General features: G+C 43.1%; 6 protein-coding genes and 1 long non-coding RNA gene across 15 annotated transcripts in view; 3 read left to right on the forward strand and 4 right to left on the reverse strand.

Moving 5' to 3' along the window:
* Positions 1-1603: 1603 nt before the first annotated feature.
* On the reverse strand, positions 1604-18527 carry znfx1 (zinc finger, NFX1-type containing 1). The gene is made up of 19 exons (XM_034585785.1): positions 18150-18527; positions 16160-16250; positions 14731-15746; positions 13798-14014; positions 13312-13676; positions 13024-13203; positions 12216-12322; positions 11470-11708; positions 11196-11324; positions 10759-10907; positions 10377-10520; positions 10165-10282; positions 9399-9631; positions 8557-8696; positions 7928-8060; positions 7041-7208; positions 4848-4958; positions 4583-4678; positions 1604-4407 (listed from the first exon to the last, which is right to left on the reverse strand). The coding sequence occupies exons 2-19, from the start codon at positions 16203-16205 to the stop codon at positions 2077-2079; spliced, it is 5922 nt and encodes a 1973-aa protein (XP_034441676.1). The 5' UTR covers positions 16206-16250; positions 18150-18527; the 3' UTR covers positions 1604-2076.
* A 1593-nt stretch (positions 18528-20120) lies between these two features.
* Positions 20121-35925, reverse strand: rbck1 (RanBP-type and C3HC4-type zinc finger containing 1). Of its 3 annotated transcripts, none has more exons than XM_034585584.1 (14): positions 35796-35925; positions 35620-35667; positions 34910-35054; positions 34326-34422; positions 33786-33984; positions 33415-33557; positions 32913-33082; positions 31961-32125; positions 31648-31744; positions 31213-31392; positions 31024-31122; positions 30159-30302; positions 29937-30061; positions 20121-20152 (listed from the first exon to the last, which is right to left on the reverse strand). In XM_034585584.1, exons 2-13 carry the CDS (start codon positions 35657-35659, stop codon positions 29981-29983), a joined length of 1560 nt encoding a protein of 519 aa, XP_034441475.1. In that variant the 5' UTR covers positions 35660-35667; positions 35796-35925; the 3' UTR covers positions 20121-20152; positions 29937-29980. The 3 variants fall into 3 exon arrangements, with proteins under 3 accessions (XP_034441475.1, XP_034441474.1, XP_034441473.1); XM_034585583.1 differs by lacking the exon at positions 20121-20152 and adding an exon at positions 28097-29826 and having other exon boundaries at positions 29980-30061; XM_034585582.1 differs by lacking the exon at positions 20121-20152 and having other exon boundaries at positions 28097-30061; positions 31961-32121; positions 32909-33082.
* tbc1d20 (TBC1 domain family, member 20) lies at positions 20857-26744 on the forward strand. 2 transcript variants are annotated; one of them, XM_034585585.1, is made up of 9 exons: positions 20857-21187; positions 21226-21393; positions 21663-21848; positions 22042-22122; positions 23131-23317; positions 23435-23536; positions 24271-24412; positions 24857-25035; positions 25642-26744. In XM_034585585.1, the coding sequence occupies exons 2-9, from the start codon at positions 21258-21260 to the stop codon at positions 25895-25897; spliced, it is 1269 nt and encodes a 422-aa protein (XP_034441476.1). In that variant the 5' UTR covers positions 20857-21187; positions 21226-21257; the 3' UTR covers positions 25898-26744. The 2 variants fall into 2 exon arrangements, with proteins under 2 accessions (XP_034441476.1, XP_034441477.1); XM_034585586.1 differs by having other exon boundaries at positions 20860-21187; positions 21226-21387.
* Positions 35926-36841: 916 nt separating the features above from the next.
* necab3 (N-terminal EF-hand calcium binding protein 3) lies at positions 36842-74216 on the forward strand. The gene is made up of 13 exons (XM_034585900.1): positions 36842-37078; positions 43838-43862; positions 54989-55097; positions 56839-56864; positions 58158-58255; positions 60442-60578; positions 62668-62789; positions 64246-64325; positions 67575-67628; positions 67976-68088; positions 68619-68696; positions 69312-69403; positions 73171-74216. Exons 1-13 carry the CDS (start codon positions 36950-36952, stop codon positions 73197-73199), a joined length of 1092 nt encoding a protein of 363 aa, XP_034441791.1. The 5' UTR covers positions 36842-36949; the 3' UTR covers positions 73200-74216.
* On the reverse strand, positions 54191-65952 carry LOC117761725. Its single transcript, XR_004613873.1, has 3 exons — positions 65942-65952; positions 55778-55782; positions 54191-54335 (listed from the first exon to the last, which is right to left on the reverse strand). It is a non-coding gene; the product is annotated as an uncharacterized LOC117761725 (long non-coding RNA).
* Positions 74217-83722: 9506 nt separating the features above from the next.
* On the reverse strand, positions 83723-115980 carry cbfa2t2 (CBFA2/RUNX1 partner transcriptional co-repressor 2). 5 transcript variants are annotated; one of them, XM_034585221.1, is made up of 13 exons: positions 115525-115548; positions 108103-108109; positions 105638-105919; positions 93604-93762; positions 93214-93455; positions 92984-93073; positions 90843-91027; positions 90506-90759; positions 88329-88414; positions 87799-87991; positions 86618-86686; positions 86254-86444; positions 83755-85407 (listed from the first exon to the last, which is right to left on the reverse strand). In XM_034585221.1, exons 4-13 carry the CDS (start codon positions 93734-93736, stop codon positions 85060-85062), a joined length of 1791 nt encoding a protein of 596 aa, XP_034441112.1. In that variant the 5' UTR covers positions 93737-93762; positions 105638-105919; positions 108103-108109; positions 115525-115548; the 3' UTR covers positions 83755-85059. The 5 variants fall into 5 exon arrangements, with proteins under 5 accessions (XP_034441108.1, XP_034441112.1, XP_034441113.1 ...); XM_034585222.1 differs by lacking the exons at positions 108103-108109; positions 115525-115548 and adding an exon at positions 115951-115980 and having other exon boundaries at positions 105638-105731; XM_034585220.1 differs by lacking the exons at positions 108103-108109; positions 115525-115548 and having other exon boundaries at positions 105638-105730; positions 105771-106084.
* Positions 115981-133658: 17678 nt separating this feature from the next.
* Positions 133659-144179, forward strand: part of snta1 (syntrophin, alpha 1) — a 28162-nt gene continuing 17641 nt past the window's right edge. For both annotated transcript variants that reach the window (XR_004613822.1, XM_034585224.1), the window contains exons 1-2: positions 133659-134099; positions 140786-140971. Coding sequence is in view for 1 of the 2 variants with exons in the window: in XM_034585224.1 (XP_034441115.1) it covers positions 133817-134099; positions 140786-140971 (469 nt within the window). In the remaining variant the exon portion in view is untranslated. The remainder of the gene's footprint in view (positions 134100-140785; positions 140972-144179) is intronic.

Consider the following 144179-nt stretch of genomic DNA (forward strand, 5'->3'; position numbering starts at 1 on the left):
GATTTTTCTCTGCCGGCCTGTACCTCTCCCTCCCGATCATGGTCACGGGCCCAGTGGAGATGAAGATCACTCAAACAATTTTCATTCTCTTCATATCAAATCTGACCCATTCTACCTCCTTATCATCTGTCTCTCTGTCCTACAGAGGGTCTCTGGTGGACTGACAGCAGATCAGTCAATCACTCCAACACACCCCCTTCCCATCTAATCTGACTATTTCTCTCTTGATGTTATCTTCGTCTGCCTCTTGTGCAGCATTTGTCAACGTGTGCGCAGTTGTTTCTACGTGCCTGCCTGTCTCTTTGTGTGGCTTTCTCTGGTCCAGTAGATAGGGATCAGTCAAATCCAGTGGGGATATGAACAGCATGTTAACCAAGTCCAAAGCTTTTGTGGGAATCACGGCCAGGGACGGAAGACCAGCTAAGACTGAGTGAGCCAACCGCTGTCAACAAGAGTAAGACAAGGCCTTGTATTCCAACCAATCAGAAACTCACTCCTGAGGTTGCTTTTACAGAAACTTTAAGCCAGTGGAGACTAAATAGAGGTAAAATGACTTTTAATCAAAGTGCAATAGCTCTTTTATTTCAAAACTTGTGTTTGTTTCTATGTTTTGTGTGTCTGTATTTTGGGGTGTGTGTGTGTGTTCCTTTCAGGAGAGGATCTTTGTCGTGCCACCGACAGGTCTCCTCCTGATTGGCTGAATGGGTTGATTCGTCCTGGCAGCTGCTGATTGGCTCCTCCGCAACAGGCCACAGGTCAAAGCATCCAGGTTTCCCAGTCGTCATGAGGACGGCGACTTGACAGCAGCGGCTCGGTTCTGTCTTCGATCCCCAAACTTGTAGTTCTCGTTTTCATTTGTGTGTATTTTTTGTGTTTAACTGTGATTCGAACTAGTAAGTATTTTGTACATATTGTATTTAGTCACTCACTGTTTAAAGTGAGCACTGAGGTTTGTAGGGGGGAAGCTGCCTGTGTTCTTCTGTGATTTTTCTCCTGTTTTGTTGTATTTTAGGGAGATAGGTTTAGTTGATGTCTTTTGGTTTATTTATTTATTTCGTTGAGTTTATCCAGCAGTTTACTTTGGGGAGTTAGTTTTCTTTTGTTTGTTGTTTTGGCCTGGGCTCACCCTGAGTAAGAACTGTTTCAGTTTACTGTCACGTTTCACTTGTGTAAATAATAAATGCACACTTTATTGCATAAGTTAGTGTTTTGATTCTGGTTTCGGGGACCGGGAAGGGAACCAGTCTTTCTTACCCTAGACGGGAGCCTAACAATCATATAAAGAATTCTTAATCTTGTATACATTGACTCACTATGATTTTCTTTTTTAAATCGCAAAAACATTGTGAGAAACTTAAGAAAAGCTCCAGGAGGACTCAGACGTTTGAAGGGCGAAATAATGTGGAATGTGACTGAATAGACTTAAAACTGCATATGTTGAAAAACATTTTTACATTACGTGTGGAAGATGATTGGAAGAAAATATCTGGATAATTACTTTGCTGTATTTGTAAGATGTGTGTAATAGCTCGCATGCAGAAATATGTTGCAATGATGCTGTGCAGTAGAAATAAAGTTTAAAAGCAAGTTCTCTGGAGCACAACTGGGTAAACAACCTTTAATTTATTATTCAACTCTGAAACATAGTTCCTCTCACATGAAGAGGCTTAAAGGTAACACGATATTTAACACTAATCTTTCGGTCACTTTAAAGAGCAGGGTGGTTCTGTTATGTCTATGACATTGCATCACACAGTCTCTATCTCAAATTATGTACAAACATTGGACCAAAGCAGCGTTACTGATGAAATGCCTCTAAGAGGACAGTAATGTACAATTTTAACCAACATAACACAGCAGTTGAAAATTCTTTAAGAGCTAAATTACAGAAAACATTTAGTTTCTTCAACTTCATTTCAAATGAACGGAAACTTGGCAAGCGCTTTCCCTCCTTCTCCTTGTGCTTACAACAACTGACCCTCTGATTTCTACATGATTTCTACATGTCAACCAAGTATTGCAGACAACATTTGGGGTTGAAATCACACAGACGTTTCCAAGATGGCTCTCAGTAGTTCAGACCAGGTAAGATGCTGTGCGTCGTCTGGCACTTGGTTTGCCGTTTACCATCCCCTCACCAATAGTAGCATCACAATGAGGACACCATCGACTCTCCACAGCCCATCCACTCTCTCTTGTAAGATAGACGTGGCCTTTAGGACATTTGTACCAGTGTCCAGGAGACATTTTCATCGTAGTCTCCTCCTCACTGAGCCACAGGCCTGTGGATGGAAGCTTTCGCTTCAGCGCCATTATGGTTTCTTTCACTCTTTGTTCATCTTGCTCAGTGAACTGGCCAGACTTTTCCAAAACTTCTGTGATTTTTTGTACATTTGACTGAGTAGTATAACTTTGCCCTCTCGTGTTTGCCTCGAGATCAGTAAAGAAGGTGAGTCTCAGTAGCTGTCTCTGCAAATCAAAGACCTGCTGGTCTGTGAATTTCAGGTGGAAGTCACTCAGCCAGCTCAAAAACTCTGCAACATCCGCGTCAAACCTGGTGCTTTTCATCTGTAGCTTTGCAACTCTAGTTATGAAATCCATCTGGTTTTCCAGGACCCACAGGTCATCTGCTGTGAGAACGCCCTCTCCCAGTTTCTTGCTGATGTGCTGATTAATGTATGGTTGAAGCATTCCACAGGTGACAGGGTTTTCCTTCCACAGTTCTTTCAGAGCCTTCCTGTGCTTTTTAACATCTAGCGGATGTCCATTTACCTTCACCTTAACCATCTCTATCACAGCCAGATTGCGGATAATGTGAGATTTGTAGCGGACATTGTTGCGGATTGGAGTCTGACACCTGGGACATCTCTTCAATGTTATGGCCCCCACCTCTTTATTTGCCTGCTCTTTGTCATTCACTCCCATGTACTTGTCCATCGCTGTGTATTCAAAAATGTGTCTACAGTCTTCTAGCTGAATAAAGTGAGCCTCAGCGTCACCCTCGGTTCCAAAGAAAATCTCTTTGACCTCATCTTGATTACAGAACCGACATTTCCTTGGACATTTGTCTCCACACAGACCAATGCACTTGTGGCCACAACCCAGGGTCTTGGGACAGGGTTGGGTGCACGGTGGATGATCACATGGCTCATGGCAAAGCCTACTGCACCTTTGGTGGCGGCACTGCCGGGCGCAGGGCTCAATGCATGGAGTACAGGACTGCCCACATGGCTTCATACACTTACTGTGGACACAGCAATTGTCACATGGTCTCTGACATGGGGAGCCATCAAGAAAGCAAGGTTTCTCACACTCGTGTGAACAAACAAGGAGACGCTCGCTGCGGTGAAAACATGGGTAATGGAAGCGTCCCTGATAACACTGGGTGCAGTTACCACGACAAGGATGGCCACATTTGAGCTGCTGCTCACATGGGGTCATACAATTAGGCCCGTCTTTCTCCGTTTGGTAAAAACAGGCACCCTTCTGGCTGTGGCCACACTTTAGCTTCAAGGTGACCTGCACATTGCACCTCATGGTGCATGGTCCCCCGCAGGTTGAAACACATGGATGTCCACACTGTAGCATTTTCTGGCAAGGCTCCTTGCATTCAAATGTTTCTGGGTCTTGGTGGCAAGGAACCCTCTGTGAGTGTTGACACTGAGGTATGATCTTCTCAACCGTCACCGGACATGCCTCTGGGCATGCTCTATGACACACACGTGGACATTTGTGACCCTGATCGCATATAATCTTCTGGCAATTCTTGAGACACTTGTACTTCTTGTGCTCAGAGTCGTAGGGGTGGCAGACGCTTGCGCAAACATGGCCACAGTCCAAACGAAACAGGCAAGGCTGAGTGCAGCCACCTTCAGGGGCTTGTTCGAAGTCCTTAGCACAAGCAACTTCTACTTGTCGAGTTGGATGATTCTGACAGCAGAGGGTGAGAGACTTCCCAGTCTGGTTGTTCTCCTTCAATGTTTGTAAGATGTCTCTCCACAGTTTGACAGTTTCAAGTGTTGAACTGTTGCCAACAAAGTAAAGACCTTTCCTGGCACGAGACAAGGCTACACAGACGCGATTGGGGATGCTCAAAAAACCAACTTTGCCATGCAAGTTGCTGCGGACCAGAGACAACAAGATAATGTCATTCTCTTCTCCCTGGTACTTGTCTACTACATGCACTCTGACCCCTGCGAACTGTTTGGCAGGCATAAGTTTGCGCAGACAGTTGAGTTGGCTGGCATAGGTCGTAAGGATGGTAATTTTCTCTGGTTCGTATTCTTGAAGGAGAAGGTAGCGGCAAAGAGCGACAACAAACGTAGCTTCGTGTGGGTTCTGTTGGCTTGTCCCATCTGTTTGTTCTGGATGGTTGTGCTCCACAAAGAATATGTTAGTATTCAGGCCCTGTAACACAACATTTAATTAAAACATTTTTAGGTTATGCTTTGATATGTATCATATGCAGAATTCTTTATCTTGTATACATTGTCAAACATTTTTTCCATGCGGGCAAGTAAACAGATATCCACTATGAAAAACAAGCAGGTAGACACAACAGGAGAGCAAATGTAATGCACACCTTGATGTTGTCAAAGTGGAACACAGAGGGATGGTTTTCCAGCTCTGGGTAGATATGTGGGGTCAGAAGACGGGCAATTTCTGGCCTCATACGATGCTGAAGAAAAAAACGAATACATATAGGATTACATGTACCAACAAACATACCTATTTAAGTAATGCATTCGACTTTTCTTTAATTAAACCATCAAAAGATGTAAAGGTTTTCCTGAATTTACTGAGATCCTGCAATAAGGATTGCAACAAACTTGAAAATAAACACAAACCTGGTAGTTGAGCCTGACAAAGGGAACTCCCATCCTCACCAGTCTCTCAAACATGGAGATCTCCATGTTGAACTTCTTAGCGAGTTCATACACTGTGACACTGGGTTGCAGCTGAAGGAGAAATCACATTTTCATCAGATGCTCTTAACACTTAAATCCACATGAATCATTGTTTAGAACAATAGTGATTAAAGACCAAGTGTTTTTGTGTAAACTCAGAATCTGTGGTCCTGTTGTGGAGAACGTTTTAAAGCTATGAATATACTTTTAGGATTAATATGGCAGATTAGAGAACATGTGATGGGAATTTGAGTAACTAAAACTTTAAACATGTTTCTAGCTTTTGCCTTCTTCCATTCCTTGGTGATTCAATTGACTTGGAAGGTTTACTGTACTAGATGTATTCATATAAGTGTAAGAAATAGTCCAAGATCATAACCATGTGAGTGAAGAACAGAGTGATAACTGTCATGGTCACATGCTTAGAATAATCATACCAATTGCAGTAATGCAAATGCTGGTAAACACCTATGTGGTGGAAGCAACTATCTATACAGTAGCAAGCCTAGAAGGGACAAACAATATACCACAATGGGTTTTCTGTTTTCAGGTGACTGGGTGGGAATATAGAATGTATGCAAATGCACTCTAACTTTCTTTTGCTGTCCTGTTAAGTTTTTTGCTGTTTTGTCTGTGTGTGTGTGTGTGTGTGTGTGTGTGTGTGTGTGTGTGTGTGTGTGTGTGTGTGTGTGTGTGTGTGTGTGAACCTAATATAGCAGCAGGACAGAGTGTGATTGTGCATGTAGGTGGGAGGGGTGTGGGGGAGGCAAGACGAATTATAATATGAATGTGAGGCATTGTGTTCAGCTCAATTCAACACCAAACCTTAGATTAATGAACAACATAAAAAATGCCAAAGCTTATTTTACTCGGAAAGTGTTATCCATCCACCTCCATTACATGCACACATTCAAGTTTGGGTTCAACGAAACACAGAGCTCTCTGAACACATGTTCATCGAGTGAAAATCCAAAACTACATGGTTATAAACTCATGAAAAAACAGACCCAGATCCTGTCATTTAAATTGATAACTCAGAGATAATTCAATAGTTGATTAATTTATTTTGCACCTGTAGTTAACATGTATTTGGTACATTAAACTGGACCCACTAATAGCCTCAGGTAGAGCGGTAAATGCCTTTTATATTAATCTGAAGCAACTGTATAAAATGGCCATTAATTCCCGAACCTGACTTGCAATAAAGGAAAGGTTTAGAGTCAAACTATATTTTAAATTGCGTTCTTATGCTTGCTGAACTTTCAGTGTCACTGTAAGGAAGTCAGATTTGTTTGTATAGTCAAACGAATACATAAATCCATGCATAGAGTGCAACGAGCAAATATTAGGAGAAGAGCAGACATAAGTTACACAACAAGAAGAGAGCAGGACAGAATATTGAGATTTGTGGTAGAACTGTGTGTAGTTGTGATCGCACACTGCAGATTGCTAGACAGGCTGCCTGGCCATATGTCCTTGGCAGGCCCTGACAAGTTGCTGTAATAGTCTACTGATTTCCCGCATATCACTCCTCACTGTTCTCTTGTAATGTCTGGCATGGGATGTTTTTTTTTGTCCAGTATCCATTTCCCTCAAGGCAACACACACACAAACACACTGACAACCAGTAAAATATATACAAAATCCATCATGACAGGCCGTCAAATTTTCACCGAGACACATCCACAACAGGTGGATTCTCAGTCAAAAGGATGGTGGGCTTCTTAAATACACTGGCAGTTTAATGCTGGACTCACAAGTATGTGTTGCGTGGATGCTTGACAATGGCCGTGCCCAATGTTTGTGCTGGTGCAATCGTCTCTATCACAGTTTCATGCTTCAGGACACACAACATAGCTTGCTTTCGTCCTAGAGTACCATTGAAGCTATCGACACAATGCTAAGGAGAAGCACAGGGCAAATGAGATCCACAACCAGATGAACACACACCAGGTTTGTCAGCTGCCTTTGCCCCCTCTTTCGCATTGACGTAATTTAATTGGCTACCGCTTGCGTTTACATGACACTGCATTCAAATGTGAATGAGCAGCGTTTCAGTTGAAGCCTCCAACGCATGAGTGAGTCCAGTTTGATCACTTTTAGGGAACCGTATCTGTCTGGGTGAGCACTAACCTGCTGGTGGTCCCCGATGAGGATGAGATGTTGGCACCCTTGGCTCAGTGTGGTGATGGTGTGGGCCTCGAGAACCTGCGCGGCCTCTTCTACGATCACCAGACGTGGACTCACTTCCTGCAGAACTGAGCGGTATTTGGCTGCCCCTGTTGTTGTCATGCCAATAACCTGCCGGACGAGACACTGCATCTGTTTATTTACACACAATACGAGCTCGTCTCTTCTAATAAATGTAGGATTAATGTTATTACCACCGCCCGTCTGCAATGGGCATGAATACAACCAGTGTTCACTCCTGTCGAACATGACTCACCAGGGAAAAAACGGAGTATTCCAGCAAATTCCTCTACTGGCAATGGGAGAGGAGCTCATCACCTCTTTTAGAGGATTTACCCGCTTTTAAAAAACCCACGTTTTCCTGCTAATTTCAGTGTAAAAGAAGTATCTCTCTCTTCGTACTTTCAAATTCCTCTTGGATCAATGAAAATATAACACAACATATTATTTCACATTGAAATTCTCAACAAAAAGTTTAGTGTATTCCGCATTCAATTAGACCCATTTAGCTTTTTTGACTAACAGAGAATGTATTATGGGATCATAGAAAAAAAACAACAACAACAACAACATTCTAGTCTATGGCCCAGGAGGCAGAGCTGGTCAACTACTAATCACAAAGTTGGTAGTTAGATTCCCAGCTTCTCGAGTCCGCATGTGGAAGCGTCCTAGAGTGAGACCAGAAACCCCTGAATCGCTTCAGTGTATGAACTGGATGTGTGATAGAGAAACGCTGAATGACAGTGCGTTGTGAATGTGACTCCTAGTCGAAAACTAAATCCACTAAGTCCAGTTTACCGTTTCGATTCACTAATTCAATTATACTGTACCTTGGCGTTCCTAAGGAGACAGAGGCTCTCGTGTCGTCTTACATCAGCCAATCTTTCCGCTGTGTTCTGATAGGCGTCTTCAGCGGCTAGGAGTGCGGTGCGAATCTCTATCCTGTAGCGCTCCACCCACAACCTGCAGACACAAATCACACGATAGTAAAAAACTGTATCTCAGCAGTGTTAACTAAATTATTGGATATTATTCGATTATAATTATATGAAGTCCTGAATACTCAGAAAAAGTACAGAGACATATGATATCTGTATTGGAAGGAAATTACCCTATTTGTTAGTTTACATGATAATTACGTCTATGTAAACATGAGCCCTCACAGTCCTGTTTTGACAGTGAGAGAAGTTATGTCTTTGCTCTCTGAGGTGAAAAGATCCTCTGGGATACATTTTCCTTGTGATTAGTTGACTTAATTATACACCCTGGGAATAGACTACTTCTACCAGACGGCGGTTGCTCGGGGGATGAGGGGAGCAAAGGAAGAAAGATCAAGACCGAGGAAGGGAGGACTGAAATGTAAGAAAGGTACTAGGAGACAGGACTGAAAGGAAGAGGTTTACAAAAGAATCACATGGTGAATGAAGGGGACAAAAGTGAAACACAGACGCAAGCCTACCGATAGAGTCTCCATCTGTCTGAGAGACTAAGGGTCCAAATATCTAAGATCTTCTCCGCCTCCACCTCAGTCATAGCTGAACCACTCTGCAGCTCTTTTCTGATGTTGTTCTTCAGCTTTATACTCTGGTCCCGTTGCATCTGTATAGATCAGGACAAGTTAGTTAATTTGTACATAATATCATAGGGTTGTTTAATTTGATGAAGTATGTCATTCCAGCCCTAGTGACTAATAATTTGATGAAGCAAATTGTTTTAGAGCGGGGGGGGGGCACACAAGCAGGTGACATGAGACACAGTCCTGCCAAGGGCTCTGGGCTATTCCACTGATCAACAGTTGGTGGCAGTAATGTGTCGACAAATGAAGCTATGTACCTTCAAAAGCAGGGCAGACAGCTTTCAAGCAAACATGGATGTAAATAATGCAAAGTCAAGCGCTGTGCTGTAAAGCGCTTTGAGTGGTCATTAAGACTAGAAAGGCACTGTATGAATACAGATCATTTACCATATCACAAGCTCTTACAAAAATGAGTTTTTCAGCTGCTTTGTGTGGAAGGATGTGTGTTCAACACATTTGTTAGTCCCCACGTGACACATTTGAAATGAAAGCAAAGAATGAATGTGTGCAACGAAAACTCCACAGGTTACCTTTAAGGCCAACGCAGCACCTGAGAACATGTGGTTCTTTTGGCCAGCTCTTAACTCCACTGTTAACACATTCATGCATCTACTCCCCTCAGACTACTGTTGTTCTAAGTGTGTTCAGACAGTCGGACTGAAAACATTCTGATGAAATGATAAAACTCTTTACAATCTCCACATAAACAAATCTCTTAATGTTACCTCCCATCCTTCCTCGCTCTGCTCAGCCTGTATTTCAACTTCATCCAGGTTCATAACCAGCATCATTTCTTCCACTTCTCTGACGGCCGACTCCATGTTCGGCTCCTTTCTGCGATCTCTACCCGACCTGGGACCGCTGTCGTCTTCAATGATCCGCTCTGACTGGATCAGATCGGCCATCTCTTCGATTTCAATGAGGTCATCTTCCACCAGCTCCATCGGCTCCTCAGCTGCTACATCCAACATGTTGTGGTAGAATCAGTATCAGAATGGATTAATTCACTCAGTACAATATGTGTAGTAAATTTTAATTTATAAAGCTGCATAGATTAGAACAGCACATGAACAAAGGAAATAAATATAGAATACTTTGTATATTGTTTTGACTCTACATAACAAGATGACTGATTTCTAATTTATATCATTTTCAGTAACTTAAATAGTCTACATGCACTTATCTATGTATAAAATCTCTTCTACATCACAAAAGATGTATACACAGATCTGCATTTTCTTTTAACTGGGTTATTTCCATTAATAGATTAATTATTACAAATAATAATTCAATGTAATTGAATACATTTTTTCAGCCATTTATTTTAATATGTAACAATCGTGTGTCTCTGCTGGTTCACATTGCCTTTGACCTTATTACTTATTTGATAATGTTGTGCTTTTTTAGTGTCTGATTGAGATGCTGTTTACACATTGAAAAACAGTCAGTAATGAGATGCTCTTTCAGTGGAGCACCACTGACAATCCTTACCTCCATTTCTATTTGCAATCTCTGTCTCCCTCTGCAGGAAGACGGTGGCACCCAAACTCAACCACTCCATAATCAGACTGGACGTCACATTTCGGGGCGCAAATAAAAAATTCTGCACCTAGAATATCATGCAAAAATATCAATGCCTTCAGTCTATTTAAGGTCACATATATACATTTGTACAAATGTATTTTTAATTCAGAATAACTCACATTTGGTCGCCGCAGACCGATCCAATGTATTCTTGAAATGAACTTCTGTAAGATGTTTTGACGCAGGATGCCTTTCGTAGAACACGTCAGCTTGATGCTCTCATTCATGACATTCCTCTCATCCTCACGTAGCTTCTTCATAATCTGTTGAACACGTCATATGTACTTTGATAAGGTGTCGAAATCCCCAAAACATAACATCAGCATGAAAACAACTTATAACATATAATAACCTGAATCATTACTTATTTAAGCCTATTATATAATTTCATATATTCTTAACACCTAGCTATGAATGAGAGAGAAAAGTGTGGCACAACTTGAAACATCATGTCAGGTTGTCAGTTGTAACACTGTAGGTAACTGGGCTGCAAGAGCTCACCTCGCCATGCGCAAAACGCAGGTGAGACGGCATCAGGTTTCTGATGTTGACAGAGTGTCGGAGCTCTCTCAGATTGAAAGGCTTCAGGATCTCACTGTTGCTGCGGCCTCCCACTCTCACGATGCCCTTCTTCAGAAACTTATGAATACCTGAGACGCAGAGGCAAAAGAAATGCACATGGTATTTCTAAAAAACAGAAAGCTGATGAGATTTACATTGTCCACTACAAGGAACAGAGCTATTACTTAACAAATATTAACTAAGACTAGAAATATCAGCAGCCCAGTACAATGGGCCTGCCAAGAAGGATTTGTGTTAGCAGCAGATGCAGCACTTTTGTTGACAAAAATGCTGAAGAACTGTGTTTTTTAATAATTTGCCAAACCGCTCAAACAACGTATACAACATATCTGATGTGAGTTGACATCCCTGCTTACCCTCAAGGAACTGATCCAGGGCATGGTTAGTGAAACACACCACCAGTATTGTACCCCTGCCAGATTCACTCCAGAGATGCGGATTGGTCAACAGAGCCCGAGCGATCTTAAGGCCAACGTAGGTTTTACCTGAGAAAATGGGAGACGCAAAATAGTTTAATTTTCAATTATTAAAGAAAATAAATTAGTCATTTTTACAAATATGTAAAATACATTTTACACATTCACAAATGAATGAAGTCGTCCTTCCAACAATAGCTTGTCGATATCTTACCAGTGCCAGGAGGTCCCTGAATGATGGCCAGCTCCTTTGTGAGGGCCAGCTGGACGGCACTCAACTGGGACTCATCCAGCCCCAGCTCCTCCCTTTTCGGCCAGGCGTCTGCCTTCAGGCTGTGAAAGGGCTTCATTCTTTTCTCATATTTAAGAATGGCAACAGATGACAGGTCGTACGTATCTTGTCCTTTCAGATAAGCTGGCGGTTGCAGATCTGTTCTGCACTCCACAATGTACCTGGAAGTATTATTAATAAGATTTAAAAAACTTGCATGAATCTAATATATTGTTTGCGAATTAAAGTCTTCACTGTTCTCACTAATCCCAGTTCGATCTTAAGTTAGCTGATAATAGCTAACAATAGCCATCAAAAGCTTCAGACCATCAATCGTATTGAGGTATAAGTTTGAAATAATCGTGATATTGATTTGAAGTCATGTCGCCCAGCCCTTCTTTGTGGTATGTGTGAAGATCACAGGGAGTGCACACAATAACAGAACTTTTGAACTAATGGATGCGTGATAGCTTTCTGGGGAATACCACAGTGATGTAATTAACTTGTGCCAATTAAGAGCGTGATTGCTGAACTTCCCTTGTACAATTTCTCCCCTATACCGCCCTTTCAAAAATCCACGGGGAACTTGTTCTCAAAGTGCTGTGAGAATACATCATAACTATGACCTTGCCAGTAAAATCTGAAACTCCTCCACAGCGCACACACACAGAAACAGATCACACACATACCTCTGGAAGGGCAGATTGTCCTGCTCCTGCTCTTGTAGGCCCTGTAGAACGTAGCGATAGGCCTCAAAAAAGGCGATGCTCTCCACCATGAGGAACACTTGATCTTTCTGTGGGACAAGGTAAAAGTACGTTTAGTTTAGCTCTTCTTTTCTTGCGTTCCGTCACTATGGTCAGTCACTGTATTCACTGTGACCTGCCTACATCTATTGATAAAAATATAACTTACTGTTGCACAAGGTCCCTCAAAAGTAAATTAAATAAAATTAAATCCGTGCATGTGTTTCATATAAAATATTGTGAAACTTGTGCAGGGCTGATGACATCTACTCTCAATAAAATTTGCCAGCTCATCGTGTACAGCAACCAACAACTTATGCAGAATAACACAACAGGTCTGGAATAATTCACACCGTGATGAGGGTTATAATAATGTTCCGTTACTTTAGAGAGGTATGAACTTCATAGTCACTTTGGATCCCACAGGTGGTGATCTGGACTGGGGAGTTAAGTTATTGATATTCTCAAAAGAAACCTAAGACACATCTTTTTACCACAGCTTTCTCTCCCTGATGTGATGGACGTTTTATCGTGTCAAATATGTGTCTTAACCTGCTGTTTATTATCAATTCAATTATATTTTTCCTTTATGTACACTTTTATAATTTACGTAACTGCTTTTATGTGTATTATTATTGTTATTGTTATTGAAGTCATTTTAATGTTTCCCACCTCATTCATAACAGTGAGAGAAGACTATCTATGCATTCTGTTCTCATAAACAACAGTTGCACAGAATGCACTGCCCCACCTGAATTCCAGCCAACTTGATTCTGCTTTCTTCAGTAAAGGTAATCTGGACCTTTCCTTTAACCACGTCTGGGATGGTCCGATCTGACACTGTGGCAAACAGGAAGCTCTCCAAATTATCACAGGACAGGCAGACCAGGGAACCATAGATCAGCCTCTTGGAATTCTGCCAGCGAACAGACTACAGGATGGAGAAGAATGGAGAAAATATAATTAGAAATATGTATGGAGTCCAAAGTAATTTAAACATTACACTGTGACCAGCATCAAACTCCATCCAGGGGCTAACCTTAAGTGGCTTAATGTCAAACTGGACAACGTGGGAAATGCCATTGTGTGTGCATTTGAGCGTCACCAGTCTCGTGTCATGATATACGTAGATATTATCAAGGCGCTTGGTCTTCATTGTTTTATCGGTATGTCCATTGTCCGTTTTGTTCCAGAGCCATTGCTGGATCCCTTCACGCAGTGGCCGAACAAAGTCCTCTCTCAGCAGCCGAAATTGTGTGTCAAGGTAGAGGTGGGTGTTTGGGTAGCGCTGGGAGATGGCGTTGGGTCTAAGGAAGGGCATGTGTTTCTGCTGTAACTCCTCAGGAGTTGGACAGATCGGTGTTTGGCAGAAATCTTGCTGTTCTTCTTCACCTGTGTTCGAATAAAACAAGTTTCAGTCACTTTTATGTCGATAAAGCATCCCAAAAGATTTTCCAGGTAATTTTCCAGTGTTGACAGGAGGTCAAATCAAAATTTCTAAAAACTAATATCTCTAAGAGGACATCACCTGTGTGGGCATAAGTTTCTCTCTTTGAGCGCCGGGTTCCCTCCCTGGCAGCCTTCTCATGGTGACGGACCAGGTCCTGAAGACCCACCACTCTCTCCTTCATTTGAGGCTGAACATCCACTCCTGATGTGCTCAGGTTGTTCGTGGAGAATTGGAGCGTCGTCAGTAGCAGACTCACTGTCTGAGTGGAGGTAGTAGGGAAGGTGCTAAGCACCTAATAAACAAAACATTGAGTATAGTTATTTAAAGTATATAGAATAGAGAAAGAAGCACAATGAGGTTAAAATATCATTAACCTCCACCAAGGAAGTCATATTTTTACCTGTCTGTTCTTTTGTTGGCTTTTATGTTTGTTTGATTGCAAGATTACACAAAAACAAGTAAACAGATTTCTACAAAACTTGGAAGGTGGAAGGATGTGGTATGGATCATGAAAGAACCCATCACATTTTGGTGCGGATCCGGATCAGGGGGCAGATCTTGGAATTTTTTTATTCAACATTGTGAGCTAGAGCATTTTTCAACTTCTTCAACATTTTCCAAGAGAATATTTCATAAATCAGGCATATTTAGAGAACTGATATCTATGCGTGTGTAATATTTGGTACAGCCTGTTTGAATTTAAGAGTACTGCTGGGCCTTGGCGGAAGTATGCGCTCTACCGAGTGCCTTCTAGTTCCATTTATTTTAAGAAATGGTGAAACAAGGCTGTTTGTCAAAGGCCCTGAATAATCTCTTTTCAATTTTCTACATCATTGGTTTTCTCATGAGAGATTTGTTTTTGTCTGTATGTCTTGGTTTGAAGTGGATGGACTTAGCTGGGAAAAGGTGATATTAGTTTTTCAGCATTAAACTAAAAATTCTTTCATTATCCTTCAGCGGAATTTACTGAGTGATTGTTTTTTTCCATTCACTCCTTCCTCAACTTACCTCAGACAGAATAACCAGGATGTTTTCAATATGCTGAGGGTACTTTGCCCTGCGGACAGCGTCAAACTCTGACCCCATGCCCACCAGATAGTGGGGCAGGACGGTGCGGAAAAACCCTGAATCTTTAATGAGGTGGGCCAGCCGCTGCCGAGATCCTCTGTCTCTCTGTGATTTGAAGGCTTTGCTGAGCGCCAGGCAGAGGAGTTCGACAAGGTCCTGCCTCATAGTTGTCTCACACAGGACATCTTGTAGGGCAGGGTTAGCGGAGAGGGCGATGGCCACCACAGACGGGTCTTTTCCAGACAGTTCTTCAAGTGCTTTGTAGCCCAGGCGACGGCCCTGTTGTGCTCCAGCTCTATCTGTAGACTCTGAAATCCCTCTATTCCTCGATTGTGTCTCTCTCAAATCACCTCTTCTCTCACCCCCTCTACCTCCTCTTCCATCCACACTATGTCCCCCTCTTCCTAACCAACCTCCCTGTCTCTTTAAAACATCCCCTCTAGTTCTCCCTTCTCGGCTCTGTCTCCCACGTCCTCCTGCATCTCTTTCGTCCCATCTCTGAACAACGACTCCATTTCCCTGCACCCCTTCACCTCTTCCTCCTTGTGTCTGCCCCCTGCCTCCTCTTCCTCCTTCTGTCTGCCCCCTGCCTCCTCTTTCACTTTCGGACTGCCCCCTGCCTCCTCTTCCTCCTTCTGTCTGCCCCCTGCCTCCTCTTTCACTTTCGGACCGCCCCCTGCCTCCTATACCTCTTCCAATCTGCCCCCTGCCTCCTCTTTCACTTTCGGTTTGCCCCCTGCCTCCTATTCCTCTTCCAATCTGCCCCCTGCCTCCTCTTCCTCTTCCAATCTGCCCCCTCTCTCCTCTTCCTCCATATCTGCCTCCTTCTCTCCCAAACTCTAATGTACCTCCTTTTGCTCCACCAAACATTCCTTCTCCTTTATCTGTCTCCTCCCTTTCTTGCCCTGCTCCTCTTCTGAGTCTGTGTGTTTTCTCAGCTTGGCCATTTTCATTGCCTAGAAGGAAAAAAATTAAAAATTTGGTTGCTTGAAGTCATTTTAAGACATTGAAGTCTGAAAAATGTCTGGACAATTGATTCTGGACATTATCCGGCCTTATAACCTTTAAATATGAACAACGCAACTTTAACAACAGGAAAAATGTCCAAAGCATTCATGCTCGGGGTGGTGTCTGAGTAGAGCATGCAGGATTGCAGGACACAGCAAAAGCCTACTTGCTTGCTGTGAATTTTCATATAATTTTTCCTGCAGTATGGGCTCACTCAGACATCTTCCAAACATGTTACCAGAAAAATGTCCACAGCAACTGACTCGACCATTTGCATTCCCACATACAGGCCCTCTGGAAAATTACAGCAAAATGTCTGGAGTTCAGTGCATGTCTGAAAACAGCAATACTGTAGTATTACCATTATAAGGTCCTCTTCTCCTGTCGTTTGAAGTCGGCCTTTCCATGGTCTTGCATGAGGCAGCATGAAGTTTAGGCTGCTCCGTTGGTTTCTGGGTGAAAAGAAACTAGACAGTTTTTGATGTTCTCCATTACACGTGGCATCTATTGCACTTCTGTCCGTCCTAGGAGTAGGATCCCTTACATGTGGCTCTCTCTGAGGTTTCTACGTTCTTTTTACCCTGTTAAAAGTTTTTTTTGTTTTTTGTTTTTCCTTTCTCTTGTTGAGGGTTAAGGGCAGAGGATGTCACACGATTGTTAAAGTCCTATGAGACAAATTGTGATTTGTGAATATGGGCTATACAAATAAAATTTGATTGAGTGATTGAAAAGTGAAAAAGAAAAAGTGAAAAAGAAAACCAGCACTGATTACAGTGACATAAATATGTACATACGCCCACAAAATCAGACAGCATAAAATACCAGTGACTGAAATCTCACTCCTGATAAGTTATTGTGCACTGTGTTCTGTTATCTGTTGGATTTGCAAGGTCCCAGAAGGGTTGGAGTCAGATAATGATGTCCCTATTTATCGTTTCTGCAGAAATGAAAGCAGCCATTCTTCCCTCCTTCAGAGAGAACTGATATTTTGTGACACTCACTCTACATTTCAACTGGGATCTGATACATCTTCTGCTGGCCTTGCACTAGACCCTTTTTCACGGCAGTCATTTTGATAGTGCCTCCAATGAATGTGGTTCATAATTGTCATGTGAGTTTACAGTTGATGAGCTAATAGGCTACATTGTGATGTAGAATACAGCATAACCGAATATTCCCTGATCAGCTTTAAATATACAGTAACTGTGTGAGTTGTCTTACTCAGAAAAACTGGCCTCAAGTTCTGCAGTTTGAGTAGAAAACCGCAAGTTTCCAGTCGTTGCTAACGTGAGTCACACAAGTTTTTGGTGCAAACTTTGTTTACTGACATAGAAACAAAGCACATTAAGGGTAGTTCAAAGACACTTTTGCCAGTTCAAATGAGTAACAGCAGCAGGTGCCTGGTTCCAGAGCATTGGAATTATACTTTTCAATGAATTATGGGGGTGTTTTGGGGTTAAAATACACCAGAGAGTCCTCCATATTTCTGCAGCTTGTATTTACAACGTATAGAGTCTATTCGAGGGCTGACGAGCTATTTAGTCTATTTAGAAATCCTCTCTCCATCTTTGAAATTGCACATTCAATCGACGTGGATTGTCCGAGGTTTTCACCGGCACTTGAACGCAGCGTGTATTTGTGTGGAGACTGGAAAAAGTCCAAACGCAGGCACACACACACACACACACGCACACACGCACACACACACACACGTTAACTGATTCGTGCACGTATATTTAACAAAGTGTGAATAAATAGAAATGGATGTCATGTAAATATCTTTTTACATTTGTTTGCACAGGATGAGAAAAGTTGCCCCATCTGGTCTGTCTGTGATGTTGACACAAAAAAAGAAGATGTAGGTGAATTATTAATTTCATCAGGTTGTGGTGTTGTGATGATAAAAATATATAAATTGTTAAGTTGTTGCTTTATTATTTTCATTAGTAGATCTTGTAGGAAATTGTACAAAATGTGTTTGCATCTGGGTATAATTCATCCCCACAGTGCGACGCCCCCTGCAGGCAACACACAGGAAGTGGTCGTGTAGGTTTCCTTTCACAGGAAATCGGATGACACCACAAAAATGTCTTTTCACACGAATCGGATGAAATAACACGAGAAATAAACCCTCACCGAACGAATGCAATAAATGTGCAATTACCTTTCTTTTCCTCACACTTTATACAACACAACGATTATATAGACTACATTTATTATACCAGTCGTATTATCATCCCTCGTTTTATTTCCCAGTAATTTATAATACTGCCTCCGATTTCTTGCCAAAACAAATTAACAATGAAACAACGTAACTAACAAAACAAATGAGCAAACAAGCCGTTACTTACGAAGCTTAACGTCCACTTGCGATCGCCAGCGTTTGCCTCAGCTCTTACAGCACAGGAAGCAGAGCAGCTCTGAGATGGTCTGGCGGCTCAGTTCAGCGGTTTTATTGATGCTCGGGTGGGTTTTGTTTTCGTTTCATCAGAACCAACACACCCCACCTTAGTCATTGGGCACAGCATGAAGGTGCCCATGACTCAGATGCAGATGATTCATTCATATTTTGTTTCTATCTTTAGATAGATGTTGCTCTTTTTACACTGCCATGTGTTTTTTTTTAATGTAGGTATAGTTACTTTGTAGATTTAGGTCAACATGATAACAATATAAGATTGTATGTTTTTGGTCACTGGTTGAAAAACAGCTACATTAAACTGATGTTCATATTAATAAAACAATTATTAAAATTCAGTCATATAATGTTCATTATTGTGATTATATTACCTTTGTACCTGTCTTGACTATATTTATTCTTCAGTAATGTATTGTTACGCCCCACGATTATGTGGCCCTATGGGGCGAACACCATGTAAAATCACTGACCACCACTGACACGAATCAACATCAGGAAGCCTTTAAAACAGCCCAAACCATGAGATATATTAACCTCAAACGACACAATACACACAATGTTAAAATCCCAGGCTGAGGCCCAGCAGAACCAGCAGTCCCCACACTGGAAATCTTGCTTCTGATCCTGAATGCACTAGCCTGGTGCCCCTCATTGATGACTAATCAGGGTGGAGCTGGTTAGTCATTAATGAGGTGAAAAACAGGAACATATACAGTCGTAAGTCCCCCACCCTTAAATCTGGACAAATCACAAAACAAACGTTCCACCATCTACCTAAACACAATAATAGCCCAGTTGACCAACATAGAAGTGGAGTGCAACAGCCACAAACCGAAAAAGGGTCACAAGTAGACCACGTACAAAGTTGCTGCCCTTCACAAACAGAGCAAAAAGACCCAACAAAAGTGAGCTGCCACTACCCCAAACCCAAAATGGAGACCCAGTGGTCTTCAACCACATCGACAGTTACTGTCATATGAAGTAAACCAGCAACATACATAACTTGACAAACTAGAAAGCCACGCCCACCACACTAAGGTCCAAAGATCTGTTGAGTGAAAATATCCTCAACAGACAGGTCACAACAATTCTTATGGAGGCAATTCAACACAACAGTAACACACAAGTGACGGCACCAAAGTGGAATGCAACAACAACAACAACAACATCAAAATGATCCAGGTTGCCAACACACACCTATGAAACCAAGAAGTAATCCAACAGATGCAGAGAGCAGTAACCACAACACAAAAGGTCATACACCTTGCTCGAATCAAAACAATTAATCACAGCTACACAAGACAGTGACCAATAAAAATAAGGGGCGTCGCACAAGAGATTAGGTGCGGTGAGTCATCCCAAACCCTATCTGCCTAATGAGATGGCTAACTAGCCTAGGCAGTCTTCAGTGGCTCCCCAGAAGGATTATTTTAATGGTTAACTCAGTAAGTTGGCAGCGGACCCAAGACAAGGTCCCCTGCCACACCCTGACAACATACCCACACCCAGGTATACCCACCAAAAATAAGAAAGGCAAAATAATATAGTGGCAAGACTCAAGTCTGCCCAATGGCTAAATACTGTAATTAGGATGCTCTCAAACACCCAGCAGGGAACCCAGCACCCAGTCAAAAGCATTTGCACATAGCAAAAACTACACAATGTGTGTGTCTGTATTTATATTTATGTATACATATTATACAATTTATATTTCTACATACAATTTATATTGTGATTTATATATTTTCAACTGAAGTATATGCAATCTACTAGTGGTATTTATAAATTGTGGTATTCATTTTATTGTTTTTATTATTAGTAGTAGTAGTAGTAATATTATATACACTTGAACGCAGCGTGCATTTGTGTGGAGACTGGAAAAAGTCAACACGCACGCACACACACACACACACACACACACACACACACACACACGTTAGCTGATTCGTGCACGTGTATTTAACAAGGCATGAATAAGTAGAAATGGATGTCATGTAAATATTTTTTGACATCTGTTTGCACAGGATGAGAAAAGTGGCCCCCTCTGGTCTGTGATGTTGACACAAAAGAAAGTGGTCGTGTCGGTTTCTTTTCCCCAGAAATTGGATGACGCCACAAAAATGTCTTTTCACACGAATCGGATGAAATAACTCGAGAAATAAACCCTCACCGAACAAATGTAATAAATGTGCAATTACCTAGTATTAGTAGTTGTAGTTGTAGTTGTACAAGTAGTAGCAGTGCTACTATCACGTGCATACTTTGTACATCTTCCCCTGCACAGTCTATAACATTATTATAACAGTTTGCTTTTACTTGTATTATTCTTATATTTAATTTTACTGTATGTGTTTTTACTTAGTGCTCTTATACTTTCTACATTGTGGTATTTAGTGTTGGCTATTATTTGTATTATTAGCAGCAGTAGTTGTACTAGTAGTAGTATATGTTGTATCATTAGTAGTTGTATCAGTAGTAGTAGTGCTACTATCACTTGTATACTTTGTACATCTTCTCCTGCAAGAATATATTATAACATTACTATAACAATTAGTTTTTACTTTGATTTTGTATGTATTTAATTTAACTGTACATGTTTCTACTTTAACGCTCTTGCACTTTCTACATTGTGGTATTTAGTTTCAGTAATTATGATGATGATGATGATGATGATTGTGATTATTATAGTGTAGCGCCTCCTCCTCCTCCTCCTCGGGGTGATGAGTCTGAACCTACGGTCTGAACCTGCGGTGTGAACAGGGAGGATCACCGAGCTGCTGACGCCTCTTCTCGGTCTCAGTGTCAACATGTCGCCGCCTCTCCTCCTCTTCTCCTCTCCTCTCTGACCGGCCACAGTTTGTCACAGGTCCCGCTCGATGGCGGCTGCACTGAGGAAGATGCGGCTTTCGGAAGCGGGGCGAATTACCGTGAGCTCGGCGACCAGCTAACGCCGATTAGCTCGCTAACGCGCCGTGTTCGCATGACGCCGTCCGGCCTCGCTAATTGCACCGCTAGCTCCCAGTTGGCGGCCGCGGGGAGGATGAGTCGAGGTTCGCCCGGCAGAGGAGGTGAAGTCATGTCATCGAACGAGAACACGCCGAGAAGTGGAGGAATAAAGATGAGGACGACCCGAAGCGCTGGTCCCTCCACGCCAGTGAATGGACGACAAGGTAACGGTCAGTGTCGCGTAGCTAGCTAACCGTGATGCTATCCTGTGGGTTCACAGGGGCTAATGAAGCGGGACAGCCAGTCTCCAGGTGGACTTAAATGTAAACTCGCATCGCTGCATGGAGCTGTTGGAGCTAGCTAAGCTAACTATGTCCCCTAAAACGTCCTGACACGTCCCCCCACCTGCAACAGTTGCAAGCTAAAAGTCATGATGCTAGCTACTAGCTTGGTAAACAGTGTGTTTGTGTTTGTGTTTGTGTGTGTGTGCGTGTGTCAGGCTGGGACAGCAGGCGCAAGAGGAAGACTGCGGACATCACACAGGCCCTGAACGTGAGTCCAGTGGATGTGGCGGCTCTGAGGAGGATGGCCATCAGTGAAGGAGGACTGCTGACGGACGAGATGCGATGTCAAGTGTGGCCTCGCCTGCTCAACGTGCCCCTGCAGGTCCTGGACCAGGAGCCAGGTGTCATGTTAGCTGCACATATACACACACACACACATAGTAGTGTAGGCCACACATCTGTGTGCTCTCTATGCGATTGCACATTCATTTCCCACCATGCATCATTGTAAAACATTCAGAGCATCAGCAGGTGCAAAGCTTTCCCACACACTGGACTCATCCAGCAGTTCTAACGGTGACATGTCCTGTGCAGAGACGGTGGAGCGAGAGAACAACAAGGACTACAATCAGGTCCTGCTGGACGTCCAGCGCTCACTGCGGAGGTTCCCACCAGGTGAATACTCACAAACCACACAGTTTCTCTCATGTACATTGCTGTCAACTACAAATACAGAGTGATATGAACACACTCAATCTACTCTACATGTATATGTGGTGCAACAGTCCCGACCACTACAGCAGCTTTTGACTTTCAAATATAGTTTTGTTGAATGTGCTCCACTATCCAAGGATTTATACTGTTATGGAACCAGTGGAAACAAACTTGCTCAGGTGTGGGTTTTTCTAATTGGGAAGTGTAGTTAGTGTCATAATGCATTTTTTTACCTGTGTAAACAGTTATTCATACGGTGGAGAGAGCTCAACGCACTGCAAATTAAGAAAACACGTGCAAATAGAAAAAACACATGCAAATTCTGAAAACAACTTCATCAATTTGACTATACATGCGCTGCGAAAAGTCACAACACATGCAAATACAGAAACGCGCTGCAAATAGCTGAAAACGACAATGAACATGTTTCCAGGGGACCCAAAGAAATGATGAACCTGGCTGTAGTTCACTGCTTTGTGAAGTTCCATCACCACTGACGAGTAGCAGACTTCAATTACTTCAGTTTTTTTTGTCTTTGAAAATAAAACTGTAGAATTGATTTTATTTTTACTTTTGGAGGGAAAAACTCTGCAATACTATACAATACCATATTTCTGATTAGAGTTAACCCACAGCTCATAAGATTTTGCATCAGTTTATGTTTCATACCAGAAATAATGGAATTGCATCATATATTTATGTAATTTTCATTCATTCGTTCCAGCATGGTTGACTTAATTTCTCAGATTATCCTCTTTTTGACTGGGGGGGAAACAAAAACTACTGTTGCTAAAACACTAGCACATGATTTAACGAATCTTGTGCCAGTGTTGTGCAATGAGAACAAATTACAATGGAAGTCATTATGAAAAATTGTAAACGGGTGCATTTATATGTAAAGAGTTGTGGCATAACTAAAGCAAACTTATAAAAGTGCTTTGTTAATTTTATTTTGGATGGATATGCCAGGTATGCCAGACGAGCAGAGGGAGGGTCTCCAGGAAGAACTGACTGACATCATCCTCAGAGTCCTGAAACGTAATCCCCAGCTGCACTACTACCAAGGATACCACGACATTGTTGTCACCTTCTTATTGGTCCTGGGAGAGCGCCGCGCAACTGCTCTCGTAGAAAAGCTCTCCACTCATCACCTCAGGTGCTTTTAATGTAAATATATAATTCTGTAGCAGCTTTTATCACCTATCGTCTCCGTTTTTCTCTCTTTGCTGTGTCCACCTGTCAGGATTTGAAAATATCCTCTCCTCTTTCTCAGGGACTTCATGGATCCCACCATGGACAACACAAAACATATTCTCAACTATTTGATGCCCATCATTGAGAGAGTCAACCCAGAGGTGCATGACTTCATGCAACAGTAAGGTTTTCTGCTGTTTTAAGGCTTAACCAATTTATTTTCCGTCTTCCACGAGAGGTTACGAAAATCCACCATAGTTTTATGTATGAACAAACAGCAGTTTACCAGACAAGGTTTCAACTAAAACTCAATGTGGAGAGTATTAAAAGGCTGCACACCCGAGTGTGGTCTATGGTTTTGACACCTTGTCTGTTTTCTTGAACGTTGACATTGCATACTCATCATTTTAATATGATAAATGAAAGTAAGAACTCCAACCTACAGCTTGATCGCTTAACACGAGTCAAAGCATATACCAGTAAGAAACCATAAGAAAGACACATCAGTGTATTTTTAGCAAGGAAATCTCCAGCATTTATGACATCATATTGGGTTTTCTTCAAGGGGTTTTTAATGGATGATATATGGTTTTAATTTGGTTTACAGGCATTTGCTTTGGCTGTGTCCTCTATCTTTATGGCACACTTTAAAGCAACGTCTTCCAAGGTTTCTTGAACAACTTGGAAGAAGATATTACAAGGTTAATGTAAAACCTCAGTATGTTTATATCAGGAGATGATTCTGGTGATTTTAGTAAAGGATGACTTCTTACTGGTCACATTATGATTTCTCAAGTTACTTCTCTTAAGTCCAGATCCCATAACATGACTTTAATTCCCAAAAATATGTGCTGTTAATTGTTGTATTGTTCCTGCAACATAAGAAATCTCCACCCCTCTGCCATGTTTCCTCAGGGCTGAAGTGGGAACAGTCTTCGCTCTCAGTTGGCTGATCACCTGGTTCGGCCACGTCCTGTCAGACTTCCGCCACGTTGTCCGGTTGTACGACTTCTTCTTGGCCTGCCACCCGCTAATGCCCATCTACTTTGCTGCTGTGGTGAGTTCCCTGTTTTCAGCTCTTCATTTACAGTACATGACTAAAGTCTGCTTAATCAATAGAACACTTTAGAATTGCACGGGCAGTTATATGAGCTTCCTTTATTGATATGTGAGCCATAGGCCAACAGTTGTAATTCTAAGGCTCTGCTCGGTTTTGTCACCGTGCAGACGCCTGTGTAATGATGTACTTTATTAAATGATGACGGTTGTGTAAAGACAAGTTTGTATGAACCTCGAATATAACGATGCTGTGACCTGCACTGCCCATAGAAAGGTGATGATGGAGAGTCAATGATGCCTGATCATTTGTTGAGTGGGTTCAACAAAAACCCTAATGTCAGATAGTAAATAAAGTGGCCACTGGTTAAGACATTCAATTTGTCCATCGTGGCCCTTTTGAAAGACTGAATGTGTCTGTGTGTTATTTGCACTTGTGTTGCAGATTGTACTGTACAGAGAAGAGGAGGTGCTGGACTGTGAATGCGACATGGCCATGGTTCATCATCTGCTGTCTCAGATTCCTCAGGATCTGCCCTATGAGACCCTGATCAGCCGAGCAGGAGACCTCTTCGTCCAGTTTCCTCCCTCTGAACTGGCCAAAGAAGCTGCCTCACATGACTGGTAATTACCTTCCCTTTACAGAACACTACTTGCCTCAGTGGTGTGAATATTTTTTTTCTTTGCTTCTCGCACACAAAGGAGACATATTATGCTTTTTCATATTTTCACTTTCCTCTAGTGCGTTATAGTTTCTTGTGAATGTAAAGGGAGCTTCTCTCCACCACAGAAAACATTGAAGCTCCTGAAACAACCCGACTGAATCTTCTGGGGCATGGTGATGTTACATGACAACTCATATGATGCCATATGACCTCACACTGCCCCACATTTGCATAATGCTTGCAGTTAGTCTGGTCAGGTAAAGTGAGACTGGACATTTTATCGGGAGGGGTACCTTAAAGAGACAGGAGCTAAAACCAGGTGTTTCAGACAGAGGCTGAAAGGAGGAGCTGCAGCAATAGACAAGTGTTTCTGAACATAAGAGCATGTCAACTTTTTCAGGTTAAAAACTCAAACTATAACGAACAACCTGAATATGAGCACAATATGTCTCCTTTAATTTTCTTCTACTTCTCAACAACTTCAATTACTCACTATTCTAATATTAACCCTTTCATTTTCTCTTCGGTCTCTCCTCTGTATGAATCTTTCTGTTGACCTCCTAAGCATGGCCAGCTCTACCTTTAAGGACTTTGATCTTGCGTCCACTCAACAGCGACCGGACTCAGTTCTCCGTCGCCGACGCAGACAGAAGCAGGCTGCACTGGAGAGCGCAGCAGCCAGTTCAGTAGTAACAGTGACTCAGCCTTCAACAGCGCGGCGCTTTGTCCGACTGGCTGTCATGGGTCTGACGGTGGCTTTAGGGGCAGCAGCCCTTGCTGTGGTCAACACTGCGTTGAACAAGCTGGACCTGTTTCCTTGAAGCGCTCCTCTTCTACCGCTGCACTCCAACGCATCATCCCTCAAGTGACTCTAGTTGGTGCAGACCCTGCAGTTGATAACACTGTCTGGAGTGAACGCTCTAAACTGAACCAGTTAACGCTCCTCATTCGTCTTCTAGGATGCTACTAATCATCCCACTCCACATAGGGCTTCTCAGCCCCCTGCTGAGGGTCATATGACTCCTGAAGAACATGCAGCAGTTTGGGTGACAGCTGCTATTGTTCTGAAGTGAAGAATCCATCCTGTTATAATGAAGAGACTTTATTTCTAAGGACGTATTATTGATGGTGTCGTTATTAAAGTTTATTTATATTTGGTATTAGGATAATCTGATATTGAGTAATCCTCAGAGATTTATGTTGAAAGCTTGGTGGACTCACTACACTTGAAACTGCTGCCAAGTTTAAGTGTGTGTGTGCGTGCGTGGGTGCATGTGTGTGTGTGGTCGCAATCTGTTTGTAATCTATTTGATACTTGGACTGAGACCAAATAGAGGGTTGATAGAATCCTCTTTTTGTATAATTTAGTGTTTCTTAATTTAGAGATATGTCAGAATATAGAGGGATATGATCACGTCACACAGGCACTTTTTAAGGTTTTAATAGTTTTAGGTCACTTTGGTGAGTTCTCACCCCTGACTACACATTTCAGCTTTGAATCATCGATGGGTCAAAAATGTTTCTGGTATTATCAAAGTAAATATACTGTAGCCTGCTTGAGACTTAATTTTGTATCTCAAAACTTAAAGCAACACTATGCAACTTTTTAAATCTTAAAATAGCAGCTTCAAAATTAAAATGGTGCTGCTCTCATTTCCACTCCTCACCCCCCGAACGTCTGCTCTTGTTCTATATAACTTTGGTGAGCAGGTACGATCTCCTGTGAGAAGTGTGGAACTGACTGGTCTCAGTTTAAATCCACAGCATCAGGCCCAGCAAGGTCGAGAGTAATTCTGAACTGTTGATTAGTTAAAACCAGCGTTTATATCCCATATTCAGCGGGGAAACTTTTAAAATATGAAGAACTCTAAACAGAGTTTGGTGTATTTGTTACAACAGCAGCTCTTCTGGTTCAGGAAGCCAGGGATCATGGGTAATATCCACTGATCAGTTGTGCTTCAGTTCAGTGAGTGGGATACGCAGTCAGAGCTCTGGTCAACACATTGCCGGGCTTTGGTTTTTCTCTGCATGAAAACCCAGCAGAATGAATCACCATGTGTGGCTGCAGAGGGCGCTGTTGCTCAGTAAAAGTTACATATTGTTGCTTTAAATCCGAGGAGTAGGCTCCAGATTAGAGTTCAGCTTTCACAGTCCAAGTAAAAAAGAAAATCAACCATGAAATGGTTAAATAGAGCTTTCCAGTTTTTGTAGTTAATTGCTCAGTTGTGCAACCTTAAAGATGTGTCTGTGTTTCATGTGCCCGTATTTACAGGGATACATTTTCTGCTCTGCTTATACTAGGGTAGGTGATGGAATCTGACATCGTAGTTCAGCAGCAAACTCACTCACTCACTTAATGCCTGTAAAATTTCAGAGCTGGGTTATGTAGTATTTGGATTGACACAGTGGGCGACCCAGTTTGCACTGGTTGCGTTAGTTTTGCAATAACAATTAGTTTGTTAGGCACTTTGCTGACTCCTGCTGAAAAGGTGCTCCTGTTAGAAAAAGCATTTCAATAAATAGTGTCCAACATTTGTTTAAAACATGACTGATTTAGTAAATAGGATTGTTAAAGTCTAGAATGGGCAACATTTGATTTCAGAGACAGTCCAGCTCATTCCAGTGTTTGTCATTTTCATTTGATTAAATATTTTAAATCAGGATTGCTTATTTGTAAGTGGTGTGGTACTCAACTGAATAAGTCCTACCAGAAAATAATCTACCTAGTTTGTCAAAACACTAAGAATTGTAGTTGCCTGTGATGGGCAGCACAGAAAAACAACTACAAACATATCGTGGAATAATTGAAGTAACATGTTAGAAAACATTTTTTTTGCTTCTGTATATAAGGAAATGAATACCTGGGCTTCCCATTCCAATATTATGGTCCATTAATTTATTGCCTTTATAATACCTACTGATGAAAATGAGGGTGAGGCTCTGAGCAGCCCGAGAGTGGAGCTGTTTAGCAGTATCGTAACACAACATGTATCTGCACTCAGTGGTTTTCATGTATTTTCATTGCACTAAATGATTTATCTGCCTTTTACATTTATTTTGGGATAATTATCATACTGATGTAAAATTGTACAAGAGAATGCTAATAAACTATAGTGAAAAGTGTATTTGTTTGGGCAGTTACACATTAATGTGTTGATTTATTTTCACCAAATAAAGTTTAAGATTTTTCAGATATGTTTTAAAACAAAAATACTAATAATTTGTGCCTGATATGTTTTGTACCCTTTGCTTCCCCTTTTTGTTTCCAAAAGTTTAATAACTAAGAGATAAGTCTCTTACTTCACAAGCTGTCCTGAAGCTGCCTGTTTGTATTAATCTCTGCACATACATGATTCTGCACAGTGAGGTTTGTATTAAAAAGCAAAACACAAAACATTTGACAGGATAGAAACTTTAAGATATGTTCATACAGCCAAGACACAATATTTCTGAGATTCACTTGCACCTTCAAAGCGTCCCACATTCACCTGATTAGGTTTATACAATTAAAACCATTTCCTTAAAGTATTTTAGGACACTTACATGTATTGTTTCCTAAAGCAATGAAAGTACACTTGTATGATTATGATGTACATTAAATATTAATGCAAAATAATTATTTACAATGCTGAATGTGTAGTTCAGAGTTAATCTCTGATGAATGCTGAGCTGAGCCGTGCAAAATATCACAAAGACTGCTCGCATTTTGTAACTCATGCAGCGCGATCAATGTTCACGTTATTGATTTGACCTCATGACGGGACTGAAGACAAATGAACAAAGATTATTGTAGACACGTTTCAAGTAATGGTGAAACCTGCAAACTCTGTAGATACACCACATAAAGAAAATATACTGTATCTATTACAGTACATAATCTACGGCTCGAGGAATGAACTACAGACAAAGAACTGAATACTTGACTAAAAACGACATCATTATTCATCCACCTTTTCATCTTTTAAACACGATACTTCAAACTCCTTAATTGCACCAGAGCAGCTTGTTTTTACATAATAAACACATTCATTCAGTGTAAACAATTAAAACAACATCCTTCACCGCAGCCTGATTAGACAACTGAAAGAAAAGCCCTTGATTAAAAACTACCACTAAAAATAAAACATTTGTCACTTGTCACTGGTTTAATTGAGAAAATAACTGATCGATGTATGAACATTGTTAGATGTAGAAGTTAATTGGAGAATAAATTGGCCGTAGGTGTGAATTATGAGAGTGAGTGGTTGTTTGTCTCTGTACCTCAGCCCTGCGATGGACTGACCCATGTCAGGCGGGATTGGCTCCAGCTCCTCGCCATGACCCTCGAGAGGAGAAGCGGTATAGATAATATATGGGTAGACATGGTTAGATGTAGTTAATTAGTTGTAGCCATAAGAAAAGACTATTACACTTTATATACTGTATGTGAGGGGATATTCATATATTTCTGTGTGTGTTATTTGAGTTGAAGCCAGACTTGAGTCAACAAAACAAAATGGCTGTCGAAATGAGATAGAAATGTATATGAAGCATTGATTCCTCACAAAAAGTTAATATCAAAGCAGAGTGTCCCGGTAAAGCTTATATTCTCATGAGGTAAAGTTAATATCCTCAGCTGTAGAGATGCAGAAAATAAAGTTGGCACTTTGCATAACCTGCATATAGAACCTCTATCAGTGGCAGACGCACTGTTGAAGAAAGATGTGCCTCAGCGGCAGGAAGACGCCTGAGTAAAGTCCAGGAATCTGGGCTAAGAGTCAGTAAAACAAACCAAAAGAATATGTGAATGAATCCTGTGTTAAGCCAAAAGCATGAGCATCAGCTGAGGTCTGAGATAGTGCATGCGCTTACACACACACAACACACACACACACACACACTGTGTTTGTTCACTCGTGCTCGCCTCAGTGGCAATTCTTGCAGTTGGGATGGCACGCCTGATTATTGACCCGACATCTGCATCCACCCGATGTGTCGCCAGTGCCCTGTAAAATAGTAAGGAAGAGAGAAAGAGTCAGAGGTAGAGAACACATGATACGCCTGACGTGTGGTAACTTTCCTCAACACTGAACCGACACTCACATTTGGCCCCCAGCGAGCTTGTTTGGTGACCCAGCAGATTTCGGTCTTGCACATCAAACAGCAGATCCAATCGCAGCCGTCCTTCTTCTGGACGATGACGTCGCACGTCGGGCATTTCATGGCCTCGCCGTTCTGCAGCAGGCTCTGTGGTGAAATACAGTGAAATGGATGTAAAGCAGCCGCAGAGAAATGCATAAAAAAAAATAACTACTCGCATAAGAAACACTGAATAACACTTGTAGTACGAGAGAAAAATAAACACAAGATACCTGAAAGTTATTTTAAAGTAGAGCACAAAAAGACCAACACTAAACAGTTATGAGTTAAGAACAGGCTGAGGTGCTGCTGGTGCAACTCACATGGATATTTAAATAAAGAGTATTTGTCTGACTTATTCAAAGACATGTAAGAAACTGTCCTAAATGTGATTTGCAAGAATTTAAAACGTGTTAAAGAAAACATCGGCCTCCCAGTTTAACTGACTAATACACCAATCTGTTGTATTTAGGATCGATTGTTTTTACAGGCCATTAGACAAGATGACATAAACATCAACAACAATAATAAAGCTCTACGTGATTTTTTTTTTCAAAGTAAAATATTTATTTCAGAATTTGATAAAAACGTGCATGTTACTGTTCTGCATACGTTTCTGAATCTGTGGCCCTGTTGAGACCTGGTACCAACATCCGTCCTGATCCGATCACAAGTGGTCCGTTCTAAGTTCAGCTCTGAATTCAGTCCCCCTGTGATCGGATTCCTCAGGACGGATGTTGATCTGAACAGAGATCTGGGAGCAGCAGGGAGCACAGGCCTGTTTATGCCGACACAGTGAGTTTTACATAAAGCTTTAAGGTTGACCTACCTCCACCATCTTCTTAGTTTGCTGAGCCGCCAGGTCGTTCTCTGCTCGGATGCGCAGGTCATCCTGGTAGTCCTTGCAATTCATGCCTTCATGGATGGCCTTCAAAATAACAACAACATTTCCTTTAGTTGTGGTGGATCTACTTTACAGTGCACACCGAAGCAAACCCAACAATGAACACAAAGTTACCCTGCAGAGGATGCAGTTGGTTTCCTGGCAGAGTTCACACTGGAACTCGTTGACTTCGTCCTCGTAGACGCACCATCCCCGACAGTTGGGAGTCTGACAGTGGAAGCTGTGCTCTGCGCGGCTCTCTGCGATGCTCAGACGCAACTCCAGAAAACGCTGGTGCTCTTCATCGGAGAGCAGCTAGCAACCCGGATCACATAGTTGAATATAACCGAAAACAAGACGAGAGAAAAGTGTGTCACCCCATCGTCCGTCAAGTGTAATTTTCCACAATGTCAAATGCTAATCGCTAATTGGAATTGTAATCATTATCTACTGAAACAAGCGTAATTGAAAATCTTGAAAGTAATATGTATTAATATGTAATTGGATTATCGATAGTGTATCCTATTACTTCCCGTCAACTTTCAAAGTTTGAGAAGTTTCTTGTCTCACCGCTCGGATTTCTCGGTCCAGTATTTTACTGTCACATTCGTCAGGACACGACACCTCAGCATCTTGACTGTTCACTATTGTCCCTTGTAGGCACTCCCTGAACAAGGACACACACACACACACACACACACACACACACACACACACACACACACACACACACACACACACACACACACACACACACACACACACACACACACACACACACACACACACACACACACACGAAAAATACAAATGGGGAAGTGCATAAAACACATTTATCACATTCAGGTCGTATGAAATGCTACAAAGCCGTTTCCTGTCCGACCTGCAGAAGGTGTGCAGACACTCTCTGAGCACGATGCCGTCTCCCGGCCCCAGAGCGGACATGCAGATGGGACATTCTGTCTCTGTGGTGTTGGGGATCAGATTCTGTATTTCTGTTGCCAACAAGTGCAGGTAGTTCGTCTCTCGCTCTTCCCGCCGAGTCTTCATCACCGAGTAGGAGCGAGAGGAAAATGCAGAACACAAATTTCCATTTCAAATTCAGTCAGGACTCACTATTACTAACATTTTTCTAGAGATAAAAAGTGACACAGCTAATTACAAAACTCCAGTCTGGTGGTGTGATGAATCATTATGCATTATTCCATTTGGTCGTGCAGAGAATACCTGTCATCTATTGGTTCTGCTTGTATCATAAAAAGCTGTGGATTATCTGTTCAACATCCTTTTCTACACAAACCCTTATGATAAAGAAATGTAATTGAGGCTTGAATATTTACAGTTTAACCATAAACTTAAGATTAGCTTCTTCATAAAAAGAACACATAAATAAAATCTAATATATAGAACTTGAGAAAATAAACAAGTAAACAAACAGAAACTCACATGTTTTCTGGTTTATTCTGTAAAATAAAGGTTTTCATAAACGGTATTTTAACATGTAAGCGCTGATATCTATATGTCTGTGACAAGCCAACCAATACATTTTCAGGCTCTAATAAACATCCAGTGCATTTAGATTAGTGAAGAAACCTTTTAAACCGATGGCTTCTTGTTGCAAATCTGAAAATCTGTAAGTAGTAAAGTAAAGTAAAGTAAACAGCTCCTGACTCTCCAGCTTTAGAAATACAAACTGTACGACTCCAGCTTCACTGTGATGCAGGTCAGCTTCTAACACCACGTAAAAACAATGTGTTCTAATCAGTCTGTGACCAGGGCTGGGTCAACAGGGAAGCTGGTTGCCTGAATGTTAATGGAGTAGCACTGTTACCGTTTCATACTGCAACATGGCCAGCTCTTCCTGCTGAATCCATAGAACCTCCTGCAGGTCGGGCTTGTAGATGGCAGGCACCTTATAATCCTCTGGCTTTTCCCCTCCACACATCTCACAGCCGGGACGAGTTGGTTTGTTCACGTACGTGCACTCAGTGCAGGTCCAGCCAAACTACACACACACACACACACACACACACACACACACACACACACACACACACACACACACACACACACACACACACACACACACACACACACACACACACACACACACACACACACACACACACACACACACACACACACACACACACACAACCACAGATTATACTCGTGTTATTCTTTAGCCAGATAACAAAGTGTTTCACAAAGCGGCAAATAAATCAGTTAAATCATCAGAATTGAAAGACAAATTTACAAATGAAAAATGTGCAGCCCCTGGACACACACTATGTGGACATACAGGCAGGCGTGTAGGTGCAGAGTGTGAATTCTGACCTGAGGTTTAGGAGCCAAAGGAGGTTGAGTCCTGGTTTTAGGATGAGGAGGAGCAGTCTTCTGAGGCTGTGGAGGAGGAGCCGTCTTCTCACCATCACCTCCTCTGGGAAAAGGCTGGAACAATTCCATTGAATCCACGATGCCTACGAATAGATGAACCTCATATAAAACATCTGTTTAACTGGTCAGTTGCATGGTTTATTCCACTGGAGAAACATTTGTGTCTAATGTTGAACCCCGATATATTTTCAGTACTGAACAAAATGTGTCAAATAAGAAAAGTCTGCACGATTGATTGGACCAGTTCTTAGTTTAGTCTTAATATTTGTCTTTTATACTAAATATGTATTGTCCATGCGTGTGTTGCTGACCGTCTATGCGTTGCTGCTCCTGGTTCAGTTTGTATTGATGCCGTGTGAGGTGAGCGGCATGGGCGGAGACGATGAACAGGAAAACCTGGTATCCACTCTCACGAATGCCGTGGCTGTACAATGTCTCATTGTCCCGAGCCAGCCGCTTGCCGATCACCCAGCGCTGCAGCGTGGGCGGGAACCTGTAGTCATGGCTGATCTGCGGACATGAAATCCGGAACAGACGGATCGTTCAATGCAGCCATGATGTTTGTTTGGAGGAAAAACGGACTCTCTGATCCATACATGCATTTAAAGACAGAATTGCATGAGAAATATTGAAGCAGCAACAGTTATAAATTATTGTTCACCTGCTTTACTATGATACATGTTTCATAACAACATAGGAAACTGGTAAAATATCTGAATTAATACATCATGGCTCAGTTTAAACTTTATATCAGTGAGGAGGTACTAAAGTCTAGTTTTGCCATCAATAGTATTATATTTTAGTATTAATTTAATATCATGTTTTGGTCATTATTACTGTTACATCAGTACCTGGTCTTTGAGTTGTGCAATTGTCATATCAGCAGAAACCACAACGGTCATTGGGATGAAGGTGTCTGACTCAGCATCCTCGACTCCGACTTTCAACCTGAACAACAGAACATCGTAGTTTGTATTCTTTCATTATTGCATCATAGAATCATATTCCTAACAAGTTACTGCATGCACACACAGGTTATGTTTACACCTGTTTGTCGGTTTGTAAGCAAGATCACACAAAAACTACTGGAATCAAACTTGTTGGATGGATCTGGTTTGAAACAGGGAAGAACCAGTTGGATTTAGGTGGGGAATCATTCATTAATGTTGATTAACCACTCAGGCACATTTAAAGTAGTGGTATCTATGAGTGTGTTTAATTTGATGCAGCCTGATTGGATTTAAAGAGACTGTTGGACCTTGGTGGAGATGTTTGCTCTACTAAGAGTCACTCCAAGTTAAATCTCCTGCCATGTTTGAGCTTCATTCCTCTTATCTAATACAAAATAACACCTCTCTTCAAAAGAGGGAAACTAACCAAACAAGCAATAAGGAAACATCTGGCCAGAGTACCCTAACCCACGGTTGTGTCCCACCTTATGGAGTCCTGCGGGTAGGCCGGTTTGTTGACGCTGACGGACACGGGAACAGACAGTTGTGACAGCCTCTGGCAAAGTTCCACTGCTTCCTGGCTATTCCCACTGCTGAGGGCGTCGCTCAGAGAGAGGGCGAGTTCCTCCGCTGCAGAGGAAGCACGGAGCGACTTTATAACCTCACAGCACGTTCTGATCGGCACACTCACGGGTGCAGTGTGTAGGATTTACAGGAACCTACAATAGCCTTTGAGTAATGTATTAAAAAAAAAAGAAAGCAAAGGCCCTTTTTTGACCTTTTTGGGCTACTGTAGAAACATGCTGATGCTGGACTCTGTGGAGGAGGAGCCACCTATTTCACACACTTCTAAAGGACATAGGCTAAGATAACAAAAACACAGCTATTACTCTCAGACAATTATACACAAACGAAAACATAGCTGATTATTATTATTATTATTATTATTATTATTATATTTATTTTATGCCAACTGATTTCCTTAAATCCTTCACACGGGTCCTTTAATAGTTTAATGTCCTATGTGATACTTTGTCTATAGTTTTCTCTCCATCTTCTTCACACATTATGTTCCTGAATTTAACTTTTCTTTACTTTGGTGAAGAGATCACAGAGAACAGGTTGTTCATGACGGATCAAAACAACTTCCTCACAGACACATATGTGACAGATATGTGACAGATATGTTGCTCACCCTCTTTCAAATTGACTTCCGGTGCAACTTCACAGGCCATGATCGCACCTGAAAATACAGGTAACACGAGAAGTTATGTCACAACAACAAGAGAGTTGTTTGTTTCAAGACAAGTTTTACAAGCAAACTTTCTGAGAGCGTCCTCCGATTGCTGTTTCCACCCGACACACACTCACCTGCAGAGAGGAGACGTGTCAAAGCCCAGATTCAGGATCGGTCTCAACCCACAGACTAAACTTCGCGAGTCGTCCTTCGTTCGGTTTTCACCGCTGACAGTTTGACAGGGAGAAATGAAAGCGAAACCGACTGGTGTTCAGGAAGAGGAAATTAAAAAAGGATCGCACTGGGATCCCGAAGCTCCGCCCCCCCCCCGACGTTCTCCTGAACCCTTTCATGTTAATAAAGTTACATTTTAAAGAAGAAAACACACACACACACACAAAATAAAATAACATGTTTATTTCAACTATTTAATAGCCTGCACTGTTATTTTATTTATTTTTATTTTGAGCCAGATCACTTCAATTACTAAATAAAAGTGGTAATAATTGTAATTGATATTACTATTGTTAATAATAATAAATAACACAATGTAGAAATTACAAGAGCGATGAGAAAAATATATAATAAAGTTAAGTTTTAAAAAATAAAAGTAAAAGAATATGTGCATACACATGAAAATATATGCACTATGTCATAGATTGTGCAGAAGGATATGTACAAAGTGTAAAAGTCATAATATTAATGCTAATAGGAGATTAATATAATCTTGATGAAACATTATTTTTCAACGGCCAACATGGTGAAACAGTGACTTCCAGGATCCAGCAGGTGGCAGTGTCTGTCTAAAGTTAGTGCTGTGACGTTTAACAGCAAAGTTTGCTCTCACGTGAAGGCGTCACAGTTAATAACAATCAGGTTTAACAACATTAAACTTTAACTCTTTTAATTGTAAAGTTATTTTTGATTGAACTAAATTGACCGACTGAACATCTGACTTCGTTTCAACAGCTCACTTCAGGTTTTGGATTGCACGGTTGATTTTCTATAGGATCTCTTTGCATTAACGAAAGACGAGTCAGGTGAACATGTGTACGATGCAGATGCGCAGATAAACGAGCCAATCAGAGCGGCTCCAGCGGGAGGGGGAGGGGCTGGAGCTCTCCTCAGCACCACACAAAGTCTCTCTCTCTCTCTCCCTCCCTCCCTCCCTCCCTCTCTCTCCCTCTCTCTCTCTCTCTCCCTCTCTCAGCAGTGACTTCTCATCCCTCACACCTTCACTCCTCTCTCCTCGCTCCACGATCACCTCGATCGTCCTCCGCGGTGAAAGATGCTGTCTTGTACGGAGATGATCACCATGTGCCTGCAGTCCGCCAAACACAAGCACCTCCGGGCTCAGCAGCAGCAGCAGCAGCAGCAGCCGAGCAGCGACGGACAGGGACTGAGCATCTTTCATGATGTGAGTGGATCTCCTGCTTTACTCAGGCAGCAACATGAAAAGTGACAACTCTGCTTTTGATGTATACGTGTTACTAGTGTTAAAACCAGTATCAGATTGGTAATAGTCCAAAGAGGTTAAAGCTGCATGAAATCATAAAGTGTGTGTGTGTGTGTGTGTGTTAGTCATGCTGTGGGGACCTAAATCTGTTAACGAGTCATATTATGGGGAGTAAATGCAAGTCCCCAAAATGTAAATCATGAAATTTTAAATTGAATTTTAAGGTTAGGTTTAGGATTAGGATTAAGTTAGGGTTAGGGTTAGGGTTAGGTTCCAGTTAGGTTTAGGTTAGGTAAAAGTAAAAACGGTCTTTATTGTAAGTCAATGTAATGTCCTCTGAAGTTATGGAGACACAGCTGTGTGTGTGTGTGTGTGTGTGTGTGTGTGTGTGTGTGTGTGTGTGTGTGTGTGTGTGTGTGTGTGTGTGTGTGTTCCTTCTAGTCACCTCTGTAGGACTCTTTCTAGTAATAACACTGACCTCATTAGGATCTTTAGTCCTCATGGGGCCTGAAGTCTGCTCCTAATGAGGCAAAGGGTCAATTCTGGGGTCCTGCTTGAGTCCAGTGGTAAATTGTGGTTTTAGAGTTAGGCTGTCCACAATGAATGGAAAGTCCTAATAAGCTGTGGAAAAATGTGTGTGTTGGTGTGTGTGTGTGCAGCTGCTGCCTCTGCATGATAAATTAAGCTCTCAGTCAGACAGTTTCATAGGCTGCTGGGGGCTCTACTCTCATTGTTGCACACACACACACACACACACACACACACACACACACACACACACACACAGAGAGAGAGAGAGAGAGAGAGAGAGAGAGAGAGAGAGAGAGATCTGTCGAAAGCATGAAAATGTAAAATGAAATGTAAAACAGAAACACCCAAAAACTTTTCTTGTATCACAATTAAAACTTCATCACTGATTTTATCCGAGGACACTCATTGACGTAATGAATTCCCTAGCCCCCCACCGTAACCTTTACCATCACAATAAATGCCTAACCCTAAAACCAAGTCTTAACCCTCAACCAAGCCTTAGAAAAAGTGAGGACCAGCCAAATTGTCCTCACAATGATGGTATTGAACCAAAATTGGCCCTTATAACAATAGAAATACATTCACAGACACACACACACACACCCCATGTGGAGCTTAAACCAATAACACCCGCTGCCTGATTAACCTGCTGCAGTAGAGGCTCTCCATCGATAAAGTAATTATCCATCCATCACACACTGTCCTGGGTTAGTGGGCCAACCATGTGTCCAAATCTGAGCTCTTACTTTCCGACAGCTCGTCTAAACAAGGACTCATCATGCCCACATTTTGCAGAACAGTCATTGTGTTGGTGTGCACGTTGTCCCCGAACTGACACAGCAGCAGAAAGCCTCCCCCTATTTAATCTCGAGTTCCCGTGTCGTAGGAGCAGAAACAGAAGAACAGGCGCGCTCTGCGTGATGGTTCACATAATTATATTTGAAATGTCTAAAACAGCCTGTGTGCAAGGGAAATAATGGTGTTGGGAAATATTAAATACTGTGAAGCCAGACAAGAACATGCCGTCTTGGTTTTGATACCATACTTGTCTGCTTCTTCTCTCATTTTACTGCAATTACTGTTCTTTTGTTTGTCTTTCTGTTCTGGTTTGGTGAATGGGAGACATTGTGCAGACAGTGAAAGTCTTATTTTCGGTGGTTTGCCCAATTATTCCACTGGAACAGCTGACAGATTTTAATTAAAAAATTCGAAGTTTGTGTTTAAAGCAGGTTTAGTCTTACACTCTGCTGGGGCGTTTGTTTCCAACACATTGGCTAAACAATGAAAAGCAGTCAGCTTAAAAGAAGCATAAATGTTTTGTCATTCATTTTCAGAGATGATGCCGGTGAATGGGCTTTATTATTGGAGAGTTACACATTTACGATCAATACTGGAGAGCCCGGGCAATTCATCAGTTGGCCAATAAAAGAAAAAGCCTTTTACAGTCCTGTTTGTACCGACGTTTAGGTTTGCAGATATGAAATTTTTATTTTATGGAACAATATATACATACACTTCCTGATAAGATAAGATGTATCCTTGATCCTCCATAGAGGAAATTCACAATTGAATTTGAAGTGGAAAATGTATTAAGAACAAAAATAGGAATACCATGCGTGTTCTAAACATGCAACATAAAGAAAGATAAGGATGATATTATCTGTAACATCATTCCCAAAAATCCACATTTAACGATGTCAATTAAGGTAAAATAATGTGAAATCTGCAAGAATAAGACCAATTTACTTCCAAAAAAAAAAAATCAATGGGCCAATCAATCTAGAAAAATACGTCTTTACTGGCGATGAGCCGGTGTGTGATGTTAGAGATGTAGAGGTTGTAACAGCTCAGATTCCCAGAGCAAGGGACAAAGCGGTGCCTGAATAAATGTCCTGTTGAAAGACTTCAAAGACAGTTAATGATGCTGGCGATGATCGTCTGAGGTGGGGGGGGGGTGGGGGGTTCATCCACATTGACGGCTGCTTTTTTTTAATATCGTCCTTGTTGTTGTTGTATCCAGTGGTTCTGTATTCCTCATCTCTCCCTCTCTCCCCGTCACTCCTGATCTTTATTCTTTGCTGCAGCCGGGGAAAAAAACCACCCACGGGATTTAAGGAAATAGAAATGAAATAAGAATGTAAAAAGAGAGAGAGCCCACTGTCTTAACACCTGCCACCAGCTCTGACCTTTCCTGGGCTCGCTGTAAAGGATGCATTACCGTCTCTTCACACTGCAGAGCTCAATAGAAACGGCCCAAACAGCAAACAAGTTAAACAGCACTGTGCCTGCTCCTTGTTGCATGGAGCAGGAGGGATAACCTGCTGCTCGGATGGGTTACACCGAGCCACAGGGGACAGAGAAAACACTGCTGACTGTGGAGGAAAAGGAGATTCACCGAACACTGTGTGCAAGATTAAAGTAGATAGAATATTCATTTCAGAGTCTTGTATAAAATGAGGAGAGTTCAGGAGCTCCGGCCATCGTGCAGCATTTGATCCATATAACACAGACCGTGATTTGCAGCACTAGTGTCTTGACAGGCGACTCATGAACAGGAACGATTGCTATGAGAGCCGGTTTGAAACGACCTGTTGAGGCTGCAAAGAGACGGACGTTGACAGATTTCAAGCATTTTGACCTTTGGGAAATGAAAGTGAGGGTCGTGCTCTGCTGTCATCATTAACCTGTAGGTCCGAAATGATGAGCAAGTCAAGTCTGACCTCTGCTTAACGACGAACAACAGATGGGCGGGAGGAGGATTTGAATCGATAGAATATACAGATCTTTTGTTTGTTTTGTAATTTCTTGGCTCAGTGTCTTTGTTAAATCTACGATGAAGTCAGATTTATATATGTGGAATACTGGGGGAAATAAAATATGAAAGTAGATACTTAAATTAAGATGGGGCAGTTTGGCATCAGTCTGTGAACAGAGTTCAACATGTTTTCTTCTACATCAAACTGTGGGTCATGCAAATTATTTTGATCAATTTAATTTCATCAAAATCGTACTGACACACACAGACACACAGCGACAATATTCATAGAATCACTTCCTATTTGGCAATTTGTCGTCAAATTAAAACACAACATTCTTTTTGTTGCTGCAGTGCTTTGAATCAAGCTGTATTACTTTTATTTTGAAAAGTGAAAAGATTGAAAAGTTGAAAGTGAAAAGATTGTGTCGATTGCGTGAAACAGCTGTCGTGCAATGCATCGATAAAACAACACCAGTCAAGTAAATCATTCAAACTTGTAAATAAATACAGTTTCATTTTATGAAGAATATTGACTATAGAATATCCATTGCAGATAAACCAGGTAGGATGAGAACAGGCATGTTTAGAATGGGCACAGGGACATTCGGGTTTCAGTTCTCTCCACGCTACCTGAGCTGTCTGTTGCATCACATCTCTGTGCACAGGAGACTCGAGAGAAATCGTTTCTTCTTTTCATCCTTTCATCTTGACATTGATTTATAAAGGAGCAGCTTCTCCTCGGTGTCGCCCAATTATCTCGACACTTACCGCACACGACAACAAAGATGATTGTTAAAATGGTCGCAGCTCCTGATCTCAAGGCTACCAGCAGCTGACTATCAGCTGGCCTCGCTCCTGTGAGGCAACAAACGTCTCTCCTAGTGTTTGTCACTCACTGGCACAGTCGCCATTCTGCCTCTGATTTTAGCTGATCTGTGGCGGTTGATTATCTTCTCTCTCTCTCTCTCTGAGATGCTTTGTACTTTGCCGTTGCTTCAGTTTGGGCTTTGACCTCTGCTTCTTTGTTTCTCTCTCTCTCTCTCTCTCTCTCTCTCTCCTCTCTCTCTTTCTCTCCCCCCCCCCCCCCCCCCCTCTCATCTCTCCTCATCTCTCTCTCTCTCTCCTCTCTCTCTCTCTCTCTCTCTCTGGCAGTCGCTAGCACTCGTTGGTAGTCGGGAAAATTTGAACCTCTGTTAAAAATAGGCTTTCTATTTATCCGTGATGATAACTGCGACAGTCCCTGCCAGCTCGTGACCACTCACACACTCTGCAGTCAACAACCATCACACTGTCAATTCCTCCTCGGTGCGAGAGAACAGATTGTTGGAAACATGTTTGGGCTACGTGCAAGTTTCATTCCTCCTTTCGGTCTTTTCATATTTTCCAGCCGTGCAGATTTTATCTATTTTTTTTATACTGTGCATAACTACATTTTTGCAAGTTTACCTGAAACAGTATTTGAATTGTATCATGTAAAAAGAAGGTGTTTGTTTAGTTTTTTGTGCTTTTGTTGCAACTCAGTGTTTTTATGTTATGTTTGTTTTTATCAAGCATTGATTTATCACTTATTCATTTAGAAACATCCTCATCATAGTTGCTATTATACAACTGCATCTCATACTTCACCAGGACTCCCATAAGGAAAAGAATGAAAGGAGCGACAACTGATACAATTGACCATTTTCACATGGACACCAATATTGCGATTATTGATCTTATTCTGATCAAAACATTGCGGTATGGTATTTACATTTATATGTTCAGAGCATAGTCCAATTATGAAGTTGTTACATCATTACATCCACTGTGTTATTCTGTCCGACGTTATTCCAGCAGCTTTAAAATCCCAACCTGAAATGATTCCATGCACGATGCTTCTGTATAATATTCTTGGCGTTTTCTTTTTAATCTTAATAAAGCTACAATTTTTCCATCTTGTTTACACCCAGAGCAGTTTTAATATTTACAAAAAAGTTTATGCATCTACTCAAATAGAATACCACTTGGCCATAGCTCTTTTCACCATTGTATGACAGTTCTGTGACAGAGGTTTAATTAACAACACTCATAATGTCTCAGTGTGATTTAAATGTGCCATTAAATAATCCATCATGCAGGATAGCATGGCCCTGGAAATGTGGAAATTCTGTCAGACTTTATCTTATTAATAGAAGCCGCTTGTCGAGTTTGACGATGCAATTGCAGCCACAGCTCAGAGTCAAACGTTCAGTGCATTTCATGTTCCCGTCTGACTCTCTGCACTCCACTGTTCAGCCTCAGCTTCCGGCTGTTGCTCTCTGGTTTAGCGTTTGTTTGACAGCAGGTTGACACAGAAACTACAGAGTGAGTTTTAAAGGATGGGAAATGGGCCGAGAGTTAACCCAGATCCAGGATTATTTGTATTTCTCTTAACATTGCACTATAATTATCAATGGGTGATTCACCACTTCCCAGGGAATAATTAATGGGTTTTGATGAACAACAATCAGGCATATTTAGGGGACTAAGATCTATGAGTGTGTGCAATTAGTTTGATTGAATTTAGGCTGACTGCTGGGCCTTGGCGGAGGTATGAGCTCTACTGAGTCCTATTTAGTTTAATGTTTGTTACCTGGACAACAACTACTCTTATATATTAAATTATACAGTTTAATCTACAAATGTTTAATTCATTTCTTCATCCACACAGAGCAAATTGTCTGTGCAGGGTGAATATGGTTTTGGCGACTGTTTATTCCTCTGCTCCGTCAAGGACTCTGGCAATTTGTCCGTCCATCTGCCCAGAGTTTCTTCAGATTCGTGACAAACGTTCATTGGACTCGAGGACGAGCTCATTAGAATTTGGGGATGAAAGGTCAAAAGTCAACTGTGGCAGTGACAAAAGATGTTAACTCAAAAATAAATGCACCATTTACGACTCAATATCCTTTAATAGGAGGAAATAATGAAGCAAGTGGCATTTTCATATCCAGAGAGCCAAAGGTCAGCGTCACCGTAACGGGGAGATTGTCATTTCCTGTGATTTGATTGGCTGGTGGAGGCGTACAAACCTGAGGCGGTATAGTTTTCCTTTGAGCAGTTCTCATGACTAAGGCTACCTGACTATCAATTATTACTATCAGCCTCTTTGCAACGCAGCGGCCTTACACTGCGTCTGAAATTACTGTTTTATGTTGAACCTGTTTTTAATTTGACACGTACGACAAATTGGCGTTCAGCCCGACGTGTCAGCCTCCTCGTTCAGAAGACGGCTCTGTTCTCTGCAGCAGAACCAAAGTAAAGCTTTTCACAGTCACACGTCTCATTGTGCTTTTCACAATCTGCCATGATAGGTTTTAATCTCCACCTGCTTATTGAAAGAATCCCCTCAGTGATTCCAGACTAGAACTAACAACCACGTCTCCCCTGCTCTCTTTTTTCTTTCTCTGCAGATTTTCCGCCGAGCCGACAAAAACGGTGAGTAAACAGTGCATAACACGTTCTGTGATGAATAATTTGACACGTCGCATGCTTGTTGTTTCCACCACATTCTTTCACTCGTTATTATGCCTGAGACACTGTGGGCGGAGGAATACAGGATTTTCATGAATGTCTCCTCGAGTGAAGCTCTCTCCGATTCAGTCCATGTTAAGATGCTGGATTATGGCCATGACTTGAGGATTGTGTCACACAGAATAAAGCGCCGCTCTCTCAGTGGCTGCTGTGTGGAAGTGAATGTGAGTCATGCTAACAAAGGCTGAGGAGAGTTATTTCCTCTTGCAGTGAATCACTTATATATAGTTTTTCTATATTAACATTTTTATTTTAATATATGCTGCACCCCCAAGTCTTTGTCTGAGTTCACTACCTCTAATGTCTAAGTACCCTTAAGTAGTGTGAGGAATGGCTTTAGTGGACTGTCTCAATGGAAACATTCAAAAGTGCCTCTATATATTTTTAGTTACCACTCTGGTGTGCATATACACTCTCATGGATTGTATACATCTATGGTAAGTGCTCCTTTTGTACAGTGCAGATCAAAGGGTCACGTTCAGACCTGGTGTTACTGTAACGTCCGTCCCGAGAGACCCGATCTCAAGTGGTCAGCGCTACATTTGGTGCGTTCACTCCTGGTATTAGACCGTGCCCTGAATGTCTCCCGTGACCACTTGTGATTGGATCTCACTTCCCCGCTCTGTATGTAAATAAACGTTGTTCCTGTTGTCGAAGACCCAACGTTGTTTTAGCCGGTTTACAGATGTGTCTGCTGTCAGTGTGTTTTTATGTGTCCGAGTCAGAGAGCGAGAGAGAGAAAGATACGTGAGTCAGGAGCGAATCAATGGGCTGAATGCAGCATTGAGAAAGATTTCACTCATTCGAAAAAGAAAGAAAAACAACATGTTGGGGTCCATGTTAATATTGTGGTGGTGGCCAACAATAATCTGGACACTATATGGGCACGGAGAAGCATAGATAAACTTTTATTTCATTTTTAAAACTGTCCAGTAGTTTGTGCTTATCAAGTTTGGATGTTTTGAGCTTTTATGGTTGTGGCACCAACAAATGAAATCTGAGTAATCGCATCTCAAATGCATCCAGTGTCTTGGGTTCGTTCACACCTGCAAATAAGTGACGTCCTCTTGTGGTCTAATCTCTCAAGACCAGATCTGAATGGGTCCAACATCCTTCACAACATCTGACAAAGACTTTTATCAGATTGTCTCTTGCAGCGTGATGAGCACTGAAGATGACTGTTATTGCAAAGTGTGTAAAGTCTTGTTGTGTTTACCATTTGTCTCACTAACCCCTGGATGCTTTACCACTGTTATACTTGGGTTAGATATATTCTGGAGTTGTGTTGTGAAAAACCATCACTGTATTGGTTTACTGATTAGAAAAGGGGGAAAAAGTCATCCCAGATCAAAAACTTTTTCCTTAAATAGACAATATTCCATTGGTTGTTGTTACAATGCTTTAACAATGCACCTTCAGGAAAACAAAATCCCAACAACCTTGGGTTTGTCCAAACGTGTGAAAACTGCCTGACACATCACATATTTATAAATGTCTCTTCAGCTACACATGGTAAAAATCCTTGCTGTGATAATAACCTCTTGTTTCTCCTCCCTTGCTCTGTGGCGACCGATGCCCTGCGCCCAAAGATATTTATATCCATCTAAGATTAAACAAGGTGCCAAAGCAAATCAGGGAAAGTGCACATCACCGGCACATTGTTGCATTTACAAGAGCTGCAATCAACATGCGTCAAAACAGCAATTACTTCTCAGAAGCTTTTACCGTTCACCATGACGGGGCTGGTACGTGACGAATTGTTTCTCAGCTTCAAAACGTGATCGTTATATTTTTATTATAATGAGCTGAGGTGCACCAGTTGTGGAGAATGAGGAGGACGGAGGAATGTTAGTCAAAGGAAGACACATAGAAAATATACTGTGCTACATCCACTGCTCTTATGTTTCACTAATCAGTACCACAGGGAATCAACCTGGGAATCAAAGTGAGCTCATGTTTATTCTCTCTCTCTCTCTCTTTCTCTCTCTCTCTCTCTCTGATAAGTCTGTCCTCGTCCTGTTCAGACTGACGTCCATCTGTCCCGAGACAGGACGGGCCAATCACAACCATTTGTTGTTTATGGTTTGATATAGAGACTGACAGGCGAATAATTTTTGTTAATAATCCAAATGGCTGCCGCTGTAGAGGGGTCTCTTTAATTCGCTGCAAAGACAAAGTGGAAGGTTTATTATCTCTAGAACATTTTTCTGTGAAATGGATAAAATGACCTTAGAGGCTCCGGACGATTGTGAATTGGTTCGGTGACGCAGGTAAACAAAGATTAGTCCAGATACATGTCCTGATATCGACAAAATAAAAATGAGGTCTTCAGCAGTAAAATGTGGTGAATAATAAACTAGTTTTTACATATGTCATACATTTGTTGTTACAGCTGTTAATTCATCTCCAGCCGGTATGGAACTTCTTGTGTATTATCATGAATATCGTAGCTTCACTTCATCCTTATTACCAAATTAAGAGGAGTTAAAGAACTATGACAAACCCACAGAAGCATCAACCTACTTTACTCAGTTCCCCTCTACAGATGGTTTCAGTGTCTCTCAGCTCCTTGTTTCGGTTCACCCCCCACAGCTGTTCCCAGTGGTTTCCAGCTGCAGCAGACAGCTGCTTCTGAAGAGCTTTGACGCCACCTGCTCAAAAACAAACACGAGACAGACGACTTAGCGACCAGCTGTTGAACATAGTCGAGCAGCCAAAGAAGTTTGTGGAGACCAGCGTGAACAGAAAGTGAATTTTGGACCTAGTTTCCACTTTTGTTTGATGGGATCAGACTCCAGAGAAATGCCTATGTTACTCCATGTGTGATTTTACTTATAAAGTGTAAGTGGCATGCAAACAATACAGCTGGGACGCCTGCTCGCTCAACTGGCTGCATGGGCGCTTTGCACATGCAGTGGCATAGGTTTGATTCCGATCTGCCTTTATGCCGCTTGTCTTCCCAGCTCCATTTCACGCTTAAAGTCCATCAATAAAGGGGAAATGCCCAAATATATCTCTACAGAAAAGATAGAAAATACAACTTTCAGTTTAATCAGCAATAGATTTTGACCAAAAATAAATGATCCTGAAACATTAACGTACACAGACAGAGCCCTCTCCATGAGGACTGAAAACACGTGCTGAATAATTTTGTGGAAAGCTCTGGAAAATGGTAGAAAATTGAACTTTGAGTTGAGGTGGTTGTAGAGAAAAGGTTCATATTAATGTCCCTGAAGTCGCTTGTCCTGCTTTTAATGGTTTAAGACTCACCGTCACCAGTGTTGCATAAAGGCCTGAGAATAATTAGTCGTCTTACATAACCAACTGGAACTTAATTATAAGGACGGTCACAGAACAGCGCTCTCGTCTGATTTTTTGCAGCAGCTTAAAGTTTAGTAACAAAAACATAAGAAAGGACTCAACATTTTTCTGGTCAATATTTTGTCTTCGTGGTCCAGATTCTATTCACATCATATTTTTTGATATGAAACACACTGTGAAACCTGAAGAGGTCATTTCCTCTTTGTCTCTGCACTTTTTAACGAACCTTCATCTTCTTCTTCTCCTCACCTAAACCAACTTGGAGGAAACGAGCAGTCAGCTCCAGACCATTAGTGAGTCGGAGAACAGGGAAGCAGTTGGGCGTGTGCTCTGAAGGCAGCATACAGGCATAAATTAGGATCTGGAAGCTGAAATGAAGCTTATATCACAGACGTCCTCACAGATGGTCTGGTGGAACACGTCCTATAAGAGAGCACTAATACTAAGAATAACCAGCATCGGAATACGGTTTGAGTGTATACAGTATTTCATGGGAGTTTAAAGGACCCAACTGAAGCTGCTTTCGAAGCTGTGATGCATTAGTGGAAATTTATAAACCACTTAGGAGAGGCTGCAATGGGACCAACCTTTTGAGAGATAAGAGAGCGGCCTACTTTGTGCCCCACTTGTACGGGATTCCCTCACTTGTTCGGTTGCTTCTCGTTTACTCTGGTCCTCCGAGCACTTTGTTTAGACTCTTTAAGTAGAAAAGGTCGGATACATGTGGTCTTTATCCTTGTGTGGTGTGTGTGTGTGTGTGTGTGTGGTGTGTGTGAGCGTGTGGTGTGTGTGTGTGTGCGTGTGTGTGTGTGTGTGTGTGTGGATAAATCATGCAAAACACTCATTGAAAACTGTCTTCTCAAATAAAAATTCCTAAATGATTTTTTTCTGGCTCAGTGATAAGAGCAATTTAAGCAAACTGCTTTAGAGGCAACCGACAGTGGGATTTATCTCCACTTTCTGCTGCTGCAATCAGGCAATTTTTTTGTGCAGCAATGAAGAGTTAAACTGTTTAGTTCAGTTGAAGTTGGAGGTATTACACAGTCACATTCTGCATATTCAAATAATCTGTTTATAAAGATTTGTTTTATAAAGAAACAGCTGCAGTAACAAGTGGTCCTAGTTGTGTTTCAGTCGTGTAATATTCCTATTTTTTATGACTAAATCACATGATTGAGGATAGAAACTTATTTCCACACTGCAAAAATAATTAAATTGAGAAAAGTAAAACTTGTAACGGAACTTACTGCACTTGATAGTTTTTATTTAATCTTGAGGCCAACTCAAAGTCCAAAAGTTTTGGAGAAAATCACTTTAATATCTTATCATCAATATAATATTTAGACATGAAATCTGTCTCTCAACATTAAAAATCATGTTTTTTTCTGGTTTTACTAACAACTCAAAGTTACACACACACACACAACATAGCACAGCCCTATAGGGTTTCTATTCCTCATTATTCACAAACTGTCATCAGGGGTGAGTCATGCAGACTGGAGGAGCTGGGGATCAAACCAGCAACCTTCAGGTTTGTGGACGAAACCTTCTACCTCTTGGGCCACAGCCACATATGTGCAAGCACTGAAACCAAAGCTGTTTTACTAACCCCTGCAAACCCTTTAAACTTACCTTTTGAAAATGTAAAAAAAAAGGGACTTTACAAATAAAACTCAGCTGAAACAAATACTTCAAGGTTTATAAAGCCATTAAATACAGTTCACTTTATTTACAAATCATAAAAAGCCAAGCAATTTCAAGTTCTCGTTTCAGTGCAGCCTTGGAGAGTTTCTGTCACAAGCTTTATGGAGAAATAATTGAGAAAAATCAGTGAGTTTAATTCAAAGTTAACTTGGAGAGTGTAGTTTGTTTCAAAGAGCCCCTGTTTGCTTTAAAACCAGGTCAACAACACTTTCTTATGCAGAGTGTGATTCATTTGCAGACCCTGATTAAGTTATTCACCAGGAAGCTCATTGTTCTCTTCTCTGGAAATGTTCCAGATATTGTTGCATTAAAATTCACATCATTACTTTCACAATAACTGGAGTTACCATGAGAGGAGCAATGCCTCATCCGTCATGGACATAACACAGGCCTGGATGTGGAGGTTATGGATGTTTCTGGAATGGTTGATCTACTTAGAGAATGTAATGTTCCTTATGTCATTGAGCTGTGCATGAATTATTAATTCATCTAAAAAGGCATCAGCTGTTTGTGTTGGGAAACTGCTCTGAAAGGACATTAAAATTACATTTTAATACAACAAAGTCTTGATGAAACACAAGATGGAGGGATGTGACAAGATGAGGAAATAAATGAGTTAGATGTTAGAGGCAAACATTTTAAGCACAACACATTATTTGATACAAATACAAGTTGTAAGACAGAGAGAGAGTATATGAACTGTTCAGAATATACATCGGGTTAGGAACATTGACTCTAGCCTGTATAAAAATGGATGCAGATCCCGGGTCCCAAAAGTGAAGCCAAAGTGGGAGTGTCTAAGACTTGTATTCTTTTGAACACCAGCAGGGGGCAACTTCACTGTTTGCAAAATTGAGTCTGTTTCTATTGAAGCCAATTAGAGCTGACCCACCTTCTCAATTAATTTATAACTTAAGTAAACTCTTTCTGAAAGAGTTTACTATTTCCCGATCGGCGGCGCAACTGCTGTTTTGGAGCGATGAAGAAGTGATTTCCAGGAAAAGAAAACTGCAGTTTAGGGTGAAACTAATTAATTTTAAAGATGGTATCTAATCGGTACATAGGTTTACATACTCACCAATGTCTGACCAGGCATTTCAAATTGGAAGCCTTTCTGATGCTGGCATCGTTATCAGAACATCTCAACTGTCAACGATTAGTTTTGAATCCTCTTTAATGCACCACGATGCCACAAAATGTCAAACTTGAGGCTTGAAAATGTCAATTCGCAAACGAAAAATGGGGAATGTCACTTGGTCAGGAAATGCCAAAATGTTAAGGCACTATCTCTAGGACAACTAAGACAGTGATAAACAACAGAGCTGTGTATCGCACCATCACTTCAGGACGACTCTTGACTGAACAATGAAGTCCCAAGTGTTGCATCGGTTTCTTCTCCATCCTCACATCCCTCAAGTCATCAAAAGAGATGCAGCTGATAGAAGTGAGGACGCATGAAATGGAAATGAGACCGAAAAGGCGTAAATCTTTAAGATAACAAACGGATAATCCCCAACACCACCACCAACTTACTGTGCCTCTTCATTTTCCTGATGCCATCTGTCATCGTCCTCCCTGAAGAGCATGTGCAAGATTAAAGGCACGATTGCAGTTTTGACATTTAATGTGTGCAAGACAAATATAAACACTTAACTTTTGCCAATCTTTCACTAAATATTACGCTGGTGTGCATGCATCCGATGTATTTTCCAAGAAAGATTAGTTATTTGCTTATGTGGGTTTCAGTACAAAGAGCTGCACTTTCAGGATGAGGCTTTTTCTCAAAGTAACACAGGGGCCAAAAGTGATTGTGGTGCTCGGGCTAAGAGGTGAGAGGCGTCTCTCCAACTCTAGAACCCGACTCCAGGTCCACGCCGACCTGCCAACTTGAATTACTTCCAACATGGAATTCCATTACTTCTACCCTGTCCATTTGTTTAATGGTTGCTTTGATTGCGCAAAAATTAAAGTACAGATTTCCATAAAACTTGGAAGGATGACACATGGACTAGAAATAACCTACATTTTGGACAAAGATGCCAAGATCACCGCTTGTGAACATTGCGAGGGTGAATAATTTGTGCAGCTTGATGAAAAAGATCCATCATATTTAGGGAACTGATATCTGTGAAATCTGGTGCGGCCTGATTGAATTTAAGAGTCTGTTGGGCCTTGGCGGAGGATTGCCCTCCACTGAGAGCCATTCTAGTTTTGGTCTTTATTGCGGTCACCGCAATCGTGCTGCTGTTTACATTTATTAAACAGGTTTGTTTCAGTGGCTCCTATTTGAAAGTGGAAATAAATCAGAAATTCAGGTGGGTAGAACCCTCATCCACCCAACAGTCAAAGAAAATATTTACTTTCTCTTCACCATGGATCTAATAATTAAGAGTTAAAACACGTACGCTTGAGAATTTGTCGCGGCCGTCTTTAGACATTTAACCCAGAGCTGTCGAAGTGAAGACTGTCAGCTGTCATCATCCGTCCATCACACATCGTCCCCTCAGAGAATAACTGCTGCTTCCACAAGCCAAATATAGGAAGCTTTCAAGTCACATTCATTCAACACAACACCCAAGGTCTTACATGCAAAACGAAAGAATAACTTGAATAAGCAGTTTAGATTTTATTGTTAAAAGTGTGACAATGTTGCACGACTGTAGTTTTAAATTTAAATATCTGTATTCAAAAGCAATGGACTTCTCTTAAGAGTAGAATACTGTTTCTCTCTCTTTTCCTGGAACGGCTCAGCTTCTGATCCAACAAGCACATCATCTTTATTTCTTGAAACCAGAAAGTAAAACATCACAAAGCAATGAATAGTGATGACTGTTGATCCAAAGGATTTCTTATGCTACTCTGCATACAAATGGGCAAAATGCTGATGAACTGCTTGTGAGGTGCAGAGGTGTGATAACAAGCAGATTTATTTATTCAAACTATTTCTTTTTAAAGCTTAAAAAGCGGATTTGTTTGTTTTGCTGTGGTGTTATAGTTCTTTGTAGCCCCCCCCCCCCCCCCAAACCACCAAAACAAAACAAATCACAAAAGATGTTTTAAAGCCTTTTTATCATTTTGCGTTTGCTCTTTTTGCGGAGGAGGGAAAAAAGCAGATAGAGAACCAGAGGAAGATTAAAAGACTGTTGCGCACCGGGCATTGTCTCTGAACGGCGTGCTACACATTCAGGTCGGAGGTAACGACGAGCCGTGTCAACGAGGCTCCGGCTGAACAGATGGTCGCCAAGCTCGCCCTTGAGTCTTCAGCCCGTGCCGAGTCAGCCAACTGAACTCTGTTGCATATTAAACTGCCTCCGTTTTACCTTGTCATGTCGCTGCAAGGGTCATTAATCGGGCAGATTACTCAAAGGATTTACTGAAGTTTAAAGTCATCGTGTAACTCTGCTGCTTCTATATGGCTGCAGTGATAGACCCCTGGTGGTTTCTGTTTGTTTTAACGGGAACGTCTGAGCCTCAGCCTGTTTGAACAATCAAACCAATACTTCTCATACTCATTTGTCTGTGTGCTCGTGCTGGATTATGAATTTGAGTCACATAAACTGACTGACAACCGTGGACATACCAGATACCCAGAGTCTTCCTGCTTCCAACTGGGACAGAAAGGCCCAGTGTGATTATTGTCCAGACCGAGGTGGGGCTGGCTGTTTTCATATCATTCACTATTTAACTAATAGTTACCACTCTGCCAAGGAAGTTATGATTTCACCCCATGTCTGTGTGTTTTACTCAAAACCAACTCAAGAAATCTAAACGAAACCTGGTGGGAAAAATGAGGAATGGGTCGGGGGAAGGTGCAGATCAGGAATTTTCTAGCATTTTCTTTAACATTACGAGATACGACTATTGCCCAAGGAATAATTTATTAATCTAGAATGAAAAAGAATCTGGCATATTTAAGGAACTGATCTATGGAGGTGTGAGAAAAGTGGGTGCAGCTTGATTGAATTCATGTGTGGGGATGTGCTTCTACTGAGCGCATTCTAGTTTGTACATGTCCACATGGGTTTTCCCCTCCTCTTTTCCTGTCGCTCTTGTCAATCATTCAACACCAAATCTGAACTTGAAAGCTGATAAGAGGAAAATCGTGGAAAACACGTGTGACGAAATGCAAAGGTAGTGCAGAAAAGTGAGGAAATGGAAAACGCCTGAGACAGGTGCAGAATAGTACTTAAAAAAAATTACCCTCATTTCCTTTGGGGCGGCTGCTGCCGAGAAGGCAGTGAGTCGCAAATACAGTAAACCAGTAACATTAATATGATGGCTCACTGCTGTTGTTCGATTAGATTGGAGTCAAACAACAAGTCATATCACAGATCCAGGATTTGCACACCCACAGGCTTGGGTTTTAGTTTTGAAAATTCATTTTAATGGCTCATTTTGTGATGCACTGTACTTGCATAACATTCTTAAGAATGTAGGAGACGAGGTCTCTAAAGACCCAGACTCCCTGAGAAGTGCTTTTTCAGGGCCACCTATCTGTTGGGCTGGACTTTATTATTTTTATTTTTTAAGTATTAAAACATCCCACAGTTTCTCTGAAAGTCTAACTGCTGACTGATCTGTGTGATCGGTGCCAGCAGACGGATTGATAGTTGGCCCACGCAGGAGCACTTCTTCACAGATGACAACCAGGCTGTGTTTCTTCGGCTATAGATTTTTCTGTTAATCTTCTCTCACAACAAGCTGTGCTCATCGTTAACCAGTGTGAGCAGGAGAAGAAGAAGTTGCGGTCTGCTGATGGAAGGTAGTTTCATCCATTTCACTGTTACTTGTGCAGTGCCAATTCTAAACATGTACGTGTGGTTTTACAATCCCCCGAAGAAAAACAAAACCTGGTGCTCAGGGGCCACTGTTGAGGAAACTACAAAACACTAAGCACTGCAACAAAACTAACAAAATGGGTCCTTGGGTTCTAAAAGGTAACCACTAAATCTATCAAAAGGATAGTATAACAGAAGAATTGGACCAAAACAAAAAGATAGTGTAGTGAGTCACAGAAAAAAGAGGCGGTGTAAATACAAAGAGTCACATGACAAACTCCTGATGAGCTGGGGAACCTGCGACCTGGATTCTGATCTTCATATGATCTCTATGCCATTGGAATGGGCTGTTTGTTTGGTCTGTGGTTGCACTTTCCTTTCTGAAACTGTTAAAGTGACCTGCAGCAATTGAGCAACATGATAGACAACGTCCATTACGTTGATGAGTCCCAGCTGCTGCTGCTTCAGAGCTCTGGTCGCCTGTTGATTCAAAGTTTATTGGTATTGAATGTATCTTGTGTCCAAATTACATCAAATTTGACATTGCACTTCCTTGGACCCTTAACAATACAAACTCCAAGAGAGAATTTCTCAATGCCGTGTTCCATTACACCCGAGAACCCGAATTAATAACGTTCTAGTTGCACAGGAGGAATATTTAGGTTAGCCAGTTAGCAAAAACAGCTCATACTCACGAAATACACAATATACAGTAAAAAAACAGTTCTCGAGATTTCTGGAATGTGCCGGTGTTATAAGTTAGTGTAGCCCTGTCCCTGTAGGTTATCCCATCTTTCTCTCTGCTCATCACAGGAGATGAAAACACATTTTTCTGTAGATTATCCAAGGACAGAGAAGAACACATTGAATTCGGTCCGCAGACTGCATGTTAAGGCGCTGCCCCGTCCCCCCCACTGCACAGACGATAAGACGCTGTTAGCCACTTTATTAATTTTTCATTAATTGATGTATAACGCCCCCTGTACTTCCCTGGGACCATAACAACACACATGCCAAGTGTGAAGTTGATAACTTAGAGTCACTTACAGTCAGACTGAGATTTATTAGATAGATTCACTGTGGACCAGGTTTGTTGAAGAGCCCTTTTCCACTTTTTCATTGCAACACGACTTGTGTTTAAGTGCCTGCCACCAGTGTAACATATAATATAGTTATTGTTGTTGTGGCTCTGCAGTAAAGTAGACCCGCTCTTCCTCTGTGTTTCAGATGATGGTAAACTGTCATTTGAGGAGTTCAATACTTACTTTGCGGACGGGATCCTGACCACCGAGGAGCTGCAAGAGCTTTTCTTCTCCATCGATGGCCGACAAAACAAGTGAGTTGTTTTTATATTAAATTACTTCAAACAAGTGTGCGACCTGTGCCTTTTATACTCACGGAACAAAGAGACTGAAGTGCAAGCGTTTGGAGCTAAAAGGCACAGTTGATGTGTTTCTTTCAAGTCATCGGCTACAGACTAAATGCCTCACAGTTGGAGAGAGAGCTCTTGAGCCCTGCAACCAAACTCAAGCAGGCTGGATTAATGTTTTTGGTCATAAAGCACTGTGAATGTGGAGTGAAACCCGGCCATTTCAAAACTCGCTCTCCTAAAATTGCAGTCGAAGAAATCGGCCTCGGGGTAGCTGAGGTGAAATCACTGGTCTGCAGAGGATGTTTAACTCACCGCAGCCGCACAGTAAAAAAGAAAATTTCTCCCCTGTCCTGGTTTATAAAACAGTTTTATTGTTTTTCTAAAGCCAATTGTCTTTATTGTCTTTGGCAGATATGTAGCCTTTTTTCCTCTGCACACTTCTTCACATTAAAACAACACAGGGAGGCTGAGCAAGGCTCTGTAACTTGACTGTATGTATCAGCTCAGATAGTATCATGAATTTACTGTGACTGGTGGACTATGAACCATAGACTCACAAGAGAGGACCCACACAAACACAAAGAAACACACTGTGAGATGGACTTTGTTAAATCAATTGACAGTGAGTAGACTGTGGCCTGGACTGTCACTCATGTGACAAACCAGCTCAGACCTCTCACATCTCATCTGATGTCATAAATAGTTAGGTCTGGTTACAGGCGGTAGGGGGGTGCAGTGGTTAACACTGTTGCCTGGGTTCTGGGGGTTTTCTTTGTGGAGTTTGCATGTTCTCCCCGTGTCTGCGAGGGTTTATTGGAGAATCCAAATTGCGTCCGCTCCACCTCTCGCCCAACATCAGCTATGATTGGCTCCATGAGCGCCCTGTGACCCTCAAAAGGATAAGTGGTGTGAAAAAATTGATGGATTTTCTGAATTACAGTACTGTTAATTGCACGATATCAGCCGGGAGAGAAAAGGATTTAAGACTAGAATGGTTCTCAACAGAGTGCATCCGTCTGCCACGGTGAAACTGTCCCCTTATGAAACGGCATTTAAATTGACTAGGTCCAGATTTTCATTTAGTTCTTCATCAAATTGCACAAACTCTCAAATATCTGTGCCCTAAATACGCTTGTTTTTTTCTTCAGGAGCCATGAATTATTCTTTGACAAATCTCGGGAAATGTCAAAAAACTCTCGCAATGTTTAAAAAAAGTGAAAAGAAAATCCTGGATCCTTCTCCCAAAAATGTAATGGCTTCTCCCCTCAGTGTGCTTCGTATTAAACACAAGCCATTAACCCGCTTCACTGAGGATCAGTTCCCGACAGTAAACATTACTTGTAAATGTCATTAACACAACAGGGGAAGTAAAGTTCAGTTTTTATCAAACTGTGAAAACAATTTCGCTTTCAACGTAATTATCGACTTGTAAACAACGCAGCATCAATTTAAATGTTTTTACTGCAGGAAAAGAAAAAGGCATAACTGAACTAAGTGTTTTCTTTTACCATAAATATTCTTGACAAATTAATTTTCGAAGCAGAACATTGATTTGAATGGGTTTTAACACTGGTATCCTTTTTACTTTATGATGCTTTAATACACTCGGGATGGAACAATCAGAGATTAAGAGCAGCACAAGTGAATTTCTTTAATTAACATCAATGTTTTTCTCATTTATCTTCTCTTGTTCTCTGCCCTTCAGTAATCTGGACACTGTCAAGCTATCAGGTTGGTGGGAGAGTGTTTTGTCTGATTTAATGTTTCACAGCACATTTATTTCTGTAAAAAATATTCAGTGAATGTTGACTCATCTGTGTTCATCCACATGTTCTAAGTGGATAATGTTACGGCAACAGGTCACTATTTAGGGAAATGCACTTTTACACTTACAGTGTTACAGTTACAGCCAGGAGAGGGTTCACTTAACTTAGATGGGAAACTCTTAGTCTTTGTTTTTAGTATGGATGAAACAACAGGAAAGATTTAGAGGTTCTGGTAAAGGTGTTTCCCTTTGGTTACCTTTGTTACCTTTGTCAAGCAGCCCTCATTTTGGTGCTAAGCAAAGCTGAAGAGCTACCAGTTTATAAGAAATAACTTAAATGTGTTTTGGTGGCCCCTCTGGGTAAATTGTGGCCCCTTCATGGTCTCTGATTCAGAAAAATCCTAGATCCTGGATATATAAACCTGCACCACCATCATCCACCTGCGACACTGATTTGAATCTGTAAATATGGAGAGAAAACTGTCACATGTCTAGTGACCCATATATTTTTATATCATCTTAAAAATGCGTGTGTGTGTGTGTGTGTGTGTGTGTGTGTGTGTGTGTGTGTGTGTGTGTGTGTGTGTGTGTGTGTGTGTGTGTGTGTGATGACCTGAATAAAGTGAAGAGAAATAGGGCAGGGACCTGTAAATACCAGTCGTATACCCAGAATAAAACCTCTGCATAATTCATCGATGGGAACGGCATCGTTTCCATCGGACGTCAAGACAAGTTGACTCTGCCACGACACAATGTTCCGCTTCTTTCACACGTTCTGTTCACCGAGTGTTACAGTGAAAGAAGAAAAAGTTGTCGCTTAAATCCACAAACTATAATTTGATCACGTAGTTGCCTGTAAGTCATTTCACTTCTTTAATTAAGAACTGATTAAGATTTAATTTCTCTGCGTCACGGAACTAAATTGTTTTTCCATTTTTTCGAATTTTGTGAAAGCTGCATGACTGTAAAAGTTGGTGTTTAATGAGCTACTGTTACAACACCAGGTGATTAAAACAACAGAGTTTCCTGACATGGTAAACTCAGTGTTGTTGACTCACAGGCAAGTGAAGGTCAAATCCTACCAACTCCACTTGCTTATGAAACCCATTTCTCAGACATTGCCTTTGCCATGGGCTTAATTGGAATCTGTCACGGCAACATATACAAGTGTGTCTCCCGCTTTCAGGAGTCAGAATAAACTTTTAATTGTTGTGACTTTGCTGCGACTCTGACGTCTTGTTTTCCTTATTTACTATTAGATTATTTCTCTCAGCACCTGGGGGAGTATCTGAACGTCCTCTCAGCTCTGGAGAGTCTGAATGTTGCCATTTTAAAGGCGATGGATAAAACTAAAGAGGTAAGAGAATTCATAACAGCATCTACTTTGGCCTCCGAAAAGTTTTGTCGTGAATCGCTTAGTTTTATGTAAATTAGTTGCCTCCATCCTAACTTTTATACTTCAAAAACTCTAAAAAAATGTATGAGTGAAGACAAGAAGTTCAAGTGCTCCCTGCTCGTTCACACACACACACACACACACACACACACACACACACACACACACACACACACACACACACACACACACACACACACACACACACAGAAAATATGCGAGAGGGAACATTGGGAGGCACAGATGCGGTGAGTGCTGCACCAAGTCGCTAAAACTGATGAGTAAACAGAATAATAAATAAATAAAAAAAACGCTTCAATCACAGGTGATTCCTTTACTATAGTTTAAAGGAATAATTCAAGAATGTGGGAAATTGTTCCTGTTCTGTAAATATGAAGCTTGTTTAGCACAAAGACCAGAACAGCTATAAAGCTCTTGAGCATATTTGGTTGAGGCAGGCTAGCTGTTTCTCTGTCTGCAGTGTTGATGCTAAGCTAACAAGTGGCTTTATCATACAGGTATGACATTAGGGATTGGCCCAGTGGGGAAGTTTGCATGTTTTCCCCGTGTCTGCATGGGTTCTCTTCGGATACAGTCCAAAGATCCCCATCCTTTCATCCTTCCTTACCTTCATCTATTCATTTTCTTCTGTGTTTCTGAGATTTGCTCATGGGGGCATCTGGCTCAGCAGGATGTTCCAGACATTCCTCTCCTCAGCTTTCCAGCTCCTCCTGGGAGACCCTGAGGCGTTCCAAGGCCTGATGGGATGTGAAGTCCCACCAGCGAGTTCTGAGTCTCCTCCCAGTTAACAGCCAATAATGACCGAACCACCTCGAATGGCCCCTTTCAACTTGAATAAGCAGCAGTTGCACTCCTCCTCAGGATATCTGAATTCCTCGCCCTATTTCTAAGGCTAAGCAGACACTCGATGGGGAAAACTCACTTTACCGTTTGATCTCGTTTTTTTCAGTCGTTGCCCACAGCGTGCGGCCAAAGCTGAGGGTTGGAGCATAGATCGTAAATCGAAAGCTTTGTCTTGCAGCTCAGCTCCTTCTTAAACACAATAGTCTGGTACAACAACTGCTGATACCACACCGCCCTGCCTGTCCACTACTCGCTCTGTCTTCCCCTCACTCGTGAGCATGACCCCGAGATGCTTAAACCCCCCCCCCCCAACCTGGAGAGAATAATCAACCTTTTCCCAGCAGAGAGCCTTGGCCCCATACTTGGATGTGCTGATTCTCCTCCCGACAGCTTCACACTCGGCTGCAAACCGGCCCAGCGTGCACTGGATGTCACGGTCTGACGAAGCCGACAGAGCCACATTGTCTGCGAAAAGCAGGGATGCAATTCTGAGGTTGAGTACACCTGAACATTTAAAACTTTCAATCACGTAACTTGCAGGAAACAACACGATCAGAAAAAAGGAAGCCCAACATTCTTCTCCCAAGTCGATGCCCTCTGGACTTTTTGAGATAACAAATTGTTGTTTGAATTTTAATGGAGGAGAAAGCAGCGATGCTCGTTCGCACCGAAAAGAGGAGCGATGTGTCCCGAATAATTATGCATCCTCTGCTAATTAGATCACCTTGCTCCTTGCTCTGTTCTGGCACTTGAAAGCTGTCAGAGCTGGGGAATCCACCGAGGCTTGTGCAGTTGCTAGTTAGCAGCTGTGTTCTGTCACAATGTGATCTGGACTGCTACTCCCATGATGCATTTTCAGCAGAGGCTACCCATCAGTGTGGATTTTGACAAACTGCACTGTTTCTTCCTCGGTGCATTCTGTGAATGCGACTCCTCCGAGATTGTGTCTGTGTTTGGGGACTCGAGCAGCAATTATGTCTCCTATTAAAGTTCCCTCACCTTGGAATATGGATGTGTACTAATGAATTATACATGTGTGTGTCAAGAGAATTAATTAGGTTGGTTTTATTCCGGCTGACACATCACAAGGTGCCTGGATATGTGTTTTGTTGAAAGTTATCAAGTTATCTCTCCTTCTGTTTTATCTCTGAGATGCTTTGTACTTTGCCGTTGCTTCAGTTTGGGCTTTGACCTCTGCTTCTTTGTTTCTCTCTCTCTCTCTCTCTCTCTCTCTCTCTCTCTCTCTCTCTCTCTCTCTCTCTCTCTCTCTCTCTCTCCCTCAGGAGTACCAGGGCTCCAGTGTGTTGGGTCAGTTCGTCACCAGGTTCATGCTCAGAGAGACGTCCAGTCAGCTGCTGTCTCTACAGAGGTCACTGCAGTGTGCCATGGAGGCTGTGGAGGAGCAGAGCAGCCCTGCACCGTCAGTACTGCAATATGACACCATCGCAATTGCACTTGTGCCGACTGCCAGGCACTTTCCACACAACACTATATTCTATTCTGGTTGTGGGAGCTGCTCGGTCACGGCCCTGCAGGCTGACGGCTCTCTGCTCATTTGTCAGCACATATTAGCAGCTCACACACATGTACAGGTAGAGCTGAAGCAGGAAATTCATGTGATGTTCTTGCAGTGCTGTTAAGGTGCATTCACTCTAAACATGAAGCAAAATTATCACGCGATGAGATCACATACAAAGTCAATGCAAAGACACGAAAAGACAATTTCACTTCACTCGAGCGAAATAATTGCGTCACGTTATGTCGCGAAAGCCAATCAGTGTCGAGCATGAACTGGAATAAAGGCTGCGTATATATTTCAAGTCTCCTGCCTGGGGTTTATCGAGGCTTCTTGAGTTGTATGAGCACAGTTTGCGGGTTCGAGCACGTAATCCACTCCGTGAAGCTTCCCATCGTGCTGCTCGAGGACGCGTTGCACTTCACATGTTGCACGGGCTGAAAATTGGAGTTTGGAGACCAATTAACCTCAGCGAGCGGTGTGTCGTTAAGTCAGCTTTTGGAAGGGCTCATCCTGACGTCTGCAGAGGATTGATTGAGCAAACCAATTACTTGCACATTTTAAAATGTCCCTTTTGCCCAAATTCATCCATAGCCACCATCAGTAAAGGTATTGAGTATGGTGCACTACACATAATTCCACCAATAACAACAATCAATCATGCATTTAATAAGTAAGAATCTATCTCTATCTCAACTTTCAAATAACAGGGCTACTCTCCACACTGATCGTGACTGCTGCCTGTTCCTTGCCAGTGACTTGCAGCGGGATCGTCTGTTGCGCTGCGTGTGTCTGGGCTCAGCAGCGCCTTCTCTCTCTCTCTCCTCCGGGTGCCACCCTGGCATTATTGAAAATAATGGAGCGATTATAGCCAAGGTGAATTATTAAGAGGGGACTGGCGGAGGAGGAGGAGGAGGAGGAGGAGGAGGGGCAGAAGGGGCAAGGATGATAAGAGTGTCACTGAAACAGAGAACAAGTGACTCACAGAGAAAGAAAGATGAGTCCCCAAAAAAAGTACAGGAATGACAGAATGGCACAGGAAGTCAAGAGATGCTGGATAAAGGAGGGAGTGGGTTTTCTAAGGGACTTGATGAGGAGCTTTTTGGCTTCAAACAGGTAAAGATTCTGGGAAGAGAAAGACGCAGAATGAAAGAGTTGGGATGGAAAGAATTAGATTCATATTGAGTTGGCAAGAAACGGCTATTTCTCTCTGCTGTGCTTCCCTGCAGAGGATTTATGGCTGTTGCAGTGGCCTTTGGGTTCCAGGCTGTTCTCAGCATGAGAACCTCCCAGCAATGCACTCCCCCTGCGCTGTCAGCACGATGCTGCACACACACACACACACACACACACACACACACACACACACACACACACACACACACACATATACACACGTAATGGTGTGCACACACAGAGACACAACAAAAGGAGGGAGAGAGAAGCACTCACTAACAAGAACAAAAAAATGTGCACAAGCCTTAATACACACACACACACACACACACACACACACACACACACACACACACACACACACACACACACACACTCTCAGTGAGTGTGTCTCAAGTGTCACCCTTGAACACTTTTCCATCTCTGAGTAAAAAAGTAACCTGTGTGTTGATAATCACTGTGTATCTGCCTCTTCACTAAGTGTTTTTACCTCTTTTCTAGAAACTGTCTATCTCTCTCTCTCTCTCTCTCTCTCTCTCTCTCTCTCTCTCTCTCTCTCTCTCTCCTGCATCAGATATTAATCTATCTAAGTTTCCGATATCTTGAATCAAGTATTAATGAATCTTTCCTCTCTCTCCCGTGTCCTCTCTCTTCCATCCTCGGTTTATCTCATGCCATCCTTCTTCATTCCCCTTGTGACTCCCCCCATCTGCCATATCTTCAATTTCTGTTTGATTTCCTTTCCCCTCACGTCTCTGTTTCGTTTTTTTTTCTCTCCAATGTTTGTCTCCCTGGGTCTGCACCGCTGTCACGGCAGGAGAGAGGTAAAGGCACCCGACCTGACAGCTGTACAGAAGAATGGCAGGAGATGCGGTCGGAGGGTCCATAATAATCTGTGCATGTCCCCGTCAGATCCCTGCTCTGGCATCTTGACCACAGGTAAGACAAATATCAAATTATATTCAGACCTTTTAAATGGACTGACCACCAAAACAATCCACCAGTTATTCCTCTGTGCTATAGAACTTCATTATATATAAAAAGCAAACAAAAGCCATAGGCAATATGAAGGAGAACGTCTGCTACAGATCTGCACAGTTCAAAGTTCTTGAAAGGGTTCCAAAGCAAACGTAATCATCAAGCCTGGTAAACGTAAAAACCTTTGGGCTGCTGTGGCTCATGGGGGAAAGCGGGTTGTCCACTAACCACAAGGTCAGCCATTTGATCCCTGGCTCCTCTTGTCTGCATGCCGAAGTGTCCTTGGGCAAGACATGGAACCCTAATTGTCCCTGAAGGCCGTTATGTCATTGAGAATGATAATAATAAAAATATAATAATAACTTTATTTGTATAGCACTTATTTAAACAAGGTTACAAAGTGCTTCACAAAAAAATCCATTGCAAAAAGAAGAATGAATTAAAATAAAAGCTATTTGATTCAGTTCAATTTGAAGGTCCTAATCATAACATAATAATGTCAAGACCTTTAAATGTATAGAGAATGATGTGTGATGGGAAAGTGTGGCAGCTGTAAGAGTGAATGCTGCTGCTGCTGTGTCACTTTTGTTTGATGATGATTGATGTCACACAGTGAAGTTGTAAATCAGTATTAATTTATACATGTCTGAAGTGGGTTTATGTGGCTGCATTCAGGGAGAGGGGGCTTTTAATTACATGCAGACTCGTGTCCATTAATTATTAATCAATATTGCTGACATTACGATCATTTGATTAGTGTCACATTTCCACCACAGCGATGAGATGTTCATCTTCTCATCAGACATTTGGGGAATCATGTTCAGTGATGTGCATCTTTACAGCAGACAGGAGAGTTCCCTGAGGGCTTTACTCATCCGCAAACATCTAATTGACATTTATTTTCCCTTTCACTTGTATCGATAGACTGAACATATTTATGATATTGAGCCTGCGATGAAGGAACTAGCCTTGGGTGTCCAAAGACCTTAAAAAGAAGTTGTTATTCAACAGTATCAAGGGTTTAATGTCCTTTTATAAACAAGATAAACAACCTTAACCTGGTTGTCGGTACACAGTAACTGTTATATATGTGCATAACTTTATATTTCCTTGCTTTCTTCACACAAAAGATATTTAGTTTACTATTTCCACAAGGCAGCGTTTTCACAAGGTATCAAACCTCATCTGCATCACTCTCTCTGTCCTTGTTGGCCTTGTCAGCTGATGGAATCCATCTGTTTGCACACGACTGAATGAGGTTTCCTGACATCAATCAAACTCCATGTTATATATCATTACTTTGAAATGTATGCGTCAGTATGAAATATACATTCACACCAATCCTGTTAGAATTAGTTAGTGGGTGAGACATTTGTTTTTAGTCCCCCCCCAGTGATGTGGTGTTGTGTTTTCTCAGGCGTGAACATGGAAGATGGAGAGAACTGGTGCTCTCAAGTCAACAGGCTGCAGCAGCTTCTGGATAAACTGGAGTGTCAGGTACTTTACTTTGTGTTTAACTGTGGACACAGATTTATTTCTGCAAGAGATATAAATGTATATTTCTGCTTTATGATTTCTGTCTGTGCCCTGCTACTGTTCTGGGGATATTCTGACCTCAGACTGTGTGTTGGTGCACAGATATTCAGAAAGCTAAACTCACGACTGAAGAGTGGAGATTGTCCTTGAGGTTTTCACTGGAAACTTATATTATATTATAAATTATAACCGTTACTCATATTATATATAAATGAGAGAGTGACAGTGAGTTCACATAGACAAGAGTTGAACCAAAGTTTCTGAAAAAATGTACGCATTCAGAAGTTCTATTACATTTGTGTCTAAATGATGGATGTACAATGTGAGTTAAACTCTGTAGGAGTAGGAGTCACCACCACAGCACCCAAACAGCTGCTGGCACATTACATCAATCTAAGTCATCTTTATCGAACAGGTCCGCTTTTCTTTGTATTGATCGCAATCATTTCAGTTTATTGTTCTTTGATTGAGTGCGTTTGGTCCCACGTTGGTGTCACTTTGTTTTGAAAGGTTCCACACAAACAAATGTTGTCATTTTTATTATTTATTGAAAACAAAGTGAGCAAAGCACTGGAGATCCCCCCCCCCCCCCCCCCCCCCCCCCCCCCCCCATTCACATTGAGGCTACTTTCATTCAATTGCAACATCACCTACAACATGTGGATTTCATTGGTCTGGTGTTTTCATGTTCATGTCTGGAACAGGGTGTCGCCTTAGTGCTTGACTGGTTTCTGTCATGTTGTGGAAAGTAACAGACCTATTGTGTATTTTCAGTCACAGATGCTAAATGTCAGTGTAACTGTTTCAGATTCTTACTCAGTGGAGATTTGGGTGAACAGACACACATACAAAGATTTTCTAAGAGGAACTCTGCAGGTCACGGTCACCTCTGTGCCTCTCAGTCTGTTTCCTGTGACCACTTCTCACGGCCATGATCCCCACACCTCATTCACGCTCACCTGCCACATCCTCCGTCTCATTCTCTCCATCTTCTTCTTTAATAACTCCCGTTATACCCGTCTTGTGAACTTCCTTTGTCTCTCTCGTCTCTTCTCACTCTCCCTCACAACATTTTTCTTCCTCCAGTGCTTGTTTTTTTTCAAACCGGCGGGACTCAGAGTGGAATATCAAAGCAATTCATAGCCTGCAGGATGTTTCAGAGCGCAATATCCATCCCCTCACCTCAACACACACACATGGAGATACACACACACACACACACACACACACACACACACACACACACACACACACACACACACACACACACACACCACATACCTGTCCATCTAGCTGCCTTCCCTTGCACTCTCTCGTGCAACATAATGAGTTTTCATCCACAAAGGTTATGTCCACTGTACACACACACACACACACACACACACACACACACACACACACACACACACACACACACACACACACACACACACACACATACCCTTAGCTTTGACCAAATATCCACCCTGTCTTATTAAATTTGCTGTATTTCAATTTTCACAAATTGCGTCCTCAAGATAGGGTTTCAGAAAAATAAATTGTGTGGATGTTTTCTACTTGTCCTTCTTTAAAAGCACAGTTTGAATCTCTGCTGTGCTCTGTGGCTGATTTCCTCTCGTCTGATATCACATTCTCAGCTATAAGAAACACAATAACCTTTTTGAATGAATGGATGTAACCTTTATTTCCTGGGAGGGAATTTAAATCAAGCTTATAAAAACGTCAGTTATTATATACCAACAGACCAAGAGAAAGAAATAACATTATAATCCACATTCCTAATCCAGTTTTGTTGTTTCGTTTTTTGTTTGTCTTCTGCCTGAAGCCTGAACACAGGTGCAGATAACTGAGTCTTTAGTTCATTTAGTTTCTGTGTCGATTGGCTCCTTAACACAACCTGTGAATTTTTAATCCAAATAAAATTCTTCCAAACTAATTGACTATACAGATTCACTTGTTTCAACCATAGACTGTATATAAAGATAGATGACATGTCTACACCTTAAAAGTGAAGCCAAAGCGTCTCGATCGACACCTGGTGGCTGGTTACAGTATAGGTCATAAACCCTGCCTCCTCTATGTTAGTGGACGGGACTTGGGCCAAACAAAAAAGTCGAAGCATGTCAAGTACATTTTTTCTCAAGATGGTTTCACATACAGTATGTTCAAGTGTTGAATTTACCTGGTGAGTTTGGTTTTAAAAAGTTATTTGATGCTTTTAAAACTGAGTGAAATGTCATGAATGACAGCTGAGGCTCAGAATACACAAGATGGCAGCGCCCGCATCCAAGACATTTCAGCTTCATTTCTGAATAGTGGGAAGAATTTGACACTTTCATCTTTTATTCAGTCATGGTTCCAACACATGGATACAACCCAATACTTTCCAGTGGCAGACAGCCCTTTGTTGTCATATTAACAGTTTCAAACAGACATTAAAGGTTGTAGAATGGTTTCTCATAGTAAAAGAAAAAATTGTCCTGTGTCACAGTACAGAGTTTTTTGTACCAATCCATTTTAACCTCCTTGAAACATGGACATTTTTATAATACATCACCTGACTCCCTCCTTCGCTCCGTATAATTCCTGCTGCTGCTGTAAACTGTCTGACGATGACTAACCGGGTCGTAATAAGCTGCCTGAGGACGACAGTCATGTAAAACACACTCACAACATTAAATCTGGCTGCAGGATTTTTATCGTGTTTTTCCGTGGCCTCTGTTGTAAGAGCTCATTCTGAACAATCAGTAAACTGTCCTACTTTTATACTTTGGAGATAAAAGATACACAGATCTACCACAACATTAAAACCTGTAACTGGTTTAAAGGTTCAGCGTGTTAGATAAAGGTGAAAGAGATCTATTGGCAGAAATCAGCTAAATTGTACGAATTGTTGTTTCTTTACCCTAGAATGAGCCGTTTATATTTAAATACTTTATATTTACAAGGAGCGGGTCCTCTCTACGGAGGCCGCCATGTTTATACAGTAGCCCAGACTGGACAAACTTAAAACCTTTTGAGTTTTTATGACAACTGAAGGCTGCCACAGGTTCTCTGTCATGTTTGGAAGGGGAGGGTGAGGTGAGGGGGTATTCAGCTGCAACATGCAACTTCACCACTAGATGTCACTCAATTCTACACACTGAACCTTTAAATTGCTGCATGTATCTGCAAACTTTACTTTCAATGTCTGTTAACTTTTTATTCTAGAGTCCCAAGCTGGAGCCACTGAAAGAGGACACGCTGGCCAACACATACAAGTCTGTAAGTCACCACAGAGCAGGAATCGCCCGCTGATTTAACTGATGAATGATTTATGATTTATGATTCATTAGAATTAAAAATATAAAGATTATTATAGAAATTAGAAGTCCCAGAATTTTTTTTACCACACACCTACACACACACAAATGTACCGAATAGAAACCTGTTCTTCCTCTGGACAGCCTGTCATCTCTTCTCATCCCCCTCTCCCTCCCTCTCTCTCTCTCTCTCTCTCTCTCTCTCTCTCTCTCTCTCTCTCTCTCTCTCTCTCTCTCTCTCGCTCTCTCTCTCTCTCTCTCCCTCTCTCTCTCTCTCCCTCCCTCTCTCTCTCATCTTGCTGCCGACAGAACATCCTGCTGGTTCACAGGCAGATGTCTGTGACTGACGGAGATCGGGACAACCTCCAGAAAGTTGTGAAAAGCTACATGGATGCCACCTCAGCTCACTCTGACAACCTGCAGTGAGTGTCTTGATTTGCTTTCAGGCAGAGAGGCTGTATAACTTTGGATCCGCTGCTGAGACGACTTCATCAGCACTGAAGGGTTTGAATTGTCAGAACTGAAATTACAGTTAATGAGGAAATCCCATCATCGTTTTGTCATCAGTCATCCTGTGACTGGAGGCAGACTGTCTCTTGATGAAGTTAGAACAGTGATGTCAGTTTACACCGTCTCTATAATGACTCTGCATTTTATTTCACTGCTCTGTTGATGTAACTCTTAGTTCTAAAACATATCTGTTCATCTCTTTAAAGAGTAAAAAACCTTTTTCATGTTATTTATCTTTATTGAGATCTAACTCTCTCTCTCTCTCTCTCTCTCTCTCTCTCTCTCTCTCTCTCTCTCTCTCTCTCACTCTCTCTCTCTCTCTCTCTCTCACTCTCTCTCTCTCTCTCTCTCTCTCTCTCTCTCTCGCTCTCTCTCTCTCTCTCTCTCTCTCTCTCTCGCTCTTCTTGCCCCACTCTACTCTCCTTCTCCGTCCTTCTGTCAGTGTGTCCGTTCAGAAGCTCCCGGGAAAGTCATGTTACATAATGTATGAGTTCTGGCAAGATCGCATCTCCTGGATGAGGTCAGTATGGTGCCTGTGTGTGTGTGTGTGTGTGTGTGTGTGTGTGTGTGTGTGTGTGTGTGTGTGTGTGTGTGTGTGTGTGTGTGTGTGTGTGTGTGTGTGTGTGTGTGCGTGTGTCAGATGTTGGCATTGACTGTTTGGCACTCTAAACTTCTTGATTGAAATGTTCCCCACCAGTAAAGATGAGCAGATGGCCCATCTCTCAGATCACACACACACACACACACACACACAAACACACGGGTGCGGCCTTAATTGTTTAACATTTTATCTTTTCCATTAACACACTGTATATCAATGAATAATATTCATCCACCATTTGTAATATTTTGCACAGAATGTCTAAACATTTTATGAAAACAAAAAAATCAATCAAAAGTCATGAACATATAGATTTTTGAAACGCTCTTTGCTTAGTGATGAGCTCAGTGCACAACCGTCTCTTAGACAGAATATAGATTTTACTGCCTCCAATAAAATAAACAACTTCAAACCCGATGATTCCCAAAACAAATACCATAGATATTTGACACAGTCAAAGCTCGAGTTAGTTTTCTCAAACTTTTCTTTTTCTCTTGACTCTGTTTTCCTCCCTGTTGTCGTCCGTCTCTGCAGCTACCTGCAGTCCAACAGCAGTAAGGATTTCCAGCGCTGCATCATCGACATGTTAGAGGACGCTGAAGTCGTGTCTACTATGTTGCTCCCAGGTTTGTATACGTGTGTCACTCATTGTGTGTGTCGTTCATGTGCATTAAGAAAAGACAACGGTGTTCTTAAAGGGATAGTTCACCGAAAAATTTTAAATTCCCTCATTATCTACTGACCACTATGCCGATGGAGTAGTGGGTGAAGTGTTTGAGTCCACAAAACACTTTTAGAGTTTCAGAAAAAACATCACATGCCTCCATACTGCTTGTGTGGTGTGATACAAGCGTCCGCAAGCCCCGACATTCAAATTCGACTTAAAATGGCATTGTTTACACCATGTTTTTAGCTTAAATGTCCACTGATATTCTCCCTCATGGTGAGTTCATTGACCCTCAGGCGAACCATCGTGTTGCTATGGCTGCTAGCATCGCCACTTCCGGTACCAGACTTTTAGGCTTAAAACACAGTGTAAGTCACCTTGTTTCGAGTGGAATTTGAATGTCGGGGCTTGCGGACACTTGTATGACACCAGTATGGAGGCATGTTGTGTTTTTTCTGTTGTTTTATTACGTCCGAAGAAGAGGTCGCCTGGGCTAAAACACTGTTTACCGTTCATACTCCTGAAGTGTTTTGTGGACTCCAACACTTTACCCACCCCTCCGCACCCATCAGCATAGTGGTGAGAAGATAATGACTGAATTTTAGTCTATCCCTGTGTTGGTGCGACCAAAGCTCCACAATGGTGCAAGTAATTTTTTTACAGTTTTGTGTGTTTATTTCGGACGTTGAATCTCTGTGTAGAAATGTTCTGATATTTTAATCAACGACGACATTGTGACATTTCTGATTTTGGTATCGATGTGTTCATGTGTGACTCACGAGTCCACTCTTGGCTCGCACGCTCCTGCACATTAGGCCCAAAACGTACGCGTGTTGAGTGGGTGTTGGTAATGTCTTCGCCCGCTGTCTGCTCACTTGCTCATTGCCTCTGAGATCTGACATTTTTTTCCGCCGCTGTCAGAGTCGTTTGTGATCACACGTTGCCAGGTCACACAAACAGAACCGTGCTTCTCCTCCGTGTCAACAGCAATTCCTCGTCTTTTGAAGAATATCTGTAGAAAAGCCCTTTGTAGGCAGCAGAGTCTAAAAAGATAAAGATGTAGGTGTCCATGTCAGGGATCCACAGTGTCTCTGAAACTGCCTAATGACATGTTATCCAACCTGTCAGTGCTCATATTAGTCCACGCTCTGAAAAGTGTGTGTATCAGTAATCTACCAATTATCCACAGTAGCCATGGTGACAACTGTGAATGTCCCTATGTCAGCGTTGTGATTTGATGGAAAGTCCTGGACCATGAATATCTTTGGGGTCGTTTATTCAGACTAAACGAGCCACACAACAAAATCCTCTGGTCAGTTGTGTACATGAGTGGAGCCCCTCTCTCCCATTGGGTACCACAATATAACAAAGGGGTGAAGATGAATATCCAGTATGTATGTTAAAAGAAAAAAAATCTAATTAAAATCAGTATGGACTCCTCTGTTCATTTCTGTTCCTATATAATCATCTATATATCTTTGGTGTTGTATTTGTTCATGTAAAAAAACCACAGAGTCCACACAGTCCACAGGGGGCAGCGCTGTTGTTAGAATGTCCAAACTGTCCTGAGCAAATCAAAAACTATTAGACCGCAGCTTTTAATTGGAACAGCACTGATGAAGTTTCACAAAATACAAAACCACAGACTGAGAAAGTTCTTCTGCGTCACATCAAACTGTTAACTGCCTTCATACATGATGCTCAGATGCACTAAAACCTCCCATCGGTGGAAGACTCAGAGATCCTGTAGACGTCTGGGCCCCCTGACAATAACTCACTGTAGTTTGGTTATTGAGCCTGAAGAAGTCTTTAAAACAGACATTTGCTGTGCAAGTGCAAATATGGCATGTTTCCACAGAAATGAATATCCAAGTGGGGATATTCTCTCCAAACACTGGCTGTTCAAAGTTTGCCACCTCTGGTGTTTAGTTCACGTGGCTCCGATTAGAGATGTTTGTATCTGTAGGTCCTACACACAAAAGCACAGGATATAAAATATCTTATATATCTCAATATATCCTTTTACATTTGCAAGTGGACACAGGAGCCTTATTCTTGGCAACGCGACTTAGCATCTGACGCACGTAGCTCATCTGCTCGTCATCGGGTCGTTGGCTCCTCAGCAGGGAGGGTGGCGTGAATCACTGCCACTCAACCCCGGCAACCGTCTTCACTTCACTCTCTCACTCTTGACGTTTGATTAGTTTGTCAAAAGCCTGACTCAGAATAATGTAGCGTTAATTATTATTTGTGCCTCTTTGCGTCCGCTGCAGAGACGGAGATTGTTGCCAGGTTACTGTACGTAGTTGTTTAGTTTTGCGTCTGTGACTCACATGTACAGTTCGTATGCTGATGGTTTCAATTAAACACGGGAATCAGAAATGGGTCCAGGTTTAAACGGGCAGCACGGAAACAAATGGGAAAACAGAGACTCAAAGTCGAACATCAAGTAAAAAAAAAGAACCTAAACACAACATGTGTGTGTGTGTGTGTGTGTGTGTGTGTGTGTGTGTGTGTGTGTGTGTGTGTGTGTGTGTGTGTGTGTGTGTGTGTGTGTGTGTGTGTGTGTGTGTGTGTGTGTGCGTGTGTGTGTGTGAGAGTGAGTATGTGTTTTATTTTAGAACATAACAAAATGATTAAAAGCCTGGAATAAGGAAATAACCAGAAATGGTTTTACATATTTTCCTTGGAAAAATTAGCTTTTTTAATATTTCTTCATCGCTCATCATTAGATGAACACAGGTTTGTTTGGTTTTTAAAGTCATCCGGCTGCATGCTGTGTTTTTAGGAACAGCATTTTCAGTTAAATATCTGTTCATTTGCTCCGTGTATCACAGCTCATCTGTTGGTATTGAGACGCTGCCTCGTGTTTCCTCAAAGAAAGAGGCTATTAGCAGCTTTACTTTGCCCTGACTGTCGGACGCATTCGGCTGCTGAGGATACAGGCGAGGCCACGCCGCTCTGATATAGGGAGGAAGAGGAAGGCTGGTTTATGACGTGCACGTCAGAAGCACAGGAAGGAGTCGACGCCGGAATCAATAATAGAAAAACAAATAAAACTGCATTCTGCTGCTCCCACCTGCGGCTATTTCTGTCTGTGCCACTGACTGTCACTGAATGCTGCCCTCGTATTCTGCTCTTCTTTTGCCCGGGAGGAGCTTAGCACCAACACGTGTTTTACAGACATGGTTATCCTGTCCAACTGTGTTTGATATCACTCTCTAGAAAAGATGTGGAACAATAGAACAAGTGCAAACACACACACACACACTCACACACACACACGCACCTACTCTAACCTTAACCATAGTTAATAGTTGCCTAAACCTAACACTCAGGCTGACCTTAACCTAAAACTTCACCCAAGCTTAAAACACATCTTCACCTGCCATCAGACACACACACACACACACACACACACACACACACACACACACACACACACACACACACACACACACACACACACACATACACACACACACACACAAACACACACTTATGGCCCAAATGTATGTCCTGATTTCTCTTGCAGTTATTTGAATGTTTAAATGGCATAAATCCCTGACATATTTCTAATCTGGCTGACGGATATGTGCAGCTGATAATTTGGTGCCTTATAAAATGTAAATTAATGATTTTAATTAATTAATTTTTTAAATGGATCATACATTGGTCAGATCGGCGTGAGGTGACCTAACTTTGTCTCTGTGTGTGTTTCCACAGCTTCCTGGTGGATCATGACTAACAACTGAATCCAGAACGTCACATCCACTGCCTACACTGTCACATGGACAAAGACGCACAGGCGCTGCAACCCACCCACCCGCATACACACACACACACGCACACATGCACGCACACAGTAGAACTCAAAAGACATCCGTGTGTTTGAAAGCAACAGGAGACCGAGACAATGGCGTCCCCCGGCTTCCTCCAGCAGCATCTCCTATTAGTCCTCTGTCTTCGACTGCTCATTATTGTGCCGCTTGTATCAAAAAGGGGGATCCACCCTATAGGCGATCTAAAGACTTCAAAGTGACCGATTCTCTGCAATGCAAAAGCCAGTTTATTTTCATTTATTTATATTTCTACCCATAGAAACTTTGTGCTACGTCCTCCCGTCTCTTGCGGTGTTCGCCTGATAATTCCAGCGGGAACAACCGAAACACTAGCAGAGGCCGTTAGAGCAAACATACATTGGAATGAAAATCACGAGTCGTGTTACGTTGTAAGTGTTTGGGGCTCGTGATGAGTTGTTTACAGACGAATGCTATTAACGTGGGGGGGGGGGGGGGGAGGCAGAGGTGATGAAGGGTTACTGCGGCCTAATCATGCATGCTGATAACAAGAGCTTTCAGGAATCGTTCCTTTAAAGCCTGGCTGTACATGTTGTATTATAATGTAGAACTGTTTTTTCATTTAGCTACATGACAAAAAAAAAAGCTGTTATTATAAAAGCTACACCTGCCCCATCTATATCTACAATATTACTATGTATAGTTGTTACTTATTTCTGTTAGTTTCCTCTCCTCATGCTTCAAATGTAAAAGTATCTCTAAACATGTGAGTGTAAAGGAGATTTCATTGTATCACTAAAGAGAAAATATATTTAATGTATAATGTATTTATTTGAATCCTGATAGAGCTCATTGCATCTGTACATATTGACATTTTTTCGTTGTGCTTTGGTTTGGCCTTAAACACCAGAATACTTGTAAACAGACAGAAAAAGCAACTTGAATAAATCATTAAAGCTCCTGATTGTTAGTTTTGACGAGTGAAAGAAGCCTCTGAGTCGTCTGTCTTCACAGATAACACCACATTGTCCTATTTGTTTATTCTATCAATTCTATTATTTATAGTAAAAAGAAACACAAGACGGGGAGAAGAAAGCCGTGAATACAGAGCAGCTGAGGGCTGTTGTCAAATGGGAATTTCAGCTTGGTGTTGGTTTCTGTACATACGTGTGTGTGTGTGTGTGGGGGGGGGGGGGGGGGGGGGGGGGGGGGGGGGGGGGGGGGATGAAATGGAAGTCACATATGGAGGAGGCGTGAGTGGATGGGAGGAAGGGAAATAATGGGGGAGAGAGAAACCAAGCGACCAGTGGAGCGAAATGAAGGCATCATCAGGGAGCCGATACTTTCCTCTTTGCAATTTTCATTTTCTCGTCAAATCTCAAAAATGTCCCCCATTCATCAGTTACAAGATTTCCTCTCGTAGAAAAATCTAAAGATGCTTTAATCAGTCATTTTTATCATAATAACTATTAAATGAAAATGTGACAGTGTAAAGGGAATCTACTGCTCTCCTCAGAGTTCCTGCCTGTTTTAAATTTATCCATGACTGATTAAATTTAAGAACATGTCAAATACAGCAGTATGAAGGAATATCTAGATTGACTTAAACCTCCCCACAATTGGAGACACTGTGAAGTAGCTGAGTAAAGAATAGAGTAGCCTTGAAATGCCAAGTTATATTACAAACTACAGGGTTGCGGAGACGTTTGGTATCCATGACGATACGTCCCCAACATCCGCTGGTGGACTCTAATATCTCCTGGTGGTCCCTGATAGGCTAGTTCCAGTTATCAGCTCAGTGTTGGCCATGTTTGCAGTTTTATTAAATTTTGCTAATATCTGTATTGTTAGGGAAAGAGCACATGGAGATATTACAAACTGCAAGCCGCTAAAACATTTTCTTAAAAAATCGAACTAATTTGGAAGTGCAACAAGAGTATTGTTAAATTAACATTAACCTAACCTAACCGATTAGTAGGTAATATTTTAACATATTTAAGACTAATCAAGGCCTAAATTTCAGATTATTGAAATAGTGTTTTGACTTTTTAAGACCCCATGGAAACCCTGTCAGCTGTACAGCGAGTTTTAGCTCATCACTTAGCTGTCCAGCCCGTGTGGTTCAATGGGGCTCCTCTAAAGACCCTCTGCACGTATACCTGCGGAGCACCAAACACCAGATCCCATTCACTTTAAATGGGGTTCGAACTCAGAACCTTCTTGCTGTGTGGTGACAGTGCAAATCACTGCACCACCCGAACCCAAAGATAAAATGCTCAGAAGAGTCGGATGATGACTTTTCTCAAGCAAACACCAGCAATAGTGATATATGCAGCTATATTTGGGTTCAACCTTGTATCTGAGTTGATTACATATATATATATATTAGTTGTTATTGTTCTGTATAAATTTCCTGCAGTGCTTTGAAATAACAACTGCATATGAAATGTATTTTAATTTTTCTGTGAATCAAACCCAACAGCTCTGAGGACACCCCGGTGGTTTGCAACCATGTTGCATATCAATGGGTTGTGAGCATTTGAGTCGGTGATTCTTGAGGCCAGATGAGGTGAAATAAAAATAAAAGTGTACCTGTAAAGGATTTCTCACCTCGCAGCCGTGAATTCATCTCACTTTTTCTCCCAGGTTGGAAGCTGTTGCAACTCAAATGTAACAGCAATGCACTGCAGCATACAAATTGGCCTTGGGATGCTGCGTGCATCCAATTTACTGTGAACGGTTCTGAGGCTGCACATGGAGCTCAACAAAAGTGTATGTTTGTGCTTTTGTTTCCCTTTTGCAATGAGAAGAGTTTCAGGTGGAGAAAGGACGAGCTCTGAATAGAAATGAAAAGTCTGGATCTCTCAGCCAGCATCTTGTCCATAACTGATGGAATTGTTTATGTGAAAACATACAAATACACACATGTGCACGAGCACAGAAGCTGGGAAGATGTGGACCTGATTGCTGTGGCTGTTAAATTTGATTGCATGAATGATGTGGGTGAATTGATGCCGCCTCGTTTTTTGTGCTCCAGGCTGTGTGTCTGTCTGTGGGAAACACAGAATGAATATGTAGTGGCCATTAGTGAAGCCACGTAGATGAGGCTGTGTGGATGTGTCGGCACACCTCCTGCTCCTCATCTGATCATCAAAAAGTCGAGGTGCGTGCGCGTCGCTTCTTTTATGAGCGTCGCAGAGGAGCGTCTCATTTACAGCACATTACAGGTGGCAAAGAAATATAGCCTGATGCTGTTTGAAGTATTTCCAGCACGTCAGACGTCACAGGCAGATGAGTAATGCAATATAATTTCTAAACACAGACGGATTCCTGGAACATTTCACGAGTCATTTTGTTTCGTGTCAACTGGTGCTTGAAGTGCAGTTCGTTAAAATCTGTTCCTCTGACGTTGCCTGAATCATTTTGGGCAGAAACCTTTTCCTCCACATTCTGGTGGAGAGTAAGAAGAGAGGATTGATACGACTCTGAAACCTTAAAGCTCGGTGAGGATTCCTGTGATTCCCTTGTGCATGTATGGAATCGAATCCAGTGCAGGAATGGCACACACCCCACCGCTAACCATGAAATATATAGAGGTAAACACATGTAATTGCTTCTGCTGATCTTTCTCTATTAGTCAACAGAGCTCATGACCATATGTGAGGGTCAGAGAGAAGATCGAGAGGTTTGTCTTGATCGCGAGGTCGTGAACACAAGAGATGTCTCTCCTGTAAACTCGGCATTGTCATGACTCTGAGCAGAGATAAAGAGTTTTTAGATTTTGTTGGACACTTTTGATTATGGCCTTTTTGCTTTATGTTAGTGTTCTCAGTTTCCTTTTTTATTTTGAAATTTAGCTCCTTGTGTGTGTTTAGTTTTATTTCCTGCCTTTGTCCTGTTTCCCGCCCTCGTGATCGCCCGCACCTGTTCCTCATGTGTTTCACCTGTGTTCACTCACCCCCCCCCCCCTCCTTGTGTACATAAGTCTGTGCTTCCCTTTGTCTTTGTCACTTCATTGTCTGTCCCTTTTTCTGTTTCTTTTAACCTAGTTTTTTGGACCGCGCTTGCTTTTGTATCTTGTTGTTTTGTGGTGTTATTTTTGTCTAATTAAATGACACCTTTTGTTGTTTTACTGGCTCCTGCGTTTGCGTCCTGCTTTTTTCCCCGATTCCCCACAGGCATGGCAACAGCAGTTTATGCTTTAGCTTATCCAAAGCTTGGCCGACTAAACAATGGTAAACCTCCTCCTGACTATGCAAACACTCAGTCACTGGCAATGGTGTTTAAAGGGGCGACACACATTTTAATTTGAGTCTATAACACAAAAGTCAAATATGAATTCTCCTCCTGTTATAGCTGATGTTGTTCTACCTGACTTACTGTAAATCTCAGAGAGACAGGAAGGATTTTCTCACTGTTCCATTTTCCTGCAGAGATGGAGAGATGTAGGGAATCAGAACTGCTGCAGGATGAGAAAAGCTTATATTGAAAAATCTCAGTCTCAGGAAATTCCGTCTGGTCCTATTATAGATTCCAACATGACACTGAAACAACTTTCATTCAACACACACCAGCTACTGGATAGTCGCATGTGATCTATTGTTCTAATACATCCTTTTAGATATATATATATATAAAGAGCTCTGGCAGATTTCAATACCCTCCTCATCTTAACTACGTAATAGCTTCCTATTGTGCATTTCCTGATTGTGAAACTCGCTTTTCTGCGTTGAAAAGAACGTGGGATGAATGAATAGCCAAAGTCGAGGCTCAGACCTTGTGCAGTTATTTCAATTCATGCAGCTCTCTGAATAGCACGGCTGCCTCTCTGTGCACCGCTCCTGCAGCTGTGGGGGGGGAGAAACAGAGGCCTTGTTATTCTCTTTTTGCTGGGTGCCCTTGGCTCTGATGTATGCAAACACACCTCGTCGCTCCAGAGAAGCACAGAGCAGGACCGAGGGGAGCGGGCAGCATCTGTTGTCCTGTTTCATTCCTCCCTGTTGTCAGTCCCTCGGCCGTGGTGACTGTGTTGTGCACAAGGCGACAGACGGAAGGCGTCTGAAGTCCAAGCTTGCGTCACCTCCCGGTACAGATGATGAGAGAAAACCTTGAAGAACGCCAACGGGACAGGTGTATCAGGTTTTATAAAACGTGACGTGTGAGCGTGATTCAGCTCAGAGGCACGTGGAGGCGCTACATCATATGTGAAAGAGTATTTAGAAAGTACACTAAAGTACATGCATCCAAATGTAATGGACAGAAGTGATGAAAATCTGAAGATGAGAATGTCTGCACATGACTTAATGCTCCCATAAAGGGATAGTTCACCCAAAAATAAAAAATTCACTCGTTAACTACTCACTACTTTACCGATGTGTGATAACTGTATGTAAACATAGTATTTAGTTCATGGAGAAAACAAATTAAAAGATATGACGAAAATGAAAGTTGGCAAAATAATAATAATAATAAAATCATAATCATTAATTTGGTGTGTTCCCAAAGACTTGGGGCCAAAGGTGAGAAATCTGCAGCTCTTTTATGGCCTTTGTTCACGTCTATGTTCTCGACTCCGTGAAACTGTGTGGGAGGCAAAATGTTCAGAAGGTTTCTTATCACTCAAAGACTGAGTCACTCATTCTTGTTGGCCTTAGCTGCACTGAAGTCCGGTCATACGCACAAATAACTGAGGATGAACAGGAGGAGCCAAACGTGTAGAAAACGTAGACGAGGATGTAAAATTGGAAATACTACAAGATTCCAGATTCTCCCAGTCGTCACCTCTCGCCTGGATTTTCAGGAAATGTTCCCGTTCCTTTGATCACATCCGACCTGGACCAACTCCTGCTGCGTTCTTCATCAGTAAAAGGCACTGGACCCAGTTTTCATGTCTTAGAGGCAGCTTTGGATAATCCTCACACTGACTTTGGTTTTGCAACAAATGGCTGAACAGCATCATTTATTATCCCAAACTCCTATTGTTCATCTGATCCAATAGTTAACAATAATTAATGAGGTTTCTTGGTGCTGTTTTTTAGCTGTGTTTTGATGTGGCTCTTGCACAGCAGCAGATGTGACCAGAAATTGGTCTGAAAACCGACGACTGTAAATCGCTGCTGACCTCAAAGTCAGTCATTAAGAGTTCGATAATTGCAAGCTGTCAAAAACCTTTCACAAATTTTACTGAGGGGCAGACAGGGGGCGGGAGAGAGAGGGAGGGAGGGAGCAGGAAGAGAGGACTGTCCTTAAGATGCGAAGATGTGAAAAGAAAGATGGGGGTGGAGGGTTACATAATGAAAATGGGTCTTGGGTGGCATGTGATGTCCAGCATGGGACCGTGATATCGCTCCCATGTCCCCCTCACCTCCCTGTGATGATGAGCTGCGGCGGAGCCTCCAGCACTCGTTGATCGCTCCCTGTGCACAGCTTTATTCTTCTGAGCCTGTTTGCTCAGTGCTCTGGATTTTGTTTGACAGTCTTTATAATTGTCCCTGTAACGTCGTGAGCTTGTTGTTGTTTGACTCCTGATCTCCGTGAAGACTCTGTTATGCTAATGTTAACATTTAGGTCAAAGCACAATTACGGCTGAGTACGTTCTGACGGAGCCAGAGTGGCTGTTGCTGCTCTTCTCGTGTCGTCTCCTCGTGATGCACGAAGTTTATCTTGTGTTTCTGTGAAGCCCCTCAGCCGTAGCGTTGCTGTGCTACAGTACAGGCTCACATTAAATGTATTATTAACAAGTAATCCACTGGGTGCTGCAGCTCCTATAGTTCTACACTGACTCCGGTGCAGATTGATGTACTGTAACCTACTTATCTGTGTCTCATGAGGATGCTCTCAGATCGTGGTTTCCCGGGATAAATATTGGGATTACATTAAAGGAGACATATGATGCTGTCTCAGTTTTTTCTCTTTACTCTCTTTACTCACGTTATTGTGTTTTTTTGTGAATGTAAAAGTTCTGCAAAGTTTAAAAAGCCCACAGACCGGCCGATGATTCTGTCATGTGACATCACAATGCCTCATATTTGCATGATGCACACCTAGTGGCTAGTCGGACAAGCCCCTTAACAAAGCCAGGTGAAGCAGGAAGACAAATCATTAAAAGTGGTTGGCCAATCACAACAGAGTGAGCCAGCTGGCCAATCAAAGCAGACTGGGCTTTATCGGGAGGGGAGGGGGGGCTTAAAGAGACAGGAGTTAAAACCAAGCGTTTCAGACAGAGGCTGAAAAGAGGAGCTGCAGCAATGGACAGTTTGAGGAAAGTGATGTTTTCTGAGTAAACCTTTTCAAGTAATGACCCAAATTAATAAAATTATGAACCTGAATATGAGCAGAATCTGGCTCCTTTAAAAAATGTTTGATTACAATGTTATAGGAATAAGCTTTCCTTCATACATTTCTTTCTGTACGACTCTCATTTCTGCACAAGATAAAGCTTGGAGCCAGTTGGCTTATCTTAACATAGAGAATGGAAACTGGGAAATAGTTGTGTTAAACTTTGTTTTTTTCACAGATTAAATACACAAAATGTATGAAGTGAGCTTTAAGAGATGCTGGTAGGCAAAAAACAATTAAATGTTCTTACATTACAGACGACACACAACAAGATCCGAAGCTGGTGATTAAACTATATCAGCTTCTGTGTTTGTCACTGGGATGATTCGCTCTAAAGATCTGCAGACGAGTGAGAAGAGAGGAAGGGTGGGAGGTGAAAGAAGACAAATATGTTTTCTGCAGAGTGTAGCTTGGTTTTTTAGGCATCGTGACAGAAGCCTTAGATGTGGCTTCCATTACTCTGCCTCCAGCTTTAGGTTAGGACGGACACCAGGCACATAATTAAACCAGTCTTGCCACGCAAGCATTACAACACTGTGTTGTGGTACTTCTGCCAAGAAACAAGCAGAAGTAACTCGCAGCACATTTAGACTGAGACACAGCGCCGTCCCCTGCAAACACACACACACACACACACACACACACACACACACACACACACAAACAACTATTTCCTTCCTCTTTGTGCAGAATGACTTGTGATGCAGTTGCTTCCAAAAAATAAAAATAATGACAAACATAAATCCTTTGATGCGGTGCAGAAGATGACGAGATATGACCCACACAACAGATGGAGATATAAACAACCCCATAGCTTTTTTTAAATAAAGCCAACAACATAGATAGTGTGTGAATTACTTCTAGAGATGTATATTGACCAAAGACAAACATGTAAAAACCTGAGCCACAGCATGGAACCACTCAGAATATTATCTTCAACATCTGATCCTGTTACTACAAAGTCACAGAAATAAACCACAGTGACACACACACACACACACACACACACAGTTGCCTCGACAACAGATGAGTCACATTACAATCATGTGTAACTTCAATGACTAAACCTACAGAGATGAACTACATACATTTAGTCACATATTATACAAACGTCTGTGCTAACATTCATCCTGTTCTTTTACTGCCCTAACGGGAATATTCTACTTGTTATCCCTTCTAATTAATGGACGGCTTCAGTTACAAGTTATTTAGCAGATTTGACTTTTTCATCCAAAAGATGTAATGAGTTTATGAAATAGATTATCTACCCTATTTATTTTACTTTAATGTGACTCTCATATCTGAGAGCGCGAGCAGATGGATAATAATATCACCATATAACATGTGCTGTTAGACTCTGGACTAACAGAATCATTCTGTGTAATAAATGATTTCATATAAAAATAAATAATCAGACTCTGATCCAAAACACATTGGACCTTCTAACTTTGTAGGAAAATGAAAAGCATTGACCTCTCAAACGATATCATGTACTGCCACCTCGTGGTTGCTTCTCATATTACACTTTTCTGAGTTCCTGCTGGCTTTTGATTGAATCCATGTTTTGCGTCATTGGTGTAAAACCCAGAGATGACTAAAGTAACTGTTGGGGTCACTTATCTTCCACAACCACTGTTCTCTTTAATAAAGACCTTCACTGGGAACTCACTTGAATACAGATCAACTTCAGAGCTGGAACACATTTTGAATTATACATGACGGGATTTTTCAACCCACTTCAGCATAATTCAATCTGGCCAAGAGCCTCCTCATTACTTCACACCTGAATTCAAAGACGCCTCTTGCATATTTTATCAGGAGTCGCTGCATGATTCACGACATCAAGGAGACAAAGGGGGTGCGAAGAGCAGCTCATCACGAGGAGACACACACTCCTAGTTGTTACAGTGAACGTGTTCTCTTTGTTTAATGTTTCTAAGAACATTCTTTTAAAGATTTGATTTAAAGAAGTCATGGAAATACTTTTTCTGTTTTATGGCTTCATTCAATGCCGGGTTGCATTGGAAATGACTTTCATATCAAAGTGATATTTGCTCTGCTCTGCACTCATTCAATTTAAAAACCCTGGAGGCCAAGCTGAACACAAATAACCCAAATATCTGAAAACACTCAGATTCCTGTAGAAACTGACAGGAAGTTAAAGTAATGGCTTCTTTTATGCAGCAGGTAGAGAAAATGTTCTCTCAGCTCTTATTAAAGCAACATCAAGTGCACCCCCCCCCCAAAACACTAGACTCTGCTTTGGGTTCAGTTTGACTTATTTAACTGGATTTATATCATTGCCTCCTGCAACAAGGTAGTTTTCACTTCTGTCTTTGTTTATTTGTTTGTTTGTTTGTTTGCAATATTACAAAACAAAGCTACTGACGGATAAGGATGGTACACGGAGGAACGAGGTCGTGTGGGTCAAGGAAGAACTCGTTAAATCTCGGTGCGGATCCAGGAATTGTTTTTCTTTGACATTGCGTTTTCCAACATTTTCCTTGACTGATATCGGAGTGTGCCAGATAAAGCTGAACCAAATATAAATGCAGATCTAGTGAATGTGGTTTCAAAAGGAGACTGTGGCCTTGGCTGAGGAATGAGCTCTACTGAGAGAAATTATAATTTCAAAACAGAATGCAGTGATAGTGTAAGAATGAAATACTCTTTTTACATAGTAGCTATATGAATTCAATGTTAGAGATAATGTCACTCTATATTAATAAACATGTCTTATTTAATAATCTGTAATAATTAGTGATTTGATATCAGTTGGGCGGCACAGAGGTGCAGTGGGTGGTACTGTCGACTTATAGGAAGCAACGCTCCCAGTTAGAATCCCAGCTTTCCATGTGGAGTTTACATGTTCTCCCCGGGTCTGTGTGAGTTTTCTCCGGGTACTCCAGCTTCCTCCCACAGTCCAAACACATGTAGATTGGGGCTTGTGGTCTGTGTAGGTGTGAATGTGAGTGTGAATGGTTGTTAGTCTGTCTGTCCCAGTTGTATCCCGCCTCTCAACCACTGTCAGTTGGGACTGGCTCCTGCGACCATTAAAGGATCAGCCGATCAATGAGTTGACCTTCACCCCCTCCCCCATCTTCTGAGTACAGTCACAGAACAAAAGAAAACCATTCTGAAACATTCTATTTCTTTATTTCATTTTATGATAGTTTTTGTTTTCATATGAAGTTTTTATGCCTCATAACAAAAGAAACGTGTTTGAAGGACGAAGGGGGGGAAAAAATCGTGGCTCACAAAATAAAGGCATTCTCTCATAATATTCTTTACAAAGTCATCTTACACCGAACGGAAACCAGAACGACGTCTCAGCTGTAACAGTAGAATACGATACATCAAAGTTCTGCACTAAACGTTTGACTTTAATCTAACTGTGACAAAAGAAAAGAAAACAAAGAATGATCTGTACACACACACACACACATACAAGCTTAGCTCCTGAGATTCTCTGTGGGACAGAGTCGCCGCTCTAAACCCTGCGCTGCAGCACCAGCGAGTGTTTTTCTTTACAAATGTCTGATGGGAACATTGCGGCGGCGGAGGAGGATTTGCAGCGACGCCTGACCCTGTCGTTACACGGTCGACGACGTGAACAAGTGCCAAAATGAAACTGCAACAAGAACAAAGTCAAAACTGGGTGAACAAGACAGTTCCCACTCCAGCTCATTGAACATGTGTATAATTATCTGTTGTTCACGAAGGCATTTACAGGCAATGACGACGACTCTCTCTTTAGCGACCGGAAACTTTGGTGATGCAGAAACCGTGTTGTGATACCCGAACACTTCATTTTTTTAATATTGCTTTGACGGAACGGAATCGTATGATTTACAATAATCACTGACGGCACGACCATTTGACACGAACATAACAAAACCTGGCGAGCAAATGTTTTTACGTGTACAGGAAAGCTGCAGAGACGGTGTTGTGTCGTCTGCTGTAGGGTTTCTCCTACAGGAGGAGGGCCGGTGCTTTATGGCTGGTACTATTAAACTGTTTACATTGAACACCACCACCTCCCTATATTAAAATCTATACACAACAACGTGAGAATATCAGCTGAGGGGAGGCGTCTTTCTCTGTCTTGTCTCCTTTTCGTAACTTCCTCCGCGCAGCCAGAGATAAAGTGAGATCTATCGACAGTCTTTCCCTCCTCTCGCACGTCCAAGATTTGGGGTTTTGGACAAAGACGTTTCCATCTGTTAGGAGAGGATCTGTTTTCCAATGGATGCGTTTGAGACGAGTCCGTCTGTCCTTTGCCAACGCCTGCGTCCCAGTTGACATAGCACCCACAACAGTCATCCATAATCTGTCCCTGTTTTATCTGCCAAAGATTATGATGAGAAATCTGTTATCCTAACTTAACCCACATGTAGCTCCCACATTGTGCTGATTCAATTCCTCCCCGTTGAGGAAGAGGATCGGTGACGAGTTAACCACTGACGTCCTTCGCCCTCTAATGTCCGTTCGCCTCGGGGCCTGAGGCGGGGGTGGAGGGGGTGGAGGAGCGAGAAGCGACCGAGGCCTTGTCGCCACCAGGACTGGAGACCGAAGGCGCGCTGTCGGAGGCCTTAACCCCGGCCAGGCCCGCGGGGGACCCCCTGGTTGCTGCCGCTGCCGAGGCTGCCGCGGCCACCCGGCTTGCTGTGATGGCAGAAACGGATTTGGGTTGAGCCTGAAGTCCCGGGCTGCAGATGAGGTGGTGCCTCTCCCAGTCTTTGTGCTGGCAGAAGGAGCCGCAGTAGCGAGCCGCGTTGCAGCCGCTGCACGTCTCGCTCGCCTTGCGCCCACAGTTCCAGCAACACTGAGGAGGACAGGAGGGACAAGTGTAAGTTCTCACATGCAAGTCTGTGTCCTCAATGCACTGAATGAAACAGAAAATTCCATAAACTTGTATATACTATTTCTCTGGCCACTTGGGGGCAGTGGAAACAAGCTAAACACAACACAGAGACATTTTAAAGGGAAAGTTGCTCAGACATGTAGCAACATTAGCATTCAGTTTGAGCCCAGTCTGATCTCCACTAACTCTTGAGGGAAATATCTCTTTTCAGTTGTTAAATGCTCATCTGCATTCAAAAGCCAGCTGCTAACGAGACATTTACTCTGCTGCTCCGTGCTGGACCAGCAGCAAACAGAGGGTGTTAGAGGAATTAAGCCTCCTGCATGTGGAATCAACAGCGCAGACGAAAGTTTCAAGCAAGAAAACCAAAAGAATGAGCTCAGAGGCAGAGAAACACTTTGAGGCCTGAGTGATATTTTCGTCCACTAAGAAGGTTTTGTTTTCAGCAGGATTACATGAAAACTGCCGAACGGATTTCCATGTAACTTGGTGGAAGGGGGGGATTTGGGCTTTTGGAGTCAAAGAGTCCGGATTTTTTGGGGCATTTTTTCTTTTTACATTTTTACCAATTTGCCGGGCAATAATTCATGGATCTTGATGGAATTATCAGGTACATTTAGCGGAGTGGCCTCTATGAGTCAGTGCAATTTGGTGCACCTCGATTTAACTTAAAGGGGCTTGGTGAGGTGATGTAGTCATGTTATCCATAGTTAATGCAAAAAATATGAAATTGGTGAAGTTTTTTGAATCTCCCTCTTTCTTGCAGAACTCCAAACATACTGCACCACCTCCTGAATCTGTGCTCACCTCACTGGAGTCCTCCTGTTCGTTGATGACACTGACGGCGTCCTCTTGAGCCTTCTTCTTTGCATCCGCCAGAGTCTTATCCATCTTCGCCCTTTCTGACGCGATCATCTCAAAAGCTTTCTGCTCGGCCTCGGCAACGGCTTTCTGAACCTCGTCCATGGCCTGACGCTTCACCTCGTTCACCGCCTCTTCTGCACAACACGGGAGACAAATAGTTAGTGTTAGCTCACCTTGTTTAAACTCTCTCAGTAAAATCAGACATTCTCTCTATTCTTAAATAAATTGTGATAATCTTTAAGTCCAACAAAACCTATAGCAGCATTTCGTTCAGTTATATAAATTGTTATTTGAAGGTTTTTCTTACCAGCTTTCCTCCAGATCTCATCTGTAACGTATGCTGAGCCTGGCCGTGGTGCGAAGTCACGCTGGGAGTCTGCAGCAAAGCAGAGACAGAAGGGATTAGCACCTGTCAGGGCTTATAGGGATATGAAGATTGTTGAAATAGTGGTTCGGTTTGTGACCGACGGCTCAACAAAGGAATCGGGTGCTGACAAAGAAAGAAAAGCCGAAGAGGCAGGCTCTGTAATCAAGTCTTTTATTTTGTCTTCGACGCAAACAAGTCTGCACATCGAGAACCAGTGAAGTAGTTGATTATCAGAGTCTTGGACTGATCTGAGATCTGACAACTTTAGAAAGGAATGTGTTTGGCTTGGAGGGAAATGCGGACCAACAAGCTGTGTCAACATTCTGTCTCTTCCCTCCAATCCCTCTCTCCCTGCATCGCAGTTCATTACTGTGTCGCTGGCTCATCTCCTCGTTCTTATATCCTCCGTCTCACCCCCGCTTTCTCTCTTTTCCTTCATTTACATCCTCTTTTTTTTTTTTATATCAACCAAGCCTGCATACACCCCCACTGCAGTCTTTCTCCGCTCGAGCCCAGGCAGGCGGGCAGGCGGGCTTACCGGCTGGGGGCCCAGATGGTGCTCTGGCGAGTCAGCCAGTTCTGGGTCTCTGAGCCTGCAGGACGGCAGGACGGCCCTTCTGTGGCCGATATGGCCGAGGCCTGTCCTGGCACTTGTCTGTGACTATGAACCAGCAGGGGGACAGTGAGGCTGGCAGTCAGAGAGAACACTGCCAGTACACAGCAGACTGGGGGACAAACTGTGGGAGGACTTGCTAACAATGTGACTTGGGTGCAATTCTTCTAATGGCCACTTGACGGTGTATGGAGTGCTGCATAGATGTGAGGCCTCGCAGCAACATGTATGTTGACCTTAGTGTCCAAATCATTCAGAATACACAAGATGTTTGGATCACGATTGTAACAGACTTGAGTATCAACATGTCCCCTCGCTCTGATGTTTCTCTACACTCACTATAAACCAATCTATGGACTAAATAACATATTTCTGACCCTTTTAGTCTTCTCAACTAACTGATTTCCAGAGATTTGGCTTCATCCTGAGTCATGTAGCAATATTCTCCAGTTTAAAAGAAACTAAATTATTAGTTTCTGCAGCAGTATTTGAAGGTACTTCTACACACCTGACTCTGCAGAGTGGGGGCTGTGTGTCTTGGAGAAGGGAGCGGAGCCCGAGCCTCCTTTGCGTGGGTCCTCCTGCTCGCTTGAGCGTCGCCTCCAGTAGTTGAGCTCCTCGCGATCTGACTCCTGGCACCGTCTGAGCACGCTCACTGACCTCCGTGTCTTCTCCACCATGTCCACAATGCAGTTCAACACCTGAGGACACAATAAGTTGTTGGCTGAGTCTTCTTGTGTTTATTAAAGAATCTCAAACTTGAGGCAGCTGTGTTCACGCTATCTAACTTTTATGGGGATGATAACATCACAATGGATCTTGCGGCACAAACACTGTAAAATACGTATTAACCCTTAATTCCATTTATTAATAAACCAGATTGGTAGCGAAACATAAATATCCAGTTGACCTTTGGATCTAAAGGGTTGTGAGAAAATAAAACACTGGTGTGCTGGGGAATGCAGTAAAACTAATTACATTTTACATTCCTTCAGTATCTCAAGCCATTAGCAGTCGTGTACATGTCTGCAGACTTACATGGTCCAGATGCCGCCATTCATCAGCCCACTCTCGGTCTGTCAGTCTGTGGTCCACCGGCTCTTCACGGTAACCCCCGTTAGTTCCTAATTAAAACACACGATAAACCACAGGTCAGTGTCATTAATATTTGTCTTAATATGAGAGAGGCCACAAGTGATAGTGAGAGAGTGAAAGATGTGGGTTAAGATTTGAGATCACTTCTTCATTTCACCACAAATTATTTGGGACAGGAGTAACATGAGTTTAAAGTTAAAGGCAACACTGCCGTACATAAAAAATGACAGTAATGACGTAAAGTAAATGAGGAGCAAAGAATAAAAGTCAAAAAGATGTGAGATGGACCGAGGGATCGGGAGAGAGAAAGGTGGGGTGGAGGAGAAAAAGAGACGCCTGTGATGCAAAACAGACCCCTTAGCTCCCAGAGCCTGAACACATCTGGAAGTCAGCTGTCAGCCACACACACATACACACACACACACACTCCCCAAACTTCTCCCCTAGCACCTCCCCTCCTGGAGCTCACAGCATTCCAGTAGGGAGACACTCAGGCTGAGTGGAGTGGCTCCACTTCTAAACACAACCAGCCGGTCTGACACTCAATGTGGACCATTGCAACCACTAACCACACACACACACAAACACACGCACACACAAACACACATCTGATTTCAGTTCAGCTATTACACAATGCTATGACTTAAGCAATATTTAATTGTACATTTAACAGTAATAATAGTTTGCACACGCAAGATTGTGCTCATGTAGCCCAGAAACATGTTGATGCACAGCCTTACGCGAAGTCATTGCAGTAGCACGCACGCACGCACACACAAAACCACGATCTCTTAAAACTGAGAGGGAACCAGCCAACAAGAGGCCACATGCACACTAGGCCTGCTGAAGAGTACACACACACACACACACACACACACACACACACACACACACACACACACACACACACACACACACACACACACACACACACACACACACACACACACACACACACACACACACACACACACACACACACACACACACCTTCCTCTTAACCTCTTCCCTACTCCTGGTTCTCATCAGTGTTCATCAGTTCAAAGCCATGTGGACTGACTGTGTTTATGTGTGTGTGTGTGTGTGTGTGTGTGTGTGTGTGTGTGTGTGCGGGGGTGCGCCTATGAGTTAAGTGGCGGCAGGCGGGCGGGAGGCTGTCAGACAAGGGACTAAGACCTCGTAAACACTGCACCTCCACCATGAACATATCAAGGTATGTGTCTTTATATGTGTGTGTGTGTGTGTGTGTGTGTGTGTGTGTGTGTGTGTGTGTGTGTGTGTGTGTGTGTGTGTGTGTGTGTGTGTGTGTATGTGAGAGAGAGAGCCTGGGTCTGTGAGCTACTGCTGTTTCCACTGTGTGCTGACAAGCCCCAAATGGAGGGTAGATATACACCAGAGTAGATCCAACCCTCGCGGCCTGGACAGTATGGCACTGTTTATACACACGTGGACTCCAGAGGCATATGGGGGTGGCTGCACAAACACGGAGACCACCCGTTATCACACACAGAATATGATGTGTGTGTGTGTGTGTGTGTGTGTGTGTGTTTCAATGCAGCCATTTATTTTCTAAATGTCTTTACCAGCCCCTTGCACTCACAGAAACTGGCTCAGCTACATGACTGTCAGTGTTTATGTGGTTTGTGGATTCCTCCAGTAATGAGTTGGCATGCGTTGATAACTAATGTTATGTCCTGTGGGATGTATGAGACTAGAACCTATAGTTTGTTAAAGTTTTCCCCACTAGCTGCACGACTTCAACACAACTTGTTCAAGGTAGGAACGCTGCACCTTTATTCCGACTCACTGTTCTGTATAGAAGTTTGGGATGGGGGCTTTATTGCTCCACCTTGATGCCGGCAGCAGAGGTAATTACAGAGCTGGATTGATTGTCTGAGTGAAAGGAGGAGCCAGCATGGCGGTACAGATGCTGCAGATGTTGTGTTTACACATCTGGGACACTGAAGCAAAATGCCAGCTTGTTTGGTTCAGCGCAAACAGGCAAAGCTGACATAAGGAGGGGTCTCCTAACGGCAATATTGTGCGATCACTAATAAAAGTGGCTCATCACATCATCGGCAGTAATGTGAAAGGAGTAACTCTGGGTTTGCGTCACGTACCAGGGAGTCTGGGTCTGTCTTTGAGCTCTCGGATCTCCAGCAAGCGCTGGCTGTGCTCGCGGTGGAGGATGTGCGGCGCTGCGATGTCGTCCAGGGCGTAGTGCTGCAGGGGAGGAGGGGTCGGGTGGAGCTGGGAGTTGAGGGGCATCGGGTGGGCGGGGCTGTGTCGGGGAGCGGGGCTGATGGTGCAAATTCGTTTCGCGGCCGGCTCCATGGCTACGGGCGGACGTTCGTGGAAACCGTTCTCTTTCGCCCTGAGAACCAAATAAAAACATGTTAACGTACGTCTCTACAAAGAAAAGGTCTTAACAGGGACTTTTTTGAGCTTTAATTTCACCTGCTGGGGCTGTGTCTCTTCATGGCAGCATCAGGAGGCTCCATCAGCAGCTCGGAGGAGTCTGGAGAGGAGGCGAGGGTGGTGCTGAGCAGGAGGTGCTCGTGCTGGGACAGGTACTGGGCTGGGGTTTGCTTGGCGGCCCGTGCACAGTGGAGCAGCTCCCTCTGCAGCAGGGGTAGGTTTGCCTAGATAGAGAGGGGGGAAATTGTAATGTTTAATTTCAAATTTGCAAAATAAACTCAACACCGGGGAGAAGCATTATTGTACCAGTCTAAAAGTTTTGAAAGTCATAAATACAAATACTCATTCAGAGGCACATAGAATAGTTTTAGAGAAGAGAGGGGAGAAGACAGAGCTGTGCTTCATACACGAACAGCAGAGCAAAGTCAGTCTCGTGGGGAAGATACTTGGCTGGGGCAGGAATTAAAGGAGGGGGGGGGGGGTACTGACTCCTTGAGGTCTGGCTGTGGGGCTCAGTGTGAGTCTGGGTGTTGTTCTGTGGCTGCCTCCATGGTGGCTGTGGTTTCCCTCGCTCAAATGAAAAAAGGCTGAGTTCTCTAAACTGCTGCTGGGGCTGGCGACTAACCCGTGGCACGCAGGCACGAGTGCTGAGCGCGATGCGTCGGCAGCAGCAAAGACGTGCAGGACGTTACCGCGGCTTAAAAACATTTCAAAACAAATGCTACACAGGCTCCACTCCCCCCCCCCCTCATTCCTTACCCTGCTTTCTTTTTTTTTTATATTCATCTGTGACTGTCTCTTTCGTATCTTTCCATCTCACTTTTGTTCCCTGGACTTCCTTAATTAGGAACAGACCCCGGTGTGTTTGCAATTACACCACTTCCTCACTCCCTCTTCTCTCCTAAACAACCATACCGTTCTCGTTTTGTGACTCTGACCTCTTCTCCTGCTCACACAGCACTTCCAACCGTCATCTTTCAAATTCTGTAAACCTAGACCCCGTTCCCATCTAATCTGACCTTTACTGATTTCTAAGCACACCGTCTCTCTAACTTCATCCCTAACGACGCTACCATTTCGGCTCTGTGCGCTCTCGTCCTCTTTTGCCCGTGTCCCATGCTCCCCGGCCTCCTTTCCTTCCCTGGGGCCCCAGACAGCGGACACATGTGCTGTGTGTCAGCTCGGCAGAGGGCTCTCTGGGGTTCAGCGAGGCAAATGCTGGATGCTAGATCGGCGGCGCCTTGGCAGCTGAATGCTCTTTTAACGGGACAGCGGCTCCATATGGCACACACTGCAACCCATAAAAAAGGGAAGGGAACACTTTATAGGCATGTTTCACACTTCCGAGTTCCCACTTTTCCCTCTCTCTTTTCTCTCTTTTCTCTCTTTTCTCTCTCTTTCTCCTCCGCTACCTCACCCCTTGACTTTGTCCATCTGTCCGTTTCTTCGCTCTTTCTCAAGACTTCTCCCAGGAGTTGGAATTAAGTTGTGCGGACCCCGCCCGCCCCCCTTTGTAATAAATTAGCAGAAGGAGGGGGAACAGAGGTTTCTTGTCTCAGCGCTCGCAGACAGACAGCTGGAGGGGCTCCAAAGGTGAGTAAGAGGTAAGTGTGGAAAAAGAGCAGATTTCGACTGCTTGAAGTTACAGCGGTACAACTCGCTGAAGATTTATGGGCTGCTTTACTGAAGGGGGCTCCTAAAAAGTATACACTTGCAGACTTCACTGGTTACAAAAGGGGCTCGAGAGGCAGTTTAACACACACACACTCATCTGTTGCTTGTCAAGTCAACATGCAAATCTTAATAGCTACTTTGAACCGCTGAAAGGCAGTTTATTCAATTAGGAAACCTACACAGAGGCGTATTTATAGACCTCTGCCATGTATCCTGGAAACATCGTAATATAGTGTTAATGAATCTATTACATTTCCATCACCATGACTCACGAGCTGTAATGTGATTGGCCGTGGATTATTCCGATCATGCTGGATGAGGGGTATGTTGATGTCAAGGACCTTCTGTTTATCACTGGTTATTCGGTCATTAATCGTGCGGCTGAGACATGAGGGGCTGATGGGAAGGTGACGCTACAGTCACACAGGCTGTATGGTTTACTGAGAGGGGGGGAGAAACAAGGAACTGACCCAAGAAGGTGGAAAAGAGGATGGAGGAGAGTTTACCTTGAGAAAAGGAATAACGAAAGGCCGTAAGGGGAAGTTGGTGGCCTCCTGAAGTCGTGAGTGAAACTCTTCAATGGTAACTGTGGAATTCTAAGAGACAGGGAAAGAGAAATTTCAAATATATTAATTCTGAAAATCAAATTTGTGCAGCAGCTGATGTGTGAAAATGTTGTTTTTTTACAAGATACAGCTTCATTTGTTCGTCTTTCGCATGATAACAAAGGACTCACCACGAGGGCCAGCACTAGGCTCCGAACGCTGTCTCCGATCTCGGGGGAGATGTCGTTGCCAAACTGCTGCAGCGTGGTCAGGAAACGTTTCAGCTTGCTCAGCTGGCGAGCCCCACAGGTGGCGGGCAGCTGCTGGTTTGCTAGCGATGAGGACGAGGAGGAGGACGGTCCGTTGCTGTAGCGCTGCGGCGGAGATGGCACTGCGTTCAAGGTTGGCGGGGAATGATGATTCCCGTTGGTCACTGGGGATTAGAGGTGAGATGAAGACGGGATTAATCAGGGAGGGAAGAAAAAGCAAATAGCTCACAGGAACTGATCCATAAGATTAGGATTTAAGCTATTAGTTTTAGCTTTTCAATACAAATGATGAATTTAGGAATGGACCCTTACATGTTGTGGTGGAAAAAGAGGCCGGTCGAGGGCCGCTGGGGTTGACAGAGGGCAGGGGGGGCATCGTGAGGCTGCTGCTGCTGCTGGGGGCTGATCTGGAATGAGTCTTAGCATCCACAGGAGAACCGGGCATGGCAGGGCTCTTCTTCTCTCTACTGTCTGCACAAAGAGGAGGAGAAGAAGAAGAAGAGAGGTCAGCCGAGGGTCGAAAACCAGAACACGTAAAAGAATAATGTCCTGCGAACACAGCAGTGGGCGGAAATCAAAACCAGATTTTTACTACTGAAGCACAACATTTCCAGAGAGAGTTCCCGTATATTCGCTTTTTCACAATCCACTGCTGTACAATTGTCTGTATATGGAGCAAACAGCACAAACAAGGGTGTTAAATAAGTTCCACTATTTTTCTAAAACTCATTAAAGTGTCAGATAAGTAAATAAATACGACCACTTTAACTTTCCCCATCAGCTCACTGGTTAAAAAAAAAAAAAAAGCAATGCAAAAGCAATAGGTCTATAGTCACAAAAGAAATGCCCGTCCCCCCCCAAAACCACTTCACATCATACAACACATACTGCCAGGGCACCCCCCCCCCCCCCCACCCCCCGACCCCATCAATGAGCCAGATGTCTAAAGTTTAGCCCCTCACTCTGAAACCATTCAGATCAATAACAGAAGAAATGCTGAAGGAGCCTATTGTGAGGGGAGAAGAATGCCCCCTCTTTGAGCTCCCCACAAAATGCAGGCGGGGACACACGAGAGAAAGGGACGGGGCTATTTCACGCTTTACTAACAAGATCGGCGAAGCTTTTGAATGTTAAACGCAACTTCTCAATATGCTTTTGCCGCTGAATGAGACCACCAGATAAGGGGTCTGAAGAAAGTGGGATGGGGGGGGGGGGGGGGTGGCGGCGAGCGATATGTGGGATCAGAAGCCGCCTTTGTCTCCCGGAGACCCATGAAGGCTGGGTCCCGTCTCCATTTAGGGTGGATCAGACTTTTCTAAGAACCAACGATTAATAGACAAGCATGGCCTCGCGGGTCATGGGTCAACAGAGAGCAGCTTTTTAAATGTGGTTTCATGGCTTTAAGGCTTTGGCTTCAATGGCACTCTGTATATCTTTTTCACAGCTATGAACTCTGCATGGCCTTGAGCCACAGGGACCCAGTTTATAAAGACTTAAGATGGGAGTTTAAGCCGTCGGTAGGTAACGCAGGAGAGCTGAAAAGAAAGGAACAACGCCTGTTAAGTGGATAGAAACATATTACAATTGTGAGAGTAAAAATATGTTAAAAAAAACAAACAGGAAACAATGCTAAATTAATTCAGTTCAAAGTTAAATAACAAAAATATGTGAATTAACAGTCATCCACAGATATCTTGAGAAGGAATCTCCCCTATTTCCGCGAGTGCGTCTATACGACTCGTCTGTCATGTCTGTGACAGCTTTAAATGCTCCTTCCTTCCGTTCCCCCCCATCTCTCTCCCTCTGCCGCGTTCCCTCTCATTCTCTCTCAGCCCTGTGGCCTGCCTGCCATCGCTCCACCTGTTCACCAACATGGGGGGGCAGGAAGGAGGGATCTACGCAGACATTTGGATCGTCATGCCCGCCACACACACACACACACACACACACACACACACACACACACACACACACACACAGTCTGCCAGTGCACCGCAGGAAGCAGCCTGCAGCACACACCCACACCAGTATCAAAGATCTGCACACTCCGTCCGTATGGCCAGGAAATTAGACTGACATCTCAATAACAGAATCAACGGGGCATATGGCCTTAGTGTCAACACTGTCACCATGTAAACAACTTCATATATACAACAAGACCTCGGATTGGGGTATTCGGATTGTGCTATGTATTCACAAGTTCTTTTGTTGACACATCATCAACAGTTTGTCACCAGCAGCGAACATGAGTTTTCTGTTCAACTCGCCTGTCATCCTCGTAAAGCGGTTTTTTTTTGTATTGTGTCTGACAGACAGGCCGCAGAATTAAAACAAGCACAACAGTCGCATGCGTGTGCATTCATTTCTGCACGGAGCTGAGAAATTAGGTTGCAGCTGCATCCACGCAACCTTAAGATGCGGAGCGGTCTGTCGTTCGCCTCGTCTGAGGTGATGGCCATAACAGGAGACATCAGGTGTGTGTGTGTGTGTGTGTGTGTGTGTGCATACAGTGCTGACGGCCCGTAGAGAATTGCCTCTGCTCGTCAATTAAGACAGCGCACATAGCCGGATGACTTCATCTGGCCTGCGAGCACCTGAGTCCACTGTATGCAGTCACAGGACTGTCAGGGGAGGCAGCTGTCACCGCAGCCACAAAACACACACACACACACACACACACAGGGTGCACAGAATGGTCTGATGTTAACTCAGGTGAATATTGTCTTGGAGGAGGATGTGGGCTGTTTGTCTGGTCTAAATGCCACCTGTCATCTTGGCTCTAATGGAACAAAGGGAAGGCACACAAAGCTCCTGGCCGCACATCCACAGGATTACATGCAAACGCCACAATGCATACACACGACACTTTGAAGCAGAGGGGAGGAAACTGTGAGCAGATCATCACACTGAATCTAACGCTGATGAAAACACAAACATCCATCTTCTCATACCGTTCTGGATGCTCTTCTCCCCGACAATATTGAGATATTAGGTTTTACGGCCTCGTACGTTACTCGGCTCGACTTATTTGCTTTCTGCGGCGGTTGTTATTGCAGGGATGGAAAAGTAAAGTGCGTCTGTGGTGATGGCTGTTGTTGCTAACCAGGTGTTCCTTGTTTGTTCAGCTCAGGTGTCGCTCGTCTGCATTCAAACCTTCGGCTGCCTGTAATTGCCTTGGCCTCTGCAGGTGATGCAAAGAGACAGAGACAGAGGCATCGTCCAAAATCTCTCACTAATCACGATATAGTGAGTTCGCCATCTTGTAGTGGTGTCCGAATGTTTAGTGACGTTTTTTTATACCCTAATTGGTGCACTTATTGTTTCCCACAATGCATCATGGAAAGTAGTGTACAGCCGATGGTCACTAATCGAGCAATATATACCATTAAGCATTGCGCTCGAGGCGGAGAGACGACATCAACAAGTTAATTAGTCATTCAACATGTTTTTTTAACCTTAAAGTATAAATACTAAGTGCGAAATAAACATTTAAAAATTACTCTGGGATTTTCCAGTGGCCGACGTTGTTGTTGTACGTCATAATCCTGCGACAATGATGTCATAACGAGTAGAGTCCGAACGCAATCATTAAATAATGAAATCCTGAGACGACATTACGCCAAATAAAATGCAGAGGACGTTCGTTTAGCTCCTCAAGTAAAATTAGGATCATGGCAGTACAGAAAAATTACACTTGATGTGTAAATAAATGTGTTCAGCGTTCGGGTTTATTAAGCTCATTGTTTATCTGTAAAGTTTAAAGGTCTACAGCTTTGAGTCATGAGCCAAGTGTGTGTAGTTGTAGCCGCGCTGCTATCGCGGTCCTGTTATCGTAGATGAGGTGAGAGAAGACGCGACGCAGACTGGACTCATTTATCAGTGAGCGATGCTACAGCTATCAAAACAGCTTGATTTCTAAATTTTGTGGAACACCTGTTATTTACCAAGACTTAGTCAAAAAGATAATGATAAGGGACGTTTGGCCAAAGAGGGAATTTAAGCTAATTTAGCTTTCTGTCCAAAAACAGTATTAATCCAGACATAATTTAACAACTTAATTAAATGAATTATCGTATATAAACCATTATTGATTGTACATTGTACAGAGGGCAAAATAATCGTACAAATGCGATAATTAACTAAACAAAAAAGCTGTAGGCTATTTCGATAAAAGTGTAAAATAATTATCCTGCAGAGACATCTGAAACCAATGTGCAATCTCTCCATTTGAATAAGTAATAGAGCGCTCATATGATTAAAAAAAACACTTCAACACAAAACGACAGGGAAACATTAAAACGATCCCAGATATTTGTAAGAAAATGAATATTCAGGGGCAGAGTACTTGTCTTGAAGCTGAGGGCAGAAAAGGGACAAGCTAACAGGCCCCTTAGCACCCATGCAACTGATGGGCGCTCCTCCTCCTCCTCCTCCTGTACCATATGGATCTAATCGGCCAAGAGCTGGCCAGCTGGGACCTCCAACAGTCACCTGTGAGGGAGGAGGGGGGTGCAGAAGGGACTGCTGGAGCCTCCTCCGCGAAGCCAAGGCTGCCCCCTCCTCCACACAGACACACACACACACACTTATCTGCCGTCCCTCCAAGGAGAGGGGGAGGAAGGAGAAGAAGGGGGGGGGGGTGTAGGGGAGGCACGAGGCGGCTGAATGCAAGCGAGTGGACTTAAATGCCGCAGAGACAAAGGCTGCACCTGGTCCCCGTCGGTCCACACACACCACCACAATACAGCACACATCTGTTCCTCCATCCTGCTCTCCCTTCTGACCTCCACCCACACACACACGCACGCACACACTCACACACACACACACAAACACTCACAAAGCAGATAATTCAACAGCGCACGGCCTCTGTGAGTCTGTGTCAGGTTGCTGTTATAACCCTACAGCCACACAACAGTTTCAAGGACTTAAGTATTTAAGAGAGTGTGTACGGTGTCCGATTCCCGTAAATCAGGAAACTCGTGTCCCCTCTGCTAATTTCAATCAGCTTAATTTGCGTTATTGCTCTCTGGGGGTCGACGCCTCATCCACGGTTGCCACGGCACAGTCGCCTCACTTCCACTTGAGCTGTCATCAGATACGATTTGTAACGCAGTTGAAAGTAAAGTGGTTCCTACAGTTTAATCAAAGGCCTCATTTTCACAAACATACTTTACTCAGGACAGGTCAGTGGAAATAAATCCACACATGCAGCTTACTTTCTAGAAATCTCTATTTGTCTGTATTTAGACTTTATCGACAACTTTAAACTTGGTAGGTGAAATGTTCAGGACATCAGAAGTGCGATGTGTTTTGAATGAGCGGTTGTCGAGACCCCAAACCCAAATACCACTGCAAAAACAAAATATTTTTTCCATTTAACATTAAATTAAATTTGTTCCTTTGGTGGTTGCACGGTGAATTGGACACATTCATGATTAGTATTACATCTAATTTTATTTGCACTTTATTATTTGTCATCTAGGGCCAAAAAGTTGCTTTTCAATTATCACAGTAACAACTTTGTCGAAACCGTTAAACAAGCACCCATGGGAGTAAGAAATTAGTCTGCAATTTAGAGGCGCCAGAGGTAGAGAAAGAGGGATGCAGAGAGGGATGGAGGATGGGAGGGAAGGAATAACAAGGATAGAAAATACTGTTTTCATTTGGTTTCATCAGAAAGACAAGGCTGGTTGTCAGACTCCGAGCCAGGCTGTTTTTCTTGGCTCTCATTACCACCTTCCAGCCCTGTAGACTATTTGGACAAAACCCAATATCAACACTCTGCTAGGGAGGGGAGAGATGGGGAGGTGGCACGGTTGACAGTAAAGGGGGGGAGAGTGGAAGAAAGATGTATACAAGCAGAGGGCAAAAAGGTGGGGGGAGACGGAGACGGAGACGAGCTTTGAGGAGGAGAAATTGGCAAAAACAGAAATGGAGGTGAGGGAAGGTGAACAGAAAGAAAAACAGAAAACATGTATGTGACTTCCAGCTGCACATGTGAAGAATCACAGATGTGTTGCGAGAGTGAACTCCTCACATTTCCCCGAGACGGAGCGATGATGAGAAAAGCCCCCACATAACCTTGTGGCTCAGCGGGATGATTAGAAAAACACTGCTGTAATCCAGCGTGCCACATAGTGATGAAAAAAAAAAAGAAGTGGGACCCAGGGATGGAATTGTACTTAGTGGCAAAGGGAGAGAGAAAACGATGAGGGGACGGCAAGGCAGACAGACGGTGTCCATAAAAAACTGAGAATGAGCAGTAAAAAAAGAGGCTCGGTGAAGCTGGGAGCAGAGGAGGGAGAGGACGTCTGGCAGAGACTGGACAGAGCGGGACAACGAACAGTGTCCACGTGTACATGAGGTCGGACCGAAGGAGGAATACACTGATGAGACGTTTGTGACCTTACAGACACCTCAAAACAACATTGCCTGTTGAAGTTTGGAGTCAGAAACGACCAGACCAAAACTATAAATGACTCCAGTGCCTGTAATTTCTTTTAACTTTCTGAAAGCTTCCATGTCTTGGGTACAGGGAGGAAACACACAAACCATAACGGCAATGAAAATCGTTGTGTAAACAGCCATAGTCATAAATCCAAATCCAATAAAATACCGTATGACCCATAAAAGTAATGGCAAACTAGCATACCGCCCAACAGCCCCCTTTACATTCTATCAAGCATCACCAAGTTTCAGACACTCATAGATATCAGCACCCTAAACATGACTGAATTTCTCCATTCATGAATTATTCTCAGAGAAATCAATGAAAATCTTAGCAAAATGCAAAATAAAATGAAAACAGATTCTTGGATCCACCCCCTGATCCGGAGCCACACCAAACTTGAATGGGTTCCTCTCGGACCCATATCGCATCCTTCCAGCAAATTTTGCCGTAATCCTTCCAGGAGTTTTTGCGTAATCCTGGCAACATACAAACAAACGCACACTTAAATATAACCTTCTTTGTGCAGGTAACGTAAAGGGTGGAACAATAGTTTGTATTGTGTGTTTTCCTTCAGTCTCTGCTACAGGGCTCCACTGTCATTGGGTTAAAATGAGTGTGTGTTATTCAGTGTGGCGCAAACTTTAAAACACACACGCTCGCGTCCCACACAGCTGGGTCACGGGGGATAGAGCTGGACGTGGATGTGTCATCATGTGTAAGTGTGTGTGTTGGCCCCATTTACCAGGTGCTAGGTTTGTCATCGGCTGAGCGGAGAGAGAGGACATTTATCCCTGAAGTAGCACACACACACACACACACACACACACACACACACACACACACGGACACACACACACACACACGGACACGTACACACCTGTGAAATGGCCGACCCGAGCCACATGTGCACTCCCACCCACACAAATAACAACTGTGACATAACCGGGACAATTCGAATCCGTCAATCGCGACCTTCAACCACAAAAGCTGTGACACACACACAGACACACACATTTACCCAACTCTCTCACACCAGCTCCCACTCTCCGAGGCCAGTAGATTATCTGCCTATCTGGTTACAACCCTTCTCACCTCTCCGTAACAAATTGGTTAGTCTGCCCATCAATCATCGTGAGCCTCATAATTCTTTAAAGCCAAAATCGCCACGTGAAAAACAATCCCCTCTCGCGTTTAAGGACGCATGACCGTTAAAATTATGTCGAGTTGTCTTTATTTTCTTTTTCCCATGCACATTTCATCTCAGGGCGAAAAAAAAATCCCACAATGTCAGAACAGACTTATACAGCCCCCCCCCCCCCCCCCCCCCGACTAACGCTGAAGATGTATATCACCGTGTCTGTCTGGAGGATTAAGACTCTGTGGCTCCTATACGTTCCAAACCCAGACGATCAACTGCGGCCAGGAAAAAAAAAGTGTTTTCCCTTTTGGAGACATACAAACGCAGACACTCGCTCTTAACTAGAAAGTTACAGTAGTCCATTAAACTAAATACGAGCTGGAAAACAAAGCGAACATTACGGCCCGGCCCGTTTCAGACCAGGTGTCGGAGAGGCCTCAGCAGCCGAGCGGCCTCGGCTCGGGTCCAACCAGATGTTGAGCTCAACCCCGAGCCCCGCAGAAGACTTTCACATTACACTTGACCCAGACGTCCTCCACAATGACTCAGTGGGCTTTTATGTTTATGTTCACTTACTGACATTTATACTAACTTGCAGTAATTACATACAACAGCTACTCATAATGAAGAACGTGAGTTTACTTGAGATTCAATTGATGGACGTACACAAGCTGTTAAGGATATCGAGCTGTTTCTCTCACCAATTTAACACTGAAATTTGTTTGTGATTCGTCTGTCACATATATTTATATTATATCATTTTCTTTCATTTCCCAAAGTGGACGAGACTTTGCAACGCTCACATTTCTGACTCAAAAAAACTCAGGAAAAACATGATTATCATTTATCATTATAATACTAATAAATAGTGTCAGACCAATATCAGGGAGTAACAAATTTCTGATCGCCGATCTATCAGTCATAATTTGAAGAAATGATGATTGTCAATGCCAATTATTGATAAACAACCAAATAAAGAGAATAAACATAATTTAATCTTATCTGCATTGTTTATTCTGTAAAATAAAAGTTTCCATATTGGCAAAAATAAAAACCAATATGTCTGTGAAAAGGCTCCAAAATGGCCGGTTTTATGGCCAAATGATAAATCGGTCAGGCTCTACCATAATAATTCTACTTGGTGTATTGTAATTATAGAAAAGAAATGATCCTTTCTCCAAACATGCTACAGAGAAGACTATTGTGTCGCCCTGGGGGGTTTCGGGGAGACAGGGAAATAAAGCTGAGAAGTAAGAATGGTCCCCAAACGGAGCTGCGCACTAGTTTATCCCAGCAGAGCACAGAGAGACAGATAAGTCAAACAAAGAGGCCAGCTGTGCTCAGAACAATGAGGAGAACGAGACAGAGATAGTGGAGGACGAGTGTGCGGTTGGGAATGTGTGGGCAGTGGTTTGTTTTGATGGGGGGGGGGGGGGGGTTTGACCGCACATATGTTTAAGAACACGGTGTATTCTTCGTATACGTGCAAAGGCGTCTTGGTGGTGATATACTTTTCACTATAGTTCCACTTTTCTACCACAAACAACATTCTGGTGAGTGTATGTAAGTCAAGTCTAAAAAAAAAAAAGGGGTTTAATCTCTGTAAAGCAAATTATAGTTGCCATTTGCTTCTTGTTTGTGAAAATGCAGTGATTTGTCAGCGCTCACTCAGAAGGAGGCCGAGGGAAAGGGAACGGAGAGAGAGAGAGAGAAAATAATGACTAAGACAGACAATTCACAGAGAGGGGCAGCACCACCCATTTCTTATCCACCCACACACCTAACAACCCGAGCACAGGAGTTTTACTTCTTTATTTCTCTCTCTCTCTCTCTCTCGGTAGCAGCTTTTACCTTTCAGGGCTTAGCGTTGGAAATAAGGTTTCCAGGAAAGTGCAAATGCATCATGTTGCTTAGGGATTTCACAGAGGTTCACGAAATGTCAATGTTTCCTCTGTCTGTCTGCGGCGCCTTGATTGAGCATTGGAAAGTGTAGCTTTTAGGCTCTGTTACATAATATTAGTGATATTAACATTTAAATAACCGGAGAGGTGGTTTTGCTGAAAACCCTGAGAATCAACAGAACGCTGCTCGGCACAGATTTAGATTTTTCTAATCTACATAAGCCGTTTTCAGACATGACTCGAGGGTAAAATCTGGAGAATCGGCTACGGAGTTCACCCTCAGTTTGCCTTTCACACAGGCACAACGCAGAGGGAGGTTTTTCCGCAATCTCAATCCAGACCTTGGATTGATCCGTTTGAAGACTTCAGTCGTGGTCGTTTTACAGCCTTTTGAGCATGTGCCGGCACTCCTCCCCGTCACACCACACCAGCCCCGTAAATAGAGGTCTTGTCTTGGGTCAGCGAGTGTCTCTCTCGGGGCAGCAAAGGGTCAGCGGAGCCCCCGCAAGAGACCTCTGACTCGTGCACTTGGCACAAGGAGAGGGGCTGCCACACAGTGTCAATGGGGTTGCAATGGGAGAGAGGAGGAGGAGGGGGGGGGGGGGGTGCAGGTGGCGACGCTCACTGACACAGATCTGTCTGTACGCTCACTAACACACACACACACACACACACACAGGGCTATTTACATAGTCAGCAGACGTCCCCCATGATGAAACAATCTTTCAGAGTGCTACTTGTAGTGACTGAGCGGTTTCTGTTGAGTAAATGGCCGAAACCCTTTCATGTCCAGACACACACACTTACGCACACACCCACACACACACACACACTGAACCCCTGGGGCCTGATATCACAGTCCTCACAACTGGAACTAATAGAGTACTTCCTGAATCATACTCTTGAAGCAGCTGCTCTATTCTGTGTGAACGTGTGCGTGTTGAGGACAGGGGATGAATTCTTCTGATAATAGTGAGCCAGGGTCATGGTGGTCTCAATCTATTTATTACCACACTTTGAGCAGAGACTCTCTCGCAGCTGGGATTGAGGTCAGCGGCAGAAAGTTATTAAGACATGTAACCTTGTACTACGGCAGACACAATGTCTACAAGACACCTGGTACACACACACACACACACACACACACACACACACACACACACACACACACACACACACACACACACACACACACACACACACACACACACACACACACACACACACACACACACACACACACACACTCACACTCACACTCACACTCACTCCCTTCCCCCGGACACAACCACACACTCACCAAGTACTGATTGAAAACCATCAGCCATCAGCCACTGGGAGTGAATGGAAGTGAAATTTGTGAATAAAAAAAGGATTTGAAACGTCACGTCCTCAGATCTTTGCACAGACAGCAGAGCGAACACACAAGCTCGCACAGACACAGAACAGTGGCTGCTGTCAGGAGGGTGACAGTGTCCAGCGGAGCAGACAGGGGTCTCTGGTTTGAGTCTCTGCAGCCGACAGTTAGACGCTCCTATCTCCCTGATGGACCAGCCTGGCCTGGCGTGACACTAGCCAGGTCTCTCTGCCTTTTCTCTGTCTGCTTCTGCTTCTACTGCACACACAGACACACACACACACACACACACACAAAAACACATTTTCTCCTTCAAGGTAGACGGCCAACGAAAAGATGCAGTCGCTGGAGTGACTCGTGCGACGGTGTGACATTTGCGCCCGGTTGGGTTCCAGCCTCCCACTGATGTCAGTGTTGTGCAACATGTAGGCACAGCATGAAAGACAGACGCAGCAGTTTCCCTCCTCTTCCCATATGTCTGTGCAGCAGATGCACACGTCTTCTTTACCTACTTTCTTCTGCTCTGTTTGCCATGTGGAACAAAAATCCGATTCAATTGCAGCTGATCACGTTGCTGGGTTTAGGGAAGCTTTTTTTGTTTTGCTTGAAGCGTGGGTCTCAGCTATGGGGGAAAGCTTTCTCTCCTTCTTTCCACTGGTGGAAGCAAACAAGGGCGTCAATGGAAAAACAAAGATTATCTGATATAAAACAAAAAGGCACTCAAGCCCTCGCATTTAATCAATTCATGAAATTTAAGAATTACAGAATTTGACCAAATGTATCCGTTGACTTTTTAGTCGTTTGTTGATCATAAGGAGATTCTACCATGTTTCCTTGTTTTCATGTTATCCCCCTTTTTTGTCAACAAAAATCTAATTTAAAAATGAGGGAATTTCTCTGTTTTTTTCCCTCAGTGTTTTTCAAATCCCTGAGACGTTTGATTGCCAAGCAACTTAGGCAGAAAGCGGACCCCTGATGTTCCCACATGAGGCCGAACATGAGCAGTTCAAAGGTTAAGGTGCATTTTTAAAAAGGAGACGGACAGAAAAGGGGGAGATTCTGGATTATCGCCACACAGCAGCCCTGGGAAACAATTCCTCCAATCCAAACAACTTCTCAGTTACACACAAGAAAACCCACTCCTTAGCCCTTTTTCCTCCAAAACCTCCAAAAAACATCAAGACCACTGAGCATCAACACAACACACCGAAAGTCTCAACAACAATCAGTGCTTTGTCCATATGGCAGCAGAAGTTCTGTGGGCACAGAAGCACAGACGCACACATTCATCCCTCCTTCCTATACCTCAGTGGACGAGGATGAAAAGATGAAGAGATAAAGAGGAAAGGATGAGGCACCATCTGTACAGTACGGAATTAGGTTGGAACACACACACACACACACATGGATACACACACACTATGCACATACATGCCTCAGTAGAAGGAGGTAAACACATTCTGCAGTGACACACACACACACTCTTCTCTTCCTACCTCCTCTCTAGTAGAGTCCACTCCTGAGTCCGTGGAGAAAGTCAGCTGCAGTGTGGTGCTGTTGCTCTCTTATCCTTTTTGCCTTGTTGTGTGTCTCTCTCTCTCTCTCACTCGCTCTCTCTCTCTCTCTCTGACTCCACGCCTTCATATGTCAGGCATGTGTTTGCATTCCCACATATGTGAGCTCCAGTGCGGCGGAGGCCAGAGCCAGAGACGCAGATGGCACCCAGATGGAGACAGATCACTGAGCGGACCAGCACAGCGCTGCACGACACACACACACTCACACACACACACTGTCTCTCTCTCTCTCTCTCTCTCTCTCTCTCTCTCTCTTCTTCTTACTTTCTCTTTTAATCGGCCTCCTCTGTTGCATTGATTTCATCTAACTCTCTTGCTCTTCGCATCCTCTCTCGTTCTCACTCTCCCAGGCTCTGACTCCCTCTCCCACCCTCTCAGTCTCTCTCTCCCTCCTCGCCTTTAGCTCCTCCCCTGTTTTCCCACACACCGCCCTCCCCCTCCTCTGTTTTCGTGGGCCGGGTGCTCCGGTGACGTCACGACTACCCATCATCATCCCCCCCCCACCCCCACCCACCCCCCCTGTGGATCCTGGCCAATCATCCACTGCTGACTGGCTCTATTCAACCTGCATTCACCGGCAATGGACCCTGCAATTAACATAACTAATTGCTTTGGCACCTAAAGGCTAAACAAGGGGCCGTGCCAAAGGAGACAAAAAGTGTGTGTGTGTGTGTGTGTGTGTGTGTGTGTGTGTGTGTATATATGCATGTATGTATGTATGTGTGTTTGAGGGGGGGTTCCATTGCAACCTCACTCCCTACCACTCTCCCCCCCCTGCCCCCACCAAGAGAAGTAGGGATTCCCCCCCCCCTTTTTAAATGTTTTCATACTATCCACCCCCGCCTTTTTAAATGTTTTCATACTATCCACCCCCCCCTCCCTCGTTCAGGCCCTTTCATTGATGCCCTCCATTGTCTCAGCTCCTTAACGCGGCCGGCTCAGACCTGCATCGCCAGCCAGCCAGCCCATTGGGGTGCACTTAAGAAGCATGAATGAGTTATTCTTCTCCGCTTCTTCTCCTCTCTCGTCCTCTTGCTCTCCTCTTCACTGAGTTAAACTTAAATCGTTGTGTGATTTATGCCCGGCCTCTCGCACAAGTGCCGCCGCCGGAGACAATACGGGTTAAGATAATGGAGCCGAGCGAGCCCGCGTGCTTTATTCACTCCCGCCCATTATTCCCGTACTTCTTGAAATAGCGGAGGACGCTGCTAAGTTGGTTCTGCATCTGCGGTAAATGAGACATTAATCTGTTTTGTACAAAGCAGCTGACAATTGAGAGAACGGGCTCAACGTGCGAGACTTGGCCGTGTAAGCAAATGCTGTTGGATAAACACAAACGGTTCATTAGGAGAAGGCGATGCTGCCCTTCTTTTTACCGCCATGCAAAGATTCAACTCTGCCCTCTTGAACCACAGGTGAAATCCACCCTAAAGTGATAAGTAATTGCTTGTATGTAATCACCAGCAGGATTGAGGTGGGTTATTTTATTGCTGTGAGTTGTCAAAAACGACATTGGACTGAATAATCACCCATAATAACCTCTATCTCCCCTCCTGTCTGCGCACAGGCCTGCTCCATTCAGGGTGCATCTGGTCAGCCAGCAGGCTCAGAGGCAGGGCCAGGTGGCAGTGAGGGAGGGAGGGGGTGGGACGACGGAGAAACGTGGAAGGCCGAGCATCTGAACATATACTGTAATCCACACACGACCGTAGGATAGAGTGATGACGAAGGCTAGCAGCAAAGTAGATTTAAACCCAGGTGTAATCACTGGCACATGGCAGAAGAGTGAGCAAGCTCATTAGAGCATTCTGCCATATAGACGATTTTATAACAGGCTGAGAATTCAAGTTACAGCTCTGCACCCGACAAGTTTAATCACATTTAGTTTAATCTTTCGTTTAATTTCACATTAAAGCTCTGGATAGTCTCAGGAAACACAAAGGCTTCTGGAGAGCGGGGGTGATAAAAACAAGAAACTACACGGCATTAAATTTCTCTTTTCAAATTTCATTATGCATCTAATTTTAACAAAACAACTTATCAATTAATCTCTATCAAACAATTGTTAAAAAAATTTGTCAAGGAAGGAAGACAATACTCGTATATGAGAAGATGTCATGAATAACTGATTGTCTCTGACTAATTCTCTGTTGAGCGAGTTCTCCATTGATCAACTTGATTAATCATTTCAAAATTACACAACCGAATAAATCGGAACAAATGTTGTTCCCGTTCTGTCTCTGTGTGGGATCATGGAAGGTGTGAAGGGTGCTTGTGGCTGCTTTTATAATTTGCGAACGAGCCTTGGAGTAACAGGCTACATCGACATTATTAGTTTTAAAACACGTCACTGTTGCTTTCATTGCATTCGCTGTCAACGCAACTACACTGCTGACCCCATTTTAGTTTGAAAACTCTGGGACTGCCTTGTAGCCTGGATGGACAAAAACAGGGACGGTGGAAAACAACAACGCAGTCACCAGTCATTGGTCGATGTCAGTCACGACCCAATTACCAGGGGTGGATTGCACCTACTGTCGTTACCAGTTTCACCTCGTTATTGGTCCAAGAAAAGAAATCCCACGTCTCACTATTCATAATTGCTGTTTCGTTGTATTTTCTACAATTAAGCAACTGACTGCAGAGTCGACAGAATCGCTTTTTGTTGAAATGCTGTTTGTAAACAAAAACATATGTACGGATGTAGCCTGCGCCTCAAGTCTATGCTCTGGTGCTTCAAGGGAACTAGCTGTCCTAGGTATATAATTTTTGTGATGGAAAATCAGCATGTTTTATGTATGCATACTGTGTGACTTCCTTTTACTGTAGCTGCTCTGGCCTCGTGCAGCTGTTTGCCATTGTGTGCATGACTGTGAGATAAAGAGTGAGAGAGAGAGAGAGAGAGAGAGAGAGAGAGAGAGAGAGAGAGAGAGAGAGAGAGAGAGGGAGACAAACAAGAGAGTTTGCAGCATCTGTTTCTGTTCACATGCTCCCACACCAAACTTCCACTTTTAGAAAAAGTAAACAGTTTTTTTTTTTTAAAGCCAAGGGAACAAACAAGACTAGAGGGAATAATATATTTTAAAACTTGAGGATTGTGTGAATCAGATAACAATCAGTGTTTGGTGCATTTTAAGTTTAAAGACACCATATTCAAATACCACCATTTATATGTATTTGCATTGCTCTCGATCCAACTTAAAGAAAGTATTCAAAGTATTGCTCAGTGTTACTCAAGGGTTTTTCCCCTGTAGTATTGTGGCTTCAGATATGTGACATTTCATGCACCGACAAAACAAATGTCTAATCGTCAACAAACTCTATCTATTCAACTTAAGCACAGTCTTATTCCCAGGATAACGCTGATGCAGCATACAGTAGCTACCATGAATGGCAGAATGCATCACATATTAGAGGGATGGTAGCTAACCTCCACTTTTAATAACCTGCTAATTACCTTCGCCAGGGAGGTTATGTTTTCACCCCTTTCTGTTTGTTGGTTTGTTGATTTAGTCAACGGGATTACACAAAAACTGCTGAACGGATTTCAATAAAATTTTGTGAAAGGGTGGGACAAGGGTCAGGAAGGAACTAAAAAAATATTGATGCAGATCCAGACAAAGGGGTGGATGAAGGATTTGTTTTTTCTTTAATATAGTGTGATAGGGCGTCAGCCTTGGCGGAGGTATGCAGTCTGTGTGTGGCCTTCTGCTCAACTCTGGATAGCTGGGTCATAACACAGTTCAACTGAGGTTCTACTCCACAATCTCAACAAAGCCATCATCATATACATCATTTAAAGGATCAACAGATGCAAAGACAATTGGACTGATCAGATGACATAATGTAAACCTGGAAGACCCCAGAACTGTAGCATTTTGGTGTTTTTAAACCCTTCTCCAATGGGACCTCACGTTGCTTGTGAAAAAGGAATGAAATGAAACCTCATATGAACATCCAAATTGATGCTCAAAGTTTTTATCAACAGGCGTCCGGAATACACCAACAGGGAACTTCGGGAAATGTGAGATATCTTCCGATGAAACAAGGTCCCCTGAGTAACAGGAATCATTTTGTTCTCAGAACTCACTGAGGGATTTTAAAGGGAAATCTGAGTGATGGGATTCCACTGCAAGAGTTGCTGCCAAATCAGTGTGAAACGATGACATGAGATTTTCATGAGCTGGGAAAAAACACCATAGAGCCGCTTTGTATTCTTTTACCAGCCGCAGCATCCTACAGTCAGGAGCTTTCCAATTTCACACTGGGTTAAGTCAATGTTTGTGAGATTTTATGTGCATGTGGTGGCTGTGACTGTGATGTGACTGTGGACTTATCAGTGATCAAGCTTCTTTGTCGTCAGCTTGGAACGTGAGCCAGAACAACTCATTCTCTGGCCTGACTCCCAACAATGTCAACTTCACTGGCCAGGAGATCTCTGTAGGGCCATGACACGAATACAGAAAGACTTGCTTTGTTTTGGCTCAGGACAACTTACACATACATTTCATGTTAAACTTGAATGCAAAGACAAGTGAAGGCCTGATGACTGCTGCCCATGCATGTACACTCTGCACTCAAATGTCCTTGAATGAAGATTCAAGTGAGCATCGACAAGTAAGAACAGAAAGCATTTGTTTACCCAGGTCAGTTTTAGAAGGTTTCCCTTTGTGAGCCGAAATTGTGGACAGTGGAACAACCAGAGTAGGCGACTCTACCCAGTTGGAGTAAAATTTAAGTGAGCCTTGGATGAGGAAATTTACTCAATGGATCTGACTGGGACAGAATTTTCCCTCAACTTATTCACTGGGACCAGAGAGAGGCCAACTGGGTCGGTTAAAACTTTATGGATACTTTTTACCGGGACGATGGCCAGTCCCACAAAGAACAGAGCTCTTAGCTGACATTCAGTGGGCATTATTTCTACTAGATCAGTAAGTAACAAAACATTCTTATCAATATACTGAGGTGTTTTACCCTGGCTTTATTGTTGCAATAAGAAAAAGGGATATTTATGGTTGTCTGCTGCTTTGGACAGTAGCGAGGCTGATAGTGAAAGCCATGATGCTAATGCTACAGCTAGAACTCAGAAACAAATGATCCATTGTAGGCTTGATACTCTAAACATGTGTTTTAGTGGTATAAGCGGGCCACTAACTACATGATCAAGGAGTTGACGACCCGGTCTTTGTGACAGCGGTGCCAACACTTAAACCACATGGAGACACAAAAGGGAAGAAGTTGTCTATAGCAACGTCACAACCACAGCAAATGGGTTAAAGCACTGGTTTGCTGTAGGAAAAACTACTGCTTATAATGACAAATACTCAACAACGGCTAAGAAACATTGGTTCAGTGCTTCAGGCCCCTTTATAAAAATGTTCCGTATCTGGATGATCTCTGTCTTTCCCTCTCTCCCTTTTTCTTTCTGATAAAAAATGTCTCTTTCGGTTAATTATTCATGTCGTTGCTATTTTTACCACTCGTCATTGAATGCCACCCCTCTCTCTCACCATCTTACCAGCATGGGTCCCCTCCCTCCCTCCCTCCCCTTCCCCTCTTTCCCTCCATCTCATCACTGTTCATACTCCTGATGTTGGCTAATCTGATGCAGCCACAGATTTCCCTGTCTGATCTCGCATGGCCACATTTTCCATTACATCCTCTACAGCACATTTATCTAATAGGGACACGTCATTTTCCAGGTCCATGTCTGTCTGGAGGACCGATTACTGTAAAAAAAAAACATAGTTAGAGATCAAATAAAATGCTTCTTGCTGGTAATCAAGGCTAAAGTGAAGCCCATTTTCTGTCCGTGAGGAGGGTCAGATAAATGATAGATCATATGCACACAAAACAGATAGCTGCTTTACTGTATGAGCTGGTTCCTGAAACTTACAGATTAGCGGAGAGGGTGGCATGAGGAAGGCTGAGGTTCCCAGAACATTATTTTCCCATCACACACACACACACTCACACACACACACACACACACACACAGGCTTCTATTTCGACAACCTCGAATACCAAGGAAACTAAAAAAAGACATTAACATCGATTCGTCGTCTTCCACATTCGGTTAAATAGCAGTTGGCAAACCACAGAATGGTTCTGGTAAGCAGTGGCTGAGGTGGAGAAGCTATTTCACAAACATGTTCGACAATGTAGTTTTCAGGGCAAATAATTCCGTGGCCCTTTCTGCTATCACTTAGCACGTGCATGGTTCAGAACAGCCGAGCGTAGGTGTTGTATTGAGATATCTTCCTCTGCGGTCAGATGTTGGCTCAACTTTAAAGAATCTCATGTTCCTTGTATAGCAAACAGGATTCACGCCACACAATTAAACCACTTTTATAGCCTTGTTATAATCGGATGTTTAAACACAGACATGGCTCGATTCACAGAGCTTTTATTTGGAAGTCCGTCTCAAGGAACAAACACTTCCTACAAATGTTTCAGACTCCATTGACTCTGAAAGATGAGTCCGAAGCTGCACTCAGCACTGCGGGCGTCTTCCTGAAATTTTCCGAAGGAGCTCTATGTGTCCGAGTCGGTCGCTTTAGACATTTTCCAGAACTTTTCCTGCCAGTCCCCTGGTAAAATGTGCGGGTGATTCCATGTGAGAATACAGCAGGAAAATGTCTGGAAAGTTCACAGTGATCGAGTGGCGATGACGTTTTCTAACACATGACAGAGACAAAACTGACCAAGACAACAAGAATACAAATATCTTAGGTGCCATACACATGGAGACACCGACGAAGATTTAAATTTGGAGGGAAAACAGGATTCGAGAGCTTTTGGTGATGAAGTCTGATGCCGGTGTCAATGAGCTGAAACCCCACAAAACGTGATTTCTGCAGCAGAGTTTATACATTGTGCTCTGCCTCCTGCAGGCTCTGTCCAGACCTTGTTTGAACGCTCCAGAGATTCTCCTGCTCTTGTGAACACGTCTGACCCAGAAAATCTCCGACCCAATTTTTAAGAAATTCATGTTTGAAAAAAGAGCCACGACACTTTGGATCTTTTCAATTTTTCTCTGAAGCACCTAATGAAGCCATTCAAATCTCTGGTCTGTGTTATGACCCTTATCTACAACAACGGATCAACGATTGAATGAAAAAAAGTTTGGACGGAGGACTCAAAAAACCAAAACAATATCTGCTTTCAAACTATTTGTTTGAGTTTGCTTTGCTCAGTTCCAAACGATATTGATTCTCTGAAGTCTCATTCACATCTCATCCCAAAGACATTAATAACCAGCGGCTGGTCCCATGGTGCTCGGACACAATGCAGCCACTGGCTGGTACTTTACCCCCTCCTGTCATCCCACTAGCCCAAACACGCCTCTCCCCTCCCCTCTCCTGCCCCCCTCAGTCCTTCCATTTCATGACTATTGTGCCCTCCTTTTCACTCATCCTCATATCACCCATAACAAATGGGTCCCGTATTTCCCTCTCTCTCTCTCTCTCTCCTCCTCCTCCCCCTCCTTTCTCTTATTTTCTCTCCCTCACTCTCTCTCTTTCTCTCCCTCACTCGGTGCCGATGAAAGGCAGGCATTGAGCCGGCAGTGGCATTCCAAAACCTCAGGCCTCGGCTCCAGTGTGTCTGGCTATTCAACACTGCTGGGAGCCATTAGTTTAAGTAAGGCCTGACCCGCCTACTCACCCACGGAAAACCCTCAGATCTCCTATTACACTCGGCACACAGAGGGGAGACACACGGCTGCTCCTCGGGTGCAACGGGTGTGTGCATGTGTGTAAGTACAAGACAGAACCCCAAAAAATGAGTAAATATACAGAAGTGTGGGAGTGCAGGAGGGAGAGAAATGTACGTGTGTTTATGAGCGATGGGGAAAGTGAGTGTGCTGAGTGTGTATGAGAGAGACAGAATGAGAGAGTGGCAGCATGTGTGCTTAAAATTTACGAGCGCTGGGTCACACGCTCACTTGGCCGCATCTTCCTAAAGTTTCCACACGGCGAGGCCAAGTTCGTAGCCAGACGCCAAACGCTCCTCACCAATAACTCGCCTTAAACGATATTCAATAAGCACGCACTTCTCTAAGTCTCTCCAGCCGCTCTCTTGTTTAACTTATGTACCAGACACACTGTCAGTTCTCTCCATCTATGTTACTCACAGCTCACAATCCATGAATGCACCAATTTTGCTAATTGGAAAATGATACCTCGGATCAGAACCTGCTCCTTGATGCCTGCCTCACACAATTGTCGGCACATAAACATGAGCAGTTACTCATAAACAACCCAGTGTTTGGGAGAAGCTGAGTTAAAGTAGTGTGCGTTCGCTAAGACGTGGGTAAGCCCACACACAGACATAACACACACTCACACACTGGACGCTTCTCTCAGTGCAACATGCTTCATTTTAGTGACAATACCGAATATTGTTCACAGCTGTCCAGTAAAAGACTTGTAACTTGCCATCTCTTTGCTTTTGAGTAGGGAATTAATTATGGTCCAAATCTGAATTCAATCAGCTGCATCATTTATAGGTTAACACAAGACTTTGTGAATGGTGTCATACTATCGCTGCTTCAATTAAAAGCACATTGCTGGAAGGCTGAAAAAAATAGTCTTTCCTCAAGCTACGTCCACAGTTATATGATTTCATTTTTTAATTTTAGCATTTTACCTCCATATCAGAAATAATCTCTGTTCATACTTACACACCATAAATCATTGCCACAGATTCCTTGAATAATAGCTCGCCTCCTATCAATGTAGGCAGGTATAGCAAGATGAAATGCAGAATAAACTAGAAACGACCACAAGGTCAGCAGGCTTGTATTTTGTTGTGCAAATGGTTTCACCTCTGGCAGTTTAACTGATGTTGTTTGTTTTCTTATGGTAAAAGGTCACATGGCGAATCAGGGAAGGACACGTTGGGACCGATAAGACTCAATCAGGAAGCGTAAGTGTTTTTCTCCACGGTGCATCATGTTCACAAAAGCACCAAAAACTGAGAGGCACTCTCACTTCGCTGTCTTACCAAATTAGTGCGTTCACCTGGGTGTCACATTTCCGTCATTACCGATCGGAGCTGGACCCGGGGGCAAATGCCGATTGTATCCATCCGCATTGCAGAGCAAACGCCAGATGTTAGCAGGTGTTATTGGTTTTTTTGAGCAGTGGAAAAGAGGCTTAAGTTGCAGTTTCTGCCCGTCAAGCATTAAAATGCAGCCCCAGTTTTCCAACTAAAACAAAGCCAGCAGCGTGTCTGAAAGTCTCAGTTTTAAGGGTTCGAAAACTCTTTTAAAGCACAAACATGTGTGTGGATGTAGCCTGAAAGGCAGGTGACGAAAACACCTCTACCATATAATGTTACTTTAAACTTTATTTTTGCCTGATGTGCGTGAAGCCTCCTGCTACCAGCAGTTCTCTTTATATAAACCTTCCTTCTCTGGCTTTCGCTCCCCGAGGCTGCAGGAGCAGCTGTGTTGTGCTCTTCCCTGTCGATGGCCACACCTGTGATCTGCAGGTGGTTCATCTGGCAGCGGAGCCGGGAACACCTGGCCCGGCAGAGATAGAGCCTCCAGGCTTTCCTCTGTGTGTGTGTGTGTGTGTGTGTGTGTGTGTGTGTGTGTGTGTGTGTGTGTGTGTGTGTGTGTGTGTGTGTGTGTGTGTGTGTGTGTGTGCGTGTGTGATAGTTTTGGGGATTTCTGAAGGGCTCAATTAAAGCTGAGGGAAGATAACGGCTGGCTTCAACCCCCTCCCCCACCTGCACCCCCACCTACACACACACACACACACACACACACACACACACACACACACACACACACACACACACACACACACACACACACTGTGGCATGTGTTGGCATTTCCCAAGGTTAATGTTTGGACTTGTCAATGCTTCCTCAATTGTGTGTGAGAATTTCGTGGGGAGAGGGTGAACTTAAAGTTTTTCAGTTCTGCTTGTTCTTATTTCAAGACATAACAATGTGAACCAAACCTCCTTCTGCCTTCAAAGTGGTTCCTGCTTGGTTTACCGGATCAAATATGTCCAAACACAACGACGGGAGACTGTCGCAGCACCTGCTTTGTTGTTGTTTTGCAGATCCGCCACGGGTCTGACGTCTCGCTGCAGCATTCTGCGAGGACAAAGCAGCAAAGACAACAAGCAGAGACACCAGCTGAGGACAAGACACATAAACAACAGCACCCAGCACACATTCCACCCTGGGAGCAAGAGCAGACACAGTGCAGTACGAGTGTGTGTGTGTGTGTGTGTGTGTGTGTGTGTGTGTGTGTGTGTGTGTGTGTGTGTGTGTGTGTGTGCAGCGGACGTTCACAGGCCCTGTTCTCTGACAGCACAAGGCCCAGCAGGAGCGGCAACAAAGATGGGACAGATGAGGTGAACTTGACAAAAGTCATAAAACTCAAATGTGACATGTGCGGAGACGAGCGTTAGCGTGAGGGACGTTGGCTTCCGCTAAGATCCTGAGTCACATTCAGTGCATGTGAGTGTGTTTGTGTGTTTGTGTGTCAGACCAAGTGGGACTAAGCCAAGGCCACACATCATCCTCCTCATTATCTGTCAGGATGTGAAGCAAGTGATTATCTGGGTCAGAGAGGTTGCTGGGTAATTGTTGCATATGCTCTACACGAGCGCTACAATTGTCTCGGCCGATAACTGCTGATAATTTATATGCGTTTCTATAAAACCGACAGTTATCGTTTGATATGCAGAGATATTCCCGAGAGGCGTCTTGTGAAGCCCCTGTAATAAAATGATGGGGAAGCGAGAAGTGGAAAGAAGATATAAAAGGATTTTTTTTTAAACGTGTGATATTGCCTACATCTTGTCAGAGTCTTCAGCAGGAACTCAGCGGCGCAGCTGGACGTCTGCTTTTCTCTGGGCGATGACAAGCCAGCTGCAGTTGGACTCGGCATGGCGGCCAAGACAGATGAGTGGGGAATGGAGCGAAGGGATAAAGACAGATAAGTGCAGGCCACAAAAAAAAGGGAATGGCCACAGAGAGACAGTGAGGGAAGGAAGACGGGGGGGGGGGGGCACAAAGAGGGATGGCTGGAGGGAGGGAGGCCGAACGTGAGACAGACGACACAGGAGGTGAGAGAGAAGCGCTGGGGTAACCCTGGAAGGCATGGAGAAGAGGGGGAACCAATGCTAACTCCTCTTTGTCTGGGGCAAGTGGGAAATGATGGAAGGAGGGGATGGGGGGGGGTGTAAGGCATGAGGAGTGGGAACAGAGAAACAGGGGCATTAAAAAAGCATTAATGTGGTGATAAGTTCCCTTCACTTGCTCCTTTTTCTCTTTGCCCGGCCACTCTGGAGTGACTGGGTCCTTTTGTTCCCACATAATATCCCCCCCCTCTTAAAGCAAAGGAGCGAATAAATGCCTGCACACAATCCTGGGGGCCTGCATCCCGCCATCCCCGTGAAGGATACATGCTTTTTTGTTTTTTTTTATCCTCCTCGACGATTTAAATGAAACACTTTTAATGCACAAAAGAAGCATTAATCCCTTTTGGTTGAATACTTCTAAAGCCATATGACACAATATGCAAAGCCGCTCTCGAAACCCGCGAGCCACCATTTTGTAATAGTCAAATGTGTCAAGGCAATGTTTACGCTGCCTCGTGACACCTGAATGCAGAGGTCGTGGCGGTGGCTGGCGGTATAACAAAATACCAGTGTTAACAGCGCTCGGGAGCCGGGGCGCTGGCCCGCCATCAAATAAAAAGCACAGAGCGGGGGTTATCTTTTCAGAGGTGGAGGAGTGATGTTTTGTCAGAGGGGCTACGCAAGCACGGACACTCTCACAGCCCCCGTCTCTTGTACGCCTGCAATTCCCGAGGATTGTTATTGACGGGTGATCCCTGGCGCGAGATCACATCTGGATCCCGTCCTCCCAGCCGCTCCGTGCAGCGCTGCACAGCAACAAGAAACAGCTGTGCAAAACTGGCTTCAATTAGCTTCACATTCTCCCTGACAGTTAATCCCTTTCTACTCTCCTTCCATCGCTGTTTCTTTTTTTTTTTCTTCCTTTAACTGTTGGGTCACTCCTCTCTTTCTCTTTTATGAAGCCTTTTGCTTCAGGTTGCCTGCACTGTCTGAAATAATTGACAGGGAAACAAACGCGCCCGGGAATTGGAAACAGACAACGGGGACAGAAAGCTCAGAGGTCTCACGAAACGGGAAAAGACGATCGCAGTGGTTTGGGATTCAACACAAGGGAACTTGATAATAAGATACAGAGATGATAGCTTTTCATTTCTTGTCACTAGGTAGTAAACACTTTAGTAGAATTAATCTCCAAATCACTATCAGGCATACTGGGACTGCTCGGGGGGTTTCATAGTTATTGGAAGACAATCAGAGACAGCATGGAAAACGTTTTAAAAAGTAGGATTGATTTTCCGGTCCTGTATTTGGGTATGATGCTTCTCTAAGTCATACATTTCTAGAACACTAGCAAAAAATATATCATGAAGAAGTGGCAGAATGGCCACATTAGCAGAATGGTTTAATGTGATGCATGACATGTTCTTTGAGGCTCAAGTCAAAGGATACGTTTGACAAAAGTTTGAATGGATGGATTGAGTTTGAGATTGTAATTAATCCTTACAGAACAAATTGCATGTAATACAACCTCAATTGTATGGTAACCTCCCAGGTTCCTTGCTACACACAAACAGTTTGATTTTTATGCTTGTTTGTTTGTTTGCTTTGTGTGTGTAGTTTGTTTTTTCATGATGGGGTTCATGTATATTGTATCTGTTAAAAAGAGAATAAAAAATAAAGAATTAATCTCCAATTTAAACTCCTACTTCACAGCCGATAACTTGAATTAAAAGCCTATTTAAATTGTAGTTTGGCCACATATTATTACTCAAACAGAAGATGTAAGGTTCTTTGTTGTGGTTCTCACATGTGGAGCATGGGGCAACAAAAATGACCCCATAAATCCAGTGTTTAAACTTCTCTTTCCCCACCAAAACCACACTCGGCAAACACTTAAGTGCGATCCAGCCGTACAGAACGCTGGATAAAATGTTGTCGCTCATGAGTCATTAATCAAACTCAGCTCAAATCTAACCAGTCCAACAGCACACCATCTTGACTCAGCTCGACTACACCGGGGGGACTCCAGCTCCAGATTGGTCCTCTGATAGGAAATGGGAGCCAGATTTGAGGCAAGGAGGCCGATCTGATGGGCCTGATGAGCAAATCTGGAAGGTTCTGTAGTCATTGTAGCCCTGAGGCCTGAGTAAAGCACTAACAGGTGGTAGTGCTGGTGGAAAAGACCCACGCAGAGACCAGAGGGAGTGAGAAGGATACTGGGCTCGCAGCCTGACACACACACACACACAAACACACAGTGAGGAACGAGCATTCTACGAAAACACAGCCAACCGCGTGCATGACACATAGCAACACAAAGCAAAGCAGTTACACCACACAGAAAAACAGAGGAATAATGCATTTGAAGCCCCGGTGGAGGCAACTTCAACACACGTTCCTGCAACAACACACATGACAGGCATACAAACAGCCCTGCAAAGACCAGAATGTGTGATTCATACTTGATGTTTTCATTTGGAATTAACATTTACAAACTAAAACAATCTCTGTCCACATGAGGGTTTCCATACTAACACTCAGGTTCACTGGTCATAGACATGTTAAGGTCCCCCTGGACACAGCAATTGTCCCAGATCGCTTGAATAATATCTCGTGTCCTACACATGTCAGCAGCTGGAACTGTGTAAAATGCAGAATTTAACTGCACAACAGCTGTCAGCAAAGACAACTACTGCAACGCTTGTAATCGATTCTCCATGTTGCGTTCTACACTGGTAGCCGAGGCTGGTGCTGCTTGTTTTCATCTGGAAGAGGGTCATGTGACGGGGATACTGATGAATCAGCGAAGGCTATGACACGAAAAGACCCATTTAGCAAGTGGTTGTGAGTGTGTACCTAATTGGCTGTGTCTGACGTCACTCATTCACTGACCCCTACCTTACTCTAAAGGGTCTTCTATACAGAGAACTATATAGTGAGCTCATCAGAAAAGAAAGAAACGTGTTGGGAGACTACTCGCGTCAGACAACTCGTACAACAACAACAATGTCGGCTGGTGGAAAATCCCACAATACAATTTTTTTTTTTTAAATGCTGAAATATACCTGTTTGCTGCAGTTTGTGCTGTGATGCTCGCTCCTCTCGTTTCTCCGCTGCGAGCGCAGTGCATGATGGTATATATATCGCTCGGTTAGTGACCATCAGTTGAACGTTATTTTTCATGATGCATTATGGGAAACAATGACTGCACTAGAAAGGGAATAAAAACTTTCACTATACATTCAGACACCTCGACAAGATGGCGAACTCTAAAGTGGACTATATAGTGATTCGTGAGTGATTTCGGACACGGCCATTGTTTCCAAACAGCTCAGTTTTCTATGATAAAACCCATCAAAGTAAAACGAGGCCAACAGCATTTTTAAACTCCTCCGTTTTAGTAGTGTAGTAGTAGTGGGGACGCCAGTTGTCTTCTTTGCAAACTTGATGTGTTTTCAAACAAAAATGAAGTAATGTGGATGTAGCCTGTGTAGCTTTGACTCAGAGGCTCCGAGTCTGCAGGCACCTCGCTCTCTACCTCCAGCACAGGCAACTCTCCCACATGGCAAAACACAAAAGGGCCCTCGTCTGGCACCACCACCAGCCCATTCAAGCCAAAACCAATTAGGTCTCTAATGCAAACCTGCAGGGCCCCTTTGTCATTTATTTCCCCTTTTTAATGTCAGAGGATTGGAATCTGAGTCCATAACCCACCCCAAAGAGAAGAAGGGAAAAGGCAAAGGGGAAAATGATCAGGGGTTCCAAATGATCCACATGTTTCTGAGTAGAGATAATTGAATCAAGGGAGGATGGAAATGATTGACTTGTGTGAGCAACGTTGACGATACATGATCCCTAACACATTTTCTCCAAGTGTACACACAGCGTCCCTGGTTCCCAGAGGGCTATTTAGGTTTCTGCATAACATCTAATTACTCCACCTAAACAATAATTATGGTAAAACAGAAAATTACACATTTTTTCTGGCTTTTATGGGGAAGTAGTTGAAAACCAAATTTTCCAAAATAGGAATTGCTTTCAAACCCAGCATCCGTCATGTTTAAAGTTTCATGTTACAGTACACACTCTGCTGCTCCCTGGTGGCCACTGTAGCTCCATCGTCGCCATCACTGTATTTGTCAGGCGATTGTTTGTTATTCTGTAGAGAAATGGAGATCAAGTGGCGTCCGTGGGGGGGGGGGGGTCACAGTGACACATTGAAGCCTAGAGTCCAACCCTTACACCCCCACACTCACCCGTACTTAAATTGCAGGACTGTACATTGACCTGTGATTTAATTCAGGAAACCAAAAGCAAAAAGGAAGAAAAAAAAAAAAAGAAAGCTCTCCTGGCATCAAGCAGCAGCTCCAGCCTGGTTTCACACCGCCTGGCGTTTTTGTCTTGAAAAGCGACAAACTCCAGATGGTGGAAAAACAGAATAAAAAAAAAAAACTTTGCCTGGTGGATTAAGGGTTCCAAATCCTCCTCTGAAAAGACACATAGACCGAAAGCTGCTATTCAATCAAATAAGAGCATAATAGCTGTCTTGTGCGGGCTATATAAGGGATAATACATTCAATAGAGTATGTGTTATGCATAGTTTATTCCCACTCTTTAATGGATCCTAATGAGCGTAAGATCTCGGCGGACAAAGGGACGACCGAGGTTTTGTTTGGTCATTATGATGATTTGATATGATCTGAAGCAGCTCCTTCTCAGGTCTTTTCTGCAGACTTCATCCTCTCTGTGGGACGGGACTCTGAGGATAATGGAGAGGAGGAGTTCTGCTATATTTTCATTACCAAGCAAAGACAAGCCTTAAGCTGGGACCGACGGTCCTTAATTATGTAAAACGCAAAGATGAGAACATATGGCACATTTGTTATGACTCAGCGTAGTGCATCATTGTGCGTGCAGCTGCAGCTACTATACATATAACACACACACACACAATTGTCTCTCTGTAGTGGTGAGGACACTGGACACCTCAGATTGCACCACCAATAACCTTTCAATAACCTATTAATTCATCTGTATATCTTCATATGCCATAATATAATTATATGTAAAAAAAACAACATAGATGTATGTAAAGTGACCTACTTGCTCGTGCTGCTCTTGACACTCGAAGTGTCCCCTAATCCTTATTTAACCTTAATTCTAACTCTCAATCCAAATCTTGAATTTGTAAGGACCAGCCAAAATTGGCCCTCATAACTATAGAAAGACCAGCTACCGGTTTTAACAGATATATTTACATTTTTTACTCAGCGCGTTCAGCATATTATAAAGTTTACATACAATTTAAGAGACTTGGCATTAAGACCATGCTCCTTGGATATATCTGAGTTTTGTTCTTTGCAGAATACTTCAACAATCAGTCTTTCTGAAGTCCTTCAGTTGGTTTTCACAGGCCCTCTGCAAGATTCAATCACTTAAAAAACATTAATCACAGAAACACAGTTCAGTGCAGGAGACGATGTTGACGCATTTCACCAGCAGGCAGCAGGTATCTGGTCTCTGTAGCGGCACAGAGTATCATTTGAGTGGACTGTGCTAATTGTAAGCGTTTAATCAGTAAGACAATAACGCAGCAGCGAAGCGTAACAGTGTTCTAAGTAATGATTAACGCCGACAATAAAACAAACACCAGAGTTCAGCTCCAGGGGCGGACCTAGAGAAAGATTTATGGGGTGGCTATAGAGCGTGGCATGGTGACTTTAAGGGTTGTAAGTATGCATGTTGATTTAATTAATTAATTACATCATAACATATATTGATTTTTGCTTGGAAAAGCCCCTAAATAAAAATATTTTGGTGTATAAAATCTTAAGACATCTTTCCAAATGGATGTCTTTTTTCCATTGAGCATGAGCCCATCACTTAAATGTGTCTACAACTGATTGTGAGATTATTAATTTAGCTTTGTAACTAAAAGATTCAGAATGACTTAACTACAACATTTTACTTCAGCGTGATTTAAAATGTTCAATCAGTTGCTCCAGAAATTATTTTAAAAACATTTCCGGGCCAGCACCCCTGTAAAGTGTATGATGTTTCTAAAGCTGCTTTCCGGCACGTACTGAACTCCAGATAATCCGAGTTAGTCGCTGCGGACATTCTCCAGAGCTTTTCCTGCTGGGGTCAGATTGAAAACTGAAAAACCGACAGAATACAAAGAAGCCAGACATGTAGAAAACGCTGAGGAAGATGTCAACATGGAAAGACAGGGGACAATGCCAGAGTCAATGTGCTTAACCCTGCCACTATCCCTCCGCAGCCATACAGTATTTATTCTGGTGAAAGGTGGCAATCCACCCCCCACACACATTTATCAGGAAAAAAGCCATCAGTAGTAGTTGTGTGTGCCCCCCCCCCCCCCCCCCCCCCGGCACCTGGAGGCTCAACAGAACGCACTTGGAGCCAGGAGGAGCTGCTGCCCGCTGCAGGGACGGTGGGTGGCAGATGGGCGAAAGTGGTTTGTTACCAACCCTGTGTCCTCTCATGACTGCTGGCAACACAGTGTGGCTGTTTGTTTGTTTCCTCATTCCTTCACCGTCTAGTCTGCCAAATACCTCTGACTCCACTCAATGTCGCTCCTGTTGGCGGAGGGGGTAGAACCTCGTCACTTGCACTTATTGAGGTTTCACTCCTGTAAATTTAACCCCAACTTTTCATTTATATATTTATCTTTAGAAAATCGAACTGAATCGCCCAAAACCTCGGGTGGCAGCTGGTGTGGCACTGCATTTTTTTTTCTGGGGTGGCAGCTGTCACTCGATGCCACCCCTGTAGATCCGCCGCTGCTTAGCTCACATAATCCTCGCAGCAGACACACTTCCATCGCCTTGAGCAAAGTCGTTTAAGACCTCGACTTATTGGTGTGGGCTATTGATTTTTCTTTTTTTTTGATGGCCTGAAATGCGTCCGGGAATCGTCATTGAAACAAGCCATGACACTATAAATGTGTTTTGCCCGAAGGTACAAATTAGTATTGTAATTTAAAATGTGGAACGATATAACCGCGGTTAAAGTCTAAAATAAAAGTTGGTTAATAATCATCACATCTCACCGGAAGCCAAAGCTCACACAGTCGGAGCGAACCTGGACGAGGGTCTCACATGTTATTCTTCTTTACAAGCATAATATTTGGATGCTGGCTGAGACGCCTGTAGGCTATACCACCCCCAACACACACACACACACACACACACACACACACACACACACACACACACACACACACACACACACACACAACCACCATTATCTTTCTATCCTCCCCCCTGCAGCCACCCACATATGCCACACGCTCCTATCCTCCCCCTCCTTTCCCTCTTCCCGTTCCAGCCCCCCCATCCTCCGCTCCTGCCAGGCTGCCACCTGCTCTCTGCGGCATGCTGCACAGCTGCTTTGCTACAATAACAAATTAAGGTCCACCATGGCCGACAGGAGTCATTACCTAATGCTCCTGCTATCGAGGAGCCAGGGAAGCATCAGCCACCATCTCACAGTGTGGGGGGGGGTTGCAGGTTCCCTCCTTTACAGGACATGTACATCGACGGGTCAAAGGCCACTAATTGTTCTGATGTGGAGCAGAGGATCGGGGGGGAGGGGGGGGGGGGGCTACAGTTTGTGGATACAGGAGCCAAGAGTCACCACTTGCTGTGTCATTGTCAGGAGCAGGTCGCATGCTGCCAACTGTGCTGTTTTCACAACAGACAGGACGAGAAGGAGAAGAGACACAACATTTCCATCTATACACAGGATCACATTTCGGCTCGTGAACTCATTTATTAACATTATTCTTTGGAGCATCTCCACATCCCGTAATGATGAGCAATGCAGGATATAACATGAAGAAAGTGTGTTTGTGAATTACAAGTATTTTTTGTTTATTTACGCTAATGCCAACATTTCAAATTCAAATGAGGTTTTCTCTATCATCTGCAGAAGGTGACAAAGTTACTTTCTTATCACTTTATTTAAAATAATAATTGAACTATTTATATGTTATGCATGCAGCAACTGTGTTTTTATATTACCTTAATTGAAGAACATTATTTCATACTTCTTTTGCTTTTATATATTTAGTTGCTTGTTTTTGTATATTTTCCTTTGTAAATCACAATAACAGGTACAATTAAATTTGGGGATGACAGTAATTTCGCTGTGCTTGCACAATGACAATAAAGTACTTGACCCGTGAATTGCATTTTCTTACGTGACTTTTAAATGATTTCTTATTTCAAACAATCCAAAAACATTCTTTTAAAATCAAAGCATCGTCTTTTATTTCATCTTGTAAGCCAATCAGTGGAATCTAAATCCAGTGCTCAGTCAGTGAGTTAGACGTTCAGCCAGTCGATCCAGACGAACCCTTTGATTGTGACAACACGGTCCAATCTAACTCATCTCGTCAACCAGCTCGGTGACAGCTCAACACAAAGATGACTAGTCAGTTAGCAGGAGTCAAAGAAGGAACAGGACCAGACGGTGGAGGGATTCTCCGTGGTCATTATGGTCCCTCTGTGTGACAGCTGGCCGTTGCCTCCCCACCCCCACCCCCCCACCCCCCCCCCCCCCCAGCCCTCGTCATCACCTTTCAGGGTCTTTGTCAGAGTGTCTTTAATCACACCAGCAGGACTGTTACGCAGCAAATCAGCTGACCTGACCCGCTGTCGGACTGAGCCATTGTCTCAGTGTACAACCTACTGAGCTGCAGCGAAGTTCTTACGACATGTAACCAGCTCCAATTAGCCCATTAACATTAACCGAGGAACACTTCTCAGCATGAAAAGTAATATAAGATCATTTTGACATTTTCAATCCAAAGCTCCTGCCAACACAATGGCAGTGGAATGTTTTCACATGGAGATCCAGTCTGATGAAGCACGATACTCAAATTTACACTGTTACCAACATTAGGTCAACTTAAAGGAAATAAAAGGTGAGATTTAGAGAATAAAGTCCTAATATTTACAAGAATAAAGTCGTAATATAATGAGAATCAAATCATTATTTTATATTATGTGTCATGTTAGAGGGGGAATATTAGAAAGCGGAGATTAATGTAAAGCATCTTGTTAAGTTATACTTAAGTATCGGTTTCACGACAAACTAAAATACTTCATCTTTTGGCACATTAGCAGAAAGGAACATTTTTCGATCCAGAAGAAGAGGAGGCCCTGCTGAGCATGAGGTTTTCTTTGCTGCTTATTTCGAAAAAAATGTATTCTTGTAATAATATGACCTTTTTTTCTCATTAAATTACGACTTTCGAGTATAACTCGAGTAGCATTATTCTCAAAACCTCCAATTTATTTTTCTTCGATATGGCCCAAATACTCTGCTGCAGTCTTGAGAGGAATAACGACCGTCAAGCAGCATCTATCTTGAGAGAATGCACAAATATTTTTTTTCATTTTCCCGGTGTGAGTGGACGCAAAAAATCTATATATGCATAGAAGAAAAACAATCCTGTGTTTTCTCTTCTCCATTTAGAGTCTGTGTTTGTCTTAAACCACAATGTGGAGAACCTGTAGGTCTTTATTCCATCCACACACACCACAATTACTCCTCAGGCTCATGAGGAACTTGCTGCCCCTCCTCTCCTCTCCTCTCCTCTCCGCTCCTCTCCTCAGTAATCCCTGCCTCGGAGAGATCTGACACCTCCAGCAGCTCTGTGAAAAGATGGCACAGATTTATTCCCACACATTGGCAACATTACACACTTACCCTCTCTACGGTACAGCTGTTTACATGACAGATTCTTTATTCCCACGAGAGAATGTTTTCTCGAACCATTTGCTCTTTCACTGTACTGAGTCATGACGGGTCATGACATTAGCTGGGACTGTTTAACCTACTTTCTCAGCAGCTGTGCGATCTGCATGAGCTCTGTAGGTTGCATAAGGTCTGGCAGATAAGACACCTCCGCACAACCTGTTCCCTCTTAGCCATGTTTTCCTTCTTCTCCCTCCAATATTATCCTCTCTCTCCTGTGAGTCGTCCTTTTTATTCCCTTTGTCTTTTCACGATTTCCCTCTCAACTCGAATTATCTTCCCATGATTTATTTCTTTTCACCTACACCTCCCTTCCCCTCTCTTGCCGAATCCTCTCCTCCTGTCCTCCCCAACAACTGGCAGGCCACACACTGCCTGGTGGTGACACTTCACCCATGCTGACCCACGCTAACCCGGGCCAGATCACTCATCCATGTGGGAGCCAGAGCCAGGTCCAAGGCCAGGGTTTCTGCTTCAGGGAGGGGGGGTCTGAAGCCAGCAAGATGGCCCTACTCGTCATAATCATTCATTGCCTGCTGGTCCTTCTGTCCTTGGCCTCCTCCTACTCCTCCTGCTTTTGTGTCCTCCTCATGTCAGGGCCACACGGCACGTGTATCAGCTGAGCCCAGGATGGTCAGAGTCAACGGGGTCAGGTGGCAGACGCCTGGTTAATTCTCCTGAGGCCGCAAAGTGCTCGCGTCATCAAACGGAAACGCACAGAAGGGGAGACTCGCATTTACGTTCACACACATGCTCAGTATTTAATGCTCTGTCTCGTCCACAGAATAAGTCATTGCAGATTATAGATATAGAATATTGTTTTTAGAGAGAGCGTAATGGCTGATGGTCTGTCAGACAAACAGATCAGCATCATGAAGGAGGAGGGGAAGATTATTAATACATGACCAGATGGAAGGAGAGATAGCCCTATTATGTAGATCCTTCCATCCCTCGGCCCTGTCCCCTCTCTTCTGCTTAGATCCCTCATGCATATATACCTTTACATTATTCAGTAGGTTATAATGAGAGCAACTGAATGTTGTGGGGGTTAAAAAAAAAGATGGTCGTTGGGGCGGGTTGGATGGCAGAAGGTGGGCCACAGGTGTACAAGCCAGAGACTTATTCTTCTGTGTGACCTCTCATTATCACCCCCAAGTTTTCATTCATTATTATCCCGTGTCCCCGGGTGCAGGGTGGTGTGTCTGTCCACAGTCTGTTCACCGCACAGTCTGTCATTTCTGTGTTGAGGATAAATTATTCCATATTTTAATCTATTATTGTCTGCTCGTCTTTTGTCTGCATGTGTGTTCCATCTATCTGTACTTTTGTCTTATGTCCTCTGCTCATTTCAAACACTTTTCTGATGACTTTTAGCTCTTTTTTAAAAACTTTATTTTATCAATAACTTGATTTACAGTTGCTTCAGTGGATAAATCTCCGCAGTCAACTCTCAACTGACTGTTGACTGAAAGCTTTTTAAAACCCAACTGTCACATCCTCCTCTCAATCTTTTCATCTGTTTGTCTGTGATCAGTTAATCTGTCTATCCACCAGCTTGGAGGGTTTGGAGAGGAGAGGTCTGGTGTGTTTGTGCAGAGGAACAGTCTGGGCAGGGGCTCACACACACACGCACACACACACACACACACACACACACACACACACACACACACACACACACACACACACACACACACACATGCATTCCTGCCTTACCCATCACACAGATTACTCATATTTGTCTGTAGATAAAGGAGAAACTAGATTTCAGACTGGATCTGATTACTCTTTCCACTTTAGTTTATTGTATGATTCTAACTGTCTTAATTATATTGAACCTACAACATCCAAAGTACATTATATATTTCATTTCACTTTATGAAGAACAGTCACTGCTTCTCATTTCTGCCGCTGTGGTGCAGTGAGGGAGCAAAGTGACAAGTGTATCTGTGCAGAACCATTTTTTCTTTGTGTTTCTCATTTTACCACTTTTCCGACGACTTCTCTGAAGCTTCAAGGGAAACCTATAAAAATCCTCTGTAGGCCACAACCGCCGTAAATGTCTTAATGTCTTCATGTGGTTAAAAGGTTGTCAAAAAGATCGCCATGCAACACACACACACACACACACACACACACACACACACACACACACACACACACACACACACACACACACACACACACACACATGCAAGCTGCAGGGAGGCAGGCAGTCAGCCACTCAGACACTGGTCCATATGGTAGACCTCTGGAGCTGCTGCCCTGAGCGGAGTAGAGGAGGGATATGGATGGAGGGATGAAGAATGGAGGCAGGGGGGGGGACTGAAATTAATCAGCAGGCCACCCCAACTGTCCGCTGTGTTTGGAGAGTTGAGACATGCATATATGTTGCAGACTGAACCCGGGGATGTGGGGATGACAAGTGGGGGGTCGTGTTTAGCGGTGTGTGTACATTACAGTTACATTTTATTTATTTAACGGACGTCCATACGTTTTGAATGTTTAAACACCCGTCACAGAAACATGAGCCCGTATCCTACAACCTACTGTATGCATCTTCACTAATAAATAATCATGAAAGGATCAGATATTAGAGAATATTTTCTTTTTCCGTCTTCATTCTTTTATAATTCATTCAAAGTTTCAATTAATTAGAATTTATATCCTAAAACACAATGAAAGCACAATGTAATGTGAACTTTGACTTATTACCAAATAGCTGTTGTGTGTTGTGTGATATATCGTAGTGCAAATCACAAACACTTCATCCACTAAAGCTTTGACTCTGCACCCCAGCATTCAACGTCTTGACAGAATTTTAACAGTATATTCCAGTAGTAATATAAATAACCAACATTCAAACGTCCATAAAGCCACGAATCATTGTTTCAGCACAAGTCAAATGTGATAGAGACAATGAGAACAATAGGAAATGTGTCACTGTGCAAATACCCCTCAAAGGCACTCTGCATATGTCTCCTTACGACCAGCAACTTTATCCATACCGTTGATGACCACGTCAACTCCTAACTACAGAAGTGCGCGTGTCCTTTTGAGTGTGTGATCCTCTCAAAACCTATTGTTCTAGTCACTGGCGCTTTAAAAAAACAAACATATTAAGGCCTTGTACTGTGAGAGATAGGCTGGCCACCTGCCACTCACATCACAAAGGAACGGGCCGACAGATGTACAGACAGGAGGTCAGATGGTAAAATACTCTGTGATAAAGCTAAACACGCACGACACGCACTGCTTAAGTCAAGCACTGTAGAGCTGGAGCTCCCTGGTCATTGTTGCTGGGCTGTTTGTATTCATGAGCTAGTTAGAATGCCAAAGTGTTCTTGTCTGTATAGGTGTTGTACAACAGTGCAAGTATTTGTGAAAGTTTATTGAGTGTCACCATAAAAAAGCTTCAACTCCCAGAGAAAAAAAATCTGCATTTCTTTATAACCCACATGACACAGATGACAATTTGTTTGCATTGACAATATGAAGGACACATGGATAGATGGATGAACTTAATATCTGTACGACATTTAATCCTGGATTAAACAGAGCGATGTGGTAGGATGTCAGTTTATGACACAGGAATTGTATAATAATAACAATAATAATAATTTCTTTACTTGATACAAAGAAACTAATCATGCTGATATGTGGCAGAAACTAAAAGCAGTAAAGCTACTTTGTGACTATTTTATTTCTTTAATTATTTTTTGTTTCTTTATTTATTTTTAATAACACTGATACCAGGCAGTTCAACCTGAATAAGTCGAAAACATACATCCCTTGCCAGACAGAAAGGATCAGAAAGGATGTCTGGCATCTGGCACCATGTTTTTTTTACACACGTCTGTCTGTTTTTGATGTAATGAAGCTATTTAGTCACTAGGGGGAGACAAAAGATTAAGAACCAGCTTTATCAAAGTGTGTGTTGAGCAGTGGTCAGTTTTCCATCTGTGCATTATGTCCAATCGATGAGTGAAATTCAGTTATAGAAAATAAAGTTACAGGTCAACGAGTGCTGAGGAAACATTAACCACTTACATTTAGCCGGGGCCAGTTTTATCGACTCAGCTGCTTTAATGTTAAAAGGAGCTTCTATGAACAAATTAGCATTTATAAACCATCTGCATGGGGTTGAGGGTAATTTTCAGTCAATGTCCCACAACTTGTTTTCATTAAGTGAGCACTTCCCAACCACCAGCCCACCCAGAAAAGAGTGTTTTCTAAAATTGGGTGCTGTAACTTATTTGCTGTTTCACCTGCTGTGAAGCAGATGCGACGCAGGCTGCCACACACACAGCTGAAGGCCGGGCAGATCACTTGCAGATGCAATAGAGCACACAAGAAATGTGGACTGCCTCATCAGCTGCTTTCAGTGACTAGCGCTTGTTTTAATGTCTACTTTGTGCAATTAAGCGCATCTCTGCTGAGTCACCAAGACGGTGCAGTACTCATCCATGACGAGGCCAAGGCCAAGTTGCTTGGTCATGGCTTATTACTGCTGGAATCACAGCTTATTGCAGTTTCAAACAAATATGAGAGCGTTACAGAGCGCTTCCCCAGGTTATTTAAAATATAGATTCACTACATAGTTAATTGTTTGTGCATGTCTGTGCAGAATAATTGCAAATTACATGAGACTGCTTGATAGATTTGACTGAAGTAAAGGCAACCAGTCAGGGTAAAAAACAGAGTTGGTTCAGAGTGGAGGTTTATTAAAAATGTTTTCCTGTGGCCTGAGAATAATGGGGAAATAATCTGAATCGAGGCAGACAGACAGACAGACAGAGTGGTTTGTACAAATTGTTTCTTTCTAACTGTAACAGCGATGCTTTACTCTCCCCATTAAAATTGTTAAAAGGAAGCAACAGCCAGCTTCTTATCCAATAATTACAAGTGTGTTTTTGTCTCTTTAAGTCTTCCTCTTCACTTCCATGGAAATTAAGTCGGGTGCATCTTCTGCTTCTGGTCTGTGTCCAGTAATAATTTAGCTTTATCGGTGCTCATACACTGCTGCCAACACATTTAGTGCCTAATGGAGGGAAGCTTGTATTATGCTTGTCTTGTGTCTGTGCTTTATTAAGATTTTGCCAGTTATTGATTGAATGGAAGGGGGTTATTTTCCAAGTGGTTCGATTCAGGGTTACTTGAGGCTCCATGAAGCCCAGAACTGCCATGATCCTGATTTGGCATCATTTTCATCTGCAGCATCAGTGTCTGTTTTTGTGTGTGTGTGTTTAAAGATGTAGAAACCTCATAAAGAGCTGTATGTGTGTGATCCCTCTCCAAGTGATGGACAGAAGTGCAATAGATGCCGCATGTGGCAAAGCACATCGACAAAATAACATTATTTACAACATTCATGAGAAAAAAACAGTGTCTAACATAAATAACACATAGCACGTAGGAGCATTTTAAGGCCCAGATTGCATCACACATCCCACATCAAGCTCACATACTGTACAGCATGGTGGCAGTAGGGTGGTCCGGACCTGTTTGCCAGATGTGGACCACAATAAGCAAAAGGTGGCCTGAATTGGTTTTGTGTTATTTGGGCCATATTCAACATTTACCACATGGGCCGCTTTAGGTTCACATCCACATTGCACCTTGCCTAGAGCGCCGCATGTTTGTCAAAGAGAGGCCCACGTTTCTGGGGAGATATTTGGGCCACATACAGAGGACGAATGAGAGGCTCCATGTGTCATAGACCGTGTTGGCGGATCATGATGGTTTATCGTTATCATGGATTGTGCATCTTAATCGTGTTGGTGGATCGTGGATCGTAATCGTGTTGGTGGATCACATGTTTCTCTCACATTTTATTCCTATATTTTGTAGTTTTTCCTCACTCTTGCTGAGGGTTAAGTAACATAGACTGTATATCAAAGACAGAGGACGTCGCACATCGTTAAGCCCTGTGAGTCAAATTGTGATTAGTGACTAAAGGCTATACAAACAACATTTAACTGATTGATTGATAGATCATGTGCCCCCCAATAAAATAGGCCAAATTTACAGCTGCTCCACACCTGAGCTGTGTTTTCTGTCAGCAGCAGAGTTCACGCTGAAGGGGATTTGAGGATTTCATGCCAGGGTACAGTGTCCTGGTGTCTCTGGTCCTGGAGGCATGTATTGATGGTTTCCTTCCCGACAGGACGCCTGTTACTCCAGATGCAGCAGAGGTCTCAGTGTCTGCAGGGCGCACTGCAGATTAGATATGTGATCTGTGCAATCAGTGCTCTTAATATAAATAAATAAAGAACCCCATCATGTGTGACTCACCCACTCACAGTTCATTAATGGAGGGATTTAACTAGAAGCCCTTTGAACTTTAAGTGTGTGTGTGTGTGTGTGTGTCAACACCGTAGCTAATCGTATCGCCCTCAATTAACTTTACTTCTGCATAAACCTCTTTAAAGACACTGAGTAGAGAGGGAGAGAGGGGGGGGGAGAAAGAGTAGGGGATAGAGGGGGAGAAAGAGAAGGGGAGAAAGAGGGAGAGAGAAAGAAGGGGGAGAAAGAGAAGGAGAGAGGGGAGAAAGAGAAGTAGAGAGCGAAGGAGAGAGGGGGGGGAGAGAAGGAGAAAGAAGGGAGAGAAAGAGGAGAGAGAGTAGGAGAGAAAGAGAAGAAGAGAGGGGGAGAAAGAGAAGGAAAGAGGGAGAGAGAAAGAAGGGGGAGAAAGAGAAGGAGAGAGCGAAGGAGAGGGGGAGAAAGAGAAGAAGAGAGGGGGAGAAAGAGAAGGAAAGAGGGAGAGAGAAAGAAGGGGGAGAAAGAGAAGGAGAGAGCGAAGGAGAGGGGGGGAGAGTAGGAGAGAAAGAGGAGAGAGAGAGTAGGAGAGAAAGAGAAGGAGAGAGGGGGAGAAAGAAAAGGAGAGAGAGGGGGAGAAAGAGAAGGAGAGTGGGGGAGAAAGATGGGATAGAGGGGGGGAGAGAAAGAAGGAGAGAGGGGAGAAAAAGAGAAGGAACAAGAGGGAGAGAAAGAGAAGGAGAGAGGGGGAGAAAGGGAGAAAGAAGGAGATAGAAAGAGAAGTAGAGGGAGAGAGAAAGAGGGAGAAAGAGAAGGAGAGAAAGGGAGAGAGAGAAGGAGAGACCCCGTCCTCCCCTCCCTCCTCCTCCTCCTCCTCTCCGCCCCCCCCCTGTCTCTCTACAGGACTGCCAGCCCGTCTAGAGTTATTCCAGGAATGCGTTGAACATGGCTGCCGCGATGAAGGAGCAGAAAACGGGACTGCTGGAACTTCGCGTGACCGTGGACCGCTGGATCCGGGTGCTGGCCACGCTCACCGAGGACAAGCTGACGCTGAATCCCGGCGAGGGCGCCGAGGAGCCCGCGAAGCCCGGCCCGAGTCCCGCCGGCGCCATCAACGGAGACCCCCCGAACCTGAGCTCGTCCCCGGTCCCGGAAACCATCACCAACGTGAAGCGCACCGTGCGAGTCACCAAGCAAGATGTTGGCGGACTCGGGATCAGTATCAAAGGTAGAAACGCGTTTGATCACCGATAATAAAGCTGTCAGACTCAGAAATGGCGACTTTCGCCGTCAGCGAACACAAGTTTACAGCCGGAGTTTGAGGAGCACTTTTCTGCCAAGGACGACGACGTCTCGCTTCACCGAGCTAACTCCAAGTTGACCGTCAGTTTAAACCGCGACATCAATCCAACTTCTGGGTTGTGTTTCATCGACACGAATTCGTATAAATACTGTTGGACGCACACGCGTAACAAACTACATTTCTGCGTGACGTATAAAAGTTGAAGCCGAGGAACCATGTGTCCGTCCCGCGGTCACCGGAGACGCCGATGAGTTACCGCGGTGTAACGTTAGCGTCGGTATTTCACCAGCGTGGTAAACCTGTGAAACTGAAACCACAGCAGAAAAATCACCGAGTTTTCTGTGTTTTCTTTCCTCCAAAAAACACCTGTTTTAGTAAATAAAGTCTCCAGAAGCTGTCAGTAATATGTTTGAATGCAAAATCCAAAGTTTGGGGGGTTTTAAAAGTTTTTATTTGGTCTATTTATGAGTCATGTGCACGTGGGGGAACCAGAGTATGTTACCCACAAAATGGGAAAATATTGTGTCTGTGCAGTTATAACATGGGAGATGATCTGTGTTTATGTTGTGCCGTCCTCGCCTTGGTGCAAACTAAAAGCACTTTACACTACAGTTTTGCCATTAACACGTATTAATACACATTAACATAGAGCATCTATGTGCAGCGCTTTCCATATCACACAGCAATCCCACACTGCCAGCAGGGGAAATTCAGTATATTACCCATGGACACTTTATCACATGGAATTAGGGAGAGTGGAATCAAACCGCCGACCTTCTGGTTCGTAGACAACCCGCTCTACCTCCTGAGCTACACTTTGTTGTTTTAAAATGTTTAAATCTATGAGTCATGTGGACATATGGAACAGGAGATTACATATTTCAGGTTTGTGGACGTCCCGCTCTCCCCCCTGGGCCACAGCCACCTGTAGGTGAACTGGTTTGGCTACAACTAAAATATCCTTTTGGCTGTTTAATTAACTTCCTGAGCAAAGATGAGCAGCTCAAAGATAGATATGCACCCTGCTGCTGCACATTACATAATGTTGCACCAGCGTTTGCTCCTTAAACCTCTCAATGGGAAAAGGCTGTGCCTCCGTAGAAGTTATAGAAGCCGCCATTAATCTTTTTAATTGCAACAGCAACACTTGTTTGCTATTTATGAGCCACGTGGACACATAAAACAGGAGACAACCTGTTAAATTGAGGAGAATTTTATAAACCAACAATATCATAACATGTCAACTTTTAGCACGTTTGCAGTCTTTTTCTGTTATACAACTTTGACTTTTCATCTCAATATTTAATTGCGAGGCATATATCTGAAGAGTGCTAAGAAAGATGGTTGTGGGAACTAACTGTGGCTAAACCAGTGGCACAAAAACAGGAGTAAACAGGATAAATCCATCAGCGTTTTAACAGAAGTAAATTGACTGCATTTATATAATACTTTTGTTGACTGAATGGCCTCTCAAAGTAGTTTCCACAGCAATTCTCATTCACAGATTATTTTCCTTGCACTGAAAAAGAAAAATGTTTCAATTGGTAACACAGAATTGAAGTTTTTTTTAAATGAAAGTTATCAATCATGTCCAATTGTATATTTTTTTACTAAGTAAACAATTTTGTTTTTTCAGTGTGCTTATGTCATGCTTTTTCAATCACATCATTCTCACATAGGTGTCAGGAGCAATTAAGGGTTCAGTATCTTGCCCAATGACAAATAAGAGAACCCAGGGATCGAACCACAACCTTCTGGCTGGTGGACGTCCCATCCACAACCTGTAAGTAAGCTGGTTTGGCTATAGCTAAAAGATCTTTATCACTGGTCGATTAACTTTGTAACCAAAGACGAGCAGCTCCAACGTGTATAGACCCTGCTGCTGCACATCAAGGTTACACCAGTGTATGCTCCTTCAACTTGTCAATGGGAAAAGGTTGTGACCTCTCCATATCTTACAAACCAGGCTCGCATACCTGCAGTGTGTACTGTGCAGCGGCTGATAAATGCCTTTTCCTTGTCCCGTTTCCTTAACCTGCAGCAACAGGTAACTTATCTCAGCCGCGATCTCAACGTGAAGAGGCAGGGGAGGGTTGAACTTTCGGAAGTTATGTAAATACAGAAGATGAAATAGGTGTTCCAGGGACAATGCCTTCTGAACAGTATTTTTAAAAAAGTCTTATTTATACATTGCTTGTGATCTAAATGATGCTTTTTGCATCTTTATATCACTATTTCAGTTTAGTTACAGATTAATCTATTCTACTCCAGTGCCCCACAATCTGGTTCAATCTCCCTAAACTGTGCTTGTTTGGGGTTATCATGGTGAAGCTTGGGCTGAGAATTGTGCTCTATCACAGCTAAGTTAGTAAATGATGTGGTGAATCATGGTCCTGTATTCTGATAGGTTTGTATGTGTGCATTATGTTTGAACATGCATGCATGAGAGTGAGCTACAGCCTCCACCTCCTGACAGGTTTGCAGTGGACAAGTATTGGCAGGTTATCACTTGGCCACTTGGCAGTGCAGAGGGGTCGATTTGATTGACAGCCGCTGTAGTCTTGCTCCATTGTTGTGGTGCAAAGACGTTTGTCACTGTGGCTGCTGCTGACATGTTAATTTTAGTTCTCCCATCGTTGCCACCAACAACAACAACAAAGCCGGACCCCTAATGACATAAATGTAATGTCCATCTCTCTGGAAATTGGCGGCTTTGAAAATCAGACAGCATGTGATTAAAACAAAATCATTGCTGCCACCCTGCTGACTTGACACTGTTGTGATGCCGGTTGTTCAAAGGCGAAGATGAAGCAAGGGAGGAGAAGGGGTTTAGCAGATGGATAGAGAGAGAGAAAGGCGAAAGAAAGAGAAAAAGAGTGTCAAAAAGTGTAAAGCTAATGAAAGAACACGGCTAAAGTTGTTGTGGGCTAACTGACACCACATTGTGAACAGCTGAGAGGAGCAGTCCTCGGCCGGCAGTTGTCATTGGCCAAAGATGAAAGCTATGTGGCTGGGAGTGAACTACTCCACTAGTGTTAATTTTAGGGAGCCCACCCCTGCTTGCAGAGAAGCACGGAGGCAGTCAGCCTTTTCTCTCACATGTCTAAATTTAAGAGGGGAGCCTAGGAAATGAGGCTCCTGGTCTGTCGACAGGCCCACTGGTCAGAGGGAGGAGGAGCTTGCTGATGCAGACCTGGGATTGTTTTTCTGCTGAGCTACTTGGGTGTGAGCTTGCTGGGTGGTAGTTTATCTGAAAAGTTTGGACTTGAACACATTGTTTTAAATGTGCCTGTGGGCTTTGCCCCATTTATCCTGGACTTGATGTAAATTGAAATCAGTGGTGGACCAATATTATGAAAGACATTCTTTAATGCCTGAACTCTTTTGCCACAGACCAGCTCATGTTCAGCAGCACAATGTTTTTGTCAGTTAACAAAGTTCCGGCGCAGCATTATGTAACAAACCTGTTAAAAGATATTCTCCTTATGTGGCTTTGCACCATAGCCTGTATATATGGACAACAGGACAGCTCCCAAAACCGAGGCCAAAGCGCCTCAATTGCCTCCTGGTGGCCGGCTGCAGTATAAGTCAAATGCAGCCTCCTCCATGTTAGTGGATGGGACACGGACCCAACTAAAAAGTCTAATTACACGTAAAAATGTTTTTTTTGCCAAAGATGTTTTTTGTCATTTAGGTAGTTCCTATCCCACTAATGTATGTCCGAGTGTTCATTTGTCAGGTAAGTTTGGCTTTAGTTAGTTATTTGATGCCGTAAGAACGGGGTAAAACATCACGGTTAACAACTGAAACTCACTCATGATTGGTTGAGCCCATTTATTGGCGGACTTCGCTCCAAATATCGCTACGACACAGACTTGATCCAAATGAGCAAGACAGCTGTTTTCGAATGCAGGATATTTTGACTTTGTGGGAAAAAGTGGGGACCTGTCATCCATTTACAGTCTATGCTTCGCAGGACTTATCAGGAAACCAAATTTTTTTTTTTTGTGTTAAAACTGTTTGGTTGCTCTATGCACTGCACGCTACGCAGCTGTGGAAGTTTGATGAAGTTAAGTGCTTATCATGCTACATTCTTTGAAAGGAACATTATCAACACAAACACACTGCAAGCACAAAACTACCTAATTAGGTACATGTTGTATAACCCGGTACCATTCATTTACCTGTCATGGGCAGCTCCACTGGCTCCTCCACACCTCCGCCACCACCTCCCCGCTGTCAAGTGAGTGACAGGCTGCCAGCTGGCGGGTGCTGAACTGTGTTTGCCAGAAAAAAGTTTGAGGAAGAGGGGTGGGGATGGCAGGGATGGGAAGGCAGTATTGGAGGATTACAGGTTGTGCAAGGAGTGGCAGACATATTGACAGTATTTTTCCGTTAATATGTCACGGATGTTTACTCAGCCGTCATTGTCAGTAAAGGGTGTTTGACATTAGAAGTAAACCTGAAAGTATGTGGAGGCGTAAAGGTGGAAGATGGATCATGCCACTGTTGTTGGCCCTCACTTCCCTTGACTGCCCCACTGAGGTCAGACTTTAAACTGTAGTTTGTACAAGGGTGAAAAAGAAACTTCTCATTTTACAGAGCGCACACTGGTATACTGTATGTTGTAGGCTTTAATGGAAATACTGCTCATTCCCATTCAGTTTGGTCAGTTTTCATTTCATTTCGGATCAGCAGCTCAACACTATTGTTGTATGTACTGCATATTTTACAAGGCCATTAGAAATACTTGTAAGTTATTATTAACATTTTATTAATGTGCAATGCGGGTTAAGTGTCACAGCTGGGGCTACATCCTACACCTCAGCAAACCAATACCTGACTATCTAAGTTGTGCTCAATTCTGAGTGTTTTCTTATTTTAGACTGAGTGGTATAGATTTATATGTCAATTTAATTTACATGGAAATTGAGTAGATAGGAACATCCTTAGGTTTTGCTCAATTTTTTGGCAAAGATTGCTATAATAGTTTTTTAGCTGTTTTAATGTTTATTCTCCAATTTAGTGCAAATCATTGGACAATTATTGAATTTCTATATTCTTGACATAGACACAGTTGTCAATAATTGCTGGGTGTCTGGTGTTAAAGCTTTAAGCCTATTATAGGTGATACAGATAGTAAGTCTGCAGTTGTGTATTGGTAGTAGAACTGTGGACTTGTCATGCAGTGAATAGGGATCATGGAGTAATGTAATTCGCTATAATTTCTAGGGTTGTGCAAATTGGGGGTAAAGGTAACCTGAAGGTTAGAGAAGCAGCTTGTGACTGGAAGGTATTTAAATTTAATCCTCGAGCTGGGAAAGGTTTGTATAGGGGTGAGTGAGCAGGACACTGACCCCACAGTGCAACAGACTATTAAATTGACATTTAGAATCACACATTAATAATAATTCCATCTTAATTGTGTTAGATACTGAACAGTGATTAGCTAGAAAAGTATCAGCCATGGCTGAAAACTTAATCTTTGACAGCTAATTGTGGCAGCTTTTCTTCTGCAGTATAGTAGGCCGAGTTTAGCTGTTTTTTCTATTCTGTTTCTTATTCTCGTAGAGGAATGTCTCTCCTCAAGAGTTGGCATGGCATGTAATCACTGCATTTGTCCCTTCATAATCTTTCTTTATCTGCGATACTGTTGATGATGCTTCAAATCAGCAAAGCTAGTTTTCTACTTAGCCGTCTAGAACATGTCATTCCTGTAGCTGTGGATGCATGTACAGTTTTATTGTTTTCTAATTAATACTATTCTAAATAAAGATTTTGAATCAACGTTTGCACTCTGGCGTCTACATGCACTGAGGCATTGGATCTCAACAGCTGTGCGACATCTGCCAAAGTGATGAATTCGCCATGCATTCCAGATCAGCTTCCTGAAGGGGGTTATCAGCCCAACCCTGGTGTTGCTGTATTGAGAGCACTACACTGTAGCCTCCAAAGGAAGATGTATGAGTTAAATCCTAAGTAATCACCTATAGGAAGCAACCTGTGGGAAATGTATTTTCAATTAATTAAATGTAATCCTCTTTTGGATAATTTCTCCCTTGCCTGAAGGTCAGAGTCCAAATGATAGCTGATAATAATGATGATATTTCTCATGGAGAGAATAAGCCTGCTGCAAGATTAGCAAGACCAGCAGCTTTCTTGCTGACCTTCATTTAACGAGTGAGGTGGGGATCGGAAGAGACAGAACTTGAGGATAATTGCTGCTTTTTGTCTTGGTCCTCGAGTACTGTATAGAGGTTTAAGTGATTCAATTTATCTTTAATGCTGACATATGAGGAGGTTAATGGTTGAAAACAAAATAAAGGTAGCACAGAGGCTGTTTTGTTCAATCAAAGCTACTAACCAAGCTCTTAGTTTTATAATTCTGTATTTTCTTATTGCTTACTCACCCATTGTATGGATTGCATTGGTAGTAAAAAACTTAATTCCAAGCTGCTCTGTGAAGCTGATCAGGCTTCAAAAGTTCAAGTGTCATGGTTGTGTAGCTTAAGTGTGGGTGTATGTTATCATAGACGCAACATTGTAAAACAGCAGGTTCCATAGACAATGATAAAATGAAACAACATTGTTTTGTCTGTCTTGTAATGCAGGTGGGAGGGAGAACAAGATGCCGATACTCATCTCCAAGATTTTTAAGGGCCTGGCTGCTGACCAGACTGAGGCTCTTTATGTTGGTGACGCCATACTGTCTGTCAATGGTTATGACTTGAGGGAGGCCACACATGATGAGGCTGTGCAAGCGTTGAAGAAAACCGGCAAAGAAGTCATCCTTGAAGGTAAGGTATTTTTGATTCTGAACAAAAGTAATGCAGAAATGATTGAGATTTTAATCCTGTGTTTCCCATTTATTACTTTGACCGTCAAAGTCTAATTTGTCCTGCCACCGATAACAACAATAAAGAGGCAAAAGCATGGACAGGGAATTCTTGACGGAAATGTCCTCATTGGGTCTTGTCATCTCGTTTGTTGGCTATAGGCCTGGATGACCTAAAAGAATACGGACACATTTAATGCAGCTTACGACACAGCAGGATCTGTCCGTTTCTGTATCTAACGTTGAGCATGAATTGACCTGTAGTTGTGCACGTTCCCACCACAGGCCTGTAGTTTGCAGCAGCAACACCTGCCCTCTCTATTACCAGGCCATTTGGGTGCTCACAGGAGCGTGGTGCATGTGTTCATATGTACGTTTGAGAACCACAAAAGCACAGTTGAGTGCTTAAGACAAAACCCCAGACTCAGATGTTGTAAGAGGCTTTTCACTGTCACAAACCATGTGGCAAATAATCATAAAGATGGAGGCGATATCAGCTGCTGTTGCAACTTTACATTTGCAAAGACTTGGCCCCAACATACACAGTAAAATGTGGTATATTGCAATATATATCATCATCCGGATATGAAATCTGTTCCGTTGCATGGTAAAGAGGCATTTCATAAAAATTTCTTAGCAATACAATAGTCAGAGAAGGGGAGAACAAAACAGTTATCTCTCATGAAAAAACACTGAGCACTTCAAACCTATGTTATCTACACTCCTCAGCTCCAAATTGATACATAAACGGAGACAATGGGAAATTTTCTTATCTTTTTGATACATTTCACTTCGTTTGAATTTTCCTTGAGGGGCCATATGCGATGCACTGAGACAGACGAGCCGATAAATCTGAACTTTGATCAGACTTCCTCTGAAACATCTAAATAATGAGTTGAACTGAAAGAGCAAGAGGAAACCAAAGACTCAAGAATATTGTTGTGGCTCACTCCTCTGAGCATCCCAGCATGCTAATGAGCAGTCTTCCTGAACATCAAACACCTTTGACGATGATAGAAAGTACTTTAAGCTCATGCTAGCGCAGTGGAGAAGTTATGGTCTAAGACCTGCTGTGTGAATAGGAAGGTTTGCAGTGGAATCAGCAGGTGTTTGCAGGTGTTCCTCTTTCCTCTTGCTCATTCATCTGAGCAGCTAATGTGCTGTATCACTTCTTTTGTCCTTTTCTGTCTCATCCTTACAGTTCAGGTGTGTGTGTGTGTGTGTGTGTGTGTGTGTGTGTGTGTGTGTGTGTGTGTGTGTGTGTGTGTGTGTGTGTGTGTGTGTGTGTGTGTGTGTGTGTGTGTGTGTGTGTGTGTGTGTGTGTGTGTGTGTGTGTGTGTGTGTGTGGTATGAAACGACATGGTGAGACTGATCTTTAGTTGAGAGGACAGTGAAGAGAGGCTTAAAAGCAGCCTTTTCTCTTGCCAACTGGTTGCATCACAAGAATCCTGCATCTCCCACTAAGCTGACAAAGGTTGAGTGATGATTTATACAGGATGTTACTTTTCAAAAAGAATATGTTTTTTTTTTTTTATCAGAAACCACAAAGCTTGACACATTTTATGTTTTGCTTTTATAATTATTTCTATAGATCTGTACATTCTCTGTGTCACTGTCCATGTTTTGTGAGAGCTTACCCACATTGTCTAACAGTTACGTTCAGTCAAACAGACGCTTCAGACCATAGGCGTTACCAGCCTTTGGTTCCAGATGAATGAGCATGTCAAAGTCTCGCCAGTTACTAGGATAAAGAAACTCTAACAGTATCGCCTTTAAAGCAGCCCAATAAGCTGTATGAAATCAAAATGACTCAGTGGGTGTAACATTAGATAAACTTTCCATTTGAGAAAATGAATGTAAAAATAGGGGAACACTGAAACCAGAGTTACCAGTTTTCCTTTTGACAGCATTTCTGCGGATGAACTCACGCAGTGGGCTCGCGCCAGTAACAGTCAGTCAGCTGAGCGGATACAGCCAGAGCTACAGCCAGGGGAAATCATTGCAAATCCCCCCGCTTTCCTTGTCCACAGTCAGGCAGAAAAGTGTTGATATCAGACGGCTCAACCAGCGCTGCTCTGTGATCCGTCATGTCAGGAATCATTTCATGGGTTCACCCCCCCCCCCCCGAGGACCTGATAGAGGAGTGAAGAGAGGAAAGAGGTTTGAAGGCTCTCTAAAGTGAGAGGGTTGAATGTGTGTGTATTTTTTTGATGTTCTGCAATTCCTGTTGGTGTGTAGATATCTGTCTAAATCGAGCAGGATGCTTTAGAGTACTTTTTTAAGGAATAGAGGAAATAAAGAATGAAAGGTTTTGGTTAATACTTGAGGGCGTTTGTACGTTTCAGATTTTATTTCATGGCGATTTGTGCGTCTTAAAAATACTTGTGAATATATATGACAAGATGTTCACTGCTTGTTTTGGTTTAGGCATTTTATCCAGCAGTCAGAGACAAACTCCCTCCTGGCACCACCACGGTGTTATAGGTCAGAGTAGCAGTGTTTCTTATGTGCACAGCAACAAACACTCCACCACTGCTGTGCTCAAGGCAATTTTCATTGCTGTGTGAAATTCATAATACAGAGGGCCTTGACTGAGATCAAGGAGAAACTGCCTCCATCACATTGAAACATCTTGAATATGTGAATCAGAAAGATTTGAATGTGCCAGATAAGTACTTTGACAACAGTTAAGCAGTTAAACAAGTAGCCTGTCGGGCATTTTTTGTGATGCCCAACAGGATTTTCTTGTCCTTTTTGACCTGTGCGGAAGGGAAGTGAGGAAATATTTATAATATCAAACAGATCTCACCTTAGATTACTGCAAATGTTTTACAACTGGAAATAGCTTTACTTTATAGCTTTTCAATAAGCCAAATGGTATTAATGTCCCATCCAATTTCTTAGCATCAAGGGCGTCTTCCAAGTATGAGTTTGAGGTGTGAATGTGTTTTAAAAACTACTTCCTCCTTCAAGGTTTCCCCAAACCTCTTACTATAAACACTATTTTTTGCACAGTCAATCTGTCTGCTTGAAGAAAAAAGCAACTACCTTAATGTATGTTCTCGAAAACTCTTCCTCTTTCATATGTTAAATCTAAATATTGAACAATCAATATGTGTGTGAGGAAGAGGAAACACAATAAGGTCAGATAAATAAAACAGACCATATGA

This window comes from Hippoglossus hippoglossus, chromosome 5 (genome assembly GCF_009819705.1).
Source record: "Hippoglossus hippoglossus isolate fHipHip1 chromosome 5, fHipHip1.pri, whole genome shotgun sequence".
NCBI lineage: Eukaryota > Metazoa > Chordata > Actinopteri > Pleuronectiformes > Pleuronectidae > Hippoglossus > Hippoglossus hippoglossus.

What these genes read in the sequence shown, in the direction of transcription:
- znfx1 (XM_034585785.1), bottom strand. Translation starts at nt 16,205, where the DNA reads ATGGAAAGGCCGACTTCAAACGACAGGAGAAGAGGACCTTATAATG. An exon ending in GACAATCTGCCCTTCCAGAG is followed by an intron (nt 11,709 to 12,215) that starts GTATGTGTGTGA and finishes TAATACTTCCAG; the next exon opens with GTACATTGTGGAGTGCAGAA. An exon ending in TTGTCAGGCTCAACTACCAG is followed by an intron (nt 4,679 to 4,847) that starts GTTTGTGTTTAT and finishes TTTTTTCTTCAG; the next exon opens with CATCGTATGAGGCCAGAAAT.
- tbc1d20 (XM_034585585.1), top strand. Translation starts at nt 21,258, where the DNA reads ATGAGTCGAGGTTCGCCCGGCAGAGGAGGTGAAGTCATGTCATCGAAC. An exon ending in GGTCCTGGACCAGGAGCCAG is followed by an intron (nt 21,849 to 22,041) that starts GTGTCATGTTAG and finishes TGTCCTGTGCAG; the next exon opens with AGACGGTGGAGCGAGAGAAC. An exon ending in GTGCATGACTTCATGCAACA is followed by an intron (nt 23,537 to 24,270) that starts GTAAGGTTTTCT and finishes ATGTTTCCTCAG; the next exon opens with GGCTGAAGTGGGAACAGTCT.
- rbck1 (XM_034585584.1), bottom strand. Translation starts at nt 35,659, where the DNA reads ATGGCCTGTGAAGTTGCACCGGAAGTCAATTTGAAAGAGG. An exon ending in CTGGCCATGTTGCAGTATGA is followed by an intron (nt 32,126 to 32,912) that starts AACGGTAACAGT and finishes CTACTCGGTGAT; the next exon opens with GAAGACTCGGCGGGAAGAGC. An exon ending in TGGACCGAGAAATCCGAGCG is followed by an intron (nt 31,393 to 31,647) that starts GTGAGACAAGAA and finishes CCGGGTTGCTAG; the next exon opens with CTGCTCTCCGATGAAGAGCA.
- necab3 (XM_034585900.1), top strand. Translation starts at nt 36,950, where the DNA reads ATGCTGTCTTGTACGGAGATGATCACCATGTGCCTGCAGTCCGCCAAA. An exon ending in ATCGATGGCCGACAAAACAA is followed by an intron (nt 55,098 to 56,838) that starts GTGAGTTGTTTT and finishes TCTGCCCTTCAG; the next exon opens with TAATCTGGACACTGTCAAGC. An exon ending in TGGATAAACTGGAGTGTCAG is followed by an intron (nt 64,326 to 67,574) that starts GTACTTTACTTT and finishes TTTTTATTCTAG; the next exon opens with AGTCCCAAGCTGGAGCCACT.
- cbfa2t2 (XM_034585217.1), bottom strand. Translation starts at nt 106,022, where the DNA reads ATGAAATCAATGCAACAGAGGAGGCCGATTAAAAGAGAAA. An exon ending in CTCTTTTTCCACCACAACAT is followed by an intron (nt 93,456 to 93,603) that starts GTAAGGGTCCAT and finishes TCTAATCCCCAG; the next exon opens with TGACCAACGGGAATCATCAT. An exon ending in TGAGATCTGGAGGAAAGCTG is followed by an intron (nt 86,445 to 86,617) that starts GTAAGAAAAACC and finishes CGTGTTGTGCAG; the next exon opens with AAGAGGCGGTGAACGAGGTG.